Genomic DNA, 139,565 nt, shown 5'->3' with positions numbered 1-139,565 from the left:
TTTCTTGATTCGACCGCCGGGATGAACTACATTGGGTGGGAAAGATTTTCCGGCACGATCCCTGTGGGAGATAATCCGTGTTTATCTGTGGGGGCCACCCCCCCACCCCCCCGGCAGACCGAGGGGTGATAACAGCGGAACGGACTCCGGGGTCCGAATCGCCTCGCGCGCCTCGCTCTCTGCTGGCGCGCCGTTTTAACCCTTGCCTCACTGCCGCTTCCATGGGCCCACCTGGAATGAACTGCCGGGCGGGGTGTGCTTGAGGTAACGGCGCCGGAAAGGGCTGTCGGGCCGGCGAGCGCGGATTGGGAAGGTTCGCGAGGCGGCAGCGGCCAGATGGCGCGAGGGATTCGGAGCAGCACGGAGCGCCCGATCCCAAACGGCGACCGTCCGCTGCGCTCCGCAGACGCCAGCCCCTCCCCCCCCCCCCCCCCCCCGCCGGAGAATTTGGGCATTTCGGGCTAGCGGGCGGGCACCCTGGCCACAACGGGGCCAGTTGGATCGAAGGGGCCGTTCCCCCTGCTGCACAGCTCAGTGGCTTTGATCCCCCTGACGGTCAGCGGAGAGCTGTGCCGGCAAAGATGTTCCTGGCCCTGTTAGACTGCGTGCAGCGTCTGTAAGCTGTGCTCAGTTACCGTAGGTTACTTGCGTTGTGGTAGCCTTCCTGTGCCAGGTTGAACCAGCCTCTGACATCTCTCTCACCAACGAGGCCGCCTTTGCCCACGGAACTATGCAGCGGGATTGCGGAGATTCACAAGGATGCTGCCCGGATTGGGGAGCACGCCTTATGAGAATAGGTTGAGTGAACTGGGCCTTTTCTCCTTGGAGCGACGGAGGATGAGAGGTGACCTGATAGAGGTGTACAAGATGATGAGAGGCATTGATGGTGTGGATAGTCAGAGGCTTTTTCCCAGGGCTGAAATGGTTAGCATGAGGGGGGATAGTTTTCAGGTGCGAAGTAGGTATAGTGGGGGAGTTTTTGCACACAAAGATTGATGGGTGCGTGGAATGGGCTGCGGGTGACAGTGGTGGAGGCGGATACAATAGGGTCTTTCAAGAGTCTCTTAGATATATAACCATGTCACAATTACAGCACGGAAACAGGCCATCTCAGCCCTTTTAGTCCGTGCCGAACGCTTACTCTCACCTAGTCCCACCTACCTGCACTCAGCCCATAACCCTCCATTGCTTTCCTGTCCATATACCTATCCAATTTTATTTTAAATGACAATATCGAACCTGCCTCTGCCACTTCTACTGGAAGCTCGTTCCACACAGCTAGCACTCTCTGAGTAAAGAAGTTCCCCCTCGTGTTACCCTTAAACTTATGCCCCCTACCTCTCAACTCGTGTCCTCTTGTTTGAATCTCCCCTACTCCGAATGGAAAAAGCCTATCCGCGTCAACTCTATCTAGCCCCCTCATAATTTTAAATACCTCTATCAAGTCCCCCCTCAACCTTCTACGCTCCAAAGAATAAAGACCTAACTTGTTCAACCTTTCTCTGTAACTTAGGTGCTGAAACCCAGGTAACATTCTAGTAAATCTCCTCTGTACTCTCTCTAGTTTGTTGACATCTTTCCTATAATTCGGTGACCAGAACTGTACACAATACTCCAAATTCGGCCTTACAAATGCCTTGTACAATTTTAACATTACATCCCAACTCCTATACTCAATGCTCTGATTTATAAAGGCCAGCATACCAAAAGCTTTCTTCACCACCCTATCCACATGAGATTCCACCTTCAGGGAACTATGCACCACTATTCCGTGATCACTCTGTTCTACTGCATTCTTCAATGCCCTACCATTAGTATCTGTTATAGAGAGTGCATTTACCATGTATGTTTGCATTTAGAAAAAACTCAGAAGTATCACTTTTGATCCTTCAGTCAGATTTGAAGAAACTTGGAGGCCATTTATTCAATACTTACATATGATGTAACTCGAGCTTTTCCGAATCCTTTTTATTAACCTTAAATATATGGATAGAGGAGCAGAACTAATGTACACAATACTCCGAATTTGGCCTCACCAGATAGGTACATGGAGCTCAGAGGGCCGTGAGGCAGGGAAATTCCAGGCAGTTTCCAGAGTGGGTCGCTTGGTCGGCACAACATTGTGGGCCGAAGGGCCTGTAATCCGCTCTCCGGATGCTTTTCTCGCTTATCTCGGAGTCCCGGGGGGATCGGCCGCGTCCGAGGTCCTCCGGTCTGGCACCGGCAGTCGCCAAGAACACGCTCCTGCCCCCCCCGCCCCCCCCCCCCCCCAACGCTGTTCTGACGTTCAGTCCGAGCAATAACCTAAACCCTCGACTGCGTCGGTGTGCTCTGATGCGTCGGGACCGCAGCCGCGTGATTGGCTGGTTCGGTGTTTGCGTTGTCGAACTGGTGCACGGGGGGTCCCAGCTAAATCAGCAGCCGAGTGCATCTTTGCCTCTGCTTATTATCTTAACCCTCCCCCTTGCCAACTCGTTAACACGCCGTCTTCTCTTTTTCTCCCTCTCTGTCTCTCCCCGTCCCCCCCCACAGTTCCTGAGCAGGCAGCAGCGGATCCTGGCCATGGCCGAGAGGGACCGGCGGGCGGAGGGGGGCGGCCCTGCGCCCCGAGGAGGGCTGGGAGGGGCCCGGGGCCACCCCCTGGCCCCGGCCCGCCGGCTGGAACCCCCAGCGCTGCGCAGACCGGCCCCAGCGGCCCTCGCGGGGCGCCCCCCGAGGGGAGGGCCCGGGGCCTGCCCCGGCCCAGCGCCGGCGCAAGGCGGAATACCCCCGGCGCAGGAGCTGCATCTCCCCTCGCCTACCGCGCCGCCGAGGGCTGCCGGCCCGAGGAGGGGGAGGCGGAGGCGGCCGAGAACAGGTGAGGAGCGGGGTCCGGGGTGAATGGGGGGGGGGGTTCGGGGTCTTACGGGGGGAGGGGGAGGCGACCTCTGGGTCAGGAGCCGGGGGGAGAACATCGCGCATACACGTGGCTGGAGAAACTGAGCGGGACGAGCTGTGTCTACGGGGAGGGGGGGGGGGGTTGTGTTGGCGGGGAGAGAGAAGAACAGTTTTTAATCTCAGCACGCTGGACAACGGTGCGGCTGGACTCGGAGCAATGCCTCCTACGGTTTTCTTTTGCTGTCCCTATCACGGGGAAGGTCGTTGTGATGCGGGGAAGTGTGCAGGAGCCGTTTACCGGGGAGTGGTGGGAGCCTGGGGGGTGCTGAAGCTTAGAAAGAAAGTTTGGACAGGCTGGGACTTTGCTCCTCAGAGTGCCGGGAGAGTGAAGGGTGATGCTTGCATCGTTACGTGCTCTGACGCGCGCGGGCAGTCGTCGCCTTTCCGCGACCGTGATTGTTCAGGGCAGACGTTTCACCAGAGGCGGTCCTCTGGGCGGGCGAGTTTGCAAGATGGGATGCCCCGCCACACACCCGGCTGTCACCGATACTCCTCGCAGATCGCCTGCCTGGCATCAGCGATCTGCACCGCCCTCGCCTACGACCCTCCGCAGCCCGCTCCCGCGGCCCCGATCGGGGTGGCTGGGCGGGTGGCCCCGTGCAGCACCGATGGCCTGGAACCTGGCCCTTTCTCCCCCCTTGTCCACGGCAAACTGTGGGGTTTATCTTGCCCCCCCCCCCCCCCCCCATCGGCCCGGAGTGCAGTCCTCCGCCCGTACCCGCGCCCGGTCCTCTCCGAAGTCTCGACCCCGGAGGCCCCCGCTCACCGCCCACCGAGCGGAGAAGTCCCCCCTCGTGTTCCCCTTGGACGTTTCACCTTTCGCCCTCAGTCCACGGCCTTCGACTTTGTCCAACTTTGTGACACCTTCCCCCTCCTCTCACTCCCCCACAAGAGGCCGAGGTAGTGACGTGACGCGTGTACGGGCTGACGATGGGCAGAGGCAGAAGTCTGAACCGGGTTTAGCGCTTGTCACGAACTATCTGGTCCTGCCGCAGCGTAGTCCAATACTTCATGATGGGGTGGAGGGGGGGAACTCTCAGCAAGAGAGCAAAAGAAAACTCGGAAGAGGTTTATCCGACCTCGTCTTCGGTGGATTTGCTGAGGTAGCCGTCGCTGCTTCAGTCACCAGTAGAAGCCGTACAGCCCAGTGATTCACCACCCTCTGGGGAAAAGCAGTTCCTCCTCATCTCCCACCCCCACCCCGAATCTTGGGGTTCGCCCCCCCCCCCCCTATATTTTTCGGGTATGACGACGAGTGACATTCGAGAGGCTCTTAGACGGGAGCAAGGGTGAAGGAAAAGCGGAGGGCACTTTGGGACGGAAGGGTTGAATCGACCTTAAGGCAGGGGAGAGGGTCGGCACGACACGGGAAGGGCCTGCGTTGTCCTGTGGTGTGAGAGCAACGCCGTGTCCCCACACTTCAGACCGGTGTCCCGGCTGACGAGGGTGCGTGAGGTGCGCGAAGCCACCTGTTAACCCGCCCGGCCGCCTCGCGGTACTGTGCGTGCGTACCTACCCCCCCCCCCCCCGGGGGTCCCTCTGCTCCACCGCACTCTGTCAACGCCCTGCCGTTCAACCGCGCGGGGCCCCGTCGCAACCCGGCCGTCCAGAACGCAGCGCTCGCCGAGATCGGAATCCACTTGCCGTTCCTTGGCCGGGCCTGCCGAACAGATGAAGATCTCCGCGTGATTCTCGGTGAGCCGCCTCGCTCTCGCCACGGATCCCCAGTCCAGCCTCGTCGGCAACCTTGCCGGTGGTGCCGCATACGTTGACATGAGAGTCACGTACGTCAGTAGTGACCCCGGCACCGATCACTGGGGCCACCGCTCAGCCACAGGCCTCGGGACTGAAACGCAGTGGGAGGTGGCCAGCTCGGACAAAAGAGTCGGCCAGCGATAGGCGGGAGGGTGACGGGCTGATGGAGGAAGGAGAAGGGCTGGAGGTCAAACCAGGGGTCGGGAGGCGGTGGGTGGATCCCCCTCTCTGCACTGCCTCCTCTCCTTCCACGTTCCGTCACATGCAGCCCTTCGTCACGCCCCCTCCGCCCTTCGGAAAAATCCAAATTACCTTTGGCCCCCCCCTCCGTTAGGCACCTGCTCGTTAATGCAAATAACTGATCGGCCAATCGGGTGGCAGTGACTCAGTTCACGAGAGTTTGCGGTGCTCCTGGTCAAGAGGTTCAGGAGTTGTCCGAACCCGAGGTCAGAAATGAGGAAGAAATGTGACCTCAGCCACTTTCGACTGTAGAGTGACCGATGGCGCCAGATGGGGTGGTTTGAGTATCTCAGGAACCGCAGATCTCCTGGGGTTTTCAGGCACACCTGCTCCTGGAGTTCACAGAGGGGCAGTGCGACGGAAGAAAAACCCTGTGAGTGGCGGTTCTGAGGGCGACTGCGTCGTGGTAGTGAGAGAGGTCAGAGGTGAACAGCCGGGCCAGCTCGAGCCGATGGAAAGGGGGGCAGTAACTCAGATGACCACACCTGGCAACGGTGGCGTGCAGAAGGGCGTCTCTCAACGCATAGTGCCTCAAACAGTGAAGTGGATGAAGACCAGGAACGTGCCCTCAGTGACCATTTTATTAGGTACAGGAGATGTTCAAAAAAAGCGGCCACTGTGTGTATAACTGCCCCATCTGCCCTACCTGCTCTCCCCCCATAACAGATATGGTGAGCACGCAGATGAACGACTTTACTATTTCCCATTGCCATTTCCCTCTCTCACCAGCCCATCACCTCCCTCTGCTGCTCCTCCCCCCTTTTCTCTCTCTCGTAGCCTTCTATCCTCTCCTATCAGACTCCCCCCTTCTCCAGCCCTGTATCTCGTTCACCAACCAACTTCCCAGCTCTCCTATCAGACATCTGTCCTCCTCCTATCAGACTCCCTCATCTCCAGCCCTGTATCTCGTTCACCAATCACTTCCCAGCTCTCCTATCAGACTTCTGTCCTCTCCTATCAGACTCCACCTTCTCCAGCCCTGTATCTCGTTCACCAATCACTTCCCAGCTCTCCTATCAGACATCTGTCCTCTCCTATCAGACTTCCCCTTCTCCAGCCCTGTATCTCGTTCACCAATCACTTCCCAGCTCTCCTATTAGACTTCTGTCCTCTCCTATCAGACTCCCCCTTCTCCAGCCCTGTATCTCGTTCACCAATCAATCCAGCTCTCCTATCAGACCTTCTGTCTTCTCCTATCAGACTCCCCCTTCTCCAGCCCCGTATCTCTTTCACCAATCACCTCCCAGCTCTCCTGTCAGACTCCCCCTTCTCCAGCCCTGTATCTCGTTCACCAATCACTTCACAGCTCTCCTATCAGACTTCTGTCCTCTTCTATCAGACTCCCCCTTCTCCAGCCCCGTATCTCTTTCACCAATCACTTCCCAGCTCTCCTATGACTTCTGTCCTCTCCTATCAGACTCCCCCTTCTCCAGCCCTGTATCTCGTTCACCAATCACATCCCAGCTCTCCTATCAGACTTCTGTCCTCTCCTATCAGACTCCCCCTTCTCCAGCCCCGTATCTCTTTCACCAATCACTTCCCAGCTCTCCTATCAGACTTCTGTCCTCTCCTATCAGACTCCCCCTTCTCCAGCCCTGTATCTCGTTCACCAATCACATCCCAGCTCTCCTATCAGACTTCTGTCCTCTCCTATCAGACTCCCCCTTCTCCAGCCCTGTATCTCTTTCACCAATCACCCTCCCAGCTCTCCTGTCAGACTCCCCCTTCTCCAGTCCTGTATCTCGTTCACCAATCACTTCCCAGCTCTCCTATCAGACTTCTGTCCTCTCCTATCAGACTCCCCCTTCTCCAGCCCCTTATCTCGTTCACCAATCACTTCCCAGCTCTCCTATGACTTCTGTCCTCTCCTATCAGACTCCCCCTTCTCCAGCCCTGTATCTCGTTCACCAACCAACTTCCCAGCTCTCCTATCAGACTTCTGTCCTCTCCTATTAGACTCCCCCTTCTCCAGCCCTGTATCTCATTCACCAATCACTTCCCAGCTCTCCTATCAGACTTCTGTCCTCTCCTATCAGACTCCCCCTTCTCCAGCCCTGTATCTCGTTCACCAACCAACTTCCCAGCTCTCCTATCAGACTTCTGTCCTCTCCTATCAGATTCCCCTTCTCCAGCCCCATATCTCTTTCAGCCATCGACTTCCCAGCACCCCTCCCCATTCCCCTCCTGGTTTCGCCTATCAGCTTGTGGTTCTCCCTTCCCTCCCCCCCAACTTTCTTACTCTGATGCCTCATCTTTTTTTCTCCGGTTCTTATGAAGGGTCTCGGCCCGAAACGTCGACTGTTTACTCTTTTCCCGTAGATGCTGCCTGACCTGCTGAGTTCATCCAGCGTTCTGTGTGTGTGTGTGTGTGTGTGTGTTGCTTCTATTTCCAGCACCTGCAGACTTTCTCTTGCTTGTGAATAACTTTCCTCCAATCTTACATGGAGCACAGAACATAGAAATCTATGGCACATCACAGGCCGTTCGGCCCACAGTGTTGTGCCAACCGAATAACCTGCTGTCGAGACTGCCAGGAATTTCCCTGTCGCATGGCCCTTTATTTTCCTAAGCTCCACGTACCTGTCTAAGAGACCCTTAAAAGTCCCTATGTTATCCGCCTCCACCACCGTCGCCGGCAGCCCATTCCACGCACTCACCACTCTCTGAGTGAGAAACTTACCCCTGACATCTCCTCTGCACCTACTCCCCAGCACCTTAAAAGTGTGCCCCCTCGTGTCAGATTCAGCGACTGTCGTGCTCCCACCAGAGCCTCCGGGGAAATGGACTGCAATGCTTTTCCGGACTGGGCCTGTTTGCGGCAATTATAGTAGAATCATCAAGTAATAGAACATGAAGCACACCCCTAAGGGCGAAAACGCGCATGTTTCTTTTGAAACGAGACTTGGCCGGCGGTATCTAACTGATGAGTACCTGCGATTGAATGTTGCTCTTCATTAATTAGAAGCGGCACGTCTTTGCCATCCACACCATGCGCATAACGTTGCAAACATTCATAACACCGACTGGTCCACGCACATGCAGCAAATACAATTGCCAAGGAAATCGGGATCCTGATGTATTGCAATAGTGTTTCTGCGAATGACATGGACATGTTTGATATAGAAACATAGAATACCTACAGCACAATACAGACCCTTCGGCCCACAATGCTGTGCCAAACATGCCCTTACTTTACAAATTACCTAGGCTTACCCATAGCCCTCTATCTTTCCGAGCTCCATGTACCTGTCCAGGAGTCTCTTTAAAGACCCTATCGTATCCGCCTCCACCACCGTTGCCGGCAGCCCATTCCACACACTCACCACTGTCTGCAGAAATAAACTTACCCCTGAAATCACCTCAGTACCAAACATCTTAAAACTGTGCCAACCTGTGTTACAGATTTCAGCTCTGGAAAAAGCCTCTGACTATCCACACGATCAATGCCTCTCATCATCTTATACATTTCTATCAGGTCATCTCTCATCCTCCGTCGCTCCAAGGAGAAAAGGCCGAGTTCACTCAACCTATTCTCATAAGGCACGCTCCCCAATCCAGGCAACATCCTTGTAAATCTCCTCTGCACTCTCTCTATAATATCCACATCTTCTTAAAAATCTTGCTGCTCTAGGGGGAGAAAGGGCAGTGGCTTTCCACTCTATCTCTGGTCATTGTGGACACCTCTTTCAAGTCGCCTGTCACCCTCCGTTACCCCAAAGAGAAAAGCCCCAGCTTGCTCGACCTACATGTCGTGACCTGTGGTCCAGGCAGGTCCTGGTCAGTCTCCCCCTGCACCTTCTCTCTGAGGCCTCCACACCCTCCCTATATTGAGACGGCCAGAACCGGGCACGATGCTCCGAGCGCGGTGGGAGCAGAGGTTCTTCTTCACACACGTCGAGCCGCGACCTCATTTTGCGACTCTTGAATTCGACTTCCCGCCTCACGGCCGGCAGCTTGGACCCCGTGGTCAGCTAGCATGCCGACTTCGGACGCGGAGCCGGAGGTGGCTCCGTTCCCCCACCCGGCCGGGAGTCCGGCCGTTAGCTCTGTACGCGGCCTGCGAGCTGGGCCTGGCCCAGTGTATCGCTCTGTGCCTCTGGCTGCTGTTACTGCTCAGCCCACTTCCGCGTCCCGCCGGCGCCCTGCTGCGAACCGGCACTCCCCTGCCTCGGCTGCGGACGGAATAACCCGCCTTTCCGGTTCCCCGTCTGGCGGCCGCCCGTTGTGCCCGGCGGGGGGGAGTTCCTGCAAGTGGAGCCCCGGAGCCCGCTCCCCCTCTCCCGAGCTCCGAAGTCCGGGTCCGGTGGTGCCTGTCGCGACCCGGGGCCTTCCTTGGTTGCCGTGGCCGGCCGCGATGCCCTCCCGTGCCTTGTCGCGCCCCTTCCCCCCCCCCCCCCCAGCGGGGCGTCTTCTGTCCGTGGCGGACCTCCTCCACCCAATCCGCCAGAGCTGACCTCGTACGCTGGGGCGGGGGCGTCCCTGACTCGCCCGGGGGGTACGACGCCTGCCGGCTGCCCTCGCTCCCGATTTAGCCCGCCTGCCGGGGTCACGTGTAGACAGCCAAGTGTCCAGTCAGGACCAATGCTGGGTGGCCTGCCTCGGGACGGACAAGGCAACCTCCCCCTTCGCTCTTCCTCCCCGGACACCCCACATGCTCCTCTTCCTCACCCAGGTCACCTACAGGAACCCCAAAGGGCAAGGGTCCCATAAGGGTCGTGCTCCTCTCCAACCGGGACCTGCTCCGTCTGTCACCACTCTCTGCTGAACCTGAATCCGCACAGCCAGGTTTCCCCGGGATCCCAGCCTTCCCGAACGAGCCTGCCGCGCCGAGCCACGAGCTGAAATCCAGATAAGCCACGCCCGCTGTTCGGCCCTTCCTGAGCCTGCGCTGCCTCTCGGGCAGGCGTTGGGTACTGACGACAGCCGGGGGGTCAGCCGTCTCGTAAAGCGTCGTAGGAACGTCTGCCGGGAACAACCGCGGTCCAGGACCACGATCGCCCAAGTCACACGGCGCGACTTAATGATCAATGAGTGAAGGCGACTCATTCGTGAGATAAGGGTGCACGGAGTTGGGGGCTGAGCATGAGCATGGATAGGAGATTGGTTAACCGATAGAAAGCAGAGAGTTGGGATACATGGGTGTTCCTCTGGTTGGCAGCGGTGAGCGGTGTACCACAGGGGTCAGTGCTGGGCCCGCAACTGTTCACGATACATACACTGATGATCTGGAAGCGGGGTCGGACTGTGGTGTATCTAAGACTGCTGATGAAACTAAATTGAGCGGAGAAGCAAATCGCGCAGAAGATACGGAGAGTCTGCAGCGGATGGGTTAAGCGAGCGGGCGAGGGTCTGGCAGTTGGAGTACAATGTTGGTAAATGTGAGCTGATCCACTTTGGAAGGAGAAATGGAAGATCAGCTTAATAATTAAGTGGTAAAGGATTGCAGCTTTCCGCCGCGCCGAGGGGCTGGGGAGGTGCTCGTGCATGAAGCGCAGGAGGTCGGTTCGCAGGAGCAGCAGGCTGTCGAGAAGGCAAACGGGACGTTGTCCTTCATCGCTAGAGGGATTGAATTTAACAGCAGGGAGGTCATGCTGCAACTGTACAGGGTAATGGTGAGGCCGCACCCGGAGAACTGTGTGCAGTTCTGGTCTCCTCACTTGAGGAAGGATAGACTGGCTTTGGAGGCGGTGCAGAGGAGGTTCACCAGGTTGATTCCAGAGATGAGGGGGTTAGACTGTGAGGAGAGATTGAGTTGCCTGGGACTACTCTCTGGAATTCAGAAGAATGAGAGGAGATCTTATAGAAACATATAAAATTATGAAAGGGATAGGTAAGGTAGAGGCAAGAAAGTTGTTTCCACTGATAGATGAGACTTGAGGGGACATTGCCTCAAGATTCGGGGGAGTAGATTACGGACGGAGATGAGGGAGGAACTGCTTTTCCCAGAGAGTGGTGAATCCGTGGAATTCTCTGCCCAATGAAGCAGTGGAGGCTGCCTCAGTAAATATATTTGAGACAAGGTTGGATAGATCTTTGCATAGTCAGGGAATCAAGGTTTATGGGGAAAAGCCAGGTTGGTGGAGATGAGTCCATGGCCAGATCAGCCGCGATCTTATTGAATGGCGGGACGGGCCGGATGGCGGACTCCCGCTCCTGTCTCTCACGTTCTCATGACGAACGAGAGCTGGATGGTGGACGTTGTCTACACGGACCTCAGTAAGAGTTCTGGAAAGGTCTGGCACGCTCATGATGATCCAGATGGTGTGGTCACATGGGATCTTCCCCGTCCCTATCCCCGTCCCCCTCGACCTTTCCCGACCCTACCCTCCGTCCCCTCGACCTTTCCCGACCCTATCCTTGTCCCCCTCGACCTTTCCCGTCCCTACCTCCGTCCCCCTCAACCTTTCCCGTCCCTACCTTCGTCCCCCTCGACCTTTCCCATCCCTATCCTCGTCCCCCTCGACCTTTCCCGTCCCCCTGGACCTTTCCCATCACTATCCCCGTCCCCCTCGACCTTTCCTGTCCCTATCCCCGTCCCCTCGACCTTTCCTGTCCCTATCCCCGTCCCCCTCGACCTTTCCTGTCCCTATCCCCGTCCCCCTCGACCTTTCCCCATCCCCGTCCCCCTCGACCTTTCCTGTCCCTATCCCCATTCCCCTCGACCTTTCCAGTCCCTACCTCCGTCCCCCTCGACCTTTCCCGTCCCTACCTCCGTCCCCTTCAACCTTTCCCGTCCCTACCCTCCGTCCCCTTCGACCTTTCCCGTCCCTACCTCCGTCCCCTTCGACCTTTCCCGTCCCTATCCCTGTTCCCCTCGACCTTTCCCGTTCCTACCTCCGTCCCCCTCGACCTTTCCCGTCCCTATCCCCATCCCCTCGACCTTCCCCATCCCCCTCGACCTTTCCCGTCGGTACACCCAATTTTTAGTGTCGTAGCTTCACCTTCCTCGTCCATTCTGTCTGCACCGAGCCTATGTCCTCTGGTTTTACCTGGGGCTTTGGGAGGAGGGACGTTATCTTGCAGTCCGCCCTTCCCACATTCCCCTGCCCATCAGACCCCCGCGTTGCCTCCTCCGCCTCGGGGAACAGGGCCTCGGGTTCTCCACCCGTCCCTGACTGCGGTGTCCCGACCCAGGCTGCGCCCCGGGGCAGCTTCCCCTGCGGGGGGTGGCGCGCTGGGGAGTGTAGCCGTCGGGGGCAGATTCACCGCCGGGCGGCGAGAGGGGAGGGCCTGTCCCTTTAAGCGATAATGACCCGGTCCCTGCCAGGAGCACAGGGCAGCCTGTGCAATGCACTCAGCCTTGGAGGCGGAGCGGGACAAAGCGTCCTTGTCTGCTCGGGGCAGAGCTCCAGTGTCGCCGAGATCGGGCGAAATCCGAGGGGAGGGAGAGGGCCTCCCACGTGTGGGGAGGGGCTGCGGTGCGAGGGGCGGGCAGGAGGTCCTGCTGTGGCGTGAAATGGGAGGCGCGGTGGGGGGGGGGGGGGGGGGGAGGGAGGCCGAGGGGGAGTAACGAGAGGTGCCCGTCCAAAGGGCGGGCGCTAAATTGAGATGAGCAGGCAGAGAGTGAGAGGGGCATCAGAGAGGTGGGGTGGGTGGAAGAGAGAGAAAGAGAAAGAAAAGATACCTTTGTTCTGTACAACTGATCGGTATGTCACTGAATTCCGGGAGGAGAGAGAGAGAGTCAGTCCGACAGACAGAGAAGAGGAGATACCCTTGTTTTGTACAACTGATCAGGGCATCACTGAATTCCAGGAGGGGGAGTGGGGTGAGAGCAGGAAAGGGAGGGGGAGAGAGAGGAGAAGATACCCTTGTTTTGTACAACTGATCAGGGCATCACTGAATTCCAGGAGGGGGAGTGGGGTGAGAGCAGGAAAGGGAGGGGGTGAGAGAGGAGAAGATACCCTTGTTTTGTACAACTGATCAGGGCATCACTGAATTCCAGGAGGGGGAGTGGGGTGAGAGCAGGAAAGGGAGGGGGAGAGAGAGGAGAAGATACCCTTGTTTTGTACAACTGATCAGGGCATCACTGAATTCCAGGAGGGGGAGTGGGGTGAGAGCAGGAGGGGGAGAGAGAGAGAGAGGAGAAGATACCCTTGCTTTGTACAACTGATCAGGGTGTCACTAAATTCCAGGATGAGAGCGGGAGGGAGCGGGGGAGAGAGAGAGAGAGGAGAAGATACCCTTGTTTTGTACAACTGATCGGTGCGTCACCAAATTCCAGGAGGGGAGGGGGAGCACGAGGGTGTCGGGGAGAGAGAAGGGAGGGGGGAGTGAAGTGCAGTGTCGGAGGGAGAGAGTGAGAGAAGGGTGTCAAAGAACGAGGAGGGAGAGGGGGCGCGCTGGGGAGTGGGGTCGGGGGTCGTGCCGGGGAGCAGAGGACGGGGACACATCGGATAGCAGGGGCAGGGGGGGTGTATCGGGCGGCGGGGGGGCGTGTCAGGGAGCTGGAGGCAGGACAGCTGCTCGTTAGGGCAGCCTGTCACTGAGATCCGGGAGGAGGCTGAGAGAGGGCATCAGGGATTCAGTGAGAGAGGACAAGGGATCCTTGTTTTGCAGGGCAGGACAGTGTGTCACTGTAATCTGGGAACAGGGGTGGGGAGGGGAGAGAGAGAGAGAGCATCGGGGATTGAGGGAGCGAAAGGGATGAGGGGCTCCTGTTTGGCAGGGCAGGGCAGGGCAGCGAGTCAGCAAAAGCTGGGAGGGGGAAGGGGGGTGGGTGCATGTGTGAAGGAGAGATGGTGGTAGGAGGGAGTGAAGGGTGTTAAAGAGAAAATATGGGAAGGGATCAGTGACGGTGTTGTCGGGCAGGTGGGGAGAGGAACAGGCTCTATTTTAGTCCTGCTGGGCCGGATGGTGTGTCACTGATATCCCTGAGGGAGAGAAAGAGAGAGGGTATCAAAGAGAAGGAAAGGTGAGAGAGAGAGAGAGAGGGGAGGGCTTGCATCGGGAGGCAGGAGAGAGGGTGTCGGGCAGGTGGGGAGAGGAACAGGCTCTATTTTAGTCCTGCTGGGCCGGATGGTGAGTCACTGATATCCCTGAGGGAGGAGGGGGAGAGAGAGGGTATCAAAGAGAAGGAAAGGTGAGAGAGAGAGAGAGAGGGGAGGGCTTGCATCGGGAGGCAGGAGAGAGGGTGTCGGGCAGGTGGGGAGAGAAACAGGCTCTATTTTAGTCCTGCTGGGCCGGATGGTGAGTCACTGATATCCCTGAGGGAGAGAGAGAGGGTATCAAAGAGAAGGAAAGGTGAGAGAGAGAGAGAGAGAGAGAGAGAGAGGGGGGAGGGCTTGCATCGGGAGGCAGGAGAGAGGGTGTCGGGCAGGTGGGGAGAGGAACAGGCTCTATTTTAGTCCTGCTGGGCCGGATGGTGAGTCACTGATATCCCTGAGGGAGGAGGGGGAGAGAGAGGGTATCAAAGAGAAGGAAAGGTGAGAGAGAGAGAGAGAGAGAGGGGGGGAGGGCTTGCATCAGGAGGCAGGAGAGAGGGTGTCGGGCAGGTGGGGAGAGGAACAGGCTCTATTTTAGTCCTGCTGGGCCGGATGGTGAGTCACTGATATCCCTGAGGGAGGAGGGGGAGAGAGAGGGTATCAAAGAGAAGGAAAGGTGAGAGAGAGAGAGGGGAGGGCTTGCATCGGGAGGCAGGAGAGAGGGTGTCGGGCAGGTGGGGAGAGAAACAGGCTCTATTTTAGTCCTGCTGGGCCGGATGGTGAGTCACTGATATCCCTGAGGGAGAGAGAGAGGGTATCAAAGAGGAAAGGTGAGAGAGAGCGAGAGAGAGAGGGGGGAGGGCTTGCATCGGGAGGCAGGAGAGAGGGTGTCGGGCAGGTGGGGAGAGGAACAGGCTCTATTTTAGTCCTGCTGGGCCGGATGGTGAGTCACTGATATCCCTGAGGGAGGAGGGGGAGAGAGAGGGTATCAAAGAGAAGGAAAGGTGAGAGAGAGAGAGAGAGAGGGGAGGGCTTGCATCGGGAGGCAGGAGAGAGGGGTGTCGGGCAGGTGGGGAGAGGAACAGGCTCTATTTTAGTCCTGCTGGGCCGGATGGTGAGTCACTGATATCCCTGAGGGAGGAGGGGGAGAGAGAGGGTATCAAAGAGAAGGAAAGGTGAGAGAGAGAGAGAGAGGGGAGGGCTTGCATCGGGAGGCAGGAGAGAGGGTGTCGGGCAGGTGGGGAGAGGAACAGGCTCTATTTTAGTCCTGCTGGGCCGGATGGTGAGTCACTGATATCCCTGAGGGAGGAGGGGGAGAGAGAGGGTATCAAAGAGAAGGAAAGGTGAGAGAGAGAGAGAGGGGAGGGCTTGCATCGGGAGGCAGGAGAGAGGGTGTCGGGCAGGTGGGGAGAGGAACAGGCTCTATTTTAGTCCTGCTGGGCCGGATGGTGAGTCACTGATATCCCTGAGGGAGGAGGGGGAGAGAGAGGGTATCAAAGAGAAGGAAAGGTGAGAGAGAGAGAGAGAGAGGGGAGGGCTTGCATCGGGAGGCAGGAGAGAGGGTGTCGGGCAGGTGGGGAGAGAAACAGGCTCTATTTTAGTCCTGCTGGGCCGGATGGTGAGTCACTGATATCCCTGAGGGAGGAGGGGGAGAGAGAGGGTATCAAAGAGAAGGAAAGGTGAGAGAGAGAGAGAGAGAGAGAGAGGGGGGAGGGCTTGCATCGGGAGGCAGGAGAGAGGGTGTCGGGCAGGTGGGGAGAGGAACAGGCTCTATTTTAGTCCTGCTGGGCCGGATGGTGAGTCACTGATATCCCTGAGAGAGGAGGGAGAGAGAGAGGGTATCAAAGAGAAGGAAAGGTGAGAGAGAGAGAGAGAGGGGAGGGCTTGCATCGGGAGGCAGGAGAGAGGGTGTCGGGCAGGTGGGGAGAGGAACAGGCTCTATTTTAGTCCTGCTGGGCCGGATGGTGAGTCACTGATATCCCTGAGGGAGGAGTGGGAGAGAGAGGGTATCAAAGAGAAGGAAAGGTGAGAGAGAGAGAGAGAGAGGGGAGGGCTTGCATCGGGAGGCAGGAGAGAGGGTGTCGGGCAGGTGGGGAGAGGAACAGGCTCTATTTTAGTCCTGCTGGGCCGGATGGTGAGTCACTGATATCCCTGAGGGAGAGAGAGAGGGTATCAAAGAGGAAAGGTGAGAGAGAGAGAGAGAGAGAGAGAGAGAGAGGGGGGAGGGCTTGCATCGGGAGGCAGGAGAGAGGGTGTCGGGCAGGTGGGGAGAGGAACAGGCTCTATTTTAGTCCTGCTGGGCCGGATGGTGAGTCACTGATATCCCTGAGGGAGGAGGGGGAGAGAGAGGGTATCAAAGAGAAGGAAAGGTGAGAGAGAGAGAGAGAGAGGGGAGGGCTTGCATCGGGAGGCAGGAGAGAGGGTGTCGGGCAGGTGGGGAGAGAAACAGGCTCTATTTTAGTCCTGCTGGGCCGGATGGTGAGTCACTGATATCCCTGAGGGAGAGAGAGAGGGTATCAAAGAGAAGGAAAGGTGAGAGAGAGAGAGAGAGAGAGAGAGAGAGAGAGAGGGGGGAAGGCTTGCATCGGGAGGCAGGAGAGAGGGTGTCGGGCAGGTGGGGAGAGGAACAGGCTCTATTTTAGTCCTGCTGGGCCGGATGGTGAGTCACTGATATCCCTGAGGGAGGAGGGGGAGAGAGAGGGTATCAAAGAGAAGGAAAGGTGAGAGAGAGAGAGAGAGAGGGGAGGGCTTGCATCGGGAGGCAGGAGAGAGGGTGTCGGGCAGGTGGGGAGAGGAACAGGCTCTATTTTAGTCCTGCTGGGCCGGATGGTGAGTCACTGATATCCCTGAGGGAGGAGGGGGAGAGAGAGGGTATCAAAGAGAAGGAAAGGTGAGAGAGAGAGAGAGAGGGGAGGGCTTGCATCGGGAGGCAGGAGAGAGGGTGTCGGGCAGGTGGGGAGAGGAACAGGCTCTATTTTAGTCCTGCTGGGCCGGATGGTGAGTCACTGATATCCCTGAGGGAGGAGGGGGAGAGAGAGGGTATCAAAGAGAAGGAAAGGTGAGAGAGAGAGAGAGGGGAGGGCTTGCATCGGGAGGCAGGAGAGAGGGTGTCGGGCAGGTGGGGAGAGGAACAGGCTCTATTTTAGTCCTGCTGGGCCGGATGGTGAGTCACTGATATCCCTGAGGGAGGAGGGGGAGAGAGAGGGTATCAAAGAGAAGGAAAGGTGAGAGAGAGAGAGAGAGAGAGGAGGGCTTGCATTGGGAGGCAGGAGAGAGGGTGTCGGGCAGGTGGGGAGAGAAACAGGCTCTATTTTAGTCCTGCTGGGCCGGATGGTGAGTCACTGATATCCCTGAGGGAGAGAGAGAGGGTATCAAAGAGAAGGAAAGGTGAGAGAGAGAGAGAGAGAGAGAGAGAGGGGGGAGGGCTTGCATCGGGAGGCAGGAGAGAGGGTGTCGGGCAGGTGGGGAGAGGAACAGGCTCTATTTTAGTCCTGCTGGGCCGGATGGTGAGTCACTGATATCCCTGAGAGAGGAGGGAGAGAGAGAGGGTATCAAAGAGAAGGAAAGGTGAGAGAGAGAGAGAGAGAGAGGGGAGGGCTTGCATCGGGAGGCAGGAGAGAGGGTGTCGGGCAGGTGGAAGTGGAGGGGATGAGGGGTGACAGAGAGCGAGGTGTCAACGAGAAAGGAGGAAGAGGGGTGGGCTTTCTTGTTTTTATGAGGCCGAGCTGCTCGCCCGACGCTCGACCCAGCACGGATGGAGCCGATTGCTCCAGCAAGGGAGCCGGCTGGATTTGAACTCGGGAGCCTTCGCTCTGAAGTCCAGCGCTGTCGCTTCTACGCCGCCAGCTGGAGAGGAGGGGGAGTGAGAAAAGGGGTAGCCGAGGGAGGGTGGACAGTAGGTGCAGGAATGGTCTATTCGGCCCTTCTAGCCAGCACCGTCATTCACTGTGATCATGGCTGATCATCCCACGATCAGTACCCCGTTCCTGCCCTCTCCCCATATCCCTTGACCCCGCTATCTATAAGAGCTCTATCTAACTCTCTCTTGAAAGCATCCAGAGAAGTGGCCTCCACTGCCTTCTGGGGCAGAGCGTTCCACACCCCCACAACTCTCTGGGTGAAAAAGTTTTTCCGCATCTCTGTTCTAACCCCTTATTCTTAAACTGTGGCCTCTAGTTCTGGACTCACCCATCAGCGGGAACATGTTTCCTGCCTCCAGCGTGTCCAGTCCCTTAATAATCTTTCAATCAGATCCCCTCTCATCCTTCTAAATTCCAGTGTATACAAGTCCACTCGCTCCAATCTTTCAACATATGACAGTCCCGCCATTCTGGGAATCAGCCTCGTGAACCTACGCTGCACTCCCTCAACAGTGAGAATGTCCTTCCTCAGGTTTGGAGACCAAAACTGTACACAATACTGTCTCAGGAGAAGTGATCGGCTGGGAGGGAGGGGTAAGAAAAGAAGGGGTGTCAGCGGAAAGACAGGGGTGGGTGGGGAAGGTATCTGAAAGAAGGGAAGGGGGGAGATAGCGTCGGGGAGAGGGAGGTGTGGGCAGGAAAGGGTGTTGGCGGGAGAGGGGGGAGGACACGTGAGTGGGAAGGTTGGCACGATCAGCGGGGCCTGGTCAACGAGGGGGCCGCGAGTCCGGTCAGGAAAAGAGCAGGAGGCGCGCGTCAGGTACGGGCAAAACCAGCCCCTCCAATTCGCGCACTGGGAGCAAGGAGCGCTGGTCCGGGCAGGAACAGGAACATCGTCTGGGGAGCCGCCGCGTGGCACAGAACTCCAGGCTTGGGGTCGTCGGGACCTCTTCCGGGCGGTTGGTTCATTACACTGCGTGTCACGGCACGGTGAAAAGCTCGCCTGACCGCAGGTGTGTCGGGACATGGCGCATTCAGGCCGTTAGTACAAGAGGGGCAGGTGGCATCTTAACTGAAGGGAAACTATTACCCCGGCCGGTGCCGTTCGGAGGAGGGTGAGAGCGGGAGTACTCGGGTTCGGACGGCGAGGGAGTCGGGGAGAAGGCAGATGTTGACGATTATTGGTTCTGCAAGGACGAACAGGCAGGGTGCCGAGGCGCAGCGAGGAGGGTGGGTTGAAGCGGAGCCCGCAGAACGCCGGAGGGACCACGGACGAGAGGGGACGGTCGCCGCTGCGGGCCGAGAGCCTCCAATCCTGCCCCCGCCGAAGGCTCTCGGCCCGGAACGTCGGCCGTTCTCTTTTCACCGCGGATGCTGACCGGCCTGCTGAGTTCTTCCGGCGCTTTGTGCTTTGGATTTCCGGCCTCTCCCCGCACTTGCGGATCGAGGTGCATTTCTTTCAGCGATGTTGGGGGTAAGGCTGACGGGCAGAGGGCGTGGATCGGCGGAGCGGAGGGCCGAGGGGGAGGAGGACAAGACCCACGGGGAGGTGATGAGGTGGGTGTGAAAATTTAAGAGGGCAGAGCGGGGAATAGAAGAGTGGAAAGGGAGGGATTCTCTTTTTTAATACTTGTTGGGAGAAATCGATATTCAGGACATCAGCCTGCCCAGTGGGAATATAAGGTGTTGCTCCCCCACCCCGCCCTGAGGGTGCCCTCATCGCGGCCACCGGGGGTTCGCCCATCGCCGGCCTTGCTGAGCGAGCGGCAGCACCGGGGGCTCAGTGCGCCAGGGCTTTCCCCCTACAGGAAAGGGGAGGAGGGGGTAGAAACGGGCAGGAGGGGAGGGGAGGGCTGCACTGTCGGCCAGGGTCAAGGTCATTGCTGCCCTCGCGATGGAGGGCTGATCCACTTCTCTGGATCTGGTGGAAACCCGCCTGGTGTTGAGAGGCCGAGATGGAGTGGACATGCCGGGGGTGTTTCCTCCAGTGGGGGCAGGGGAGCGGAGTGGGTGGGCGGCCCCTGACGGGGGTGGGGGAGGAGGAGGAATTTCCTCAGCCAGAGGGTGGGGTGAGTCTGCGGAATTCATTGCCGGAACCGGCTGTGGAGGCCAGGCCTGTGGGCACGTCTGAAGCGCAGGCTGGACAGATTCTTGATCGGTCAGGGTGTTAAAGGTCACGGGAAGAAGATGGAGGTGAGAGAGGATAAGAGATAGGAGTCGGCCATCCCGTTGATCCTGCTCCGCCGTTCATGATCTTATTGGACTCATCTCCACCTACCTGCCTTTTCCCCGTAACCCTTAATTCCCCTCCTGCGCATAACCCTATCCAGCCTTGTCTCAAATATATTTACTGAGGCAGCCTCCTATTACTTCATCGGGCAGAGAATTCCACAGATCCACCACCCTCTGGGAAAAGCAGCTCCTCTTCATCTCCATCCGAGAGGGCTAATAACTCAGCCATGGAGGGGTTGGCTTGATGGGCTGAATGGCCTGATTTTGCTCTTGTTCCTCGTGGTCAATGTGGGTGGTACTTCACAAATGTGTGTTCAAACACACCGGACGATCTGCAGGCCCCTCCTCCCTACCCCCCCCCCCAGAAAGTTTGAAGTTTAAAAACTCATCGGGGTGATCGATAAGTTGGTGGCGTAAGTAGAAGATGAGTTATTAACTTCAAACTTTCTGCATTATCACTCATAGTTGATCTGCACGTGCGTGTAACAAGAGCTGTATAACTCATCTCCTACCCTAGGCCACGAACCTGTCAATCACCCACCTGTGGACCACTTCCGGGAGGTCCAAGATCCGTTTGCTCCACGACCGCTGGACTCAGTGTGTCAATGTAGGAGGGGACTGTGTTGAAAAATAAATGCACTATGTTTTCTGAAACTGACCCCTACCTTGGGCCGCGAACTTATCAATCACCCCTCCTAAAGCTTGACCAGCCCTCCCCTCGTAACTGAGTGCCTTGGGCCCTGGCGACGCCCCGGTGAGCGCTGACTGCGTACCTTCCGCTTTCGCAGCGTCTTCCCTGTGACGGGGTCGAGCGAGGGGGAAAAAAAAAGCAGCAGGCGTTCTTTCGAGTGGGTCCCCGCCACCGTGCAATGTGACGTGCCCCCCGCCAGAGAATAAAATCTTGGGAGCCTCAGTTCAGAGGGACACGGGCCAAGCCTCGGGGAGTCGGGGCGAGGGTCTCGGGGCCCGTTCGTTTGTGCCCGACGGAAATCCTGACTCCCGCGCCCCTGGTTCGGCTCCGGGCGCAGCGTCGCGATCCAGCCCTGGGGCTCGGGCAGGTTTCGACATCCGCTCCGGCTCTGTACCTTCCCGCCGTGCTCACTCTTGTCTCCTTCTCTCCACAGCGACCTGAAGCGACTTGGTGCGTCTCACAGAGGTAGGTCCCCGTCGTGCATGTCTTCCCTCCCTCCGTGGCTCCTGCCCGAACGGCCGAGATCCTTCTTGCCTCTCGGGGTCTGTTGCTCCTTTCCCGGCCCCGGCGTCGGGGATCTGGGATCATTCCCCGGCCTCCCCCTTCCCCCTTCCCCCTCCCCCCCGCAGTGCCCCTCTCACTCCCTGACTTGCCTCCCCTCTCTCCACAGGACCTTCGACACCCCCTCCACGTCCCCGGGATTCAGTTCAGCACAGCCTTGTGCCCCACTGCTCGACGTCCCCTGCGATTGTAGACTCCGGATCAGCCTTCTTTGCCCCCGCCCTGAAACAATTGCCCCTTCCACACCCCCTTCTCGACGCTGCCGTCGCGTTCTTAAAGCACGCGTTTCTACCTTGGGATTGTTGATTGCACTGTTGTCCCGAGATCCGGGCGGAAAGCCGTCGACCGCGCGCATCCAGACCAGTCCTTCCGCGCGTACTACATTGAGCTGGTAAAAAAAAAAGTTTGCGTGATTCGTTTTTTTATTTCCGTACCGTGGTTGATGTTTCTCTTGGAAGGGGGCTCCACGGTCGTCTTCGTCGCCTGGGTGCCTGTGGGGGAGATAAATCCCGGGGTTGTACATGGCATGCGTGCCTGGATAATAAACGCACCTTCAGTCGTTCGGGGAGGGGCGCTTAGCATAGCGGTCAGCGCAACGCTTTGCCCTGCAGACGAGACGGGTTCAATTCCCGCCTCTGGCTCTGTAAGGAGTTTGTACCTCCCACCTCCCCCCTGCGTGTGTTTCCTCCGTTAGCTCCTGTTACCTCCCACAGTCCGAAGATTGTACCGGTCGCTAGGTCAGTTGGTCGTTGTAAATTGCCCCCGTGATTAGGCGAGGATTAAATCGCGGGGGACTGCTCAGTGGCTGGAAGAGCCGATTTAAAAAAAAAATTATAGAAATAATCTTAAGAAGTGTCTTTCAAGGTAATAACTGTTCCCGGACTTAGTGGTGTGGGACCCGAGGCTCCCCCGTACCTCCCTCCCGCGGCAGCAGTGAGAAGAGAGTGTGGCCTGGATAGTGGGGGCCCTGATGATGGACGATGCTTTCCTGTGATCGGGCTCCTTATAGATGTGCATAGTGCTGGGGAGAGCTGGCGTTACCTGCGGTCGGGCTTCTTGTAGAGGCTGTGCCCTCTTGTCCTGGACTCCCCTCCATGGGAAACACCCTTTCCGCATCTACTCTGTCCAGGCCTTTCAACTTTTGAAAGCTTTCAGCGAGAATCCCCCCCCATCATCCTTCTGAATTCCAGTGAGTACAGACCCAGAGCCATCAAATGTCCCTCGTATGATAACCCTTTCATCCCCGGAATCATCCTTGTGACCTCCTCTGGACCCTCTCCAACACCAGCACATCTCTTCTAAGATGAGGGGCCCAAAACTGTTCACAGTACTCGAGGTGAGGCCTCACCAGTCCCTTATAAACCCTCAGCATCACATCCCTGCTCTTGTATTCCAGACCTCTCGAAATGAACGCTAACGTGACATTTGCCTTCCTCACCACCGACTCAACCTGCATGTTAACCATCAGGGTGTTACTCACCAGGACTCCCAAGACCCTCTGCATCTCAGATTCCTAGGATTTTTTTTCCCCCGTTCAGAAAACAGTCTTCACATTTACTTCTACCACCAGAGTGCATGACTGTACATTCTCCAACATGGTATTTCATTTGCCGCTCTTGCCCACTCTCCTAATCTAAGTCCTTCTGCATCCTACTGGTTTCCTCAGCGCCACCTGCCCCTCCACCAGTCTAAACGTCACGTACCTGTCCAAGTGCCTTTTTGAACCCGATAAATGGTCCCGTCTTGTGTCCGTCGCTTCGGCGTCCCACCACCTGCAGACCCTCAGAGTTCAAAGCCAACTTGTTACCGAGGTGCGCGGATGTCGCCCAATGCAGTCCTCCAGATCCATTTTCTTGCGGGCATTCCCAGTGAATCTATGGGCGAGTAGCCGTAGCGGAATCAACGAAGGACTGCGCCGACTTGGCAGAGGTCGGCGCAGAGTCAAAGAGAACGAAATGAAAGTAATAAATAAATAAGCAACGAGCATTCAGAGAATGAGATGAGGAGTCCCCGAGGGTGAGCCCGTAGGTCAGGGGGACAAGAGAAGTTATCTGCTTTGGTCCGAGGGGTAATAACTGCCCCTGAACCCGGTGCTGAGAGTCCCGAGGCTCCCGTACCTTCTCCAAGAGGAGAGCGTGTCCTCAATTCCTTGCCTTTTAAAATACCGCTCGCCTCCACCGGCTGGTACTGTCGACCCGCCCGCCCTCCGACCGGCCTCCTCCCGTGCCGGTGGAGCGGGAGCCGAGACTTTAACTCTGATGAGGCGAGGACGCGGTATCTTGGGGTTGTGATTGAGGACGGGGCGTAGACCGTGCACGGTAGGGCTTGGGGGTGTGATTGAGGACGGGGCGTAGACCGTGCACGGTAGGGCTTGGGCGTGTGATTGAGGACGGGGCGTAGACCGTGCAAATTAGGGCTTGGGCGTGTGATTGAGGACGGGGCGTAGACCGTGCACAGTAGGGCTTGGGGGTGTGATTGAGGACGGGGCGTAGACCGTGCACATTAGGGCTTGGGGGTGTGATTGAGGAAGGGGCGTAGACCGTGCACATTAGGGCTTGGGCGTGTGATTGAGGACGGGGCGTAGACCGTGCACAGTAGGGCTTGGGGGTGTGATTGAGGACGGGGCGTAGACCGTGCACATTAGGGCTTGGGGGTGTGATTGAGGACAGGGCGTAGACCATGCACAGTAGGGCTTGGGCGTGTGATTGAGGACGGGGCGTAGACCGTGCACAGTAGGGCTTGGGCGTGTGATTGAGGACGGGGCGTAGACCGTGCACGGTAGGGCTTGGGCGTGTGATTGAGGACGGGGCGTAGACCGTGCACGGTAGGGCTTGGGCGTGTGATTGAGGACGGGGCGTAGACCGTGCACGTTAGGGCTTGGGCGTGTGATTGAGGACGGGGCGTAGACCGTGCACATTAGGGCTTGGGCGTGTGATTGAGGACGGGGCGTAGACCGTGCACGGTAGGGCTTGGGGGTGTGATTGAGGAAGGGGCGTAGACCGTGCACATTAGGGCTTGGGCGTGTGATTGAGGACGGGGCGTAGACCGTGCACGGTAGGGCTTGGGCGTGTGATTGAGGACGGGGCGTAGACCGTGCACATTAGGGCTTGGGGGTGTGATTGAGGACGGGGCGTAGACCGTGCACGGTAGGGCTTGGGCGTGTGATTGAGGACGGGGCGTAGACCGTGCACATTAGGGCTTGGGCGTGTGATTGAGGACGGGGCGTAGACCGTGCACGGTAGGGCTTGGGCGTGTGATTGAGGACGGGGCGTAGACCGTGCACATTAGGGCTTGGGCGTGTGATTGAGGACGGGGCGTAGACCGTGCACAGTAGGGCTTGGGCGTGTGATTGAGGACGGGGCGTAGACCGTGCACATTAGGGCTTGGGGGTGTGATTGAGGACGGGGCGTAGACCGTGCACGGTAGGGCTTGGGGGTGTGATTGAGGACGGGGCGTAGACCGTGCACGGTAGGGCTTGGGCGTGTGATTGAGGACGGGGCGTAGACCGTGCACGGTAGGGCTTGGGCGTGTGATTGAGGACGGGGCGTAGACCATGCACATTAGGGCTTGGGGGTGTGATTGAGGACGGGGCGTAGACCGTGCACGGTAGGGCTTGGGCGTGTGATTGAGGACGGGGCGTAGACCGTGCACAGTAGGGCTTGGGGGTGTGATTGAGGACGGGGCGTAGACCGTGCACATTAGGGCTTGGGGGTGTGATTGAGGACGGGGCGTAGACCGTGCACATTAGGGCTTGGGGGTGTGATTGAGGACGGGGCGTAGACCGTGCACATTAGGGCTTGGGGGTGTGATTGAGGACGGGGCGTAGACCGTGCACAGTAGGGCTTGGGCGTGTGATTGAGGACGGGGCGTAGACCGTGCACGGTAGGGCTTGGGCGTGTGATTGAGGACGGGGCGTAGACCGTGCACATTAGGGCTTGGGGGTGTGATTGAGGACGGGGCGTAGACCGTGCACATTAGGGCTTGGGGGTGTGATTGAGGACGGGACGTAGACCGTGCACGGTAGGGCTTGGGCGTGTGATTGAGGACGGGGCGTAGACCGTGCACAGTAGGGCTTGGGGGTGTGATTGAGGACGGGGCGTAGACCGTGCACATTAGGGCTTGGGGGTGTGTTTGAGGACGGGGCGTAGACCGTGCACATTAGGGCTTGGGGGTGTGATTGAGGACGGGGCGTAGACCGTGCACATTAGGGCTTGGGGGTGTGATTGAGGACGGGGCGTAGACCGTGCACGGTAGGGCTTGGGCGTGTGATTGAGGACGGGGCATAGACCGTGCACGGTAGGGCTTGGGCGTGTGATTGAGGACGGGGCGTAGACCGTGCACATTAGGGCTTGGGGGTGTGATTGAGGACGGGGCGTAGACCGTGCACAGTAGGGCTTGGGGGTGTGATTGAGGACGGGGTGTAGACCGTGCACATTAGGGCTTGGGCGTGTGATTGAGGACGGGGCGTAGACCGTGCACAGAAGGGCTTGGGCGTGTGATTGAGGACGGGGCGTAGACCGTGCACAGTAGGGCTTGGGGGTGTGATTGAGGACGGGGCGTAGACCGTGCAAATTAGGGCTTGGGCATGTGATTGAGGACGGGGCGTAGACCGTGCACAGTAGGGCTTGGGGGTGTGATTGAGGACGGGGCGTAGACCGTGCACATTAGGGCTTGGGCGTGTGATTGAGGACGGGGCGTAGACCGTGCACAGAAGGGCTTGGGCGTGTGATTGAGGACGGGGCGTAGACCGTGCACATTAGGGCTTGGGGGTGTGATTGAGGACGGGGCGTAGACCGTGCACATTAGGGCTTGGGGGTGTGATTGAGGACGGGGCGTAGACCGTGCACAGTAGGGCTTGGGGGTGTGATTGAGGACGGGGCGTAGACCGTGCACAGTAGGGCTTGGGGGTGTGATTGAGGACGGGGCGTAGACCGTGCACATTAGGGCTTGGGGGTGTGATTGAGGACGGGGCGTAGACCGTGCACAGTAGGGCTTGGGGGTGTGATTGAGGACGGGGCGTAGACCGTGCACATTAGGGCTTGGGGGTGTGATTGAGGACGGGGCGTAGACCGTGCACGGTAGGGCTTGGGCGTGTGATTGAGGACGGGGCGTAGACCGTGCACAGTAGGGCTTGGGGGTGTGATTGAGGACGGGGCGTAGACCGTGCACAGTAGGGCTTGGGGGTGTGATTGAGGATGGGGCGTAGACCGTGAACATTAGGGCTTGGGCGTGTGATTGAGGACGGGGCGTAGACCGTGCACGGTAGGGCTTGGGCGTGTGATTGAGGACGGGGCGTAGACCGTGCACGGTAGGGCTTGGGCGTGTGATTGAGGACGGGGCGTAGACCGTGCACGGTAGGGCTTGGGCGTGTGATTGAGGACGGGGCGTAGACCGTGCACAGTAGGGCTTGGGCGTGTGATTGAGGACGGGGCGTAGACCGTGCACGGTAGGGCTTGGGCGTGTGATTGAGGACGGGGCGTAGACCGTGCACGGTAGGGCTTGGGCGTGTGATTGAGGACGGGGCGTAGACCGTGCACAGTAGGGCTTGGGCGTGTGATTGAGGACGGGGCGTAGACCGTGCACATTAGGGCTTGGGCGTGTGATTGAGGACGGGGCGTAGACCGTGCACGGTAGGGCTTGGGGGTGTGACTGAGGACGGGGCGTAGACCGTGCACATTAGGGCTTGGGGGTGTGATTGAGGACGGGGCGTAGACCGTGCACGGTAGGGCTTGGGGGTGTGACTGAGGACGGGGCGTAGACCGTGCACGGTAGGGCTTGGGGGTGTGATTGAGGACGGGGCGTAGACCGTGCACGGCAGGGTCCCGGGGAGTTCTGGGGAAGCTTGGGGTGCAGGTCGGGTGAGCTTTGAGTGGGGCCAGAAGCAGCTAAACATAGAAAACCTGCAGCACAATATTGGCACATAGAGTTGTGCCGAACATGTTCTTACCTTAGAAATTACTAGGCTTAGCCATAGCCCTCTACTTTTCTAAGCTCCATGTACCTATCCAGGAGCCTCTTAAAAGACCCGATCGTATCCGCCTCCACCACCGTCACCGGCAGCCCATTCCACGCACTCACCACTCTCTGAGTGAAAAGCTTACCCCTGACATCTCCTCTGTAGGTGACGTGGGAAATGAAGGCACGAAAAGATTCTCCATTTATTGTTACAGACATTACCCCATCCCCACCAACCCCATCACCAGGACATTTTCCCCCACTCTGAATGCCTCTCCCTTCGGTTACGCACCCCTTCCCACAAAGCCCCTCTCACTGTCTCCCTTCCCCTCTCTCTGCAGCGATCCCTTGTCAACAACACACTCTCTCTCTGATAAAAGCCCCTCTCTTTCACCCCCCCCCCCACTCTGGCTCTCCCTCACTCTGTGGAGCCCCAGTCAGTTACTGGCTCACTGCCTCCTCCTCTCTACACTGTGCATCTCTCTTCACCACTCACATCCCCTTGCCACAGCTCCACTGACATTCTCCAACCACCCACGAACCCCCCTCTCGCTCCCCGGCCCCTTCCCCACGAACCCCCTCTCGTTCCCCGACCCCCTTCCCCACGAATCCCCTCTCGGTCCCTGACCCCCTTCCCCACGAATCCCCTCTCGGTCCCTGACCCCCTTCCCCACGAACCCCCTCTTGCTTCCTGAACCCCTTCCCCACGAACCCCCTCTCGCTTCCTGACCCCCTTCCCCACGGACCCCCTCTCGCTCCCCGACCCCCCATGAACCCCCTCTCGCTCCCCGACCCCCTTCCCCACGAACCCCCTCTCGCTCCCCGACCCCCTTCCCCACGAACCCCCTCTCGCTCCCCGACCCCCTTCCCCACGGACCCCCTCTCGCTCCCCGACCGCTTCCCCATGAACCCCCTCTCGCTTCCCGACCCCCTTCCCCACGAACCCCCTCTCGCTCCCCGACCCCCCACGAACCCCCTCTCGCTCCCCGACCCCCCACGAACCCCCTCTCGCTCCCCGACCCCCCACGAACCCCCTCTCGCTTCCCGACCCCCCACAAACCCCCTCTCGCTTCCCGACCCCCTTCCCCACGGACCCCCTCTCGCTCCCCGACCCCCTCTCGTTCCCCGACCCCCTTCCCCACGAACCCCCTCTCGTTCCCCGACCCCCTTCCCCACGAACCCCCTCTCGCTCCCCAACCCCCTTCCCCACGAACCCCCTCTTGCTTCCCGACCCCCTTCCCCACGGACCCCCTCTCGCTTCCCGACCCCCTTCCCCACGGACCCCCTCTCAGTCCCCGACCCCGTTCCCCACGGGCCCCCTCTTGCTCCCCGACCCCCTTCCCCACGAACCCCCTCTCGCTCCCCGACCCCATTCCCCACGAACCCCCACTCGCTCCTCGACCCCCTTCCCCACGGACCCCCTCTCGCTCCCCGACCCCCTTCCCCACGAACCCCCTCTTGCTTCCCAACCCCCTTCCCCACGAACCCCCGCTCGCTTCCCGACCCCCTTCCCCACGGACCCCCTCTCGCTTCCCGACCCCCCACGAACCCCCTCTCGCTCCCCGACCCCCCATGAACCCCCTCTCGCTCCCCGTCCCCCCACGAACCCCCTCTCGCTTCCCGACCCCCCACAAACCCCCTCTCGCTTCCCGACCCCCTTCCCCACGGACCCCCTCTCGCTCCCCGACCCCCCACGAACCCCCTCTCGCTCCCCGACCCCCCACGAACCCCCTCTCGCTCCCCGACCCCCTTCTCCACGAACCCCCTCTCGCTTCCCATCCCCCTTCCCCACGGACCCCCGCTCACTTCCCGACCCCCTTCCCCACGGACCCCCTCTCGCTCCCCAACCCCCCAAGAACCCCCTCTCGCTCCCCGACCCCCCACGAACCCCCTCTCGCTTCCCGACCCCCCACAAACCCCCTCTCGCTTCCCGACCCCCCACAAACCCCCTGTCGCTTCCTGACCCCCTTCCCCACGGACCCCCTCTCGCTCCCCGACCCCCCATGAACCCCCTCTCGCTGCCCGACCCCCTTCCCCACGAACTCCCTCTCGCTTCCCGACCCCCTTCCCCACGAACTCCCTCTCGCTTCCCGACCCCCTTCCCCATGGACCCCCCTTGCTCCCCGACCCCCTTCCCCACGAACCCCCTCTTGCTCCCCGACCCCCCATGAACTCCCTCTTGCTCCCCGACCCCCCATGAACTCCCTCTCGCTCCCCGACCCCCTTCCCCCGCACCCCCTCTTGCTTTCTGACCCCCTTCCCACACAAACCCCCATTCCCCAACCCCCTTCCCCCACGAACACCCCCTCACTCCCCGACCCCCTTCCCCCTCGAACCCCCTCTTGCTTTCCTACCCCCTTCCCACACGAACCCCCCATTCCCCAACCCCCTTCCCCCAAGAACACCCCCTCACTACCCGACCCCCTTCCCCATCGAACCCTCTCTTGCTTTCCGACCCCCTTCCCACACGAACCCCCCATTCCCCCACGAACACCCCTTCACTCCCCGACCCCCTTCCCCCTTGAACCCCCTCTTGCTTTCCGACCCCCTTCCCACATGAACCCCTCACTCCCCAACCCCCTTCCCCCACGAACACCCCCTCACTCCCCGACCCCCTTCCCCCTTGAACCCCCTCTTGCTTTCCGACCCCCTTCCCACATGAACCCCCCATTCCCCAACCCCCTTCCCCCACGAACACCCCCTCACTCCCTGAGCCCCTTCCCCCACAAACACCCCTCTCGTTCCCCAACCCCCCTTCCCCCATGAATTCCCCTCATTCCCCAAACACCTTCCCCCACGAACCCCTCACTCCCCGACCCCCTTCCCCCATGAACCCCCCCACTCCCTGACCCTCTTGACCCACGAACACCCCCCTCACTCCCCAAGCCCCTTCCCACACACGAACCCCCCTCACTCCCCGACCCCTTACCACATGAACCCTTTCCCCCACAAACTACCCTCTCACTCCCTGACCCCCTCTCTCTCTCGACCCCTTCCCCCACGAACCCCCTCTTGCTCCCCGACCCCCTTCCCCACAAACTCCCCTCTCGCTCCCCCATAAACCCCCTCCTCGCTCCCCTCCCCCCATGAACCCCCCCCGGCTCCCCGACCCAATTCCCCCAAGAACCCCTCTCATACTCCAACCCCCTTCATCCACGAACTCCCCTCGCTCTCCGACCTCCTTCCCCCCACGAACTCCCTTCTCTTTCCCCAAACCCCTTCCCCACGAACCCCTCTCACTCCCCAACCCCCTGTCCCATGAACCCCCTCTTGCTCCCCTCTCCCCCCATAAATCCCCCCGGCTCCCCCGACCCAATTCCCCTATGAACCTCCCTCAAACCCCAACCCCCCTTGCTCTCCAACTCACTTCCCCAACAAGCCCCCTTTTGCTCCCAGACACTCTATCTCCACTGAGCCCCGCTCACACCCTCTACCTCTCACACTCTGACTCCTCCACCTTCTCTCCACGCAGACCCCTTGAAACTGCCTCCATCTCCTTCCTCACCGAGCTCCTGTCATTATCACTCCCCTACTCCCTCCCACTCTCCTCTCTCACTCTCTGACTCCCCCCTCTGTCCCCTCCCCACTCCCCCTACTCCCTCCCTCTCTCCCCACTGCCCCTCTCCATGGAGCCCACGTCCCCAACACACTCTCCTCGCTGCCCCTCACTCTCTCCGCAGAGAGGGGTTTTCACTGCCTCCCTCCCTCCCACTGAGCCCATCGTACCCTAACTCCCTCTCCCTCTCTCTCCCCCCTCCCCCCTCTCTCTCCCTCTCCCTCCCTCCCCCCCTCTCTCTCCCCCTCTCTCCCCTCTCCCATCTCTCTCTCCCCTCTCCCCCTCCTCTCTCCCCCCTCTCCCCCTCTCTCTCCCCCTCCCCCCTCTCTCCCCCCCTCTCTCTCCCCCCCTCTCCCCCCTCTCTCTCCCCCCCTCTCCCCCCTCTCTCTCCCCCCTCTCTCCCCCCTCTCCCCGTCTCTCCCCCTCTCTCCCCCCTCTCTCCCCCCTCCCTCTCCCCCATCTCCAGAGAGCCCATCGTTCATAAATGAACTCTCTCCACCGCTCTCTCGTTGTGTCGAACAGATTCTTCCTCTCATTCTCTCCGTACAGAGCCCACTCACTCTGAATCCCTCCCTCTCCCCGACAGCTCCTCCTCTTTCAATCCAACTTACTCTGACCCCCTCTCTCTCGGTGCTCCCCTCACCCGTAGGTCTCTGACCTGATCACTCCCTCCCTCTCTTCCCCACTGCCCCTCGTAGTGTCTACCTGTCTCTATCCCTCAGTCTCCGCACAGAACCTGTCACTGTCATTCGCTTCCCAACCGCCCTGGCCCCTAATTGTCTCTGTCCCTCGTGCTCTCCGCCCAGAACCCGCCGGTCGCTCTCTGACTCGGTCGTTCAGTCCCTTTCTCCACCAACCCCCATCCCCCCAATAACCTCTCTCATTATCTGGCTGCGTCCCTACATCTCCCCACTCGGAGCCCGTCACTCTCAGAGTCGCGCACTGCTTCATGCTCTGCACCCTCGCACTGCCTCTGCATGGAGACCGGTTATGAACTCCCTCATGCTCTCCCGACAGCCCGAGTCACCGACTCCCTGCCCTCTCTCCCCCCCTCACTCTGTGTGTCTGCCCCCCTTGCAGATCCCCTCCCAGAGCTGCCGACGTTGCACCCGGCGCCCATCGTGCTGATCAAGACGAGACCGGGCCGCGGCCGCTGGAGGGGGAAGGGCGGCGGCGAGCCGGCAGACCCCGACCCGGAGACGGAGGGGGTGCCCGTCACCCGGTGGGAGACCCACTACTGGGAGAAGGCCTCGCCCTCGGCCTTCCCGCCCCCCGGCGGCGAGGGGAGGGCCCCGGACGCCCAGGCCCCGGGCCCCGAGACGGCCGCGGCCAGCGGGACGGAGGCGGAGAGCATGCAGCTGATCTGCGAGTCCATCTGCGAGGCGCCCCAGCAGGACAGCGGCATCTCGCTGGAGGGTGAGTGAGGGGATGGAGGGGAGGGAGAGGGCAGCCCCTCAGTGGGACAGCCCCAGCAAGCAGAGAATCAGCGTCGAATTTCAAATTTTCTGCCAAGTACGTGCCCTCGAGGCCACTGTATTAGGAATCTGATGCGATCCCATCCATTGCAAAATTCAAAGTTTGCGTTCAGATACGCGCAGCGTGCGGTTATTTGACTTCCTGTCGCCTTCCTGTCTGCTGAAACGATCCTGGCCGTTCTCCCCTGACCTCTCTCATCAGCAAGGCCTTCTCGCTCACCCGGCGTGTTTTCGTTTCGCCTTTTCCGCTCCGTTCTCTGCTTTCTCCACGGACCGTTGTGCGTGCAGATCCCGGCAGGTCGGCAGTTTACTGAGGTACTCAGTCCACCCGGTCTGGCACCGGCAGTCTCGCTGAGCTCGCGTCTCATTCAGTGGGTACATTTAGCGTCGGAGAAATGCAGACAATATCCATCCTGAAATTATTCTTCTTTGCAAACAACCACGAGAACGGAGGAGTGCCCCAAAGAATGAACCCCAAAGACCCCCAGCTCCCCCCCTCCCACGCGTAAGCTGCAGCAAATCAATGATCTCCCCCCTACCCCCACCCAGCAGAAAAGCATCTGCACCCTCCACCGAGCATTTGAACGTGCAGCAAAAGCATCAGTAAAGAGACAGACTCGCAGACCACTGGATCACCCGGTAATTCATAGAAACATAGAAAACCTACAGCACGGTGCAGGCCCTTGGGCTCACCAAGTTGTGCCGAACATGCCCCTGCCTGAGGAATTACTAGGCTTACCCAGAGCCCTCTATTTTACTGTGTACCTATCCAAAAGTCTCTTAAAAGACCCTATCGTATCCGCCTCCACCACCATCGCCGGCAGCCCATTCCACCCACTCACCACTTTCTGAGTAAAAAACTTACCCCTGACATCTCCTCTGTACCTACTACCCAGCCCTCTCGGGCAAGCCATTTCAGCCCTGGGAAAAAGCCTCTGACTATCCACACGATCAATGCCTCTCATCATCTTGTACACCTCTATCAGGTCACCTCTCATCCTCCGTCGCTCCAAGGAGAAAAGGCCGAGTTCACTCAACCTATTCTCATAAGGCACACTCCCCAATCCAGGCAACATCCTTGTAAATCTCCTCTGCACCCTTTCTATAGTTTCCACATCCTTCCTGTAGTGACGTGACCAGAACTGAACACAGTACTCCAAGTGGGGTCTGACCAGGGTCCTACATAGCTGCAACATTACCTCTCGGCTCCTAAACTCAACCTGTGGGGTCTGACCAGGGTCCTGTATAGCTGTAACATTACCTCTCGGCTCCTAAACTCAACCTGTGGGGTCTGACCAGGGTCCTATATAGCTGCAACATTACCTCTCGGCTCCTAAACTCAACCTGTGGGGTCTGTCCAGGGTCCTATATAGCTGCAACATTACCTCTCAGCTCTTAAACTCAATCCCACAATTATGAATGCCAATGCACCATGTGCCTTCTTAATCACAGAGTCAACCTGCGCAGCTGCTTTAAGCGTCCTATGGATTCAGACCCCAAGATCCCTCTGATCCTTCACACTGCCAGGAGTCTTCCCATTAATACTATATCCTACCATCATATTTGACCGACCAAAATGAACCACTTCACACTCATCTGCGTTGAAATCCATCTGCCACTTCTGAACCCAGTTTTGCATCCTATCGATGCCCCGCTGTAACCTCTGACAGCCCTCCACACGGTCCACAGCACCCCCAACCTTTGTGTCATCAGCAAACTCACTAACCCATCCCTCCACTTCCTCATCCAGGTCGTTTATAAAAATCACGAAGGGTCCCAGAACAGAACGCCTTGGGGTTTTCCTTAATCCGGCTCGCCAAGGCCTTCTCATGGCTCCTTCTGGCTCTCCTAATTTCCCTCTTAAGCTTCTTCCTGTTGGCCTCGTAATCTCATAGAGCTCTAACGTTACCCAGCCCTCTGAACTTTTAGTAAGCTTTTCTTTTCTTCTTGACTCGATTTACCACGGCCTTTGTACAGCACAGGCATCCCGCAGGCTCTCTCCCCGATAAGGGAAAATGAGGTGTCCCCGTTTCACAGTGAGAGGGGAGACGTAACAAAACAACTCGCTGATTTATGGTGTTAAGCGCCTGTTGCGTGGCTTTTTCCCCGAGCTGTGCGCCCAAAGGACTCGGCTCTCCGTGCAGTCCCGTGACGGATCCGGGCGGCGGCACTGACCTCAGATCCTCCCGCCTCCGGAGCCACGAGAATCTGGCACCCTGAAAGGCGCGCTGGTCTCCCAGTGCACGTCCTCGGTGTATCGAAAAGCGGCCGGCGGCGAGGGCGGGTCCCCATTTCCCGCAAGGAGCCGGTCAGCCTGTAACTCCGGGTGAGGGTCCTCAGAGGAACCCTGGAAAGTGAAAGAAGAGATAGTGAGGATAGAAACAGAGCTGCGAGCAGGCGCCACCGTCCTCCTGAGCTCCGCTCCCCCCCCCCCCCCCCCCCCGTCCCGATGCTTGGTCTGAACAACCGCTGGACCTCTTGGCCACGTCTGCGTGCTCTTACGCGCAGAGTTGCTGTCACGTGGTCGGCTGGTCGGCCATATTTGCGTTCACGGGCAGGTGCGCGGGTGTACCCGATAAAGTGGCCACGGTGTGTCCGTCAGCAGGCGCTACCTCAAGATTCGGTTTCTTGTAGGCATTCACAATAGGATAGAGAGGATACAACGGGATCAGTTTGAAAACTGCACGCAAAGACCGACAGACAGCCAATGAGCAAGAGAAGACAATCTGTGCAAATAAAAATCAAGTGATGAATACGGTACTGAGTAGCTGCACGAGCTGCAGGGTCTTTGGAAGTGAGTCTGCAGGTTGTAGAATCAGTTCAGCACCGAGGTGAGTAGAGTTATCCACGCCGGTTCATAAAAAACATAGGGAATTCGTGCAGGAGTCGGCCATCTTGCCCGCCGAGCCTGCCCCGCCATTCAATAAGATCGTGGCTGATCGTGGCCATGGACTCATCTCCACCTACCTGCCTTTTCCCCATCACCCTTAATTCCCCTCCCATGCAAAAGTTTATCCAACCTTGTCTTAGATATATTCACTGAGGCAGCCTCCACTGCTTCATCGGGCGGAGAATTCCAGAGATTCACCACTCTCTGGGAAAAGCAGTTCCTCCTCATCTCCGTCCGTAATCTGCTCCCCCCGAATCTTGAGGCTGTGTCCCCTAGTTCTAGTCCCACCTATCAGTGGAAACAACTTTCCTGTCTCTACCTTATCCATCCCTTTCATAATTTTATATGTTTCTATAAGATCTCCTCTCATTCTTCTGAATTCCAGAGAGTACAGTCCCAGGCGACTCAACCTCTCCTCACAGTCTAACCCCCTCATCCCTGGAGTCAACCTGGTGAACCTCCTCTGCACCGCCTCCGGAGCCAGTCTATCCTTGTGAACCCACCCGCTTTGCAGTTGAAATAATTGAAGCTACTTGTCGTTGGGTGTATTTAAGGCAGAGATAGGTAGGTTATTGATTAGCCGGGTCATCTAAGGGTAGGGGGTGAAGGCCTGGGAGTGGGGATGACTGGAGGGATTGGATCAGCGATTGAATGGCGGAGCAGACTCGATGGGCTGAATGGCCTCATTCGACTCCGATCACTTACTGCACCCTTGTCACGGAGCTCTCTGTCTCCTCCCGGTTCCCTGACTCACCGTGCTGTCACCTGCGAGCGTGATGCAGGTCACCTGGTGGAGGGCAGAATCTGGCCACGAGCGGAAGGCCTGGCGTTCGGGACGATCGGCGGCGGAGGGGGTGTATTCGGACTGGTTGCCTCACTGCCCTGGCGTGGAGGCCGGCAATCCCCCCCCCCGGGAACAGAGGAGCCCACGCGGGAAGTGGTCGAAACGGCCCGGTCCGCCATGGGAGAAGCCCTGCCCATCGTTGGGCACGGCACCGAGGAATGCCTGGCGGCCGAAAGCAGCGTCCTTCGTCAAGGGGGTTGCCACCGCCCAGGCCCGTGCCCTCTTCTCACTGCCGCCACCGGGAAGGAGGGACGGGAGCCGTCATTACCCTTCTGCCATCGGGCTCCTGAACCGGCGTGGATAACTTCACTTCAACTCCGATGAACTGATTCCTTCAAGGGCTGTCCGACTGTTTTTCAGTACAGTCCGTCCCTCCTTATCCGCGGGGTTCGGCATGCGCAAGCGCAACCAGCCGCCGAACGGGAAAACCTGGAAGTGCTCTTCCAGCACTTGTTGTTCGAGCGTGTGCAGACCTTTTTTTGTCATTATTCCCTAAACAATGCAGTGTAACAACCGTTTTACAGAGCATTTACATTGTATTAGGTATTATAAAGTAATCTAGAGATGATATAAAGTATGTGGGAGGACGTGCGTAGGTTATCGTGGATTGGGATCTTTTAAAAAATCTGAAGATCTCTTACTAAGTAAGTCGGAACAGGTCCATCCGGTATTACTTAGTGACAGTTAGTCAAGCGTTTGTCTTAGTATATAGTATATCTTTCACCTTCCTATGCATGTAAAACACTTAAGAACGTATGTTTCAGCGCCGGGCTCGGGAAGTTCCCGAGTTCGATCCAGTGACAGATTGCTCCCGAGCGTGCTGTCCATCTGTGCCAGGTTGACGTGGAGGATCAAAACCCCAAAACCCAATAATTAAACCACTGCGTCGCTTAGTAATAATTGTAGCTTTCATCGGGGCAGGGCCTTTATCACTTTATCCTTTAAAATTGTTCCGGTCTTTGACCGACTGCAGCTTAACGCTTTTCCAATGACCGATGGCGTTTCACCTCTTTCCGATCACTTCATTATTTCCACTTTATTTTCAATCGTGATTATTTTCGTGAAGAGAAACACTGTGGATTCAGGGCTCCGCCGGGTCCTAATGTCCACCGCACTGAGACAGGTTAAATAAGGTCCGGGGTTCCGCCGGGTCCTAAGGTCCACCGCACTGAGACGGGTTAAATAAGGTCCGGGGTTCCGCCGGGTCCTATGGTCCACCGCACTGAGACAGGTTAAATAAGGTCCGGGGTTCCGCCGGGTCCTAAGGTCCACCGCACTGAGACAGGTTAAATAAGGTCCGGGGTTCCGCCGGGTCCTAAGGTCCACCGCACTGAGACGGGTTAAATAAGGTCCGGGGTTCCGCCGGGCCCTAATGTCCACCGCACTGAGACAGGCTGAATAAGGGACTTGAGCATCCGCGTTTTTTGGTATCCACGGGGGTCCCAGAAGCAATCCCTCGCGGATAAGGAGGGCCGACTGTATTGTTACAGTGGATTCCAGTTAACTGGTCCATCGGATCAGACGTTTATTGCAGGTAGCCCTTAAGGAACAAAAGCTTCATTGAGGAGGAAACAGCCAGGATTCCCTTCATTTATTTGGGGCACTCCGTTGGGGCGGGGGACTGTTGCCGAGTAGTTTCCGGCTGGCGCCGGCTGCGTGCACTTGCACGGCCATCAGTCACGATCGCTCTTTTTTTAAATTGCGTGGGCGATGTGTGTTCTCGTTCAAGAGGCGGTGGATTTTACTTTCGCTTGCCGCCGATACGTTGGCGAGAAGTAAGCAGCGAGACAACTCCCGCTGTTCCGCTCACCGCGGCTCCGAGCGTTCAGGCTGTGAGATGCCAGAGGAAAAGGAAACAGCTTCACCACCTCAACGAGTTAGCAGCCCCGGAGAGTCCGAAGGTCATCTTCGAACAATGGTGAACGTTCGAATTGAAGTGGAGATTTGGAGGATGCAATTGTCTAAAGCATTGTATGAAGGCCGCCCGTTACCTACATTAGGGACCCGCGTTGATTTGGATCCCTTACGGGCAATCACAAGGACACACAGGAAGTCCTCCATTGAATACTATTAGGACCTAATTCATCTGTTGAAGGTTTTCAAAGGTACTTTTAATGTCAGAGAAATGTGTACAATACACATCCCAAAATGCTTTTTCGTCGCAACCATCCACGGAAACAGAGGAGTGCCCCCAAAGAATGAATGACAGTTAAAAGTTAGAACCCCAAAGTCCACCACCAACCCCCACCCCCACCCCAGCTTTCCTCTCTCCCGCACGTAAGCAGCGAGCAACAATCCCCCTCCCGGGCAAAATAGCGTCGGCACCCACCCCCGAGTACTCAAGCGTGAGCGAAGCAACAGCAAAGACACCGGCCTGGCACTTACCCCAGAGACTTAGCGTTTCACCCGGCTTTCGACATACCGCAGGCTCCCTCTCCCGAATAAGGGAGAAAGGGGCGTCTCCGTTTTCACGGCCGGCGGGGAGACACAACATCAACTCGCTGGTTTACAATGTTAAAAGTCCGTGACATCACTTTCTTTGAGCTCTGTGCCCGAAGGTCTGGGTACAGAGCCGTAGATATTCCGACTCCCCCGACGACACACGGGTCTGCCGATAACCATCGCACTGTGGAAGTCGTGGTGGTGTTCTGATTTGTTCTGTATTTCATCTAAATACATAAATTCTACTCAGTTAAATGGTGATTTATCTTTTTTTTATATACCTTTAAACTATTTCTATGAACCTTCAGCTAATTGGGGCAAGTGCTTAATTGGGCCAAAATGTACTGGTCCTAATGTGTCCCAATTAACTGGAATCCACTCTATTTGCTTGTTATTATTCTGCGTGTTTTTGTTTTTCCCTCGTATTTTTTGATCCAGAGTGTGGCTATAGTCTTTAATGGACGGCTTCAGAGGGGAATGGAGTTCGACACTCGACACAATATTTGAGTACCTGGATGAGCACTTAAATCTCTGAGAGAGCTGTGGTTCAGTGCTTTTCTCAGCTTGGTCATATCTTGAGTGGACCTTAAGTTTACTAAGTATTTCCGTAGCTTTTCTCTTAACTCTCTTGCTTGGGTTAACCACTTTGTACTCCATTCTGTGGTCTATTTCTGCTGTTAAGGGTTCAACTTTGTTTCTTCATCCCTTCTGCCACTTTATTCATTACTATTATCGGGTTTCCCTCAGCTCAAGCCAGTAAAGCCTGAGGTATGGGTATAGCCAAGCTTGCTCGTTTCTCAATTGCTAGGCAGCGTCCGTTATTAAGGACCCCCGGCACCCAGGACATGCCCTTTTCTCACTGTTACCGTCAGGCAGGAGGTACAGAAGCCTGAAGGCACACACTCAGTGATTCAGGAACAGCTTCTTCCCCTCTGCCATCCGATTCCTAAATGGACTTTGAACCCGTGAAAACTACCTCACTTTTTTAATATACAGTATAGTATTTCTGTTTTTTGCATGATTTTTTAATCTATTCAATATACAGTAATTGATTTATTTATTGTTTTAGTTACTATTTTAATTGGTTTCTTCTCTGCTAGATTATGTATTGCATTGAACTGCTACTGCTAAGTTAACGAATTTCACGACACATGCTGGTGATAATAAACCCGATTCTGACTTCTGGGCGATTCTACTGGAGTTTAGTACTGTGGCTTTCCGGAAATTTACATAAATATTGCCGTATAGGCCTGACTGTTTAATGCTGTTATGTAGTGCCTTTGGGGTGACACTAGTTGTAGATGACTATCAGGACAATGTAGACCATAAGACATCATGGCTGATCCTTTTTTTTTCCCCTCCTCAACCCCACTCCTCGGCCTTCTCCCGCTAACCTTTGATGCCGTGTCCAGTCAAGAATCTGTCAAGCTCTGCCTTGAATCAGAATCAGGTTTATCATCACCGGCAACGTGACGTGAAATTTGTTAACTTAGCAGCAGCAGTTTGATGCAATGCATAATACAGAAGAAAAAATAAAAACAAATAAATCAATTGCAGTCATGTACATTGGAGATTAAAAATTGTGCCAAGACAGAAATAACACATATTGAAAAAGTGAGATAGTGTTCACGTGTTCAAAGTCCATTTAGGAATCGGATGGCAGAGGGGAAGAAGCTGTTTCTGAATCGCTGAGTGTGTGCCTTCAGGCTTCTGTACCTCCTGCCTGATGGTAACAGTGAGAAAAGGACATGTCCTGGGTGCTGGAGGTCCTTAATAATGGACTCTGCCTTTCTGAGACACCGCTCCCTGAAGATGGCCTGGGTACTTTGTAGGTTAGTACCCGAGATGGAGCTGACTAAATTTACAACCTTCTGCAGCTTCTTTTGGTCCGTACCAGGCAGTGATGCAGCCTGTCAGAATGCTCTCCACGGTACAACTATAGAAGTTTTTGAGTGTATTTGTTGACATAACAAATCTGTTCAAACTCTTAATGAAGTATAGTCGCTGTCTTGCCTTATTTACAACTACATGGATATGTTGGGACTAGGTTAGATCCTCAGAGATCTTGACAGCCAGAAACTTGAAGCTGCTCACTCTCTCCCCTTCTATGAGGATTGGTATGTGTTCCTTCGTCTTACCCTTCCTGACATCCACAATCAGCTCTTTTGTAGTCTCCTTTCTGCTGCCTCGCACCCTTCTTTAAATAGCGGAGTAACATTTGCAATTTTCCACTCGTCCGGTACAATGCCAGAACCTCTGGGTTCTTGGAAGATTACTGTTAATGCCTCCCCAATCTCTCCAGCTGCTTCCTTCAGAACCCTTCAATCAGCTCTTTCGTCTGACTGACGTTGAGTGCCGGGTTGTTGCTGCGGCACCACTTCAGCAGTTGGCATATCTCACTCCTGTACGCTTTCTCTTCACCATCTGAGATTCTACCAACAATGGTTGTATCATCAGCGAACTTGCAGCTGGTATTTGAGCTATGCCCAGCCACACTGTCATGTGTATACAGAGAGTAGAGCAGTGGGCTAAACACACACCCCTGACGTGCGCCAGTGTTGATCGTCAGCGAGGAGGAGATGTTATCACCAATCCGCACAGACTGTGGTCTTCCGGTTAGGAAGTCGAGGATCCAATTGCAGAGGGAGGTACAGAGGTCCAGGTTCTGCAACTTCTCAATCAGGATTGTGGGAATGATGGTATTGAATGCTGAGCTATGGGCAATGAACAGTAGGTGTTTGTGTTGTCCGGTTGGTCTGAATCCTTGTGGAGAGCCATTGAGACTGCGTCTGCCGTCGACCTATTGTGGCGATAGGCAAATTGCACTGGGTCCAGGTCCTTGCTGAGGCAATACACCTAACGACCTGGCCTCCACAGCTCCGTTTTAAATGGATGCCCCTCCATCCTGAGGCTGTGCCCTCTTGACCTGGGCTCCCCCATCATGGGAAACTTCCTTTCCACATCCACTCTGTCTAGGCCTTTCAACAGTCAATGAAAGCAAGCAAGCGGGTACAGCAGGCAGTGAAGAAAGCTAATGGCATGCTGGCCTTTATAACAAGAGGAATTGAGTATAGGAGTAAAGAGGTCCTTCTGCAGCTGTACAGGGCCCTGGTGAGACCCCACCCGGAGTATTGTGTGCAGTTTTGGTCTCCAAATTTGAGGAAGGACATTCTTGCTATTGAGAGAGTGCAGCGTAGGTTCACGAGGTTAATTCCTGGAATGGCGGGACTGTCATATGTTGAAAGATTGGAGCGAGTGGGCTTGTATACACTGGAATTTAGAAGGATGAGAGGGGATCTGATTGAGACATATAAGATTATTAAGGGATTGGACACACTGGAGGCAGGAAGCATGTTCCCGCTGATGGGTGAGTCCAGAACTGGAGGCCACAGTTTAAGAATAAGGGGTCGGCCATTTAGAAACAGAGATGCGAGAAAACTTTTTCACCCAGAGAGTTGTGGATCTGTGGAGTGCTCTGCCCCAGAGGGCAGTAGAGGCCAATTCTCTGGATGCATTCAAGAGAGAGTTCGATAGAGCTCTTATAGATAACGGGGACAAGGGATATGGGGAGAGGGCAGGAACGGGGTACTGATTGTGTATGATCAGCCATGATCACAGTGAATGGCGGTGCTGGCTAGAAGGGCCGAATGGCCTACTCCTGCACCTCCTGTCTATTGTCTATCGCCTTTCAACGTTGGAAAGCTTTCGATGAGATCTGCCCCCCCCCCCCCCCCCCACCTTATCCTTCTAAATTCCAGCAAGCAGAGACCCAGAGCCTCATGCGATAACCTTTTCATTCCCGGAATCATCGTTGTGAACCTCCTCTGGGCCCTCTCTTTACTTGCCAGCACATCTTCTCTAAGACGAGGGGCCCGAAACTGTTCACAGTACTCGAGGTGAGGCCTCACCAGTGCCTCATGAAGCCTCAGCATCACATCCCCGCTCTTGTGTTCTAAACCTCTTGAAATGAATGCCGACATGCCATCGACCTTCCTCTCCACCGACTCGACCCTGCTCGCGTTCCAAAGTCTTTCAATTTCCTCCTTAAATTCGGCATATTCCTGGTGTTTGTCACTTCCTGATTTCTGTCCATTATGCGTGTATGGAATGGCTATAAATAAACTGTTCATGCTTGTTCCTCCTGAATTATTACATCCGACGGTTAATACGGATTGCCCTATCTGTAATAACGGAGCGGTCGCAGTGTAATTTGTGGGATTCTGACTCTAAAACCGCATCAGGCTTGCATTTATGGTAAGGTGTATTGTAAGAGTTTGTATTTTAAAGCAAGATTTCGGCGAGCGACATTTGCCCTTTGATTGTTACTACGATTTCATTTGCACGGTTGGCCTTCTGCACATTGGCTGTCTTTGTTTTTCATTGATCCTGTTGTACTTGTTCTGTGAAAACAAATCTCAGGGTAGTGTGCAGTGACAGAAACGTCCTTTGACGATAAATTTACTCTAACGTTGTGATTTGTTGTCGGGGCGTCGAGGAAGGAATTGGGGCTGTCCGGGGAGGATGGAGGAAGAGAGAGGGGAGGGAGGGAGGGGGCCGGCTATTCTGTGAGTTCTTCAGTGACCCGTCCCAACAGCAGGGCAGCATCTCCCGGGACGGTGGATGAGGTGGGGTCAGTGGGAGGGGAGTTGTTTGTGAAGGGCAGAGACGAGGGTCTGGAGGATGAGCGAGGGTTCTCCCTCCTGCTGACTCCAGTTTCCCCCGTCTCCACCCCCCCCCCCCAGCCCTTGTTTCCCTTGTACTCTCTGCCTGGTTCACTGACCTCTCTTGCTATCTTTCTCTCCCCTCTCTCTCTCCCTCCCACCTTGCCCTCTCTTACAGGATTGGCTGCAGCCGCTGCTCTTCCCGATCCCGTCCGGGAGCCGGACTTGGTGCACAGGTAGGGCGAGAGCAAGGACTCGGGGGGGGGGGCCAAGCATTTCTTCACCCACCCTAGGGAGAGGGGGGATGAGAGGGTGTGGGTGATGGTAGGGTGCGGTCCCGGTGTGGAGCGGGCATGGGATAGGTCTGAGTGTGGAGTGGGGGTTAAATGTGGTCCTGCCGCGGAGGTGGGATGTGGTCAGTATGGAGCAGGGGTGTGTGGTCTTGTGGCAGAGGTAGGGTATGATCAGTGTGGAGCGGGGATGTGTGGTCTTGTGGCAGAGGTAGGGTATGGTCAGTGTGGAGCGGGGATGTGTGGTCTTGTGGCAGAGGTAGGGTATGGTCAGTGCGGACAGGGGTGTGTGGTCTTGTGGCAGAGGTAGGGTATGGTCAGTGTGGAGCGGGGATGTGTGGTCTTGTGGCAGAGGTAGGGTATGGTCAGTGCGGAGCAGGGGTGTGTGGTCTTGTGGTGGAGGTGGGATACGGTCGCAGTACGGAGCAGGGGTGTGTGGTCTTGTGGCAGAGGTAGGGTATGGTCAGTGTGGAGCAGGGGTGTGTGGTCTTGTGGCGGAGGTGGGATACGGTCGCAGTACGGAGCAGGGGTGTGTGGTCTTGTGGCAGAGGTGGGGTATGAGTGCGGAGCAGGGGTGTGTGGTCTTGTGGCGGAGGTGGAATGTGGTCTCATTGCAGAGCAGGAGTGTGTGGTCTCATGGCAGAGGTGGGGTGTGGATCCAGCGCGGAGGTGGGGTGTGTGGGGACAGGCTACTGAAGAGATCACAGTAGCGATACCCTCTCGCCTCCTGCAGTGAGGGTCCCGAGGATCTTGGTGAATCCGACGATGAGGACGACATTCCGTTCCGCGACGATCCCAAAGATGAAATGTACGAACCGTCGCCGCACAGGTAACGGGACGGGAGGGTTCCCGGGTCCCCCCGAACCCCACAGCACCATCCCAGACACCCCTGACCCCTTAACCGGTCGCCCGCCTCTTCTCCCCGCCGGTCCCCTCCTCCTCCTCCTCCTCCTCCCGGTTCTTCCTCCCCACCCGGTCCCGCCGGCCTCCTCCTCGCTCTCCTCTCGCTGCACTCTCCCTCCCCTGCCGCTGGCCCTGGATTCCCCTGTTGTTTGCTGCAATCCCCAGGGAACGCGGGAAGCAGAGACGGAAAGCGCGGAAGGAGAAGCTGGAGACCGTCGAGCAGATGGAGCCTCCGAAGAGGTAGGGGGAGCACTTTCACGCCTCAGTCCGGCTCCCACCCCCTCCCCAGTTTCCACCTCTCGACAGCCATCACCGACGCTCGTGTTAGACTCCCTAACCCGTGAACAAACAAAAGGCTGTGGCCAACCACCGAATCTGTGCCTCTCGTGATTTTTGCCCACCGAGGGTCACCCTCAGTCTCCTTCCCGCCAAGGAATCACAACCTACCTTGCCCGACCTCTCCCGAGAGCTCGTTATTAGCAACTCCCTCGTACAGCTCCACACTCTTTCCAGCTTGACGGCACCTTTCCTATCACAGAGTGACCAAAACTGTATGTAATACACTGAGTGCAGCCTAGACCTGCTCGATCCATGTATTCAGCATCCTTTGTGTGTGTGTGTGTGTGTGTGTGCGCACGGTGGGGGTGGGAGGGGAGAGGGTTTAAATTGCCTCTTTAATTCTTTTCGCTCTTGCTTTAAAAGCAGTGGTTCTAGCTTTAGACCCCTGCTCGTGGGCGGCAGGAAGGGGATGCGTCTCCACCAAAGGCGGTGTAGGGCGCTTCTCCCCTCCGCTGGCCTGCAGGTCACCCTCGAGCCGGGAGTATCGCCTACTTAGCCTCCCGCCGCCCCCCCCCCACTCCCCGATCAGGGTCCCTTGAAGCAGAGGGAGCAGGTGGTGGATGGTCGCACGGCATTATGCCAGGCAGACAGTCTCTGAAGAGTATCGGACCATAAGACACAGTAGAATTAGGCCTTCTGTCTCTATGAGGCACTGGTGAGGCCTCGCCTTGAGTATCGTGAACAGTTTTGGGCCCCTCGTCTGGGAAAAGATGTGCCGGCATTGGAGAGGGGCCACAGGAGGTTCACAAGGACGATTCCGGGAATGAAAGGGTTGTCATTACGAGGAACGTTCGATCGCTCTGGGTCTGTACTCGCTGGAATTCAGAAGGATGGGGGGGGGGATCTTATTGAAGCCTTTCGAACGCTGAAGGGTGTAGGCAGATGGCCGGTGGGGGGGGAGGAGTCACCCGTCTTGTGAAAACGCTGCCCACAAGAACACGACGACGCAGGAAAATCTGCCAGGAATAATTGCGGTCAAAGACTGCGATCAGGCACGCAATGATGATGTCGTATGACACGGCGCATGATGATGACAGTGACCAATGGGTGGGGGAGGGAAGACTGACAATCCTCCTTGTCTCTTCCCCTCACGGTCTTACAAGCACGCAGCCTGGAGTTTCACCTTCTTGCAGGCAGCCGCGAGACGCAGAGGCGTAACGGGATCCGCGGAACGAACCCCCACGCACAGCAGGGATCAGCAGACACCCAGTGTGTGGGGGGGGAAGCGCAAACGGTGCTGACAGATAATCCTCGGAGTGCCCACCAAGTGTGGGTCCGCAGCCACGAAGGCCGAGGCCGTTCAGCCCGAGTGCAGCCGGCCCAGGGGTTGGAGGGAGCTGCGGACTTACTTTAGAAGTTACCTCGGGTTGCCCGCAGCCCTCCGACCTTCTTAAGCCTCACGTACCCGTGTGAACTATCATGGCTGTCTACCCTCCCCACACAACCACCGATTTTATAATTGGAAGCACCGCGACGTCAGGCCCCCAGCGTCCGTGCTCGGTCGGTGCCCCGACTGATCCGACGCGCCCTAACTCCTCCGCCTGCACCGTCCTATTCACGGCAGAAGCCTCAGTTGCCTGCAGAGTAAGATCCCGACTCCTACCCTGACCGATGATGGGCAGCGTGCCGAAAATCCCCCTCCGCCGCCCCCGTCTGCCTCTGACCCCACTCCTTGCACCCCTGGACTCCCCCCCCCCCCCCCGTCCCATTAAGCCCCCTGCTGCCACGGTAGAAGTCACGGTTTGAAGTACGTTTATCAGCAGTTGTCCCGCGTCAACTTTACAACCTGGAGGTCCGGCTCCTCGCAGGCAGCCACGAAGCACAGAAAGCTTAAAGAACCCGTCTTTTCTTTAAGCCTGGAGCTGCACAGAGCCGCGTAAGAGTCGCCTCTGGGTGCGACGCACTATCTGGCCCGGCATTTCAATACACCACAGTAATTGATGCCCCGATTCCTGTCCTCGACCCCCTGACAGACAGCGGGCTGCGTGCCGAGCACCCTCAGCGCCGTGTCCACCCGTGACTGCCCTGGGGTCCCCCTTCCCGTTACACACTCCCCAGTGACGGACCGTGCACCGTACCGGCAGTGTCACGTCCCAGCGCCTGCGCTCGGTGCCCCAACTGAAGGCCAGCGGGCCCTCACGGCGTGCAGGGGCCTTCCAAGTCTCGGACTTGGCTGGCGGCTCGTTCCTCGTGGCCAGTGCCCTCGGAGTTTGGAAAAAGTTGCCTCTTGGGTCTCGCCTCATCCTGTGTCCTGTGTGTCCGTAAGGAGCGGAGACTGGGGAGCTTGGTCTTTGTGGGAGGGAGAAGGGAAACGGGGTTTAACGGCAAACGGGACTACCAGACTTTGGGGTGTGTGTGTGTGTGTGTCTGCCTGTCTGTGTGTGTGTGGGTTTGTGTGCGTTTGTCTGCCTGTGAGTGTGGGTTTGTGTGCGTTTGTCTACCTGTGACTGTGGGTTAGTGTGTGTGTGTGTGTCTGTCTGGGAGTGTGTGTGGGTCTGTATGTGAGTTCTGGAGTGTGTGTGTGTGTGTCTGCCTGTAAGTCTGGGAGAGTGTCTGTGTGTGTGTGTGTGTGTGTACGTTGAGTGTTGGAGTGTCTGTGTATGGATGACCGTGCGTGCGTGTGTGTGTGTGTCTGCCTGTAAGTCTGGGAGAGTGTCTGTGTATGGGTGACCGCGTGTGTCTGGGGGCATCTGCCTGTGTCGAGAGAATGAGGATCTCTTCCCTCGGTGGGAGATACGGGACGTCGTTTAACAGCGAGTGTTTACGGACGTAAGGCCAGACCACCAGTTCCATTGCCCCGGCAGGGTGGGGAGTGGTGGGGTGTGTGGTTCTGTGAATGCCGTACCTCACTGGCCGTCTCATTTCTCTCTCTCTCTCCCTCTCTCTCCCTCCCTCCCCCTGTCTCTCCCTGTCTCGCAGGAGGCTGCAAAGACCCAAAGAAGACAGAGGTCCCCGGCCCCCCAAGAAGCGGTAGGTGCTGCGATCGGCTCGCCCCTCCCAGGATAGTCGTCCCTCCGGTCGGTGTGTGCCCCCTCTGCGTCTGAGTCTGCTTTAGTGCCGTGGGCAGGTTTCACTCCCCACCTGGGCCCAACAGGGTTGGGCTTCTCCACGTGGAGCGGGCTGGGAGTGCAGAACCGGCTGCTGAGGGAGTGGAAGTGGAGCCAGAAATCGTAACTGAAGGTGGGGGTGGGGGGGGGGGCGGGTTTGCTACTGCAGAGGACGGAAAAAAGCTGCACAGGGTTAGAACCATAGAACATTACAGCAGAGAAACAGGCCTTTCGGCCCTTCTTGGCTGTGCCAAACCATTTTTCTGCCCAGTCCCACTGACCTGCACCTGGACCATATCCTCCATACACCTCTCATCCATGTACCCGTCCAAGTTTTTCTTAAATGTTAAAAGTGAGCCCGCATTTACCACTTCATCTGGCAGCTCATTCCACACTCCCACCACTCTCTGCGTGAAGAAGCCTCCCCCACAATGTTCCCTTTAAACTTTTCCCCCTTCACCCTTAACCCATGTCCTCTGTTTTTTTTTCTCCCCTGGCCTCAGTGGAAAAAGCCTGCTTGCATTCACTCTGTCTATACCCATCATAATTTTATACACCTCTATCAAATCACCCCTCATTCTCCTATGCTCCAGGGAATAAAGTCCTAACCTATTCAACCTTTCTCTGTAACTCAGTTTCTCAAGTCCCGGTAACATCCTTGTAAACCTTCTCTGCACTCTTTCAACCTTATTAATATCCTTCCTGTAATTTGGTGACCAAAGCTGCACACAATGCTCCAAATTCAGCCTCACCAATGCCTTATACAACCTCACCATAACATTCCAACTCTTATATTTAATTTCATTTTTCAATCTTTTTATTGATTTTCAAATAAAGGATATACAAATCGGAGGAGGAGTTTAGCAAACAGATAATATAAGACATATAAACAGCAGTAAAAAAAAAACCAAAGTATATATTGTCAAAATCAGATAGGTAAAATGTTACGCTGTTATATGTACAATACAGTCAAAAAAAACTACAACTCCTCATAGCAATCATAAAAAGAAAGATTGGAAATTTTATTTGATAAAGGGGGAAAAAACCACTAACTAAACTAAAACAAAAAAAAGAGAAAAGAAAAAGAAAGAAAATGAACATTCCAACACTAATACTCAATACTTTGATTTATAAAGGCCAATGTACCAAAAGCTCTCTTTACAACCCTATCTACCTGTGACGCCACTTTTGGGGAATTTTGTATCTGTATTCCCGGATCCCTCTGTTCTACTGCACTCCTCAGTGCCCTACCATTTACCTTGCATGTTCTACCTTGGTTTGTCCTTCCAAAGTGCAATACCTCGCTCTTGTCTGTATTAACCGCCATCTGCCATTTTTCAGCCCATTTCTCCAGTTGTAAATTTAGTTGGCTCCATCCCGGGTACTAGCCCACAAAGTACCCAGGACATCTTCAGGGAGCGGTGTCTCAGAAAGGCAGCGTCCGTTATTAAGGACCCCCAGCACCCAGGACATGTCCTTTTCTCACTGTTACCATCAGGCAGGAGGTACAGAAGCCTGAAGGCACACACTCAGCGATTCAGGAACAGCTTCTTCCCCTCTGCCATCCGATTCCTAAATGGACATTGAAGCTTTGGATACAACCTCAGTTTTTTAATATACAGTATTTCTGTGTCTGCACATTTTTTAAAAATCTATTCAATATACTGTTATGAACCCCATAACTGGGTCACTTACCAGCAAAGATAGAGAGGTCCGCTGAAATCTGATGGTACTATTTTTAAACGTTTTTATTTATAAAGGGGCACAAAAGTAAGGTTAATACAAACATTCAGATAACATACGTCGTCAATACTCAATCTAAAGCGCGGGTATAGTAATAATCAACGATAAGAAGTAGCTCTATCGTTTGTCTAGGGGTAAAAATATTGTCCGATGGAAATATCAAAGTCTCTGGAGTTCATGCAGGCTTTTAGCCTTTTGGGGACCGCTGGGGTCTCACGTGTTGGAGAGAGAAAATAAACTTGCCAGCCTTTTGGACTCAAATCGTTGAATCGGGAACGTGGGTTCCCTGTTGTCAGTTGGAAGTCCTTTTTGGTGTTATCAGCCACTCGTTCCCCAAGATAGGGGAACCGAATCACACGTGGCTCCCGAACGGCTTCCCGTCCTCACGGGAGCGATGAGCGATGGTGTCTCCTTCTGGTGCGTCGCTGGGGTACTGCCTCCTGCAGTCCCCTTTTTATCTTGACTTGCAGAGTTGTAGATGTCAATCAAGGTAGGGTGATACAATCCCCACCCCACATTGCCCGAGGGTGTCCATGTCCCTGATAGCTGGCATGTAGTATAGAGTCACAATTCACACAGGTGTCTCTAAGAACAATGGTCAGATCCATTGCATTGTCTCTCATTTCCTGGGTCCAAGACCCGAATTAATAGCGATCTTGCGATTCTCCGGAAGGAGGGGGCTGGTATAACAATACTAAATTGATTTACTCGTTTATTTAATATTCTGTTTTTTTATTTATTATTGTTCTCTCTCTGCTAGATTATGTATTGCATTGAACTACTGCTGCTGCTAAGTTAACAAATTTCACCTCACATGCCGGTGATAATAAACCTGATTCTGAGGTTTATAAACCCCTACCCTTTTTATTTGGTGTTTAATTATTATGTGTCCTTTCGGTGCTGTATCGGATCTGGAGTAACAATTACTGGATTTCGTTCCCTTTTACGTCCCGGCCCAGGCAAGCGCGACAGCACCTCCGCTCCCTGAGGATCACCCGATCCAGGCCTCTATCAAGTCACCTTCTCATCCTCCTTCGCTCCCGAGGGAAAAGCCCTCGTCCGCTCAGCCTATCCTCACAGGACACACCCTCCAATGCAGGCAGCATCCCGGGAAAAGCACCTTCGCATGCCCTGCGAAACCCTTCTTACAGTCAGGAGATAACTGACGAATAGAGGAGCACCCTTCGTAGCAGGCTGATTCTGCCGAGGTGCACACTGAATGCCACAGGAGATCCCTTCTCCCCATGGCTATAAGACTCTGCAACCCCTCCTCCTTAAATTCATAAGCCTACAAATTACCCTATACATCTTCAGGGAGCGGTGTCTCAGAAAGGCAGCGTCCATTATTAAGGACCCCCAGTACCCAGGGCATGCCCTTTTCTCACTGTTACCATCAGGCAGGAGGTACAGAAGCCTAAAGGCACACACTCAGCGATTCAGGAACAGCTTCTTCCCCTCTGCCATCAGATTCCCAAATGGACAGTGAATCCTTGGACATTCCCTCACTTTTTTAATACATGTTATCTCTTTTTTTTGTGATCTCTAATCTATTCAATACTTTAATTGATTTAGTTATTCTATATCATGTATCGCATTGAACTGCTGCTGCCAAGTTAACAAATTTCACGGCAAGTGCCAGTGGTAATGATTCTGATTCTGAAAACTGTGGATCTTTTGGCCACGTTGGCCTTCACGAAACAGGGCATTTGAGTGTAGGAGTTGGTACGTTAGGCTGAAGCTGTACAAGATGTTGGCAAGGCTGGAATAGACATTCTGTGTTCAATTTTAGTACCTACAGTACCGTGTAAAACTCTTAGGCACATACGATGCCTATTAAAAAGTATTCCCCCCTCACCCCCACCCCGGAAGTTTTCATGTTTTATTGTTGTACGACAATGAACTACAGTGGATTTAATTTCACAAACCAGAGAAAATCTGCAGACGCTGGCTATCCGAGCGAGACGCACGCACAAAATGCTGGCTGAACTCAGCAGGCCAGGCCCGACTGTGCTTTCTCCCGCTGATGCTGCCTGGCCTGCTGAGCTCCTCCAGCATTTTTGTGCTGCCTGTTGCATGGATTTTAGTTTGCCTTTTTTGACACTGATCAACAGAAGAAATTTCTACAGATGGGTCTGAATTTATTGCGGCTCTTAAGCAAAGAATAATTGATTGCATAATTACACACCCCCTTCAAGTCAGTATTTAGTAGATGCACCTTTGGCAGCAGTTACAGCCTTGAGTCTGTGTGGATAGGTCTCCATCAACTTTGCACATCTGGACACTGAAATTTTTCCCCATTCTTTTACGAAATTGCTCAGGCTATGTCAGATTGGATGGGGATCATGAGTGAACAGCCCTTTTCAAGTTCAGCCACAAATTCTCAATTTGGATTGAGGTCTTGGCCACTCCACCCCACGTTAACTTTGATTTTAAGCCGTTCCTGTGTTAGTTAAAGTCTGTCCAGAGCCTTATCGGCTCATCAGGTTGGTGCTTAGGCCAGTTTCCGTGGCGTGAAGCCACTGAGAGTACGAGAATCCCCCCCCCAGATAGGACACCAGTCTATCGCCCAGCATTTAACCCCCAGCATTTTGCCGGTACCCATTTTCAGCTGGCTGGACTGGAGCAATGTGCGGTTAAGTGCCTCGCTCAACACACTCCCTCGGCTGGGGTTCGAACTCACAACCTTCAGATCACCAGTCCGGTGCCTTAACCACTGGGCCACGCGTCACACCCATTCCTGTGTAGCTTTGGCTTCATGCTTTGGGGTGGTTGTCTTGCTGGTAAACAAATCGTCTCCCACGTCGCAGTTCTCTTGCAGTCTGCATCAGGTTTTCCTCCAGGATTTCTCTGTCTTTTGCTGCGTTCATTTTACCCGCTACCTTCACAAGCCTTCCGGGGCCTGCTGGAGTGAAGCATCCCCTCAGCACGACTCAGCCACCGCCGTTCTTCACTGTCGGGATGGCGTGTTCTTGACGGTGTGCCGTGTCCGGCTTACACCAGGCATAGTGATTAGTCTGATGGCCAAAAACCCCGAGTTCAGTTTCGTCAGACTCTAGAATCTTCTTCCAGCTGACCTCAGAGTCTCCCACACGCCTTCTGGCAAACTCTAGTCAATATTTCATGTGAGTTTTATTTTTAAACAGTGACTTTCTCTTTGCCGCTCTCCCGTAAAGCTGCGACTGGTGAAGCACCCGGGCAAGAGTTGTATATTTGCAGTCTCTCTCATCTCACCCACTCAAGCTTGTAACTCCTCCGGAGTTGCCGTAGGTCTCTCAGTGGCCTCCCTCACCAGTCCCCTTCTTGCACGGTCACTCAGTTTTCGAGGACGGCCTGCTCTGGGCAGATGTACATCTGTGCCATATTCTTTCCATTTCTTGATGATTGACTTAACTGTACTCCAAGGGATATTCAGTGACTTGGAAATTTCCTTGTATCCATCCCCTGACTTGTGCTTTCCAATAACCTTTTCTCAGAGTTGCTTGGAGTGTTCTTTTGGCTTCACGGTGTAGTTTTTTGCCAGGGTACTGACTCACCAGCAGTCGGACCTTCCCGATACAGGTGTATTCTCACTATCGTCCATTGAAACGCCTTGACTGCAGACGGGTCTCCGTTTAACTAACTATGTGACTTCTAAAGACAATTGGCAGCCCCAGTGATCTGGTGTGTCGCATTGAAGGGGGTGAAAGCTCGTGCAATCAGCTGGTTTGTGTTGTATATTTGTAATTCGGGTAGATGGAGCTCGTCAGCCTGGGAAGGCAGTCCGCCTAGGAGAGGGAAAACGATTTCCTGCCTTGCGGCCGCACCCACTCATGGGAAAGGCTTCGGGAGTGAACCCCGAGGACAAATCCGGAGCTGGAGTCAACCTCGTGCTGGCGACTCCAGCGACGTCACCGGTGCCAAGCTGTATCGGCCCTTGCCCTTCCCTTGGGCAACATCGGTGGCTTGGAGAGGGGAGACTCGCTGCACGGGCAACTGCCGGTCTCCCGCACAGCCTTGCCCAGGCCTGCGCTCTGGAGAAAATACAGGCACAGATCCATGGTCTCGCGAGACTAACGGATGCCGCATTTATAATTAATTTAGGTCAGTTTGTAGAGATCTGTTTTCACCTCAACGTGGAAGAGCCCTTTTCCTGTTGATCAGTATTTTTTAAAAAAATGCCAAATTAAGCCCCCTGTGATTCAGTGCGTAAAACACGAAGACTTCCAAGGGGAGGGGTGTCTATATAGCTCAGGTGCCTGAGACTTCTGCGCAGTACTTGCACTTGTGGAGCGGGGAGAGGGAGTCTGTGAATCCAGCGGGGGTGAAGGATGTTGGGAGTGGCGAGTGTGGAGCACAGCGGGAGCAGTGTGGGACAGGGGACGGAGGAGGAGTGCTGAGGGCTGGGGTGGGGGGGGGTGATGGTTGCAGACACACTGAGACCCCCAAGAATTGGTCTCCCTGGTGCTTCCTACTCCCTCCCCCCCACTTTCCCAACCGTGCTTCCCCTCCCTCCCCACTCTCAGTCCACAATAATAGGCATCTGTTAGTCTCGAGAGAGACCATGCATTTGCGCCTTGGAAGGTTTTTCCAGGGCGCAGGCCTGGGCAGGGTTGTACGGGAGACCGGCACTTGCCCAAGCCGATGTTGTCCGAGGGAAGGGCATTAGGACCCATACAGCTTGGCACCGGTGTCGTCACAGAGCGACGTGTGGTTAAGTGCCTTGCTCAAGGACACAACGCGCAGCCTCAGCCAAGGCTCGAACCAGAGACCTTCAGATCACTAGACCTGACGCCTTATCCGCTAGGCCACGCGCCAACACAACAGAGACCCGTATCAGAATCGGGTCTGTCATCACTCACACGTGTCAAGACACTTGTGTGTGTGTGTCGGGACCGAGTGAGAGGGAAAGTTTGAATAGGTGAGGACTTTACTCCCTGGAGCGTGGCCCAGTGGTTAAGGCGCCGGACTGGCGATCTGAAGGTGGTGAGTTCGAGCCCCAGTCGAGGCGGCGTGTTGTGTCCTTCAGCGAGGCAGTTAACCGCACATCGCTCCGGTCCACCCGGCTGAAAACGGGCACCGGGAAAACGCTGGGGGTTAACCTCGCGATAGACTGGCGTCCTATCCGTGAGGGGGTCTCGTACTCTCAGTCGCTTCACGCCACGGAAACCGGCGTAAACACCGGCCTGATGGGCCAATAGGGCTCGAGACAGACTTTAGCTTTATTCCCTGGAGCGCAGGAGAGTGATACGCAGAAAGGGATACAGGGTTATGACTGGTATTGATCGAGTAAACGCAGGCAGGTTTTTCTCCCCCCCACTGAGGTTGGGTGGGACTGGAACTGGAGGTCAAGGGTTACAGGAGAAAAGGTGAATTATTGGAGAGGAATCTGAAGGGCAACTTCACTCGAGAGGGGAGGATTGAGCTACCGGTGGAGGCGTTGGATGTGAGTTCAGCCCCAACATTTTTAAGGAGTTCGGATGGGGTCCACTCTTTGGGGGAGGGGGGTTGTTGGTGTCAGAGACGGACATCCTGAAGGGTTTGGTGCCCCATCTCACGCCAAGCGACAGCGTCCCCGTCCCCCCCCACCACCGAAAGGGTCCGCGCCCGCCGTCACCCCCGGGGGGAGGTCTCACTGTGCCGGGGCGCGCGCCGTAACGCTGACCTGATCGCCTCTTCCTCTCCCTCAGCAAGAAGCCTCCGATCCAGTACGTCCGGTGTGAGATGGAGGGCTGTGGAACTATCCTCGCGAATCCAAGGTACCTGCAGGTCAGTGCACACCGTGATCCAGTGGTCCGTCCTCTTTTCCTGCGGCGCGGGGAGGCGGTTCTCGGTCGGATGGGGAATTCTGATGAGCGTGAGATGCCGAACTTTCAGAACATCGACGGAGGACTTCCAAAGTTTAAAGCAAATTTGCTTTCACAGTGCATGAAAGCCCCGAGATTCATCGTCCTGCGGGCATACTCGATAGGTCTACAGAGTGAATGAATGAATTTATTTCTTCCATCCTTCACATACACGAGGAGTGAAGATCTTTATGTTAACGCCTCCGTCTGAATGTGGCTGGCTGGCATGAGCGCAGGACTTCGGAGCGAAGGCTCCCGAGTTCGAATCCAGCCGGCTCCCTCGCGTGCTCTCCGTCCGTGCTGTGTCCAGCGTCGAGCTAGGAACTTGGCCTTGTAAAAACAAGAAAGCCTCTTTTAAAAAAACAATGCCATTAATGACTCCACGTGGACTTAAGGGCTTTCTTCTTCCGTCTAAATGTGCAATCATAGTAACTTAGAATGAATAGAACAGTCGACGTAACATAGAAATATACCCAGATCAGCGTCAGTTAATTAGTCTGATGGCCTGGTGGAAGAAGCTGTCCCGGAGCCTGTTGGTCCTGGCTTTTATGCTGTGGTACCGTTTCCCGGATGGTAGCAGCTGGAACAGTTTGTGGTTGGGGTGACTCGGGTCCCCAATGATCCTTCGGGCCCTTTTTACACACCTGTCACTGTAAATGTCCTGAATAGTGGGAAGTTCACATCTACAGATGCGCTGGGCTGTCCGCACCACTCTCTGCAGAGTCCTGCGATTGAGGGAAGTACAGTTCCCGTACCAGGCAGTGATGCAGCCAGTCAGGATGCTCTCAATTGTGGCCCCTGAAGAAAGTAGAATAATAACTATAACAGAATCAATCAAAGGTAGCCCAACTAGGGACAACAAACTCTGCAAATACTAAAAGGAAGAAATTATAATAATAGACAAGCAATAGATATTGAGAACCTGAGATGAGGGGTCCTTGAATGCGAGTCCATAGGTTGTGGGGGCAAGTGAAGTTGAGAGACGTTTTCCCCTCTGGGTCAAGAGCGTCTTGGTTCAGGGGTAATAACTGTTCCTGAACCTGGTAGTGTGAGTCCTGAGGCTCCTGTTCCTCCTTCCTGATGGTTAAGGGGTAATAACTGTCCCTGAACCTGGTGGTGTGAGTCCTGAGGCTCCTGTACCTCCTTCCTGATGTTAGAGGGGTAGTAACTGTTCCTGACCCTGGTAGTGTGAGTCCTGAGGCTCCTGTTCCTCCTTCCTGATGGTTGAGAGGTAATAACTGTCCCTGAACCTGGTGGTGTGAGTCCTGAGGCTCCTGTACCTCCTTCCTGATGTTAGAGGGGTAGTAACTGTTCCTGACCCTGGTAGTGTGAGTCCTGAGGCTCCTGTACTTCCTTCCTGATGTTAGAGGGGTAATAACTGTCCCTGAACCTGGTGCTGTGGGTCCTGAGGCTCCTGTACCTCCTTCCTGATGTTTGAGGGGTAATATCTGTTCCTGAACCTGGTGCTGTGGGTCCTGAGGCTCCTGTAACTCCTTCCTGATGGTTGAGAGGTAATAACTGTCCCTGAACCTGGTGGTATGGGTCCTGAGGCTCCTGTACCTCTTCCCTGATGGTTAAGGGGTAATAACTCCCTGAACCTGGTGGTGTGGGCCCTGAGGCTCCTGTACCTCCTCCCTGATGGTTGAGGGGTAATAACTGTTCCTGAACCTGGTGGTGTGAGCCCTGAGGCTCCTGTACCCTCCTTCCTGATGTTAGAGGGGTAATAACTGTTCCTGAACCTGGTGGTGTGGGTCCTGAGGCTCCTGTACCCTCCTTCCTGATGTTAGAGGGGTAATAACTGTTCCTGAACCTGGTGGTGTGGGTCCTGAGGCTCCTGTATCTCCTTCCCGATGGTTGAGGGGTAATAACTGTTCCTGAACCTGGTGGTGTGAGTCCTGAGGCTCCTGTACCTCCTTCCTGATGGTTGAGGGGTAATAACTGTCCCTGAACCTGGTGGTGTGAGCCCTGAGGCTCCTGTACATCCTTCCTGATGGTTGAGGGGTAATAACTGTTCCTGAACCTGGTGGTGTGAGTCCTGAGGCTCCTGTACCTCCTTCCTGATGTTAGAGGGGTAATAACTGTTCCTGAACCTGGTGGTGTGGGTCCTGATGCTCCTGTACCTCCTTCCTGATGGTTGAGGGGTAATAACTGTTCCTGAGCCTGGTTGTGTGGGTCCTGAGGCTCCTGTACCTCCTCCCTGATGGTTGAGGGGTAATAACTGTTCCTGAGCCTGGTTGTGTGGGTCCTGAGGCTCCTGTACCTCCTTCCTGATGTTAGAGGGGTAATAACTGTTCCTGAACCTGGTGGTGTGGGTCCTGAGGCTCCTGTACCTCCTTCCTGATGTTAGAGGGGTAATAACTGTCCCTGAACCTGGTTGTGTGGGTCCTGAGGCTCCTGTACCTCCTCCCTGATGGTTGAGGGGTAATAACTGTTCCTGAGCCTGGTTGTGTGGGTCCTGAGGCTCCTGTACCTCCTTCCTGATGGTTGAGGGGTAGTAACTCCCTGAATCTGGTGGTGTGAGCCCTGAGGCTCCTGTATCTCCTTCCCGATGGTTGAGGGGCAATAACTGTCCCTGAACCTGGTAGTGTGAGTCCTGAGGCTCCTGTATCTCCTTCCCGATGGTTGAGGGGTAATAACTGTCCCTGAACCTGGTAGTGTGAGTCCTGATGCTCCTGTACCTCCTTCCTGATGTTTGAGGGGTAATATCTGTTCCTGAACCTGGTGCTGTGGGTCCTGAGGCTCCTGTAACTCCTTCCTGATGGTTGAGAGGTAATAACTGTCCCTGAACCTGGTGGTATGGGTCCTGAGGCTCCTGTACCTCTTCCCTGATGGTTAAGGGGTAATAACTCCCTGAACCTGGTGGTGTGGGTCCTGAGGCTCCTGTACCTCCTTCTTGATGGTTGAGGGGTAATAACTGTTTTGAACCTGGTGGTGTGAGCCCTGAGGCTCCTGTACCTCCTCCCTGATGGTTGAGGGGTAATAACTGTTCCTGAGCCTGGTTGTGTGGGTCCTGAGGCTCCTATACCTCCTTCCTGATGGTTGAGGGGTAGTAACTCCCTGAATCTGGTGGTGTGAGCCCTGAGGCTCCTGTATCTCCTTCCTGATGGTTGAGGGGTAATAACTGTTCCTGAGCCTGGTTGTGTGGGTCCTGAGGCTCCTGTACCTCCTTCCTGATGGTTGAGGGGTAATAACTGTTCCTGAGCCTTGTTGTGTGGGTCCTGAGGCTCCTGTACCTTCCACCAGATGGCAGCAGTGAGAAGAGAGCGTTGGCTTAGTGAACTAACTGTAGGGTCCTGTGGAGTGTTTTCAAATGGAGGGACCCAGTACACTCAAACGCCACTTCCTTGGGTAATAGAATTTGAATATATTTAAATCTTACATCCATCCCACAACGTGAGGGAGTAAAAATCTTTGCATTATGACTCCACTGCAATGTGAACTTACGTGGGGTGATTGATAAGTTTGTGGCCTAAGGTAGAAGGCGTCAATTTTAGAAAGCCTAGCACATTTATTTTTCAACACAGTCCCCTCCTACATTGACACACTGAGTCCAGCGGTCGTGGAGCATACGGATCTTGGACCTCCAGAAAGTATCCACAGCAGGGGTGATTGATATGTTCGTGGCCTCAGGTAGAAAGAAGGAGATGAGTTATTAACTTCAAACTTTCAGCATTTGCTCTCAAGAACTGCACGTTGAGTTGAACTGCACGTGCATGTAACGAGAGTGTCTTGGACCTCCAGCTGGTCCACAGACCTCCGGGGTGATTGATAAGTTCGTGGCCCACGATAGAAGGACGTGAGTTATGCAGCCTCTACCTGAGGCCACAAACTTATCCTTCACCCCTGCTGTGGACCACTTCTGCAGGCCGACTTCCGCAAAGAAGTGATCCGTCGGCTCCACGGCCGCTGGACTAATTGTGTAAATGTAGGAAAAATGTGTGTGCCAGGTTTTCGAAAATTGACTCCTTCTACCTTAGGCCACGAACTTATCAATCACCCCTCGTAAAAGTCTTCATTTTCAATCTTTTTTTTATTGATTAAAAAAAATAAGGATAGACAGTTCAGAGGAGAAGTTATCTCAAATACATATTTCAGTAAAAGTACAAAGAAAGAAAAGAATATATACTGTCAAAATCAAGTATAGTATAACATTCAGCTGATATAAGAAATGAACCACGGCTTCTCTTAACAATTCATAGAAAAAAAGACTCAAATTTTCTATTTTTGAGAAATAAAAAAACCCATTAAACTAACCTCAAACAAAAGAAAAGGGGACTGGGCAGTCTATTTTGAGGATATAATTTTTTAAAAAAAGGGAAACATCCTTCCGGTCAAATCTGAAACTTTGCGGAGAGGGAAGAAAGATGACCTGAAAATGTAAAAAAAAAGAAAAATTAGATCATATGAAAATACTGAATGAAAGGTCGCCAGGTTTGCTCAAATTTAAAAGATGCGTCAAACTTCCGACTTCTAATTTTCTCCAAACTTAAAAGTCTTAATGGCTTGCAGAAAGAAGCTGTCCCCTGGCCTGTGGGTCCCGGCTTCAAGGCTGCGGCACCGTTTGCCAGGCGGAGGCAGCTGAAACGGTTTGTGGCTGGGGTCCGCGATGATCTTCCAGGCCTTCTTTCTGCACCGGCTGCTGTGAATGTCCTCAGTGGAAGGAAGTTCGAATGCACAGAGGCGCTGGGCGGGTGACACCACTCTTAGCGGTGCCCAGCGATTGAGGTTGGTGCCGGTCCCGTAGCAGCTGGTGTTACGGCCAGTCAGAATGCGCTCATTGGTGCCCCTGTAGCAGGTCTTGAGGATTTGGGGGCCCATGGCGAACTTCTTCCATTGCCTGAGGTGGAGGAGAAGCTGTTGTGCATTTTTCTTTGCCGCACAGCTGGTGTGTGGAGCCCAGGCGAGATCATCGGTGATGTGGATACCGAGGAACTTGAAACTACTCACCTGCTCAACCGCAGTCCCATCGATGCTGATCGGGGCCGAGCCTGTCTCCGTTCCCTCATGTAATCCACCGCCAGCTCCTTTGTTTTTTTTGGGCAGTGAGAGAGAGGGTGCGATCCTGGCCCCACTATGCCCGGGTGCCAACCTCTCCTCTGTAGCCTGCCTCATCATCGCTAGTGGTAAGGCTGAGGTCCCCCTGTACGCCTTGTTAATGCAAGCATCTAATCGGCGCATCACGTGACAGCAATTCAGTGCGTAAAGGCTGATTTATACATCTGCATAGTAGCCTACGCTATAGCCTTCGTAAGTGGCCTGCGCTGTTGTGAGCATTTATACTTGTACATTGGTGTGTCTGTGTCGCTCTGCAATTCACCGCTAAAGCGCTAGTTTCTATGCCACTGTGTAGAGTTTCTTCGTGTACTTCAAACAATGGCGACTGAGCGCATCATGTTGGAGTTGGAGCTAATAAATGCTGAACAAGGGTGACTTTTATTGAAATTACTGCAACGCAGAAAAGAGAGAAGACGTCAGAGGAGGTGGTGTGTACGGCCATTGAACGGATCGAGGCAGGAGGAGGGTGAATTTTCTGTGCTTGTCCGGCCACTGAGAGACATTTGAGACGAGGAAATGCATCTCAAATACTTTCGGATGTCGGCAGGTAGATTTGACAATTTGGTTCGTCGTCTCCAAGCATTTATTTCGTATCAGTGGTACGCACAGTACGCCTGTAGACGGGAGGAAACGCGATGCTGCCGAGCGGACCAATCACAGTTGTTGCGGTCTGCGACGCGCAGGTACACTTAGCGGCCTCCGTCGAGGGTTGTTCAGACCGAACGTCAGAACGCGGACGGAATGGGATCCAATTGACTTTGACCCCGGAGCGATTGCCGGTGCCAGATGGGGTGGTTCGAGTATGGCAGAAACCGCGGATCTCCTGAGGTTCTCGTGCACGACGATTTCTGAAGTCTGCAGAGAATGGTGCAAGGAAGAACGGTCCGGCGAGCGGCAGTTCTGTGGGCGAAACTGCCCTGTCAATGAGGGAGCTCAGAGGAGAACAGCTGCTCCAAGCCGACGGGGAGGGGGGGAGCGACAACTCAAATAACCGCGCGTTGTAACAGCGGTGTGCGGGAAAGCATCTCCGGACGGGCAACGCGTCAAACCTTGAAGAGGGTGGGCTTTGGCAGCAGAGGACCACGAACGTGCGTTCAGCGGCTGCTTCACTGGGTGCACGAGCTACTGAACAAGCTGGCCGCTGAGCGCAAGTTCACGGTCCGTTCAAAGTGGAATCGCAGGTGGACAGGGCGACGGAGAGGACGTTTGGCACGCTGCCCTTCGCGAGACCAGGACGTCAAGTACAGGGCAACTGGGGGCTGTCAGTGGTTGTTCAGATCGTAAGGCAGCACGTGGAATTTAACATCCATCTCGGGTGACACTGATATAAGACCATAAGGTATAGGAACAGAATTAGGCCATTTGGCCCATCGAGTCTGCTCTGCCATTTCATCACGGCTGATACGATTTTCCTCTCGGCCCCCAATCTCCGGCCTTCTCCCTGCATGCCTTCATGCCCTGACCAATCAAGAATCTATCAAATTCTGCCTGATATACACATAAAGACTTGTCCTGTGGCAGAGAATTCCACCCAGATTCGCCACTCTCGGGCTAAAGAAATTCCTCCACATCTCCGTTCTGAAAGGACACCCTTCTATTCAGAGTCTTAAACTCTCCCACCCACAGGGAACATCCTCTCCACCTCCACTGTAACGCGGCCTTTCACCGTTCAGTAGGTCTCAGCGAGGTCCCCAAGTACTCCCATCTCCTCATCCTTAACAACTGACTCTTCACATCTTCCCAACCACCGAGGTCGGGCGAACTGTAATTTCCTTTCTGCTGCCCTCCTCCTTTCTTAAAGAGCGGAGTGACGTTTGCAGATTCCCAGTCCTGTGGCACCGTGCCAGAGTCCAATTATTTTTGAAGAATCATTTCTAATGCCACCGCAATCTCTAATGCTCCCTCTTTCAGGACCCAAGGGTGCAGTTCCTCTGGTCCGGGTGACTTATGTACCTTTAGGTCTTTCAGCTTTTTGAGCACCTTCTCCCTTGTAACAGTGACTGCACCCACTTCTCTTCCTTCACGCACTACACCATCAGGCATACTGCGAGCGTCTTCCACAGTGAAGAATGACGCAAAATATGTGTTTAGTTCATCAGCCATCTCCTTGTCCCCCCCGTTATTTCTCCTGCCTCCTTTTCCAGCCGTGCTATATTGATTGGGGAAAGATTTATTCGCCGTTTGAGGGGCTTTTTTTCTCAGTTTACTCAGCAGGCGGTCACTATCCGGAAAGAGCCGCCGAAGGAAGTGGTTGAGGAAGGTGCAATAGCAACTTCGTAGGTCACTTGGGCGGGGACAGGAATAGGAGGGGATTGCTTTGCTTTTGACCTGGAAGCATCTGTTTCCTGGAACACGGAGCTGCCTTTCCCCTCAGCCGTCTCTCTGTTCTGGTGACAATATCTCGGTCCCCACAGCCAATCCGTGCCCCTGAGTTCATCCGCTGGAACTGTCAGTCCTCTTGAGTTGAAACCAATGCAGTTTAAACCAGTGGCCCTGTGTCCCCCTATACTGTTCCCGTCCGTCATGAGGTATAGACTGCTCTCGTTGGCCGCAGAGTCCTATCTCCTTTACCACAGCACTGGAGAGGGATAGGAGCAGACAAGTTAGGGAAATGTTTAATTGGTGTAAGGGGAACTAGTGAGGCTATCAGGCAGGAACTTGGAAGCATAAATTGGAAACAGATGTTCTCAGGGAAACGTACAGAAGAGATGTGGCAAATGTTCGGGGGATATTTGCGTGGGGTTCTGCCCTGATACGTTCCAGTGAGACAGGGAAAGGATGGTAGGGTACAGGATCCATGGTGGACAAAGGCTGTTGGAAATCTAGTCAAGAAGAAAAGAAGAGCTTATGAAAGGTTCAAAAAACCAGGTAATGATAGAGATTTAGAAGATGAAAAAGCTAGCAGGAAGGAGCTTAAAAAGAAATTAGGAGAGCCAGAAGGGGCCATTAGAAGGCCTTGGCGGACAGGATTAAGGAGAACCCCAAGGCGTTCTACAAGTATGTGACAAGCAAGAGGATCAGAGTGAAAGAATAGGACCTATCAAGTGGGAAAGTGTGTATGGAACCGAGGGAGATAGCAGAGGTACTTAATGAATACTTTGCTTCAGTATTCACTACGGAAAAGGATCTTGGCGATTCTAGGGATGACTTGCAGTGGACTGAAAAGCCTGAGCATGTAGATATTAAGGAAGAGGATGTGCTGGAGCTTTTGGAAAGCATCAAGTTGGAAAATTCACCGGGACAGGATGTACCCCCAGGCTACTGTGGGAAGCGAGGGAGGAGATTGCTGAACCTCTGGCGATGATCTTTGCATCATCAGTGAGGACGGGAGAGGTTCCAGCGGATTGGAGGGTTGCGGATGTTGTTCCCTTATTCAAAAAAGATCGTAGGGACAGCCCAGGAAATTATAGACCAGTGAGTCTTACCTCAGTGGTTGGTAAGTTGATGGAGAAGATCCTGAGAGGCAGGATTTATGAACATTTGGAGAGGTATAATATGATTAGGAATAGTCAGCATGGCGTTATCAAAGGCAGGTCATGCCTTACGAGCCTGATTGAAATTTTTGAGGATGTGACTAAACACATTGATGAAGGTAAAGCCATCAATATAGTGTATATGGATTTCATCAAGGCATTTGATAAGGTACCCCATGCAAGGCTTATTGAGAAAGTAAGGAGGCATGGGATCCAAGGGGACATTGCTTTGTGGATCCAGAAATGGCTTGCCCACAGAAGGCAAAGAGTGGTTGTAGACGGGTCATATTCTGCATGGAGGCCGGTGACTGGTGGTGTGCCTCAGGGATCTGTACTGGGACCCCTACTCTTTGTGATTTTTATAAAGGACCTGGATAAGGAAGTGGAGGGATGGGTTAGTAAATTTGCTGATTACACAAAGTTTGGTGTTGCGGCTAGTGTGGAGGGCTGTCAGAGGTTACAGCGGGACATTGATAGGATGCAAAACTGGGCTGAGAAGAGGCAGGTGGAGTTCAACCCAGATAAGTGTGAGGTGGTTCATTTTGGCAGGTCAAGTACGATCATTAATGGTAAGACTCTTAGCAGTGTGGAGGATCAGAGGGATCTTGGGGTCCGAGTCCATCAGACACTCAAAGCTGCTGCGCAGGTTGACTCTGTGGTTGAGAAGGCATACAATGTATTGGCCTTCATCAATTGTGTAAATGAGTTTAACAGCCGAGAGGTAATGTTGCAGCTATATAGGACCCTGGTCAGACCCCACTTGGAGTACAGTGCTCAGTTCTGGTCGCCTCACTACAGGAAGGATGTGGAAACCATAGAAAGGATGCAGAGGAGATTTACAAGGATGTTGTCTGGATTGGGGAGCATGCCTTATGAGAATAGGTTGAGTGAATTCGGCCTTTTCTCCTTGGAGGGACAGAAGATGAGAGGTGACCTGATAGAGGTGTATGAGATGATGAGGGGCATTGATCGTGTGGATAGCCAGAGGCTTTTTCCCAGGGCTGAAATGGCTAGCATGAGAGGGCACAGTTTTAAGGTGCTTGAAAGTGTGTACAGAGGAGATAACAGGGGTAAGTTTTTCACACAGAGTGGTGAGATCTAGGTGTTCTTAGAGTACATCAGTCAATGAAAGCAAGCATGCAGGTACAGCAGGCAGTGAAGAAAGCTAATGGCATGCTGGCCTTTGTAACAAGAGGAATTGAGTATAGGAGTAAAGAGGTCCTTCTGCAGCTGTACAGGGCCCTGGTGAGACCCCACCTGGAGTATTGTGTGCAGTTTTGGTCTCCAAATTTGAGGAAGGACATTCTTGCTATTGAGGGAGTGCAGCATAGGTTCACATGATTAATTCCCGGAATGGCGGGACTGTCACATGTTGAAAGATTGGAGTGACTGGAATTTAGTAGGATGAGAGGGGATCTGATTATTAAGGGATTGGACACGCTGGAGGCAGGAAGCGTGTTCCCGCTGATGGGTGAGTCCAGAACTAGAGGCCACAGTTTAAGAATAAGGGGTAGGCCATTTAGAACAGAGATGTGGAAAAACTTTTTCACCCAGTGAGTAGTGGATATGTGGAATGCTCTGCCCCAGAAGGCAGTGGAGGCCAAGTCTCTGGCAGTGGAGGTCAAGTTAGATAGAGCTCTTACAGATAGCGGGGTCAAGGGATATGGGGAGAGGGCTGGAACGGGGTACTGATTGTGGTTGATCTGCCATGATCACAGTGAATGGCGGTGCTGGCTAGAAGGGCCGAATGGCTACCTACTGTCTATTGTCTATTGAGTGTGTGGAATGGGCTGCTGGCGACGGCGATGGAGGCGGATACGATAGGGTCTTTTAAGAGACTCCTGGATGGGTACACAGAACTTAGAAAAATAGAGAGCTATGGATAAGCCTATGGTAAGGACATGTTCGGCACAGCTTTGTGGGCCGAAGGTGCTGTGCTGTCCAGGCTTTCTATGTTTCTAGAGTCTGTCCTGCTCCCCCGTCCCCCTCCCTGTCCTCCTTCCAGCCCAGTGAGTGACATCGCCCAGTGTCAGTGTTGAACAGGATACATATCTGCCTTGTCACCGCTGTCTAAAACGTGATCTGCGCCTGTTTGGTGTAACAGTGACGTGGCTCTGCCCACTGTCAGTGTAATCTGGTGCAGGATTCGAATCTCTGTGGTGTACTGACTGGCTGCGTCACGGCCTGGTACGAGCGGAAAATCCTACAGAAGGTGTACAGGTAGTTCCCGAGTTACAAACGTCCGACATACGGACAACTCGTACTTATGAACTGAGGAAGGAGAACGCCGTTCGCCATTTTATGTTGTTGCCGTTGACACTGTGTTGAGTGTTTAACTTTGTATTTGGCTTAAATTTTTCTTAGTAAGATTCACCCTGACCCCGCACCCCACCTCCCAGCGTTCCGGTCAGCTGGTGGCGCAGTGAGATCAACGCCGGGCTCGGGAACAGAGGTTTCCGAGTTCAATCCAGTGACAGACCGCTCCCGAGTGCGCCGGGTTGATGTCGAGCTCACAACTCGACCTCGTTAAAAAAAGCACTGCCACCTCCAGTTTAAATTCCCACGCGGAATATTGTGGATGATCAAATACCCAAACCCAGCACAGCCCCCACTTGTCCCATTTAACCTGTCTCAGTGCGGCGGACTTTAGGACCCGGGGAATTCAGTGCGGTGGCCCTTAGGACCCAGCGGAGCTCGGGACCCGCCGCCCGCAGAGTTTCTGTTCCATTGACGGGAAGCAATCGCGATTGAAAATAAAGTGGAAGTGACAAAGCATTTGGAAAGCGATGAGACGCCATCGGTCATTGGAAAAGCGTTAGGCTACAGTCAGTCAAAGACCGGAACAATTTTAAAAGATAACGGATAAAGTGAGAATAATGGAGCATGTGAAAGGCCCTGCCCCGATGAAAGCTACAATTATTACTAAGCCACGCAGTGGTTTAATTATTGGAATACATATGTTTCTTAAGTGTTTTATATGCATAGAAAGGTAAAATATGTACTATATACTAAGACAAGCGTTTGACTAACTGACGCTAAATAATACCGGATGTACTTGTTCCAACTTACGTACAAATCTGACTTAAAGACGGACTCAGGACGTAACCCGAGGACTGCCTGTAGTGGATTCGGCCCAGTACATCACGGGTAAAGCCCTCCCAACCATTGAGTTGAACTGAACTGAGCAGATCTACAAGAAACATTGCAATAGGAAAGCAGCATGCATCATCAGAGATCCTCACCACCCAGGCCGTGCTCTTTTCTCGCTGCTGTCATCAGGTCGAAGGTACAAAAGCCTCAGGACTCGCACTGACAGGTTCAGGAACAGTTATTGCCCCTCAACCATCAGGCTCTTGAAGAAAACGGGATAACCATACTCATTCCATGTCTGGTGTGGAGGAGCAGAGGGAGCTGGGGGTACATGTCCACAGATCCCTGAAAATTGCCTCACATGTAGATAGAGTAGTTGATGGGCTGTTAGCTTTCATAAGTCGAGGGATAGAGTTTAAGAGACGCGATTTAATGATGCAGCTCTATAAAACTCTGGTTAGGCTGCACTTGGAGTACTGTGTCCAGTTCTGGTCGCCTCACTATAGGAAGGATGTGGAAGCATTGGAAAGGGTACGGAGGAGATTTACCAGGATGCTGCCTGGTTTAGAGAGTATGGATTATGATCAGAGATTAAGGGAGCTAGGGCTTTACTCTCTGGAGAGAAGGAGGATGAGAGGAGACATGATAGAGGTGTACAAGATATTAAGAGGAATAGATAGAGTGGACAGCCAGCGCCTCTTCCCCAGGGCACCACTGTTCAATACAAGAGGACATGGCTTTAAGGTAAGGGGAGGGAAGTTCAAGGGGGGTATTAGAGGAAGGTTTTTCACTCAGAGAGTGGTTGGTGCGTGGAATGCACTGCCTGAGTCAGTGGTGGAGGCAGATACACGAGTGAAGTTTAAGAGACTACTAGACAGGTATATGGAAGAATTTAAGGTGGAGGGGTTATATGGGAGGCAGGGTTTAAGGGTCTGCACAGCATTGTGGGCCGAAGGGCCTGCACGGTGCTGTACTATTTGATGTTCTCTGTTCCCAAACTGATGGTCTCACTTTAATGACTCTTTATCTTGTTCATTATTTATTGCTATTTATTTATATTTGCATTTGCACAGTTTGTTGTTCATTGATCCGGTTTACAGTTACCATTCTATAGATTGCCTGAGTATGCCCACAGGAGACAGAATCTCGGTTTTATGTGGTGACGTGCACGTACTCTGATTGTAAATTTTGCTCCGAACTTCGAGTCACTGTGATCTAGAGCGAGGTGCGGATTGGCCCCGAGTCGACTGCAGATCTCTCCGGTGTCACAAACGAGAGAATCCGTAGACGCTGGGACTCCGAGCGACACACACACGCAAAACGCTGGAGGAACTCAGCAGGCCGGGCGGCATCCGTGGGGAAGAGTGAACTGTCGACGTTTCTGGCCGAGACCCTTCGGCAGGTCTGGAGGGGGAAAAAAAGCTGAGGAGTAGATTTAAATGGTGGGGGGGGAGGCGAGAGAGAGAAACACAAGGTGACGGGTGGAGCCGGGAAGTAGAGAGCAAGGAAGTTGTTTGGTGAAAGAGACAGAAAGCCATGGAAGAAGGAAAAAAGGGAGGGGAAGATAAGGTGAGGGAGGGAAAGTGGGATGGGAAACGGTGAAGGAGAGGGGGGTTGCGGGGGACATTATTGGAAGTTCGAGAAATCGATGTTCACACCATCAGGTTGGAGGCTACCCAGACGGAATTTAGGGTGTTGTTCCTCCAACGTGAGTGTGGCCTCTTTCACCACTTCCCATCCCCTTTTACCCTCTCTCACCTTATCTCCTTGCCTGTGAATCACTTCCCTCTGGCGCTCCTTCCCCCCCCCCCCCCACTTTTCTTTCCTCCATGGCTTCTGTCTTCTCCTATCAGACTCCCCCTTCTCCAGCCCTGTATCTCGTTCACCAATCACTTCCCAGCTCTCCTATCAGACTTCTGTCCTCTCCTGTCAGACTCCCCCTTCTCCAGTCCTGTATCTCGTTCACCAATCACTTCCCAGCTCTCCTATCAGACTTCTGTCCTCTCCTATCAGACTCCCCCTTCTCCAGCCCTGTATCTCATTCACCAATCACTACCCAGCTCTCCTATCAGACTTCTGTCCTCTCCTGTCAGACTCACCCTTCTCCAGTCCTGTATCTCGTTCACCAATCACTTCCCAGCTCTCCTATCAGACTTCTGTCCTCTCCTATCAGACTCCCCCTTCTCCAGCCCTGTATCTCATTCACCAATCACTTCCCAGCTCTCCTATCAGACTCCCCCTTCTCCAGTCCTGTATCTCGTTCACCAACCAACTTCCCAGCTCTCCTATCAGACTTCTGTCCTCTCCTATCAGACTCCCCCTTCTCCAGCCCTGTACCTCATTCACCAATCACTTCCCAGCTCTCCTATCAGACTCCCCCTTCTCCAGTTCTGTATCTCGTTCACCAACCAACTTCCCACCTCTCCTATCAGACTTCTGTCATCTCCTATCAGACTCCCCCTTCTCCAGCCCTGTATCTCGTTCACCAATCACTTCCCAGCTCTCCTATCAGACTTCTGTCCTCTCCTATCAGACTCCCCCTTCTCCAGTCCTGTATCTCGTTCACCAATCACTTCCCAGCTCTCCTATCAGACTTCTGTCCTCTCCTGTCAGACTCCCCCTTCTCCAGCCCTGTATCTCATTCACCAATCACTTCCCAGCTCTCCTATCAGACTCCCCCTTCTCCAGCCCTGTATCTCATTCACCAATCACTTCCCAGCTCTCCTATCAGACTCCCCCTTCTCCAGCCCTGTATCTCATTCACCAATCACTTCCCAGCTCTCCTATCAGAATTCTGTCCTCTCCTATCAGACTTCTGTCCTCTCCTATCAGACTCCCCCTTCTCCAGTCCTGTATCTCGTTCACCAATCACTTCCCAGCTCTCCTATCAGACTTCTGTCCTCTCCTATCAGACTCCCCCTTCTCCAGCCCTGTATCTCATTCACCAATCACTTCCCAGCTCTCCTATCAGACTCCCCCTTCTCCAGTCCTGTATCTCGTTCACCAACCAACTTCCCAGCTCTCCTATCAGACTTCTGTCCTCTCCTATCAGACTCCCCCTTCTCCAGCCCTGTATCTCATTCACCAATCACTTCCCAGCTCTCCTATCAGACTTCTATCCTCTCCTATCAGACTCCCCCTTCTCCAGCCCTGTATCTCATTCACCAATCACTTCCCAGCTCTCCTATCAGAGTTCTGTCCTCTCCTATCAGACTCCCCCTTCTCCAGTCCTGTATCTCGTTCACCAATCACTTCCCAGCTCTCCTATCAGACTTCTATCCTCTCCTATCAGACTCCCCCTTCTCCAGCCCTGTATCTCGTTCACCAATCACTTCCCAGCTCTCCTATCAGACTTCTGTCCTCTCCTATCAGACTCCCCCTTCTCCAGCGCTGTATCTCATTCACCAATCACTTCCCAGCTCTCCTATCAGACTCCCCCTTCTCCAGTCCCGTATCTCGTTCACCAACCAACTTCCCAGCTCTCCTATCAGACTTCTGTCCTCTCCTATCAGACTCCCCCTTCTCCAGCCCTGTATCTCATTCACCAATCACTTCCCAGCTCTCCTATCAGATTCCCCCTTCTCCAGTCCTGTATCTCGTTCACCAACCAACTTCCCAGCTCTCCTATCAGACTTCTGTCCTCTCCTATCAGACTCCCCCTTCTCCAGCCCTGTATCTCGTTCACCAATCACTTCCCAGCTCTCCTATCAGACTTCTGTCCTCTCCTATCAGACTCCCCCTTCTCCAGCCCTGTATCTCGTTCACCAATCACTTCCCAGCTCTCCTATCAGACTTCTGTCCTCTCCTATCAGACTCCCCCTTCTCCAGCCCTGTATCTCGTTCACCAATCACTTCCCAGCTCTCCTATCAGACTTCTATCCTCTCCTATCAGACTCCCCCTTCTCCAGCCCTGTATCTCGTTCACCAATCACTTCCCAGCTCTCCTATCAGACTTCTGTCCTCTCCTATCAGACTCCCCCTTCTCCAGCCCTGTATCTCGTTCACCAATCACTTCCCAGCTCTCCTATCAGACTTCTGTCCTCTCCTATCAGACTCCCCCTTCTCCAGCCCTGTATCTCATTCACCAATCACTTCCCAGCTCTCCTATCAGACTCCCCCTTCTCCAGTCCTGTATCTCGTTCACCAACCAACTTCCCAGCTCTCCTATCAGACTTCTGTCCTCTCCTATCATACTCCCCCTTCTCCAGACCTGTATCTCATTCACCAATCACTTCCCAGCTCTCCTATCAGACTCCCCCTTCTCCAGTCCTGTATCTCGTTCACCAACCAACTTCCCAGCTCTCCTATCAGACTTCTGTCCTCTCCTATCAGAATCCCCCTTCTCCAGCCCTGTATCTCATTCACCAATCACTTCCCAGCTCTCCTATCAGACTTCTGTCCTCTCCTATCAGACTCCCCCTTCTCCAGTCCTGTATCTCGTTCACCAATCACTTCCCAGCTCTCCTATCAGACTTCTATCCTCTCCTATCAGACTCCCCCTTCTCCAGCCCTGTATCTCGTTCACCAATCACTTCCCAGCTCTCCTATCAGACTTCTGTCCTCTCCTATCAGACTCCCCCTTCTCCAGCCCTGTATCTCGTTCACCAATCACTTCCCAGCTCTCCTATCAGACTTCTGTCCTCTCCTATCAGACTCCCCCTTCTCCAGCCCTGTATCTCGTTCACCAATCACTTCCCAGCTCTCCTATCAGACTTCTGTCCTCTCCTATCAGACTCCCCCTTCTCCAGCCCCTATCTCGTTCACCAATCACTTCCCAGCTCTCCTATCAGACTCCCCCTTCTCCAGTCCTGTATCTCGTTCACCAACCAACTTCCCAGCTCTCCTATCAGACTTCTGTCCTCTCCTATCAGACTCCCCCTTCTCCAGCCCTGTATCTCATTCACCAATCACTTCCCAGCTCTCCTATCAGACTTCTGTCCTCTCCTATCAGACTCCCCCTTCTCCAGTCCTGTATCTCGTTCACCAATCACTTCCCAGCTCTCCTATCAGACTTCTATGCTCTCCTATCAGACTCCCCCTTCTCCAGCCCTGTATCTCGTTCACCAATCACTTCCCAGCTCTGCTATCAGACTTCTGTCCTCTCCTATCAGACTCCCCCCTTCTCCAGCCCCGAATCTCGTTCACCAATCACTTCCCAGCTCTCCTATCAGACTTCTGTCCTCTCCTATCAGAATCCCCCTTCTCCAGTTCTGTATCTCGTTCACCAATCACTTCCCAGCTCTCCTATCAGACTTCTGTCCTCTCCTATCAGACTCCCCCTTCTCCAGCGCTGTATCTCATTCACCAATCACTTCCCAGCTCTCCTATCAGACTCCCCCTTCTCCAGTCCTGTATCTCGTTCACCAACCAACTTCCCAGCTCTCCTATCAGACTTCTGTCCTCTCCTATCAGACTCCCCCTTCTCCAGCCCTGTATCTCATTCACCAATCACTTCCCAGCTCTCCTATCAGACTCCCCCTTCTCCAGTCCTGTATCTCGTTCACCAAACAACTTCCCAGCTCTCCTATCAGACTTCTGTCCTCTCCTATCAGACTCCCCCTTCTCCAGCCCTGTATCTCGTTCACCAATCACTTCCCAGCTCTCCTATCAGACTTCTGTCCTCTCCTATCAGACTCCCCCTTCTCCAGCCCTGTATCTCGTTCACCAATCACTTCCCAGCACTCCTATCAGACTTCTGTCCTCTCCTATCAGACTCCCCCTTCTCCAGCCCCTATCTCGTTCACCAATCACTTCCCAGCTCTCCTATCAGACTCCCCCTTCTCCAGTCCTGTATCTCGTTCACCAACCAACTTCCCAGTTCTCCTATCAGACTTCTGTCCTCTCCTATCAGACTCCCCCTTCTCCAGCCCTGTATCTCATTCACCAATCACTTCCCAGCTCTCCTATCAGACTTCTGTCCTCTCCTATCAGACTCCCCCTTCTCCAGTCCTGTATCTCGTTTACCAATCACTTCCCAGCTCTCCTATCAGACTTCTATCCTCTCCTATCAGACTCCCCCTTCTCCAGCCCTGTATCTCGTTCACCAATCACTTCCCAGCTCTCCTATCAGACTTCTGTCCTCTCCTATCAGACTCCCCCTTCTCCAGCCCTGTATTTCGTTCACCAATCACTTCCCAGCTCTCCTATCAGACTTCTGTCCTCTCCTATCAGACTCCCCCTTCTCCAGCCCTGTATCTCGTTCACCAACCACTTCCCAGCTCTCCTATCAGTCTTCTGTCCTCTCCTATCAGACTCCCCCTTCTCCGGCCCTGTATCTCGTTCACCAATCACTTCCCAGCTCTCCTATCAGACTTCTGTGCTCTCCTATCAGACTCCCCCTTCTCCAGCCCTGTATCTTGTTCACCAATCACTTCCCAGCTCTCCTATCAGACTCCCCCTTCTCCAGTCCTGTATCTCGTTCACCAACCAACTTCCCAGCTCTCCTATCAGACTTCTGTCCTCTCCTATCAGACTCCCCCTTCTCCAGCCCTGTATCTCATTCACCAATCACTTCCCAGCTCTCCTATCAGACTCCCCCTTCTCCAGTCCTGTATCTCGTTCACCAACCAACTTCCCAGCTCTCCTATCAGACTTCTGTCCTCTCCTATCAGACTCCCCCTTCTCCAGTCCTGTATCTCGTTCACCAATCACTTCCCAGCTCTCCTATCAGACTTCTGTCCTCTCCTATCAGACTCCCCCTTCTCCAGCCCTGTATCTCATTCACCAATCACCTCCCAGCTCTCCTATCAGACTTCTGTCCTCTCCTATCAGACTTCTGTCCTCTCCTATCAGACTCCCCCTTCTCCAGCCCTGTATCTCATTCACCAATCACTTCCCAGCTCTCCTATCAGACTTCTGTCTTCTCCTATCAGACTCCCCCTTCTCCAGCCCTGTATCTCGTTCACCAATCACTTCCCAGCTCTCCTATCAGACTTCTGTCCTCTCCTATCAGACTCCCCCTTCTCCAGCCCTGTATCTCGTTCACCAATCACTTCCCAGCTCTCCTTTCAGACTTCTGTCCTCTCCTATCAGACTCCCCCTTCTCCAGCCCCTATCTCGTTCACCAATCACTTCCCAGCTCTCCTATCAGACTCCCCCTTCTCCAGTCCTGTATCTCGTTCACCAACCAACTTCCCAGCTCTCCTATCAGACTTCTGTCCTCTCCTATCAGACTCCCCCTTCTCCAGCCCTGTATCTCATTCACCAATCACTTCCCAGCTCTCCTATCAGACTTCTGTCCTCTCCTATCAGACTCCCCCTTCTCCAGTCCTGTATCTCGTTCACCAATCACTTCCCAGCTCTCCTATCAGACTTCTATCCTCTCCTATCAGACTCCCCCTTCTCCAGCCCTGTATCTCGTTCACCAATCACTTCCCAGCTCTCCTATCAGACTTCTGTCCTCTCCTATCAGACTCCCCCTTCTCCAGCCCTGTATCTCGTTCACCAATCACTTCCCAGCTCTCCTATCAGACTTCTGTCCTCTCCTATCAGACTCCCCCTTCTCCAGCCCTGTATCTCGTTCACCAATCACTTCCCAGCTCTCCTATCAGACTTCTGTCCTCTCCTATCAGACTCCCCCTTCTCCAGCCCCGAATCTCGTTCACCAATCACTTCCCAGCTCTCCTATCAGACTTCTGTCCTCTCCTATCAGACTCCCCCTTCTCCAGCCCTGTATCTCGTTCACCAATCACTTCCCAGCTCTCCTATCAGACTCCCCCTTCTCCAGCCCTGTATCTCGTTCACCAATCACTTCCCAGCTCTCCTATCAGACTTCTGTCCTCTCCTATCAGACTCCCCCTTCTCCAGCCCTGTATCTCGTTCACCAATCACTTCCCAGCTCTCCTATCAGACTTCTGTCCTCTCCTATCAGACTCCCCCTTCTCCAGCCCCGAATCTCGTTCACCAATCACTTCCCAGCTCTCCTATCAGACTTCTGTCCTCTCCTATCAGACTCCCCCTTCTCCAGCCCTGTATCTCGTTCACCAATCACTTCCCAGCTCTCCTATCAGACTTCTGTCCTCTCCTATCAGACTCCCCCTTCTCCAGCCCTGTATCTCGTTTACCAATCACTTCCCAGCTCTCCTATCAGACTTCTGTCCTCTCCTATCAGACTCCCCCTTCTCCAGTCCTGTATCTCGTTCACCAATCACTTCCCAGCTCTCCTATCAGACTTCTATCCTCTCCTATCAGACTCCCCCTTCTCCAGCCCTGTATCTCGTTCACCAATCACTTCCCAGCTCTCCTATCAGACTTCTGTCCTCTCCTATCAGACTCCCCCTTCTCCAGCCCTGTATCTCGTTCACCAATCACTTCCCAGCTCTCCTATCAGACTTCTGTCCTCTCCTATCAGACTCCCCCTTCTCCAGCCCTGTATCTCGTTCACCAATCACTTCCCAGCTCTCCTATCAGACTTCTGTCCTCTCCTATCAGACTCCCCCTTCTCCAGCCCCGAATCTCGTTCACCAATCACTTCCCAGCTCTCCTATCAGACTTCTGTCCTCTCCTATCAGACTCCCCCTTCTCCAGCCCTGTATCTCGTTCACCAATCACTTCCCAGCTCTCCTATCAGACTCCCCCTTCTCCAGCCCTGTATCTCGTTCACCAATCACTTCCCAGCTCTCCTATCAGACTTCTGTCCTCTCCTATCAGACTCCCCCTTCTCCAGCCCTGTATCTCGTTCACCAATCACTTCCCAGCTCTCCTATCAGACTTCTGTCCTCTCCTATCAGACTCCCCCTTCTCCAGCCCCGAATCTCGTTCACCAATCACTTCCCAGCTCTCCTATCAGACTTCTGTCCTCTCCTATCAGACTCCCCCTTCTCCAGCCCTGTATCTCGTTCACCAATCACTTCCCAGCTCTCCTATCAGACTTCTGTCCTCTCCTATCAGACTCCCCCTTCTCCAGCCCCGAATCTCGTTCACCAATCACTTCCCAGCTCTCCTATCAGACTTCTGTCCTCTCCTATCAGACTCCCCCTTCTCCAGCCCTGTATCTCGTTCACCAATCACTTCCCAGCTCTCCTATCAGACTCCCCCTTCTCCAGCCCTGTATCTCGTTCACCAATCACTTCCCAGCTCTCCTATCAGACTTCTGTCCTCTCCTATCAGACTCCCCCTTCTCCAGCCCTGTATCTCGTTCACCAATCACTTCCCAGCTCTCCTATCAGACTTCTGTCCTCTCCTATCAGACTCCCCCTTCTCCAGCCCCGAATCTCGTTCACCAATCACTTCCCAGCTCTCCTATCAGACTTCTGTCCTCTCCTATCAGACTCCCCCTTCTCCAGCCCTGTATCTCGTTCACCAATCACTTCCCAGCTCTCCTATCAGACTTCTGTCCTCTCCTATCAGACTCCCCCTTCTCCAGCCCTGTATCTCGTTCACCAATCACTTCCCAGCTCTCCTATCAGACTTCTGTCCTCTCCTATCAGACTCCCCCTTCTCCGGCCCCGAATCTCTTTCACCCATCAACTTCGCAGCTCTTTACTTCACCCCTCTCCCCCTCCCGGTCTCACCTCTCACCTCGTGTCTCCCCCTCCCGTCCCACCTCTCACCTCGTGTCTCCCCCCTCCCGTCCCACCTCTCACCTCGTGTCTCCCCCTTGCCGTCCCACCTCTCACCTCGTGTCTCCCCCCTGCCGTCCCACCTCTCACCTCGTGTCTCCCCCCTCCCGTCCCACCTCTCACCTCGTGTCTCCCCACTCCCGGTCTCACCTCTCACCTCGTGTCTCCCCCCTCCCGGTCTCACCTCTCACCTCGTGTCTCCCCCCTCCCGGTCTCACCTCTCACCTCGTGTCTCCCCCCTGCCGTCCCACCTCTCACCTCGTGTCTCCCCCCTCCCGGTCTCACCTCTCACCTCGTGTCTCCCCCCTCCCGGTCTCACCTCTCACCTCGTGTCTCCCCCTTGCCGTCCCACCTCTCACCTCGTGTCTCCCCGCTCCCGGTCTCACCTCTCACCTCATGTCTCCCCCTCCCGGTCTCACCTCTCACCTCGTGTCTCCCCCCTCCCGGTCTCACCTCTCACCTCGTGTCTCCCCCCTGCCGTCCCACCTCTCACCTCGTGTCTCCCCCCTCCCGGTCTCACCTCTCACCTCATGTCTCCCCCTCCCGGTCTCACCTCTCACCTCGTGTCTCCCCCCTCCCGGTCTCACCTCTCACCTCGTGTTCCCCCCTCCCGTCCCACCTCTCACCTCGTGTCTCCCCCCTCCCGGTCTCACCTCTCACCTCATGTCTCCCCCTCCCGGTCTCACCTCTCACCTCGTGTCTCCCCCCTCCCGGTCTCACCTCTCACCTCGTGTCTCCCCCCTCCCGGTCTCACCTCTCACCTCGTGTCTCCCCCTTGCCGTCCCACCTCTCACCTCGTGTCTCCCCGCTCCCGGTCTCACCTCTCACCTCATGTCTCCCCCTCCCGGTCTCACCTCTCACCTCGTGTCTCCCCCCTCCCGGTCTCACCTCTCACCTCGTGTCTCCCCCCTGCCGTCCCACCTCTCACCTCGTGTCTCCCCCCTCCCGGTCTCACCTCTCACCTCATGTCTCCCCCTCCCGGTCTCACCTCTCACCTCGTGTCTCCCCCCTCCCGGTCTCACCTCTCACCTCGTGTTCCCCCCTCCCGTCCCACCTCTCACCTCGTGTCTCCCCCCTCCCGGTCTCACCTCTCACCTCATGTCTCCCCCTCCCGGTCTCACCTCTCACCTCGTGTCTCCCCCCTCCCGGTCTCACCTCTCACCTCGTGTCTCCCCCCTCCCGTCCCACCTCTCACCTCGTGTCTCCCCCCTGCCGTCCCACCTCTCACCTCGTGTCTCCCCCCTCCCTGTCTCACCTCTCACCTCGTGTCTCCCCCCTCCCGGTCTCACCTCTCACCTCGTGTCTCCCCCCTGCCGTCCCACCTCTCACCTCCTGTCTCCCCCCTCCCGTCCCACCTCTCACCTCGTGTCTCCCCCCCTCCCAGTCTCTCCTCTCACCTCGTGTCTCCCCCCTCCCGGTCTCACCTCTCACCTCGTGTCTCCCCCCTGCCGTCCCACCTCTCACCTCGTGTCTCCCCCCTCCCGGTCTCACCTCTCACCTCGTGTCTCCCCCCTCCCGGTCTCACCTCTCACCTCGTGTCTCCCCCCTGCCGTCCCACCTCTCACCTCGTGTCTCCCCCCTCCCGGTCTCACCTCTCACCTCGTGTCTCCCCCCTCCCGGTCTCACCTCTCACCTCGTGTCTCCCCCCTCCCGGTCTCACCTCTCACCTCGTGTCTCCCCCCTCCCGGTCTCACCTCTCACCTCGTGTCTCCCCCCTCCCGGTCCCACCTCTCACCTCGTGTCTCCCCCCTCCCGTCTCACCTCTCACCTCATGTCTCCCCCCTCCCGGTCTCACCTCTCACCTCATGTCTCCCCCTTCCCGTCCCACCCAGCGTTTAACTCCACTCCTCAGCTTTTACTCTCCAGTCCCGCCGGAGGGTCTCGGCCCGAAACGTCGACCATTTACTCTGATGAGTAGATTTGCTATCAGCATTTGATCCATCGTCAGCGGCCCCCCCCACCGCCCGGGCCGGGCTCTCTCCTCGCTGCTGCCGTCGGCTGGAAGGTTACAGGAGCCTCGAGGGCAGTTACTACCCCTCGACCATCAGGCACCTGAACAAAAGGGGGTCGCATTCTGTGCGTGGTTTGCACACATTTCGCCATCGAGAACGGTACGCGGATCTCTCCTGTCCTCCAGACTCTTTTCTGACACTGACAGCCCCCCCTTTCTCTCTCCAGCACCACATGAGGTACCAGCACATGCTGAAGAAGAAATATGTCTGCCCGCACCCTTCCTGCGGCCGGCTCTTCCGACTCCAGAAGCAGCTGCTCCGGCACACCAAGCACCACTCAGGTAACCAAGGGGGTGGAGGGTGTGGTGTGGGGGGGGTGGGGGGGTGTCTGCCCCTCTCCCTCCCCGGGGTCCGGGTGACACCGCTGGGGCCTGCCCCCTCGGCCGAGCGCTCGCCCTGCCCTCTTCCCCCTTCTCCGGCGCCAAGGGTTCTCTGGGCCCTTTGTCCAGCTCCTCCGTCCCGGCCATGCCGCGCGCCCGAGCTCGTCCCACTTGCCGGCATTCGGCCCGTTTCCCTCCAAACCTGGGGTCCACCGGGCCCCCTTGCTTAACTGCATTGGTCCGTGGCTGAGAAAAGGTTTGGGAGCCCATCCTGTGCACGTCTCTGTCCGGGTGTCCTCTCAGGCTGCCGTCGTACCCTTTTCAACCTTTGGCAGCTCATTCCAGAGAGTGACCCCTTTCTGAGTAAAAAAAAAACAAACAAGCCCCCTCCCCCCCCACCTCAAAAACCCCTATTAAACCTCTCCCGTCCTCGTGCCAGCCCAACGCATCTTTCCAAGATCGGAATCGGCCCAGCCTCTGCCGGCTGCCGGCGCGGTGGCGTCAGCGCTGGACTTCGGGGCGGGAGCTCCCGAGTCCGAATCCGGCCGGCTCCCGTGCTGGGCCGGGCGCCGAGCGAGCGACTCGACCTGGTGGAAAAAGGAATTGCCTGCTGCAGAAATGCATCAACGGCAAAAAAGGTTGATGGCCTGTGCTCTCTCGTGAGCTGAAAGGCAATTTCTTCTTCCTCTTCGTCTTCTGCCACTTCCTCCGGCAGCTCACTCCATAGACTCACCAGTCTGTGTGTGTGTGTGTGTGTCTGTGTGTCTGTGTCTGTGTCTGTGTGTGTGTGTGTGTGTGTGTGAGTGTGTGAGTGTGTGCGTGTGTCTGTGTGTGTGTCTGTGAGTGTGTGTGTGTGTGTGTCTGTGTGTGTGTGTGTGTGTCTGTGTGTGTGTGTGTGTGTGTGTGTGTGTGTGTGTGTGAGTGTGTGCGTGTGTCTGTGTGTGTGTCTGAGTGTGTGTGTGTGTGTGTCTGTGTGTGTGTGTGTGTGTGTCTGTGTGTGTGTGTGTGTGTGTGTGTGTCTGTGAGTGTGTGTGTGTGTGTGTGTCTGTGTGTGTGTGTGTGTGTGTCTGTGTGTGTGTGTGTGTGTGTGTGTGTGTGTGTGTGTGAGTGTGTGTGTGTGTGTGTGTCTGTGTGTGAGTGTGTGTGTGTCTGTCTGTCTGTGAGTGTGTGTGTGTCTGTCTGTGTGTGAGTTGGGAGGAGAAGCTGTTCAGGTCCCATTCTAAATCCTTCCCTCCTCACCTCAGATCTGTGCCCTCAAGCTTTAGAATCCCTTACCCTGGGGTAAAAAGGCCCTCATCCACCACATCGAAGCTATTAGATTCGATTCGACTTTATTGTCACTGTGCCGAGTACAGATGCAAAGCCAATGAAATGCAATTTGCATCTAACCAGGAGTGCAAAAGAATAGTGTCATTTACAAAAGAGTAAGTGCTACAGCACACAAATATAAAAGTACTGAGACAGTACAATACAGGTGCAATATGGCTTAGCGCTGTGATGTGAGGTTCAGCAGGGTCACAGCCTCAGGGAGAAGCTCTTCCTGTGCCTGCTGGTGAGGGAGCGGAGGCTCCTGTAGCGCCTACCGGATGGGAGGGGAGTCCAAAGTCCACGGTTAGGGTGAGATGCATCCTCGATAATGTTTTTCGCCCTGCTCAGTTAGCGTTTGTAGTAGATGTTCTCGACGGTGGGCAATTGGGTGCCCATAATCTACCGGGCAGTTTTCACTATCCGCCGTAGTTCTTTGCGGTCCGATACGGGACCATTGCCGTGCCACACTGAGATGCAGTTGGTGAGTACGCTCTCAATGGTGCAGCGGTAAAAGTCCGTCAGTGTCCTGGGACGGAGGTGAGCTTTCTTGATGGGACCAGTATCAAGCTATTCTGTCTGCTCCACCATTCTTTTTTTTTACCCTCCCTCCCTCCCCCCCGACCCTATTCTCCCGCCTTCTTCTGGAAGGCTCGACTCCCCTGTGGAGGTGAATTCCACAGACGAGGCACCCTCCCACCGAAGAAATTCTCGGTTTCAGAGAGGCGTCCCTTCCTTCCGAGTCTGTGCCCCCGGGTCCCGGCCCCCGGCGCGAACTGCAGCATCTTCGCCGTGCTATCTCTGTCCCGGCCTTTCAGCAGTCGGTAGGCTTTGGCGACATTAGCCCCTCGTCCTCGTGAACCAGGATACAGGCCCAGAGGGCGTCGACTGCGCCTCATTCCTTGCGCCTTGCATTCATGATCTGTGTCCCACTGTATCACAGAATCGCAGAAATCTACTGCACACAATGCCCTGCTGACCATGTAACCCACTCTGGAAACTGCCGAGAATCTCCCTGCCGCACACAGCCCTCTGTTTTACTAACCTCCATAAATCTAAGAGTCTCTTAAAAGACCCCATCGTATCCGCCTCCACCACCGTTGCCGGCAGCCCATTCCATGCACTCACCACTCTCTGAGTAAATACGTACCTCTGACACGTCCTCTGTACCTACTCCCCAGCTCCTTAAAACTGTGCCCTCTCGTGTTAGCCATTTCAGCCCTGGGGAAAAGCCACGCGATCAGTGCCCTTTGTCATCTTGTACACCTCTATCAGGTCACCCTCTCGCCCTCCGTCGCCTCCGAGGGGAAAAGGCCGGGTTCACTCAACCTGTTCTCGTAAGGCAAGTCCTCCAATCCGGGCAACGTCCTCGTTAATCTCTGGCATGGGTTGAAAACCTTCTGCCCTGTCCACGGCGCTAACAACCTTTGCCCTGCCTGGAACTCCACCCATCCGTAATTTCACCCGGGTCGCATTCTGTTCCAAAAGTGACCCCTTCTGCGGGCAGGCCAGTTTCGAATCCAAACAGCCAATCCCCCACGGACCCTGGTGCAGCTTGATCTTCTGGGAAGAACCTCCCGTGCGGGACGTTGTCAAACACTTCGGTAAAGTCCATGCGGGGAATGCCCCTCTTGCCTTTGTTGCCTCCTTGAAAGTTTCCTGTCAAGCTAGTAACATGCGACTTGCCCGAGGCAATGCCACGCTGACCGTCCCTGGTTCGTCGCCATCGTTATGTGCCGTGTCGTGTGACATCACCATTATGTGCCGTGTCATGTGACGCGGGCGGTCGCCGTCTATCCGCCACCGTGATTGTTCCAGGCAAACTTTTCTCCAGAAGTGGTTTTGCCGTCGTCGCCTTCTGGGCAGTGACTTTACAAGACGGGTGACCCCCACCACCCCACCCAGCCATTATCAATCAATCTTCAGAGATTGTCTCCCTGGTGTCAAGTGATCGCATAACCAGGCCTTGTGATCTGCACCGGCTGCTCATACGACTGTCCACCACCTCCTCCCAAGGCTTCGTGTGACCCTGATTGGGGGGGGGGGGGGGGGGGGCGGCGGGGGGGGGTACTATGCACCTTGCCCGGGGGAAGGAGCGCCTTGCGCCTCCTTCAATAGAGACATGTCTTCGTCCCGCCGCCCAGTTCCTAATTAGGCGCGGTTTTCCAAATGCGCATAAATCCGGTCCTCCCCGGCATCTTTCTGACTGTTGACGTGCAACTCAGAGACCTATTGTCTCCAAGACTATCTCTGGGTTACGGCCTCGAAAAATCGAACTGCGTTGTCATCGCAAGTAGCTTTTCCATCCCCGGCGCAGCACCGAATCCGATGTCGTCATCGGACCCGCCGTACCCGGTCGAGGGGTTCCCGACACGCCCTTTACGCCGCGCAGCCTCGCCGTTAACACGAGGGGCCCGTGGGCCCCGGGTGCAGAGCCCCTGACCCAGATTCTTATCCAAATCGTTCACGTTGGGTGCGAGCACGGCGCTGATCCCTGTGGCACAGGGTTTGCACGGCCTGCCAGTCTGTGAAAGGACCCTCTGAACCTGCTCTGCCCAACCCTGCCAGCCGGTTTCACGTCCGTCTGGGCTTGCTCTCCCGGCCTTCCAGGCTGGCCAACCGCACGGGACCCTCGCCAGAGCCCGCGCGGGCAGGATTGAAGAGACGCGGCAGAGCTTCGTAACGTCGGCCTGTCCCACTCGGGGCCCAAACCTCCTCACCGCCAAGTATTTGTTTCCAGAAGGCAGCTCCCATCACTGAGGACGCTCGCCATGGGGGACGTGCCCTCTTAGAACATTACAGCACAGAAACTGGCCTCTGGGCCCTTCTTGGCTGTGCCGAACCATTTTTCTGCCTAGTCCCACTGTCATGCACTGGCCCATATCCCTCCGTACACCTCTCATCCATGTACCTGTCCAAGTTTTTCTGTAATGTTAAAAGTGAGACCACATTCACCACTTCATCCAGCAGCTCATTCCACACTCCCACCGCTCTCTGTGTGAAGAAGCCCCCCCCCCCATGTTCCCTTTAAACTTTCCCCCCTTCACCCTTAACCTATGTCCTCTTTTTTCTCCCCTGGCCTCAGTGGAAAAAGCCTGCTTGCATTCACTCTATCTATACCCATCATAAATTTTACACACCTCTATCAAATCTCCCCTCATTCTTCAACGCTCCAGGGAATAAAGTCCTAACCTATTCAACCTTTCTCTGTAACTCAGTTTCTCAAGTCCCGGCAACATCCTTGTAAACCTTCTCTGCACACTTTCAACCTTATTAATATCCTTCCTGTAATTTGGTGACCAAAACTGCACACAATACTCCAAATTCGGCCTCACCAATGCCTTACACAACCTCACCATAACATTCCAACTCTTTTACTCAATACTTTGATTTATAAAGGCCAATGTACCAAAAGCTCTCTTTACAACCCTATCTACCTGTGACGCCACTTTTAGGGAATCTTGTATCTGTATTCCCAGATCCCTCTGTTCTACTGCACTCCTCCGTGCCCTACCATTTACCTTGCATGTTCTACCCTGGTTTTTCCTTCCAAAGTGCAATACCTCACACTTGTCTGTATTAAACTCCATCTGCCGTTTTTCAGCCCATTTTTCCAGCTGGTCCAGACCTTCCTCACTGTGCGCTACACCTCCAGTTTTTGAATCATCAGCAAATTTGCTGATCCAATTTACCTCATTATCATCCAGATCATTGATATAGATGACAAATAACAATGGACCCAGCACTGATCCCTGTGGCACACCACTAGTCACAGGCCGCCACTCAGAGAAGCAATCCTCCACTACCACTCTCTGGTTTCTCCCCTTGAGCCAATGTCTGATCCAATTTACTACCTCTCCATGTACACGTAGCGACTGAATCTTCCTAACTAACCTCCCATGCGGGACCTTGTCAAAGGCCTTACTGAAGTCCATGTAGGCAATATCCACTGCTTTCCCTTCATTCACTTTCCTGGTAACTTGCTCGAAAAGCTCTAATAGGTTTGTTAAACATGACCTACCACGCACAAAGCCGTGTTGACTCTTAAATCTCCCCTGATTCTCCTACGCTCCAGGGAATAAAGTCCTAACCTATTCAACCTCTCTGTGTAACTCAGTTTCTCAAGTCCCGGCAACATCCTTGTAAACCTTCTCTGCACTCTTTCAACCGTATTAATATCCTTCCTGTAATTAAACTCCAACTGCCATTTTTCAGCCCATTTTTCGAGCTGGTCCAGATCCCTCTGCGAGCTTTGAAAACCTTCCTCACTGTCCACTACACCTCCAGTCTTTGTATCATCAGCAAATTTGCTGATCAGATTTACCACATTACCCTCCAGATCATTGATATAGATCGGGGAGGTGTTGCAAGACCTTGAAGGCCCACGTTTGAGGGACAGCCTCTTTCCCCTCCGCCATCATTAAGGACCCTCGTCACTGGGGACGTGCCCTCCCCTCAATCAGGGAGGAGGCCCCCTTCTCGTTATTGGCATCGGGGGCCTGACGACTCATCGCTCGAGGGACAGCTCCGCCACCGGATCCCTGAGCGGCCCGCGAACGCGTCCTCACTCGTCCCCTCCCGCGCTGTTCATTTAATTTTGTTCTTTACCGTTCGCTCATTTTTGCCCGGCACTGTACTGCCACAGAACACACAAAAAAAATAATAATGACGCCAACGCGTCAGTGACTGTAAACGTCCTGAGTTCTCCTCAACCTCGGAGGTAGCTCGTGTCCTTTCTTTACCCTCCTCGTCCCCCTCACCAGACACCCCTCACCCTTCCTCCCCCTAGCAAGCTCCTCAAAGGGTTCACACGATTCCCAGCCAGCTATTACGGGACCCGTGCCGCCTCCTTCCCGACCAGAGCCTCGACGTGCGGGGGTTCCCTCGTCCCACCCGTGCGGCCCTTCACGTGCCGGCCCTCCACTCTTGCCGCCTGCATCGCGAGGCCTCCTGCTTGCCTGGCGCCCCGTGCCTGTGGTCACTGCGTCACGGAAGTCAGATCGGTTCGGCAGGAGGACGCGGCCTTTGGCTGTGATCTCTGTACCAAACGCAGTGCCAAGTTAATCCAAGTCCCTCTGCCGACATACTGACCATAGGACCTAGAAGCAGAATTTTGCCTGTCAAGTGTGACTATGACATAGAGGCAGAATTTAAGTTCATAAGATATAGGAGCAGAAGTAGGCCGTTTGTCCCATCAAGTCTACTCCGCCATTCGGTCATGGGCTGATCCAATTCTTCCAGTCATCCCCACACCCCTGCTTTCACCCCATACCCTTTGATGCCCTGGCTAAACAAGAACCTGTCTAACTCTGCTTTAAATAGACACAATGACTTGGCCTACAACACCGCTTGTGGCAACAAATTCCACAGACTTACCACCCTCTGACTAATTTCTCCGTATCTCCGTCTCTAAATGGACGGCCTTCAATCCTGAAGTCGTGCCCTCTTGCCCTAGACTCCCCTACCATGGGAAATAACTTTGCCATATCTAATCTGTTCAAGCCTTTTAACATTCGGAATGTTTCTATGAGATCCCTCCTCATTCTCCTGAACTCCAGGGAATGCAGCCCAGGAGCTGCCAGACTTTCCTCATACAGTAACCCTTTCACTCCTGGAATCATTCTCGTGAATCTTCTCTGAACCCTCTCCAATGTCAGTATGTCCTTTCTAAAATAAGGAGCCCAAAACTGCACACAGTATTCCAAGTGTGATCTCACGAGTGCCTTATAGAGCCTCAACATCACATCCCTGCTCTTATATTCTGTACCTCTAGAAACGAATGCCCACATTGCATTCGCCTTTTTCACCACAGTCTCAACCTTTCGGGTATCCTGCACAAGGACTCCCAAGTCCCTTTGGCTCTCTGCATTTTGAATTCTCTCCCCATCAAAATAATAGTCTGCCCATTTATTTCTTCCACTGAAGGCATGACCATACACTTCCCAACATTGTATTTCATTTGCCTCTTCTTTGCCCATTCCCCTAAACTATCAAGGTCTCTTCGCAGGTTCTCTGTTTCCTCAACGCTACCTGCTCCTCCACCTATTTTTGTATCATTGGCAAATTTAGCCACAAATCCATAGTCCAAGTCATTGATGTATATTGTAAAAAGCAGCGACCCCAGCACCGACCCCGTGGAACTCCACTGGTAACTGGCAGCCAGCCGGAATAGGATCCCTTTATTCCCACAGTCTCTTTTCTGCCAACCAGCCGGTGTTCCACCCACCCTAGTAACTTCCCTGTAATTCCATGGGCTCTTATCTTGCTAAGCAGCCTCATGTGCGGCACCTTGTCAAAGGCCTTCTGAGAATCCAAGTACACCACGCCTACTACATCTCCTTTGTCTACCCTGCTTGTAATTTCCTCAAAGAATTGCACTAGGTTTGTCAGACAAGATATTCCTTTCAGGAAACCATGCTGGCTTTGGCCTATCTTGTCATGTGCCTCCAGGTATTCCATAATCTCATCCCTAACAATCGATTCCAACAACTTCCCAACCACTGATGTCAGGCTAACAGGTCTATCGTTTCCTTCCTGTTGCCTCCCACACTTCTTAAATAGCAGAGTAACATTTGCAATTTTCCACTCGTCCGGTACCATGTCAGAATCTATCGATTCTTGGAAGATCATTGTTAATGCCTCCCCAATCTCTCCAGCTATTTCCTTCAAAACCTGAGGCTGCATTCCATCGGGTCCAGGAGATTTATCCACCCTCAGACCATTAACTTTCCTGAGCACCTTCTCAGTCGTAATTTTCACTGCACAAACTTCACTTCCCTGACACCCTTGAATGGCCGGTATACTGCAGATGTCTTCTAATGTGAAGACTGATGCCACATATGCATTCAGTTCCTCTGTCATCTATGCATCCCTCATTACAATATCTCCAGCGTCATTTTCTATTGGTCCTATATCTACCCTCAGCTCTCTTTTACCCTTTATATACTTAGTAAAGCTTTTAGTATCTTCTTTGATATTAATCGCCAGCTTCATCTTTTCCTTCCTAACGACCTATTTATTTTCCTTCTGCAAGTTTTTAAAAGCTTCCCAATCCTCTTGTCTTCCCACTAGTTCTAGCTTCCTCTTTTGATTCTACTTGGCTGTGACTTCACTCGTCAGCCACAGTAGTGTCCTTCTTCCATTCGAAAATTTCTTTATTTGGAATGTATCTGCCTTTCACTTCCCTCATTTTTCGCAGAAACTCCAGCCATTGCTGCTCTGCCATCCTTCCTGCTAGTGTCCCCTTCCAGTCCAACTTTGGCCAGTTCCCCTCCCATGCCATTGTAATTTCCTTTATTCCACCGAAATACCAACACATTGGATTTTTGTTTCTCCTCAAATTTCAAAGTGAACTCGATCATATTGTGATCACATTTCCCTAAGGTTTCCTTGACCTTAGTTTCTCTTTTCACCTCCGGATCATTGCACAACACCCAATCCAGCACAGCCGATCCCCTAGTGGGCTCAACCACAAGCTGTTCTAAAAAGCCAATCCTTAGACATACCACAAATTCTCTCTCTTGAGGTCCAGCACTGGTTTACCCAATCCACTTTCATGTTAAATTCCCCCAAGGATTATCCTGACATTGCCATTCTGACTTGCCTTTTCTACATCCTGCTGTAATTTGTAATCCACATCCCAGCTGCTGTTTGGAGGCCTGTATACAACTGCCATTACAGTCCCTGTACCCTTGCCATTTCTTAACTCAACCCAGAGAGACTCTGCACCTTCTGATCCTATGTCATCCCTTTCTAATGATTTAATATTATTTCTTCTACACAGGCCCACACCACCCGCTTTGCCTACTAACTTATCTTTCCGATACAGCATATCTCCTTGGACCATCAGCTCCCAATGGCAGCCATCTTATAGCCAAGTTTCAGAGATGGCCACAGCCGAACTTCAAGATCGTCCATTTTATTTCTTAATGCTCCGTGCATTCAAAGCCAACACTTTCAGTCCAGCATTTCTTGCTTTCTGTTTTAAACCGCACCACGCCTCTATTGCCCTGCGACTCATCCCACCGGCTGCGATTGTGCCTCATCTCCTGCCGGTCCTTTCGAGAGGAAGTATGGCTGAAGTCTGCCCACCCTCTCTGCCTTCCAATCCAGGCCTGCACTCTGCGTCCCTGTCCGCAGCCTCCCAATCCTCTCCGTGACTGGCTGGCCCGGACCGCAGGCAGCGCTTCAGGTTCTGACTGGCAGGGGTTCCGCGTGTATCGGCCGTCTTGCCTTCTCTGCTCTCGCCGTCCACTCAGAATCGGGCTTACTACCAAGATCCTCGGCGAAATATGTTGTTCCCCAGCGGCAGTGGGGGGGGGGGGGGAATCACAAAATCACTGTAAGAGATATAAAATCCCTTCTCCGGGGCGGAAGTATAAAATGGCTGTAAATTCCGAGGCTGACAAATGGCGCAGAATCGCCGGCAGTGATGAGGGAGTACGCGTGGGTTCGCGGGCCATCGACACCGGGGGTTCCCGACCCGGAGTCCAGGGACCCCTCGGTTAACGGTAGGGGTCCGTGGCGTGAGGGGAGGTGGCGAATCCCTGGCCCGGGAAATCTGATCCCGTCGGGCCCAGGGAGGAGATCCTGCCGCGTCGAGCGTGTGGGCTCTCGGTCTCCGGAGCAGCCTCCCCGGCGGCAGTATCAGGAGCAGGGCGCGTCTCCAGTGGCCAGGGTCCCTCAACCGGGGAGGCAGCCCGCTTGAGCCTTCGGGAGAACGAGAGGAGATCTCCCAGAAACCTGTAAAGTTGTGAAAGGGCCAAGAGAGATGTTTCCGCTGGTAGGTCAGACCGGAACCAGGAGACAGAGCCTGGAGATCCGGGAGGAAGATGGGGACGAATCGTTTTCCCCAGAGAGTGGTGAATCTGTGGAAATCTCTGCCCAACGAAGCGGTGGAGGCTGCCTCAGTAAATATATCTATGACAAGGCTGGATAGATTTTTGCGCGGGAGGGGAATTGAGGGTTACGGGGAAAAGGCAGGTAGGTGGAGATGAGTCCGTGGCCAGATCATCCTCGATCTTATTGACTGGCGGGGCAGGCTCGACGGGCCGGATGGCCGATTCCTCCTCCTACCTCCGTGCGTTGAGGCGCCGCTGTTTGACGACGCCCTCCGTGGTGGTAGGGGAGGCGTGTGTGTGTGCCCGAGATCGAGGCTCCGCAGCCCGCCGCGAGCTCGCGCTCCGGAGCCCCGATGCCAGGCGGTTGCGCAGCCAGCGGGAACGAGACCCGCCACGCGTCCCGGTGGAAGTGCGCCGGAGTCTTTGGTGGTGCAGCAAACCTCCTCAAAGTCCTGGTGGAGCGTAACTGCGCCAGTGCACCAGGCCCAGGCAGATCCAACAAGGTGTTATATTTCGTTCTTATTCAGAGACAGTTGACTCCCAGGGGCCTGAAGCTGCTCGCCGCTGACCCCTAAGTGAGGCCGTGTGTGTGTGTGTGTCTGTGTGCGTGCACGTGGTGTTTCCCTGACATTTCCACCCCTTCCCGAAATCAACACCCGGCTCCGTCCTTGCCCCACCTCGGGCGTGGCACGCCCCTTGGCAGTCCCGTTCTGCGTCCGGCCGGGCGCTCCCCTCCGTCTCACAGACCCGCTCCGCCCGGTACCGCGCGGCCCCCTTCGCCCGTGCCCCCCGCGGGGTGGAGACCTCCCTGCCCTCTGACCGGCGCTGCGACTCTTTCCCCCGAAACAGATCAGCGGGACTACATCTGCGAGTACTGCGCCCGGGCGTTCAAGAGTTTACACAACCTGGCCGTGCACAGGATGATTCACACGGGCGAGAAGCCCCTGCAGTGAGTATTTAACCGGCCGGCCGCAATGGGGGCCGCAGAGCGTCCCAGGGAGGCAATTCGCACTTTTCCTCTGTCTCCCCTCCCTTTCCCGGGGTACCCCTCTGCCCTCAACACTGGGGGTCGCCCATCTCCCTGCCCTCACCCGTCTCCCTGCCCGCACCCATCTCCCTGTCCTTACCCATCCAGGGGTCACCCATCTCCCTGCCCTCACCCGTCCAGGGGTCACCCATCTCCCTGCCCTCACCCGTCCAGGGGTCATCCATCTCCCTGCCCTCACCCGTCCGAGGTCGCCCATCTCCCTGCCCTCACCCGTCCGGGGTCGCCCATCTCCCTGCCCTCACCCGTCCGGGGTCACCCATCTCCCTGCCCTCACCCGTCCAGGGGTCATCCATCTCCCTGCCCTCACCCGTCCGGGGTCGCCCATCTCCCTGCCCTCACCCATCCGGGGTCACCCATCTCCCTGCCCTCACCCGTCCGGGGTCGCCCATCTCCCTGCCCTCACCCGTCCGGGGTCGCCCATCTCCCTGCCCTCACCCATCCGGGGTCACCCATCTCCCTGTCCTCACCCATCCGGGGTCACCCATCTCCCTGCCCTCACCCATCCGGGGTCACCCATCTCTCTGCCCTCACCCGTCCGGGGTCGCCCATCTCCCTGCCCTCACCCGTCCGGGGTCGCCCATCTCCCTGCCCTCACCCGTCCGAGGTCGCCCATCTCCCTGCCCTCACCCGTCCGGGGTCGCCCATCTCCCTGCCCTCACCCGTCCGGGGTCGCCCATCTCCCTGCCCTCACCCGTCCGAGGTCGCCCATCTCCCTGCCCTCACCCGTCCGGGGTCGCCCATCTCCCTGCCCTCACCCGTCCGGGGTCACCCATCTCCCTGCCCTCACCCGTCCGGGGTCACCCATCTCCCTGCCCTCACCCGTCCGGGGTCGCCCATCTCCCTGCCCTCACCCGTCCGGGGTCGCCCATCTCCCTGCCCTCACCCGTCCGGGGTCGCCCATCTCCCTGCCCTCACCCGTCCGGGGTCGCCCATCTCCCTGCCCTCACCCGTCCGGGGTCGCCCATCTCCCTGCCCTCACCCGTCTGGGGGTCGCCCATATCCCTGCCCTCACCCGTCTGGGGGTCGCCCATATCCCTGCCCTCACCCATCTGGGGTCACTCATCCTCTGGTCCTACCCGTCCCTCTTGCCTCGCCCTTACGGAGGTAGGTAGCAGAATAAGAAGGTGGGGAGAGAGTGGGCCGACTCCGAGCTTCTCCATGGATGAGTCCCGACGAACGGTCTGGGCCCAAAGCGTCGACCGTTTACTTTTTCCATCAATGCTGCCCGGCCTGCTGAGTTCCTCCAGCATATTGTGTGGGTGAGTGGCTGAAGGAGGTGAAATCTGGTAGGAGAGGAGAGTGGACGATGGGGGGAAAGGGAAGGAGGAAGGGAGCGCCTGGGGGGAGGCAGTGGCAGGTGAGGAGCAAGGGGTAAGAGAGGAGCTGGAATTGGGAATGGGAAAAGACACAGACGCTCACTCTCAGATAGACGCTCGCACACAGACGGACACTTACACAGCCAGACACTCACGCAGACAGGCAGACACACAGACTCACACGCACAGTCTATCTTTTTTAAAAATTAGTTTCTCACCCTTTATGTTGTGGTGTGTATGTGTATGTTTCCCCTCCATCTCGGGCCCCTTACCAGAGGCCCGGGAGCTTGAGGGTTCGGTGCCGTACCCTCGCTGTTCCCGGCGGGGTGCTCTACCGGGCCGAGATCTCGTAGGTTGTTCCTGGGCCCTGTCCCGGTCCAGGTGCCGCAGCCCCGAGTGCTCCGATCACCACCGGCACTGCTCTGGCTTCACCCTTCCACATCCTCTCTATCTGCCCTTTCAACCCCTGGCACTTCCCCGGCTTCTCGTCTTCTTTCTTCCTGATGTTACCGTCGCTCGGGGAGGGCCACATCTGCTTTCACAAGCCAGGGAACATGAGGATGCTGGACATCCGAGCGACCGAGACACACACACACACACACACACACACTCTCACACTCACTCACCCTCACTCACACGGCAGCGTGGATGGAAAATAGTGAACGGCCGGCGCCTCGGGCCGAGACCCTCTGGCTGGACAGTCGGGATCCGGCTCCTGGTCCGGTGTTACTGTACTCTGGACAAATATGTCTATATAAATCAGGTACCGGCCAACCAACCAGACGTAGTAATATTGGACCAGGAGCAGAAGATGAGATATCCATAGTTAGTGAGAGAGAGAGAGAGAGAGAGAGCAGAGACGGACAGGTTGGAAGCCGGGGAGAGAGGGAAGGAAGTAGAGTGGAAGGTGGTAGCAGTGGGAGGCTACCGCAGTAAATATATTTAAGACGAGGTTGGATAGATTTTTGCACAGTAGGGGAATGTGTATGTGTGTGTATATGTATGTATATATATATATATATACACATATAGACCAACCGACCAGACATAGTAATATATATATTTGTGTGTGTGTGTGTGGTGGTTAACTCGAGTAGCAGGATGACCTTTAATGTGGGTTTTCACAGCCCGTGTTATGTCGGGGGGTTGCGTTCACCTCGTGCTTCCACCCCCGCCGCCTCACTTCTGAACCGGCCGAGCAGCGCCCGCACCCCTTGAGGCACGCCGGATGCTGGAGTTGCTCCGCGGGTCGGGCAGTGCCCACGGAGAGGAGTGAACGGGCAGGAGTTTCAGGCCGAGAACCCTTCCGCCAGGGCTGGGAAGGACGGGGTGTGCGGGGGGGGGGGAGAGGCCAGAATAAGCCGCCTCAGTGAAGATATTTAAGACGAGGTTGGGTAGGTTTCTGAGCAGTCGGGGGAATTAGCAGTTACAGGGGAAATAGCAGGTAGGTGGAGGTGAGTCCGTGATCAGATCAGCCATGATCTTACTGACTGGCGGAGCAGGCTCGACGGGCAAGATGGCCGACTCCTGCTCCCGTTTCTCATGGTGGGTGAGACCAGGTCATGGTGAGGTCGGTGGTGGGGGTGAGGGTTTGAGTGTGAGGTTAAACCCTGGGGAGTGAGATTGCAGGAAGAGGTGTAAAGGGCTGAAAGAGGAGTGGGGATGGGGATGGGCCAAGTGAGACCGGGGACGGAGGAACGGGGGAAGTGGACAACGAGGGGGTGGGGTGTGGGGTGAAGATACCGCGGGAGAGATCGATGCCCCGTGCCTCCGGGTTGGAGGCCGCCCGAATGCAACGGGGGGGGGGGGGGGTGGGGGTGGGGGTGAGAGCTCGCTGCGAGTCGGAGAAGCTGACCTCGCCTTTCTCTGCAAACCCCCCCCCCCCCCGCCCCCCCAGGTGTGAGATCTGCGGCTTCACCTGCCGACAGAAGGCCTCGCTGAACTGGCACATGAAGAAGCACGACGCGGACGCCAACTACCAGTTCTCCTGCAACGTCTGCGGCAAGAAGTTCGAGAAGAAGGACAGCGTGGTGGCCCACAAGAGCAAGTCCCACCCCGAGCTGGTCATCGCCGAGGCCCTGGCCGAGAACGCCGAGATCGTGCAGTCCTAGAACCCCCACCACCACCCCGTCCACCCCAACACGACAGGGCTGGGGGGGGTCCTCGCCCCGGCAAGTGCCCGCCCACCCCCTCCTCTCCCCTCCCTCCCGGGACGGAGGGGGTGGTGGGGAAGGGGAGAGGGAGCGAGGGGCGGAAGCAGCCTCGGTGGCCCGCTGTGGCGGAGAGCGTGCGTGCGTGCGGGGGCATGTGTGCAGGTGCGTGTAGGTTGGGGGAGGGTGGTGGCGGTTATTTATGGAGGTTATTTTCGAGGAGGAGAGGCGGCGGGGGAGTGTCACGTCACACGCAGGGTGCGCACCGACCCGCCCGCCAGAGTAGGGGTGGGTTTCGTGCACTCGCTCGCCCTTCCCCCCCCCCCCCCCCCGGAGCTGTGTGAGGGCAGACCAGAGCGCGGTGGGGGGGGGGGGTGGACGGGGCGGGTCTCGGGGCTCTGAATGTAGGCGGGGTGGGGTCGTCCGCGGGGCGAGGTGGCCCGCTTCTCGCCCCCCAACCCCCCTCCCCCCGTGGCTTGTACTGAACTGTAAATACCTGCAGCCCAGCCCGCCGACCGGCGTGGCCGTGTAAGTAGTGTCGAGCTGGAGACGACAGGGTCTTGTTCCGATTCTCAGTTACTGGTCGACGTAGAAGCCGTAGACTCCACTGTGAGCACCGTCTAGTCGAGTAAATCTGTATAAATAACTATTAAAACCGAAAACAGAGAGCAATAAACACAGTATTTTCTTCCACCGCGTTGTCTTTCTGCGGGCTGGGAGGGAGGGCCCTGGCTGCGTGACCTGGCGGTCAGCGATGCCCATGCCACCTTCTGTCTCGGTCTCTCTCTCTTCCCTTTTTCTCTTCTCTCTCACGTTTCTATCCTGCCCCCTTTCTCCATTCCTCACTACCCCCCCTCCCCTCAGTCCGCCTGCGCGTGCGGCTGGGATTCCAGGGGCTCGGTCTCTGAACACTCACCCCCGAGCGGGCATGCGGCGATCGTTCCCTCTGTCCGCCTGTTCCCCGCACCCGCTGAGTGTGGTTTTCTGACTCTGACTGTGTGTGTGTTTTCCTGTGGGCTTCGTTTCGTCTGTACACTGTTACAGGCATTAAGTGTCTGGCTCTTTGTGTGGCCCTGCATCTGCTGTGCCCGCGGTGAGCTGCAGTGCGGGTGTGTGTGTGAGAGACTCTTTCCTCTGTGTGCTCTGCAATTGGGAGATGTTTTTCCTTACCGACAAGCCGCCTGCAACTGGCCCTCTGCCCGGAGTCACCCGAGTTTTATCCCACCGAATTGTGGGACAGTCCACGACGAGCAATTGAGCAATTTGCCTGCGGCTCGTTAGCCCCTTCGGATGGCGGGAGCACGCGGAGGGAACCAGCGTGGCCGCGTTGGAGGACATGCAGACTCCCGGCAGTGGCAGAAATCAACCCTGGGTCGCCTGCACCACGGGGCGTTGCGCCGACCCCCCTCGACCCTCCTGCGTCGTGCGAACTGCCTCCACCCGTGCCTGCAACGAGCCTTCTGATCTGCCTGCCTGTGTGTGCGGAGAGCGATACCGTGTCTGTGTTCAGTATGACCCTGTTTCCTCCTGTCTGTACCTGGAACGAGTCCGGTGTTCAGTGTGAATCCCTTTCCCTGTGTCTGTACCAGGAACGAGTCCGGTGTTCAGTGTGAATCCCTTTCCTCGTGTCTGTACCAGGAACGAGTCCGGTGTTCAGTGTGAATCCCTTTCCTCCTGTCTCTACCTGGAACGAGTCCGGTGTTCAGTGTGAATCCCTTTCCTCCTGTCTCTACCTGGAACGAGTCCGGTGTTCAGTGTGAATCCCTTTCCTCCTGTCTCTACCTGGAACGAGACCGGTGTTCAGTGTGAATCCCTTTCCCTCCTGTCTGTACCTGGAACGAGTCCGGTGTTCAGTGTGAATCCCTTTCCCTCCTGTCTGTACCTGGAATGAGTCCGGTGTTCAGTGTGAATCCCTTTCCTCCTGTCTCTACCTGGAAGGAGTCCGGTGTTCAGTGTGAATCCCTTTACCTCCTGTCTGTACCTGGAACGAGTCCGGTGTTCAGTGTGAATCCCTTTCCTCCTGTCTCTACCAGGATCGAGTCCGGTGTTCATTGTGAATCACTTTCCCTCCTGTCTCTACCTGGAACGAGTCCGGTGTTCAGTGTGAATCCCTTTCCTCCTGTCTCTACCTGGAACGAGTCCGGTGTTCAGTGTGAATCCCTTTCCTCCTGTCTCTACCTGGAAGGAGTCCGGTGTTCAGTGTGAATCCCTTTCCTCCTGTCTCTACCTGGAACGAGTCCGGTGTTCAGTGTGAATCCCTTTCCTCCTGTCTCTACCTGGAACGAGTCCGGTGTTCAGTGTGAATCCCTTTCCTCCTGTCTCTACCTGGAACGAGTCCAGTGTTCATTGTGAATCCCTTTACCTCCTGTCTCTACCTGGAAGGAGTCCGGTGTTCAGTGTGAATCCCTTTCCTCCTGTCTCTACCTGGAAGGAGTCCGGTGTTCAGTGTGAATCCCTTTCCTCCTGTCTCTACCTGGAAGGAGTCCGGTGTTCAGTGTGAATCCCTTTCCTCCTGTCTCTACCTGGAAGGAGTCCGGTGTTCAGTGTGAATCCCTTTCCTCCTGTCTCTACCTGGAACGAGTCCGGTGTTCAGTGTGAATCCCTTTCCTCCTGTCTCTACCTGGAACGAGTCCTGTGTTCAGTGTGAATCCCTTTCCTCCTGTGTCTACCTGGAACGAGTCCGGTGTTCAGTGTGAATCCCTTTCCTCCTGTCTCTACCTGGAACGAGTCCGGTGTTCATTGTGAATCCCTTTACCTCCTGTCTCTACCTGGAACGAGTCCGGTGTTCAGTGTGAATCCCTTTCCTCCTGTCTCTACCTGGAACGAGTCCGGTGTTCAGTGTGAATCCCTTTCCTCCTGTCTCTACCTGGAACGAGTCCAGTGTTCAGTGTGAATCCCTTTCCTCCTGTCTCTACCTGGAACGAGTCCAGTGTTCATTGTGAATCCCTTTACCTCCTGTCTCTACCTGGAAGGAGTCCGGTGTTCAGTGTGAATCCCTTTCCTCCTGTCTCTACCTGGAAGGAGTCCGGTGTTCAGTGTGAATCCCTTTCCTCCTGTCTCTACCTGGAAGGAGTCCGGTGTTCAGTGTGAATCCCTTTCCTCCTGTCTCTACCTGGAAGGAGTCCGGTGTTCAGTGTGAATCCCTTTCCTCCTGTCTCTACCTGGAAGGAGTCCGGTGTTCAGTGTGAATCCCTTTCCTCCTGTCTCTACCTGGAACGAGTCCGGTGTTCATTGTGAATCCCTTTCCCTCCTGTCTCTACCTGGAACGAGTGGTGTTCTGTGCACTGACTCCCAGGTCTTCCTGTGCACGCAGTTTCTGATTCTACTTGTGTATGTTCTGTGTGAGCTCCTTTCCTCTGGGCCTGCGTTACGTGTCCGGTGCTGTGGTCGAGCCGGGTCCCTTTACCCCACTGTATTCCCGGCCAGTGTCCTGAGTTCTGCGTGGGCCTCCGTTCTGTGCTAGCTTGTTCCCAGGTCGGGTGCCGTGTGATCTGTCCGCACCCCTTCCCTCGGACTGCCTGTGCCCACAGTTGGCGTCTGCTGTTGCCGTGTGTGCCAGCGTTCCTTTGCCCATATTCGCAGCAATTCCACCTGTGGACCCGCTGAGAGTTCCTGGTGTTCTGAGTGAGTGTCTGTTCCCTTTGCCTGTACCCACTGAGTACCTGGTGTTCTGAGTGTTTGCTCCCTTTACCTGTACCTGCTGAGAGTTCCTGGTGTTGTGAGTGTGTGTCTGTTCCCTTTACCTGTACCCGCTGAGTACCTGGTGTTCTGAGTGTGTGTCTGTTCCCTTTGCCTGTACCCGCTGAGTACCTGGTGTTGTGAGTGTGTGTCTGTTCCCTTTGCCTGTACCCGCTGAGTTCCTGGTGTTCTGAGTGTGTGTCTGTTCATTTTCCTGTACCCACAGAGTTCCTGGTGTTCTGAGTGTGTGTCTGTTCCCTTTGCCTGTACCCGCTGAGTACCTGGTGTTCTGAGTGTGTCTGTTCCCTTTGCCTGTACCCGCTGAGAGTTCCTGTTCTGTTCCCTTTGCCTGTACCCGCTGAGTACCTGGTGTTCTGAATGTGTGTCTGTTCCCTTTGCCTGTACCCGCTGTGTACCTGGTGTTCTGAGTGTGTGTCTGTTCCCTTTGCCTGTACCCGCTGAGTACCTGGTGTTCTGAGTGTGTGTCTGTTCCCTTTGCCTGTACCCGCTGAGAGTTCCTGTTCTGTTCCCTTTGCCTGTACCCGCTGAGTACCTGCTCTTCTGAGTGTGTGTCTGTTCCCTTTACCTGTACCCGCTGTGTACCTGGTGTTCTGAGTGTGTGTCTGTTCCCTTTGCCTGTACCCGCTGAGTACCTGGTGTTGTGAGTGTCTGTCTGTTCCCTTTGCCTGTACCCGCTGTGTACCTGGTGTTGTGAGTGTGTGTCTGTTCCCTTTGCCTGTACCCACTGAGTACCTGGTGTTGTGAGTGTGTGTCTGTTCCCTTTGCCTGTACCCACTGAGTACCTGGTGTTCTGAGTGTGTGTCTGTTCCCTTTGCCTGTACCTGCTGAGTAGCTGGTTTTCTGAATGTGTGTCTGTTCCCTTTGCCTGTACCCGCTGAGAGTTCCTGTTCCCTTCGCCTGTACCCGCTGAGTACCTGGTGTTGTGAGTGTGTGTCTGTTCCCTTTGCCTGTACCCGCTGAGAGTTCCTGTTCTGTTCCCTTTGCCTGTACCCGCTGAGAGTTCCTGTTCTGTTCCCTTTGCCTGTACCCGCTGAGAGTTCCTGTTCTGTTCCCTTTGCCTGTACCCGCTGAGTACCTGGTTTTCTGTGTGTGTGTCTGTTCCCTTTGCCTGTACCCGCTGAGTACCTGCTTTTCTGAGTGTGTGTCTGTTCCCTTTGCCTGTACCCGCTGAGTACCTGGTTTTCTGAGTGTGTGTCTGTTCCCTTTGCCTGTGCCCACTGAGTACCTGGTGTTGTGAGTGTGTGTCTGTTCCCTTTGCCTGCACCCGCTGAGAGTTCCTGTTCTGTTCCCTTTGCCTGTACCCACTGAGTACCTGGTGTTCTGAGTGTGTGTCTGTTCCCTTTGCCTGTACCCGCTGAGTACCTGGTGTTCTGAATGTGTATCTGTTCCCTTTGCCTGTACCCACAGAGTTCCTGGTGTTCTGAGTGAGTGTCTGTTCCCTTTACCTGTACCTGCTGAGTTCCTGGTGTTCTGAGTGTGTGTCTGTTCCCTTTTCCTGTACCCACAGAGTTCCTGGTGTTCTGAGTGTGTGTCTGTTCCCTTTACCTGTACCCGCTGAGTACCTGATGTTCTGAATGTGTATCTGTTCCCTTTGCCTGTACCCACAGAGTTCCTGGTGTTCTGAGTGTGTGTCTGTTCCCTTTTCCTGTACCCACAGAGTTCCTGGTGCTCTGAGTGTGTGTCTGTTCCCTTTTCCTGTACCCACAGAGTTCCTGGTGTTCTGAGTGAGTGTCTGTTCCCTTTACCTGTACCTGCTGAGTTCCTGGTGTTCTGAGTGTGTGTCTGTTCCCTTTTCCTGTACCCACAGAGTTCCTGGTGTTCTGAGTGTGTGTCTGTTCCCTTTACCTGTACCCGCTGAGTACCTGGTGTTCTGAATGTGTATCTGTTCCCTTTGCCTGTACCCACAGAGTTCCTGGTGTTCTGAGTGTGTGTCTGTTCCCTTTTCCTGTACCCACAGAGTTCCTGGTGCTCTGAGTGTGTGTCTGTTCCCTTTTCCTCTACCCACAGAGTTCCTGGTGTTCTGAGTGAGTGTCTGTTCCCTTTACCTGTACCTGCTGAGTTCCTGGTGTTCTGAGTGTGTGTCTGTTCCCTTTTCCTGTACCCACAGAGTTCCTGGTGTTCTGAGTGTGTGTCTGTTCCCTTTTCCTGTACCCGCTGAGTACCTGGTGTTCTGAGTGTGTGTCTGTTCCCTTTGCCTGTACCCGCTGTGTACCTGGTGCTCTGAGTGTGTGTCTGTTCCCTTTGCCTGTACCCGCTGAGTACCTGGTGTTCTGAGTGTGTCTGTTCCCTTTGCCTGTACCCGCTGAGAGTTCATGTTCTGTTCCCTTTGCCTGTACCCGCTGAGTACCTGGTGTTGTGAGTGTGTGTCTGTTCCCTTTGCCTGTACCCGCTGTGTACCTGGTGTTCTGAATGTGTGTCTGTTCCCTTTGCCTGTACCCGCTGAGTACCTGGTGTTGTGAGTGTGTGTCTGTTCCCTTTGCCTGTACCCGCTGTGTACCTGGTGTTGTGAGTGTGTGTCTGTTCCCTTTGCCTGTACCCACTGAGTACCTGGTGTTCTGAGTGTGTGTCTGTTCCCTTTGCCTGTACCCGCTGAGAGTTCCTGTTCTGTTCCCTTTGCCTGTACCCGCTGAGTACCTGCTCTTCTGAGTGTGTGTCTGTTCCCTTTACCTGTACCCGCTGTGTACCTGGTGTTCTGAGTGTGTGTCTGTTCCCTTTGCCTGTACCCGCTGTGTACCTGGTGTTCTGAATGTGTGTCTGTTCCCTTTGCCTGTACCCGCTGAGTACCTGGTGTTGTGAGTGTGTGTCTGTTCCCTTTGCCTGTACCCGCTGAGAGTTCCTGGTGTTCTGAGTGAGTGTCTGTTCCCTTTGCCTGTACCCACTGAGTACCTGGTGTTCTGAGTGTTTGCTCCCTTTACCTGTACCTGCTGAGAGTTCCTGGTGTTGTGAGTGTGTGTCTGTTCCCTTTACCTGTACCCGCTGAGTACCTGGTGTTCTGAGTGTGTGTCTGTTCCCTTTGCCTGTGCCCACTGAGTACCTGGTGTTGTGAGTGTGTGTCTGTTCCCTTTGCCTGCACCCGCTGAGAATTCCTGTTCTGTTCCCTTTGCCTGTACCCGCTGAGTACCTGCTTTTCTGAGTGTGTGTCTGTTCCCTTTGCCTGTACCCGCTGAGTACCTGGTTTTCTGAGTGTGTGTCTGTTCCCTTTGCCTGTGCCCACTGAGTACCTGGTGTTGTGAGTGTGTGTCTGTTCCCTTTGCCTGCACCCGCTGAGAGTTCCTGTTCTGTTCCCTTTGCCTGTACCCACTGAGTACCTGGTGTTCTGAGTGTGTGTCTGTTCCCTTTGCCTGTACCCGCTGAGTACCTGGTGTTCTGAATGTGTATCTGTTCCCTTTGCCTGTACCCACAGAGTTCCTGGTGTTCTGAGTGAGTGTCTGTTCCCTTTACCTGTACCTGCTGAGTTCCTGGTGTTCTGAGTGTGTGTCTGTTCCCTTTTCCTGTACCCACAGAGTTCCTGGTGTTCTGAGTGTGTGTCTGTTCCCTTTGCCTGTACCCGCTGTGTACCTGGTGTTCTGAATGTGTGTCTGTTCCCTTTGCCTGTACCCGCTGAGTACCTGGTGTTGTGAGTGTGTGTCTGTTCCCTTTGCCTGTACCCGCTGAGAGTTCCTGGTGTTCTGAGTGAGTGTCTGTTCCCTTTGCCTGTACCCACTGAGTACCTGGTGTTCTGAGTGTTTGCTCCCTTTACCTGTACCTGCTGAGAGTTCCTGGTGTTGTGAGTGTGTGTCTGTTCCCTTTACCTGTACCCGCTGAGTACCTGGTGTTCTGAGTGTGTGTCTGTTCCCTTTGCCTGTGCCCACTGAGTACCTGGTGTTGTGAGTGTGTGTCTGTTCCCTTTGCCTGCACCCGCTGAGAATTCCTGTTCTGTTCCCTTTGCCTGTACCCGCTGAGTACCTGGTTTTCTGTGTGTGTGTCTGTTCCCTTTGCCTGTACCCGCTGAGTACCTGCTTTTCTGAGTGTGTGTCTGTTCCCTTTGCCTGTACCCGCTGAGTACCTGGTTTTCTGAGTGTGTGTCTGTTCCCTTTGCCTGTGCCCACTGAGTACCTGGTGTTGTGAGTGTGTGTCTGTTCCCTTTGCCTGCACCCGCTGAGAGTTCCTGTTCTGTTCCCTTTGCCTGTACCCACTGAGTACCTGGTGTTCTGAGTGTGTGTCTGTTCCCTTTGCCTGTACCCGCTGAGTACCTGGTGTTCTGAATGTGTATCTGTTCCCTTTGCCTGTACCCACAGAGTTCCTGGTGTTCTGAGTGAGTGTCTGTTCCCTTTACCTGTACCTGCTGAGTTCCTGGTGTTCTGAGTGTGTGTCTGTTCCCTTTTCCTGTACCCACAGAGTTCCTGGTGTTCTGAGTGTGTGTCTGTTCCCTTTACCTGTACCCGCTGAGTACCTGGTGTTCTGAATGTGTATCTGTTCCCTTTGCCTGTACCCACAGAGTTCCTGGTGTTCTGAGTGTGTGTCTGTTCCCTTTTCCTGTACCCACAGAGTTCCTGGTGCTCTGAGTGTGTGTCTGTTCCCTTTTCCTGTACCCACAGAGTTCCTGGTGTTCTGAGTGAGTGTCTGTTCCCTTTACCTGTACCTGCTGAGTTCCTGGTGTTCTGAGTGTGTGTCTGTTCCCTTTTCCTGTACCCACAGAGTTCCTGGTGTTCTGAGTGTGTGTCTGTTCCCTTTACCTGTACCCGCTGAGTACCTGGTGTTCTGAATGTGTATCTGTTCCCTTTGCCTGTACCCACAGAGTTCCTGGTGTTCTGAGTGTGTGTCTGTTCCCTTTTCCTGTACCCACAGAGTTCCTGGTGCTCTGAGTGTGTGTCTGTTCCCTTTTCCTGTACCCACAGAGTTCCTGGTGTTCTGAGTGAGTGTCTGTTCCCTTTACCTGTACCTGCTGAGTTCCTGGTGTTCTGAGTGTGTGTCTGTTCCCTTTTCCTGTACCACATAGTTCCTGGTGTTCTGAGTGTGTGTCTGTTCCCTTTTCCTGTACCCGCTGAGTACCTGGTGTTCTGAGTGTGTGTCTGTTCCCTTTGCCTGTACCCGCTGTGTACCTGGTGTTCTGAGTGTGTGTCTGTTCCCTTTGCCTGTACCCGCTGAGTACCTGGTGTTCTGAGTGTGTCTGTTCCCTTTGCCTGTACCCGCTGAGAGTTCCTGTTCTGTTCCCTTTGCCTGTACCCGCTGAGTACCTGGTGTTGTGAGTGTGTGTCTGTTCCCTTTGCCTGTACCCGCTGTGTACCTGGTGTTCTGAATGTGTGTCTGTTCCCTTTGCCTGTAACCGCTGAGTACCTGGTGTTGTGAGTGTGTGTCTGTTCCCTTTGCCTGTACCCGCTGTGTACCTGGTGTTGTGAGTGTGTGTCTGTTCCCTTTGCCTGTACCCGCTGAGTACCTGGTGTTCTGAGTGTGTGTCTGTTCCCTTTGCCTGTACCCGCTGAGAGTTCCTGTTCTGTTCCCTTTGCCTGTACCCGCTGAGTACCTGCTCTTCTGAGTGTGTGTCTGTTCCCTTTACCTGTACCCGCTGTGTACCTGGTGTTCTGAGTGTGTGTCTGTTCCCTTTGCCTGTACCCGCTGTGTACCTGGTGTTCTGAATGTGTGTCTGTTCCCTTTGCCTGTACCCGCTGAGTACCTGGTGTTGTGAGTGTGTGTCTGTTCCCTTTGCCTGTACCCGCTGAGAGTTCCTGGTGTTCTGAGTGAGTGTCTGTTCCCTTTGCCTGTACCCACTGAGTACCTGGAGTTCTGAGTGTTTGCTCCCTTTACCTGTACCTGCTGAGAGTTCCTGGTGTTGTGAGTGTGTGTCTGTTCCCTTTACCTGTATCCGCTGAGTACCTGGTGTTCTGAGTGTGTGTCTGTTCCCTTTGCCTGTGCCCACTGAGTACCTGGTGTTGTGAGTGTGTGTCTGTTCCCTTTGCCTGCACCCGCTGAGAGTTCCTGTTCTGTTCCCTTTGCCTGTACCCACTGAGTACCTGGTGTTCTGAGTGTGTGTCTGTTCCCTTTGCCTGTACCCGCTGAGTACCTGGTGTTCTGAATGTGTATCTGTTCCCTTTGCCTGTACCCACAGAGTTCCTGGTGTTCTGAGTGAGTGTCTGTTCCCTTTACCTGTACCTGCTGAGTTCCTGGTGTTCTGAGTGTGTGTCTGTTCCCTTTTCCTGTACCCACAGAGTTCCTGGTGTTCTGAGTGTGTGTCTGTTCCCTTTACCTGTACCCGCTGAGTACCTGGTGTTCTGAATGTGTATCTGTTCCCTTTGCCTGTACCCACAGAGTTCCTGGTGTTCTGAGTGTGTGTCTGTTCCCTTTTCCTGTACCCACAGAGTTCCTGGTGCTCTGAGTGTGTGTCTGTTCCCTTTTCCTGTACCCACAGAGTTCCTGGTGTTCTGAGTGAGTGTCTGTTCCCTTTACCTGTACCTGCTGAGTTCCTGGTGTTCTGAGTGTGTGTCTGTTCCCTTTTCCTGTACCCACAGAGTTCCTGGTGTTCTGAGTGTGTGTCTGTTCCCTTTACCTGTACCCGCTGAGTACCTGGTGTTCTGAATGTGTATCTGTTCCCTTTGCCTGTACCCACAGAGTTCCTGGTGTTCTGAGTGTGTGTCTGTTCCCTTTTCCTGTACCCACAGAGTTCCTGGTGCTCTGAGTGTGTGTCTGTTCCCTTTTCCTGTACCCACAGAGCTCCTGGTGTTCTGAGTGAGTGTCTGTTCCCTTTACCTGTACCTGCTGAGTTCCTGGTGTTCTGAGTGTGTGTCTGTTCCCTTTTCCTGTACCCACAGAGTTCCTGGTGTTCTGAGTGTGTGTCTGTTCCCTTTTCCTGTACCCGCTGAGTACCTGGTGTTCTGAGTGTGTGTCTGTTCCCTTTGCCTGTACCCGCTGTGTACCTGGTGTTCTGAGTGTGTGTCTGTTCCCTTTGCCTGTACCCGCTGAGTACCTGGTGTTCTGAGTGTGTCTGTTCCCTTTGCCTGTACCCGCTGAGAGTTCCTGTTCTGTTCCCTTTGCCTGTACCCGCTGAGTACCTGGTGTTGTGAGTGTGTGTCTGTTCCCTTTGCCTGTACCCGCTGTGTACCTGGTGTTCTGAATGTGTGTCTGTTCCCTTTGCCTGTACCCGCTGAGTACCTGGTGTTGTGAGTGTGTGTCTGTTCCCTTTGCCTGTACACGCTGTGTACCTGGTGTTGTGAGTGTGTGTCTGTTCCCTTTGCCTGTACCCGCTGAGTACCTGGTGTTCTGAGTGTGTGTCTGTTCCCTTTGCCTGTACCCGCTGAGAGTTCCTGTTCTGTTCCCTTTGCCTGTACCCGCTGAGTACCTGCTCTTCTGAGTGTGTGTCTGTTCCCTTTACCTGTACCCGCTGTGTACCTGGTGTTCTGAGTGTGTGTCTGTTCCCTTTGCCTGTACCCGCTGTGTACCTGGTGTTCTGAATGTGTGTCTGTTCCCTTTGCCTGTACCCGCTGAGTACCTGGTGTTGTGAGTGTGTGTCTGTTCCCTTTGCCTGTATCCGCTGAGAGTTCCTGGTGTTCTGAGTGAGTGTCTGTTCCCTTTGCCTGTACCCACTGAGTACCTGGTGTTCTGAGTGTTTGCTCCCTTTACCTGTACCTGCTGAGAGTTCCTGGTGTTGTGAGTGTGTGTCTGTTCCCTTTACCTGTACCCGCTGAGTACCTGGTGTTCTGAGTGTGTGTCTGTTCCCTTTGCCTGTACCAGCTGAGTACCTGGTGTTGTGAGTGTGTGTCTGTTCCCTTTGCCTGTACCCGCTGAGTTCCTGGTGTTCTGAGTGTGTGTCTGTTCATTTTCCTGTACCCACAGAGTTCCTGGTGTTCTGAGTGTGTGTCTGTTCCCTTTGCCTGTACCCGCTGAGTACCTGGTGTTCTGAGTGTGTCTGTTCCCTTTGCCTGTACCCGCTGAGAGTTCCTGTTCTGTTCCCTTTGCCTGTACCCGCTGAGTACCTGGTGTTGTGAGTGTGTGTCTGTTCCCTTTGCCTGTACCCGCTGTGTACCTGGTGTTCTGAATGTGTGTCTGTTCCCTTTGCCTGTACCCGCTGTGTACCTGGTGTTCTGAATGTGTGTCTGTTCCCTTTGCCTGTACCCGCTGTGTACCTGGTGTTCTGAGTGTGTGTCTGTTCCCTTTGCCTGTACCCGCTGAGTACCTGGTGTTCTGAGTGTGTGTCTGTTCCCTTTGCCTGTACCCGCTGAGAGTTCCTGTTCTGTTCCCTTTGCCTGTACCCGCTGAGTACCTGCTCTTCTGAGTGTGTGTCTGTTCCCTTTACCTGTACCCGCTGTGTACCTGGTGTTCTGAGTGTGTGTCTGTTCCCTTTGCCTGTACCCGCTGAGTACCTGGTGTTGTGAGTGTGTGTCTGTTCCCTTTGCCTGTACCCGCTGTGTACCTGGTGTTCTGAGTGTGTGTCTGTTCCCTTTGCCTGTACCCACTGAGTACCTGGTGTTGTGAGTGTGTGTCTGTTCCCTTTGCCTGTACCCACTGAGTACCTGGTGTTCTGAGTGTGTGTCTGTTCCCTTTGCCTGTACCTGCTGAGTAGCTGGTTTTCTGAATGTGTGTCTGTTCCCTTTGCCTGTACCCGCTGAGAGTTCCTGTTCCCTGCGCCTGTACCCGCTGAGTACCTGGTGTTGTGAGTGTGTGTCTGTTCCCTTTGCCTGTACCCGCTGAGAGTTCCTGTTCTGTTCCCTTTGCCTGTACCCGCTGAGAGTTCCTGTTCTGTTCCCTTTGCCTGTACCCGCTGAGAGTTCCTGTTCTGTTCCCTTTGCCTGTAACCGCTGAGTACCTGGTTTTCTGTGTGTGTGTCTTTTCCCTTTGCCTGTACCCGCTGAGTACCTACTTTTCTGAGTGTGTGTCTGTTCCCTTTGCCTGTACCCGCTGAGTACCTGGTTTTCTGAGTGTGTGTCTGTTCCCTTTGCCTGTGCCCACTGAGTACCTGGTGTTGTGAGTGTGTGTCTGTTCCCTTTGCCTGCACCCGCTGAGAGTTCCTGTTCTGTTCCCTTTGCCTGTACCCACTGAGTACCTGGTGTTCTGAGTGTGTGTCTGTTCCCTTTGCCTGTACCCGCTGAGTACCTGGTGTTCTGAATGTGTATCTGTTCCCTTTGCCTGTACCCACAGAGTTCCTGGTGTTCTGAGTGAGTGTCTGTTCCCTTTACCTGTACCTGCTGAGTTCCTGGTGTTCTGAGTGTGTGTCTGTTCCCTTTTCCTGTACCCACAGAGTTCCTGGTGTTCTGAGTGTGTGTCTGTTCCCTTTACCTGTACCCGCTGAGTACCTGGTGTTCTGAATGTGTATCTGTTCCCTTTGCCTGTACCCACAGAGTTCCTGGTGTTCTGAGTGTGTGTCTGTTCCCTTTTCCTGTACCCACAGAGTTCCTGGTGCTCTGAGTGTGTGTCTGTTCCCTTTTCCTGTACCCACAGAGTTCCTGGTGTTCTGAGTGAGTGTCTGTTCCCTTTACCTGTACCTGCTGAGTTCCTGGTGTTCTGAGTGTGTGTCTGTTCCCTTTTCCTGTACCCACAGAGTTCCTGGTGTTCTGAGTGTGTGTCTGTTCCCTTTACCTGTACCCGCTGAGTACCTGGTGTTCTGAATGTGTATCTGTTCCCTTTGCCTGTACCCACAGAGTTCCTGGTGTTCTGAGTGTGTGTCTGTTCCCTTTTCCTGTACCCACAGAGTTCCTGGTGCTCTGAGTGTGTGTCTGTTCCCTTTTCCTGTACCCACAGAGTTCCTGGTGTTCTGAGTGAGTGTCTGTTCCCTTTACCTGTACCTGCTGAGTTCCTGGTGTTCTGAGTGTGTGTCTGTTCCCTTTTCCTGTACCCACAGAGTTCCTGGTGTTCTGAGTGTGTGTCTGTTCCCTTTTCCTGTACCCGCTGAGTACCTGGTGTTCTGAGTGTGTGTCTGTTCCCTTTGCCTGTACCCGCTGTGTACCTGGTGTTCTGAGTGTGTGTCTGTTCCCTTTGCCTGTACCCGCTGAGTACCTGGTGTTCTGAGTGTGTCTGTTCCCTTTGCCTGTACCCGCTGAGAGTTCCTGTTCTGTTCCCTTTGCCTGTACCCGCTGAGTACCTGGTGTTGTGAGTGTGTGTCTGTTCCCTTTGCCTGTACCCGCTGTGTACCTGGTGTTCTGAATGTGTGTCTGTTCCCTTTGCCTGTACCCGCTGAGAGTTCCTGTTCTGTTCCCTTTGCCTGTACCCGCTGAGTACCTGCTCTTCTGAGTGTGTGTCTGTTCCCTTTACCTGTACCCGCTGTGTACCTGGTGTTCTGAGTGTGTGTCTGTTCCCTTTGCCTGTACCCGCTGAGAGTTCCTGTTCTGTTCCCTTTGCCTGTACCCGCTGAGTACCTGCTCTTCTGAGTGTGTGTCTGTTCCCTTTACCTGTACCCGCTGTGTACCTGGTGTTCTGAGTGTGTGTCTGTTCCCTTTGCCTGTACCCGCTGAGTACCTGGTGTTGTGAGTGTCTGTCTGTTCCCTTTGCCTGTACCCGCTGTGTACCTGGTGTTCTGAGTGTGTGTCTGTTCCCTTTGCCTGTACCCACTGAGTACCTGGTGTTGTGAGTGTGTGTCTGTTCCCTTTGCCTGTACCCACTGAGTACCTGGTGTTCTGAGTGTGTGTCTGTTCCCTTTGCCTGTACCTGCTGAGTAGCTGGTTTTCTGAATGTGTGTCTGTTCCCTTTGCCTGTACCCGCTGAGAGTTCCTGTTCCCTTCGCCTGTACCCGCTGAGTACCTGGTGTTGTGAGTGTGTGTCTGTTCCCTTTGCCTGTACCCGCTGAGAGTTCCTGTTCTGTTCCCTTTGCCTGTACCCGCTGAGAGTTCCTGTTCTGTTCCCTTTGCCTGTACCCGCTGAGAGTTCCTGTTCTGTTCCCTTTGCCTGTACCCGCTGAGTACCTGGTTTTCTGTGTGTGTGTCTGTTCCCTTTGCCTGTACCCGCTGAGTACCTGCTTTTCTGAGTGTGTGTCTGTTCCCTTTGCCTGTACCCGCTGAGTACCTGGTTTTCTGAGTGTGTGTCTGTTCCCTTTGCCTGTGCCCACTGAGTACCTGGTGTTGTGAGTGTGTGTCTGTTCCCTTTGCCTGCACCCGCTGAGAGTTCCTGTTCTGTTCCCTTTGCCTGTACCCACTGAGTACCTGGTGTTCTGAGTGTGTGTCTGTTCCCTTTGCCTGTACCCGCTGAGTACCTGGTGTTCTGAATGTGTATCTGTTCCCTTTGCCTGTACCCACAGAGTTCCTGGTGTTCTGAGTGAGTGTCTGTTCCCTTTACCTGTACCTGCTGAGTTCCTGGTGTTCTGAGTGTGTGTCTGTTCCCTTTTCCTGTACCCACAGAGTTCCTGGTGTTCTGAGTGTGTGTCTGTTCCCTTTACCTGTACCCGCTGAGTACCTGATGTTCTGAATGTGTATCTGTTCCCTTTGCCTGTACCCACAGAGTTCCTGGTGTTCTGAGTGTGTGTCTGTTCCCTTTTCCTGTACCCACAGAGTTCCTGGTGCTCTGAGTGTGTGTCTGTTCCCTTTTCCTGTACCCACAGAGTTCCTGGTGTTCTGAGTGAGTGTCTGTTCCCTTTACCTGTACCTGCTGAGTTCCTGGTGTTCTGAGTGTGTGTCTGTTCCCTTTTCCTGTACCCACAGAGTTCCTGGTGTTCTGAGTGTGTGTCTGTTCCCTTTACCTGTACCCGCTGAGTACCTGGTGTTCTGAATGTGTATCTGTTCCCTTTGCCTGTACCCACAGAGTTCCTGGTGTTCTGAGTGTGTGTCTGTTCCCTTTTCCTGTACCCACAGAGTCCCTGGTGCTCTGAGTGTGTGTCTGTTCCCTTTTCCTCTACCCACAGAGTTCCTGGTGTTCTGAGTGAGTGTCTGTTCCCTTTACCTGTACCTGCTGAGTTCCTGGTGTTCTGAGTGTGTGTCTGTTCCCTTTTCCTGTACCCACAGAGTTCCTGGTGTTCTGAGTGTGTGTCTGTTCCCTTTTCCTGTCCCCGCTGAGTACCTGGTGTTCTGAGTGTGTGTCTGTTCCCTTTGCCTGTACCCGCTGTGTACCTGGTGTTCTGAGTGTGTGTCTGTTCCCTTTGCCTGTACCCGCTGAGTACCTGGTGTTCTGAGTGTGTCTGTTCCCTTTGCCTGTACCCGCTGAGAGTTCATGTTCTGTTCCCTTTGCCTGTACCCGCTGAGTACCTGGTGTTGTGAGTGTGTGTCTGTTCCCTTTGCCTGTACCCGCTGTGTACCTGGTGTTCTGAATGTGTGTCTGTTCCCTTTGCCTGTACCCGCTGAGTACCTGGTGTTGTGAGTGTGTGTCTGTTCCCTTTGCCTGTACCCGCTGTGTACCTGGTGTTGTGAGTGTGTGTCTGTTCCCTTTGCCTGTACCCACTGAGTACCTGGTGTTCTGAGTGTGTGTCTGTTCCCTTTGCCTGTACCCGCTGAGAGTTCCTGTTCTGTTCCCTTTGCCTGTACCCGCTGAGTACCTGCTCTTCTGAGTGTGTGTCTGTTCCCTTTACCTGTACCCGCTGTGTACCTGGTGTTCTGAGTGTGTGTCTGTTCCCTTTGCCTGTACCCGCTGTGTACCTGGTGTTCTGAATGTGTGTCTGTTCCCTTTGCCTGTACCCGCTGAGTACCTGGTGTTGTGAGTGTGTGTCTGTTCCCTTTGCCTGTACCCGCTGAGAGTTCCTGGTGTTCTGAGTGAGTGTCTGTTCCCTTTGCCTGTACCCACTGAGTACCTGGTGTTCTGAGTGTTTGCTCCCTTTACCTGTACCTGCTGAGAGTTCCTGGTGTTGTGAGTGTGTGTCTGTTCCCTTTACCTGTACCCGCTGAGTACCTGGTGTTCTGAGTGTGTGTCTGTTCCCTTTGCCTGTGCCCACTGAGTACCTGGTGTTGTGAGTGTGTGTCTGTTCCCTTTGCCTGCACCCGCTGAGAATTCCTGTTCTGTTCCCTTTGCCTGTACCCGCTGAGTACCTGGTTTTCTGTGTGTGTGTCTGTTCCCTTTGCCTGTACCCGCTGAGTACCTGCTTTTCTGAGTGTGTGTCTGTTCCCTTTGCCTGTACCCGCTGAGTACCTGGTTTTCTGAGTGTGTGTCTGTTCCCTTTGCCTGTGCCCACTGAGTACCTGGTGTTGTGAGTGTGTGTCTGTTCCCTTTGCCTGCACCCGCTGCGAGTTCCTGTTCTGTTCCCTTTGCCTGTACCCACTGAGTACCTGGTGTTCTGAGTGTGTGTCTGTTCCCTTTGCCTGTACCCGCTGAGTACCTGGTGTTCTGAATGTGTATCTGTTCCCTTTGCCTGTACCCACAGAGTTCCTGGTGTTCTGAGTGAGTGTCTGTTCCCTTTACCTGTACCTGCTGAGTTCCTGGTGTTCTGAGTGTGTGTCTGTTCCCTTTTCCTGTACCCACAGAGTTCCTGGTGTTCTGAGTGTGTGTCTGTTCCCTTTACCTGTACCCGCTGAGTACCTGGTGTTCTGAATGTGTATCTGTTCCCTTTGCCTGTACCCACAGAGTTCCTGGTGTTCTGAGTGTGTGTCTGTTCCCTTTTCCTGTACCCACAGAGTTCCTGGTGCTCTGAGTGTGTGTCTGTTCCCTTTTCCTGTACCCACAGAGTTCCTGGTGTTCTGAGTGAGTGTCTGTTCCCTTTACCTGTACCTGCTGAGTTCCTGGTGTTCTGAGTGTGTGTCTGTTCCCTTTTCCTGTACCCACAGAGTTCCTGGTGTTCTGAGTGTGTGTCTGTTCCCTTTACCTGTACCCGCTGAGTACCTGGTGTTCTGAATGTGTATCTGTTCCCTTTGCCTGTACCCACAGAGTTCCTGGTGTTCTGAGTGTGTGTCTGTTCCCTTTTCCTGTACCCACAGAGTTCCTGGTGCTCTGAGTGTGTGTCTGTTCCCTTTTCCTGTACCCACAGAGTTCCTGGTGTTCTGAGTGAGTGTCTGTTCCCTTTACCTGTACCTGCTGAGTTCCTGGTGTTCTGAGTGTGTGTCTGTTCCCTTTTCCTGTACCACATAGTTCCTGGTGTTCTGAGTGTGTGTCTGTTCCCTTTTCCTGTACCCGCTGAGTACCTGGTGTTCTGAGTGTGTGTCTGTTCCCTTTGCCTGTACCCGCTGTGTACCTGGTGTTCTGAGTGTGTGTCTGTTCCCTTTGCCTGTACCCGCTGAGTACCTGGTGTTCTGAGTGTGTCTGTTCCCTTTGCCTGTACCCGCTGAGAGTTCCTGTTCTGTTCCCTTTCCCTGTACCCGCTGAGTACCTGGTGTTGTGAGTGTGTGTCTGTTCCCTTTGCCTGTACCCGCTGTGTACCTGGTGTTCTGAATGTGTGTCTGTTCCCTTTGCCTGTAACCGCTGAGTACCTGGTGTTGTGAGTGTGTGTCTGTTCCCTTTGCCTGTACCCGCTGTGTACCTGGTGTTGTGAGTGTGTGTCTGTTCCCTTTGCCTGTACCCGCTGAGTACCTGGTGTTCTGAGTGTGTGTCTGTTCCCTTTGCCTGTACCCGCTGAGAGTTCCTGTTCTGTTCCCTTTGCCTGTACCCGCTGAGTACCTGCTCTTCTGAGTGTGTGTCTGTTCCCTTTACCTGTACCCGCTGTGTACCTGGTGTTCTGAGTGTGTGTCTGTTCCCTTTGCCTGTACCCGCTGTGTACCTGGTGTTCTGAATGTGTGTCTGTTCCCTTTGCCTGTACCCGCTGAGTACCTGGTGTTGTGAGTGTGTGTCTGTTCCCTTTGCCTGTACCCGCTGAGAGTTCCTGGTGTTCTGAGTGAGTGTCTGTTCCCTTTGCCTGTACCCACTGAGTACCTGGAGTTCTGAGTGTTTGCTCCCTTTACCTGTACCTGCTGAGAGTTCCTGGTGTTGTGAGTGTGTGTCTGTTCCCTTTACCTGTATCCGCTGAGTACCTGGTGTTGTGAGTGTGTGTCTGTTCCCTTTGCCTGCACCCGCTGAGAGTTCCTGTTCTGTTCCCTTTGCCTGTACCCACTGAGTACCTGGTGTTCTGAGTGTGTGTCTGTTCCCTTTGCCTGTACCCGCTGAGTACCTGGTGTTCTGAATGTGTATCTGTTCCTTTTGCCTGTACCCACAGAGTTCCTGGTGTTCTGAGTGAGTGTCTGTTCCCTTTACCTGTACCTGCTGAGTTCCTGGTGTTCTGAGTGTGTGTCTGTTCCCTTTTCCTGTACCCACAGAGTTCCTGGTGTTCTGAGTGTGTGTCTGTTCCCTTTACCTGTACCCGCTGAGTACCTGGTGTTCTGAATGTGTATCTGTTCCCTTTGCCTGTACCCACAGAGTTCCTGGTGTTCTGAGTGTGTGTCTGTTCCCTTTTCCTGTACCCACAGAGTTCCTGGTGCTCTGAGTGTGTGTCTGTTCCCTTTTCCTGTACCCACAGAGTTCCTGGTGTTCTGAGTGAGTGTCTGTTCCCTTTACCTGTACCTGCTGAGTTCCTGGTGTTCTGAGTGTGTGTCTGTTCCCTTTTCCTGTACCCACAGAGTTCCTGGTGTTCTGAGTGTGTGTCTGTTCCCTTTACCTGTACCCGCTGAGTACCTGGTGTTCTGAATGTGTATCTGTTCCCTTTGCCTGTACCCACAGAGTTCCTGGTGTTCTGAGTGTGTGTCTGTTCCCTTTTCCTGTACCCACAGAGTTCCTGGTGCTCTGAGTGTGTGTCTGTTCCCTTTTCCTGTACCCACAGAGTTCCTGGTGTTCTGAGTGAGTGTCTGTTCCCTTTACCTGTACCTGCTGAGTTCCTGGTGTTCTGAGTGTGTGTCTGTTCCCTTTTCCTGTACCACATAGTTCCTGGTGTTCTGAGTGTGTGTCTGTTCCCTTTTCCTGTACCCGCTGAGTACCTGGTGTTCTGAGTGTGTGTCTGTTCCCTTTGCCTGTACCCGCTGTGTACCTGGTGTTCTGAGTGTGTGTCTGTTCCCTTTGCCTGTACCCGCTGAGTACCTGGTGTTCTGAGTGTGTCTGTTCCCTTTGCCTGTACCCGCTGAGAGTTCCTGTTCTGTTCCCTTTCCCTGTACCCGCTGAGTACCTGGTGTTGTGAGTGTGTGTCTGTTCCCTTTGCCTGTACCCGCTGTGTACCTGGTGTTCTGAATGTGTGTCTGTTCCCTTTGCCTGTAACCGCTGAGTACCTGGTGTTGTGAGTGTGTGTCTGTTCCCTTTGCCTGTACCCGCTGTGTACCTGGTGTTGTGAGTGTGTGTCTGTTCCCTTTGCCTGTACCCGCTGAGTACCTGGTGTTCTGAGTGTGTGTCTGTTCCCTTTGCCTGTACCCGCTGAGAGTTCCTGTTCTGTTCCCTTTGCCTGTACCCGCTGAGTACCTGCTCTTCTGAGTGTGTGTCTGTTCCCTTTACCTGTACCCGCTGTGTACCTGGTGTTCTGAGTGTGTGTCTGTTCCCTTTGCCTGTACCCGCTGTGTACCTGGTGTTCTGAATGTGTGTCTGTTCCCTTTGCCTGTACCCGCTGAGTACCTGGTGTTGTGAGTGTGTGTCTGTTCCCTTTGCCTGTACCCGCTGAGAGTTCCTGGTGTTCTGAGTGAGTGTCTGTTCCCTTTGCCTGTACCCACTGAGTACCTGGAGTTCTGAGTGTTTGCTCCCTTTACCTGTACCTGCTGAGAGTTCCTGGTGTTGTGAGTGTGTGTCTGTTCCCTTTACCTGTATCCGCTGAGTACCTGGTGTTCTGAGTGTGTGTCTGTTCCCTTTGCCTGTGCCCACTGAGTACCTGGTGTTGTGAGTGTGTGTCTGTTCCCTTTGCCTGCACCCGCTGAGAGTTCCTGTTCTGTTCCCTTTGCCTGTACCCACTGAGTACCTGGTGTTCTGAGTGTGTGTCTGTTCCCTTTGCCTGTACCCGCTGAGTACCTGGTGTTCTGAATGTGTATCTGTTCCTTTTGCCTGTACCCACAGAGTTCCTGGTGTTCTGAGTGAGTGTCTGTTCCCTTTACCTGTACCTGCTGAGTTCCTGGTGTTCTGAGTGTGTGTCTGTTCCCTTTTCCTGTACCCACAGAGTTCCTGGTGTTCTGAGTGTGTGTCTGTTCCCTTTACCTGTACCCGCTGAGTACCTGGTGTTCTGAATGTGTATCTGTTCCCTTTGCCTGTACCCACAGAGTTCCTGGTGTTCTGAGTGTGTGTCTGTTCCCTTTTCCTGTACCCACAGAGTTCCTGGTGCTCTGAGTGTGTGTCTGTTCCCTTTTCCTGTACCCACAGAGTTCCTGGTGTTCTGAGTGAGTGTCTGTTCCCTTTACCTGTACCTGCTGAGTTCCTGGTGTTCTGAGTGTGTGTCTGTTCCCTTTTCCTGTACCCACAGAGTTCCTGGTGTTCTGAGTGTGTGTCTGTTCCCTTTACCTGTACCCGCTGAGTACCTGGTGTTCTGAATGTGTATCTGTTCCCTTTGCCTGTACCCACAGAGTTCCTGGTGTTCTGAGTGTGTGTCTGTTCCCTTTTCCTGTACCCACAGAGTTCCTGGTGCTCTGAGTGTGTGTCTGTTCCCTTTTCCTGTACCCACAGAGCTCCTGGTGTTCTGAGTGAGTGTCTGTTCCCTTTACCTGTACCTGCTGAGTTCCTGGTGTTCTGAGTGTGTGTCTGTTCCCTTTTCCTGTACCCACAGAGTTCCTGGTGTTCTGAGTGTGTGTCTGTTCCCTTTTCCTGTACCCGCTGAGTACCTGGTGTTCTGAGTGTGTGTCTGTTCCCTTTGCCTGTACCCGCTGTGTACCTGGTGTTCTGAGTGTGTGTCTGTTCCCTTTGCCTGTACCCGCTGAGTACCTGGTGTTCTGAGTGTGTCTGTTCCCTTTGCCTGTACCCGCTGAGAGTTCCTGTTCTGTTCCCTTTGCCTGTACCCGCTGAGTACCTGGTGTTGTGAGTGTGTGTCTGTTCCCTTTGCCTGTACCCGCTGTGTACCTGGTGTTCTGAATGTGTGTCTGTTCCCTTTGCCTGTACCCGCTGAGTACCTGGTGTTGTGAGTGTGTGTCTGTTCCCTTTGCCTGTACACGCTGTGTACCTGGTGTTGTGAGTGTGTGTCTGTTCCCTTTGCCTGTACCCGCTGATTACCTGGTGTTCTGAGTGTGTGTCTGTTCCCTTTGCCTGTACCCGCTGAGAGTTCCTGTTCTGTTCCCTTTGCCTGTACCCGCTGAGTACCTGCTCTTCTGAGTGTGTGTCTGTTCCCTTTACCTGTACCCGCTGTGTACCTGGTGTTCTGAGTGTGTGTCTGTTCCCTTTGCCTGTACCCGCTGTGTACCTGGTGTTCTGAATGTGTGTCTGTTCCCTTTGCCTGTACCCGCTGAGTACCTGGTGTTGTGAGTGTGTGTCTGTACCCTTTGCCTGTATCCGCTGAGAGTTCCTGGTGTTCTGAGTGAGTGTCTGTTCCCTTTGCCTGTACCCACTGAGTACCTGGTGTTCTGAGTGTTTGCTCCCTTTACCTGTACCTGCTGAGAGTTCCTGGTGTTGTGAGTGTGTGTCTGTTCCCTTTACCTGTACCCGCTGAGTACCTGGTGTTCTGAGTGTGTGTCTGTTCCCTTTGCCTGTACCAGCTGAGTACCTGGTGTTGTGAGTGTGTGTCTGTTCCCTTTGCCTGTACCCGCTGAGTTCCTGGTGTTCTGAGTGTGTGTCTGTTCATTTTCCTGTACCCACAGAGTTCCTGGTGTTCTGAGTGTGTGTCTGTTCCCTTTGCCTGTACCCGCTGAGTACCTGGTGTTCTGAGTGTGTCTGTTCCCTTTGCCTGTACCCGCTGAGAGTTCCTGTTCTGTTCCCTTTGCCTGTACCCGCTGAGTACCTGGTGTTGTGAGTGTGTGTCTGTTCCCTTTGCCTGTACCCGCTGTGTACCTGGTGTTCTGAATGTGTGTCTGTTCCCTTTGCCTGTACCCGCTGTGTACCTGGTGTTCTGAATGTGTGTCTGTTCCCTTTGCCTGTACCCGCTGTGTACCTGGTGTTCTGAGTGTGTGTCTGTTCCCTTTGCCTGTACCCGCTGAGTACCTGGTGTTCTGAGTGTGTGTCTGTTCCCTTTGCCTGTACCCGCTGAGAGTTCCTGTTCTGTTCCCTTTGCCTGTACCCGCTGAGTACCTGCTCTTCTGAGTGTGTGTCTGTTCCCTTTACCTGTACCCGCTGTGTACCTGGTGTTCTGAGTGTGTGTCTGTTCCCTTTGCCTGTACCCGCTGAGTACCTGGTGTTGTGAGTGTGTGTCTGTTCCCTTTGCCTGTACCCGCTGTGTACCTGGTGTTCTGAGTGTGTGTCTGTTCCCTTTGCCTGTACCCACTGAGTACCTGGTGTTGTGAGTGTGTGTCTGTTCCCTTTGCCTGTACCCACTGAGTACCTGGTGTTCTGAGTGTGTGTCTGTTCCCTTTGCCTGTACCTGCTGAGTAGCTGGTTTTCTGAATGTGTGTCTGTTCCCTTTGCCTGTACCCGCTGAGAGTTCCTGTTCCCTGCGCCTGTACCCGCTGAGTACCTGGTGTTGTGAGTGTGTGTCTGTTCCCTTTGCCTGTACCCGCTGAGAGTTCCTGTTCTGTTCCCTTTGCCTGTACCCGCTGAGAGTTCCTGTTCTGTTCCCTTTGCCTGTACCCGCTGAGAGTTCCTGTTCTGTTCCCTTTGCCTGTACCCGCTGAGTACCTGGTTTTCTGTGTGTGTGTCTTTTCCCTTTGCCTGTACCCGCTGAGTACCTACTTTTCTGAGTGTGTGTCTGTTCCCTTTGCCTGTACCCGCTGAGTACCTGGTTTTCTGAGTGTGTGTCTGTTCCCTTTGCCTGTGCCCACTGAGTACCTGGTGTTGTGAGTGTGTGTCTGTTCCCTTTGCCTGCACCCGCTGAGAGTTCCTGTTCTGTTCCCTTTGCCTGTACCCACTGAGTACCTGGTGTTCTGAGTGTGTGTCTGTTCCCTTTGCCTGTACCCGCTGAGTACCTGGTGTTCTGAATGTGTATCTGTTCCCTTTGCCTGTACCCACAGAGTTCCTGGTGTTCTGAGTGAGTGTCTGTTCCCTTTACCTGTACCTGCTGAGTTCCTGGTGTTCTGAGTGTGTGTCTGTTCCCTTTTCCTGTACCCACAGAGTTCCTGGTGTTCTGAGTGTGTGTCTGTTCCCTTTACCTGTACCCGCTGAGTACCTGGTGTTCTGAATGTGTATCTGTTCCCTTTGCCTGTACCCACAGAGTTCCTGGTGTTCTGAGTGTGTGTCTGTTCCCTCTTCCTGTACCCACAGAGTTCCTGGTGCTCTGAGTGTGTGTCTGTTCCCTTTTCCTGTACCCACAGAGTTCCTGGTGTTCTGAGTGAGTGTCTGTTCCCTTTACCTGTACCTGCTGAGTTCCTGGTGTTCTGAGTGTGTGTCTGTTCCCTTTTCCTGTACCCACAGAGTTCCTGGTGTTCTGAGTGTGTGTCTGTTCCCTTTACCTGTACCCGCTGAGTACCTGGTGTTCTGAATGTGTATCTGTTCCCTTTGCCTGTACCCACAGAGTTCCTGGTGTTCTGAGTGTGTGTCTGTTCCCTTTTCCTGTACCCACAGAGTTCCTGGTGCTCTGAGTGTGTGTCTGTTCCCTTTTCCTGTACCCACAGAGTTCCTGGTGTTCTGAGTGAGTGTCTGTTCCCTTTACCTGTACCTGCTGAGTTCCTGGTGTTCTGAGTGTGTGTCTGTTCCCTTTTCCTGTACCCACAGAGTTCATGGTGTTCTGAGTGTGTGTCTGTTCCCTTTTCCTGTACCCGCTGAGTACCTGGTGTTCTGAGTGTGTGTCTGTTCCCTTTGCCTGTACCCGCTGTGTACCTGGTGTTCTGAGTGTGTGTCTGTTCCCTTTGCCTGTACCCGCTGAGTACCTGGTGTTCTGAGTGTGTCTGTTCCCTTTGCCTGTACCCGCTGAGAGTTCCTGTTCTGTTCCCTTTGCCTGTACCCGCTGAGTACCTGGTGTTGTGAGTGTGTGTCTGTTCCCTTTGCCTGTACCCGCTGTGTACCTGGTGTTCTGAATGTGTGTCTGTTCCCTTTGCCTGTACCCGCTGAGAGTTCCTGTTCTGTTCCCTTTGCCTGTACCCGCTGAGTACCTGCTCTTCTGAGTGTGTGTCTGTTCCCTTTACCTGTACCCGCTGTGTACCTGGTGTTCTGAGTGTGTGTCTGTTCCCTTTGCCTGTACCCGCTGTGTACCTGGTGTTCTGAATGTGTGTCTGTTCCCTTTGCCTGTACCCGCTGAGTACCTGGTGTTGTGAGTGTGTGTCTGTTCCCTTTGCCTGTACCCGCTGTGTACCTGGTGTTGTGAGTGTGTGTCTGTTCCCTTTGCCTGTACCCGCTGAGTACCTGGTGTTCTGAGTGTGTGTCTGTTCCCTTTACCTGTACCCGCTGAGTACCTGGTGCTCTGAGTGTGTGTCTGTTCCCTTTTCCTGTACCCACAGAGTTCCTGGTGTTCTGAGTGAGTGTCTGTTCCCTTTACCTGTACCTGCTGAGTTCCTGGTGTTCTGAGTGTGTGTCTGTTCCCTTTTCCTGTACCCACAGAGTTCCTGTTGTTCTGAGTGTGTGTCTGTTCCCTTTTCCTGTACCCACAGAGCTCCTGGTGTTCTGAGTGAGTGTCTGTTCCCTTTACCTGTACCTGCTGAGTTCCTGGTGTTCTGAGTGTGTGTCTGTTCCCTTTTCCTGTACCCACAGAGTTCCTGTTGTTCTGAGTGGGTGTCTGTTCCCTTTACCTGTACCCGCTGAGTACCTGGTGTTCTGAATGTGTATCTGTTCCCTTTGCCTGTACCCACAGAGTTCCTGGTGTTCTGAGTGTGTGTCTGTTCCCTTTTCCTGTACCCACAGAGTTGCTGGTGCTCTGAGTGTGTGTCTGTTCCCTTTTCCTGTACCCACAGAGTTCCTGGTGTTCTGAGTGAGTGTCTGTTCCCTTTACCTGTACCTGCTGAGTTCCTGGTGTTCTGAGTGTGTGTCTGTTCCCTTTTCCTGTACCCACAGAGTTCCTGGTGTTCTGAGTGTGTGTCTGTTCCCTTTTCCTGTACCCGCTGAGTGCCTGGTGTTCTGAGTGTGTGTCTGTTCCCTTTGCCTGTACCCGCTGTGTACCTGGTGTTCTGAGTGTGTGTCTGTTCCCTTTGCCTGTACCCGCTGAGTACCTGGTGTTCTGAGTGTGTCTGTTCCCTTTGCCTGTACCCGCTGAGAGTTCCTGTTCTGTTCCCTTTGCCTGTACCCGCTGAGTACCTGGTGTTGTGAGTGTGTGTCTGTTCCCTTTGCCTGTACCCGCTGTGTACCTGGTGTTGTGAGTGTGTGTCTGTTCCCTTTGCCTGTACCCGCTGTGTACCAGGTGTTCTTAATGTGTGTCTGTTCCCTTTGCCTGTACCCGCTGTGTACCTGGTGTTCTGAGTGTGTGTCTGTTCCCTTTGCCTGTACCCGCTGAGTACCTGGTGTTCTGAGTGTGTGTCTGTTCCCTTTGCCTGTACCCGCTGAGAGTTCCTGTTCTGTTCCCTTTGCCTGTACCCGCTGAGTATCTGCTCTTCTGAGTGTGTGTCTGTTCCCTTTACCTGTACCCGCTGTGTACCTGGTGTTCTGAGTGTGTGTCTGTTCCCTTTGCCTGTACCCGCTGTGTACCTGGTGTTGTGAGTGTGTGTCTGTTCCCTTTGCCTGTACCCACTGAGTACCTGGTGTTGTGAGTGTGTGTCTGTTCCCTTTGCCTGTACCCGCTGTGTACCTGGTATTCTGAGTGTGTGTCTGTTCCCGTTGCCTGTACCTGCTGAGTAGCTGGTTTTCTGAATGTGTGTCTGTTCCCTTTGCCTGTACCCGCTGAGAGTTCCTGTTCCCTTAGCCTGTACCCGCTGAGTACCTGGTGTTGTGAGTGTGTGTCTGTTCCCTTTGCCTGTACCCGCTGAGAGTTCCTGTTCTGTTCCCTTTGCCTGTACCCGCTGAGAGTTCCTGTTCTGTTCCCTTTACCTGTACCCGCTGTGTACCTGGTGTTGTGAGTGTGTGTCTGTTCCCTTTGCCTGTACCCGCTGTGTACCAGGTGTTCTGAATGTGTGTCTGTTCCCTTTGCCTGTACCCGCTGTGTACCTGGTGTTCTGAGTGTGTGTCTGTTCCCTTTGCCTGTACCCGCTGAGTACCTGGTGTTCTGAGTGTGTGTCTGTTCCCTTTGCCTGTACCCGCTGAGAGTTCCTGTTCTGTTCCCTTTGCCTGTACCCGCTGAGTATCTGCTCTTCTGAGTGTGTGTCTGTTCCCTTTACCTGTACCCGCTGTGTACCTGGTGTTCTGAGTGTGTGTCTGTTCCCTTTGCCTGTACCCGCTGTGTACCTGGTGTTGTGAGTGTGTGTCTGTTCCCTTTGCCTGTACCCACTGAGTACCTGGTGTTGTGAGTGTGTGTCTGTTCCCTTTGCCTGTACCCGCTGTGTACCTGGTATTCTGAGTGTGTGTCTGTTCCCGTTGCCTGTACCTGCTGAGTAGCTGGTTTTCTGAATGTGTGTCTGTTCCCTTTGCCTGTACCCGCTGAGAGTTCCTGTTCCCTTAGCCTGTACCCGCTGAGTACCTGGTGTTGTGAGTGTGTGTCTGTTCCCTTTGCCTGTACCCGCTGAGAGTTCCTGTTCTGTTCCCTTTGCCTGTACCCGCTGAGAGTTCCTGTTCTGTTCCCTTTGCCTGTACCCGCTGAGAGTTCCTGTTCTGTTCCCTTTGCCTGTACCCGCTGAGTACCTGGTTTTCTGAGTGTGTGTCTGTTCCCTTTGCCTGTACCCGCTGAGTACCTGGTTTTCTGAGTGTGTGTCTGTTCCCTTTGCCTGTACCCGCTGAGTACCTGGTTTTCTGAGTGTGTGTCTATTCGCTTTTCCTGTGCCCACTGAGTACCTGGTGTTGTGAGTGTGTGTCTGTTCCCTTTGCCTGCACCCGCTGAGAGTTCCTGTTCTGTTCCCTTTGCCTGTACCCGGTGAGTACCTGGTGTTCTGAGTGTGTGACTGTTCCCTTTTCCTGTACCCACAGAGTTCCTGGTGTTCTGAGTGTGTGTCTGTTCACTTTACCTGTACCCGCTGAGTACCTGGTGTTCTGAATGTGTATCTGTTCCCTTTACCTGTACCTGCTGAGTTCCTGGTGTTCTGAGTGTGTGTCTGTTCCCTTTTCCTGTACCCACAGAGTTCCTGGTGTTCTGAGTGTGTGTCTGTTCCCTTTACCTGTACCCGCTGAGTACCTGGTGTTCTGAATGTGTATCTGTTCCCTTTGCCTGTACCCACAGAGTTCCTGGTGTTCTGAGTGTGTGTCTGTTCCCTTTTCCTGTACCCACAGAGTTCCTGGTGCTCTGAGTGTGTGTCTGTTCCCTTTTCCTGTACCCACAGAGTTCCTGGTGTTCTGAGTGAGTGTCTGTTCCCTTTACCTGTACCTGCTGAGTTCCTGGTGTTCTGAGTGTGTGTCTGTTCCCTTTTCCTGTACCCACAGAGTTCCTGGTGTTCTGAGTGTGTGTCTGTTCCCTTTTCCTGTACCCGCTGAGTACCTGGTGTTCTGAGTGTGTGTCTGTTCCCTTTGCCTGTACCCGCTGTGTACCTGGTGTTCTGAGTGTGTGTCTGTTCCCTTTTCCTGTACCCGCTGAGTACCTGGTGTTCTGAGTGTGTCTGTTCCCTTTGCCTGTACCCGCTGAGAGTTCCTGTTCTGTTCCCTTTGCCTGTACCCGCTGAGTACCTGGTGTTGTGAGTGTGTGTCTGTTCCCTTTGCCTGTACCCGCTGTGTACCTGGTGTTCTGAATGTGTGTCTGTTCCCTTTGCCTGTACCCGCTGAGTACCTGGTGTTGTGAGTGTTTGTCTGTTCCCTTTGACTGTACCCGCTGTGTACCTGGTGTTGTGAGTGTGTGTCTGTTCCATTTGCCTGTACCCGCTGAGTACCTGGTGTTCTGAGTGTGTGTCTGTTCCCTTTGCCTGTACCCGCTGAGAGTTCCTGTTCTGTTCCCTTTGCCTGTACCCGCTGAGTACCTGCTCTTCTGAGTGTGTGTCTGTTCCCTTTACCTGTACCCGCTGGGTACCTGGTGTTCTGAGTGTGTGTCTGTTCCCTTTGCCTGTACCCGCTGTGTACCTGGTGTTCTGAATGTGTGTCTGTTCCCTTTGCCTGTACCCGCTGTGTACCTGGTGTTCTGAGTGTGTGTCTGTTCCCTTTGCCTGTACCCGCTGAGTACCTGGTGTTCTGAGTGTGTGTCTGTTCCCTTTTCCTGTACCCACAGAGTTCCTGGTGTTCTGAGTGAGTGTCTGTTCCCTTTACCTGTACCTGCTGAGTTCCTGGTGTTCTGAGTGTGTGTCTGTTCCCTTTTCCTGTACCCACAGAGTTCCTGGTGTTCTGAGTGTGTGTCTGTTCCCTTTTCCTGTACCCGCTGAGTGCCTGGTGTTCTGAGTGTGTGTCTGTTCCCTTTGCCTGTACCCGCTGTGTACCTGGTGTTCTGAGTGTGTGTCTGTTCCCTTTGCCTGTACCCACAGAGTTCCTGGTGTTCTGAGTGTGTGTCTGTTCCCTTTTCCTGTACCCACAGAGTTCCTGGTGTTCTGAGTGTGTGTCTGTTCCCTTTTCCTGTACCCACAGAGTTCCTGGTGTTCTGAGTGTGTGTCTGTTCCCTTTACCTGTACCCGCTGAGTACCTGGTGTTCTGAATGTGTATCTGTTCCCTTTGCCTGTACCCACAGAGTTCCTGGTGTTCTGAGTGTGTGTCTGTTCCCTTTTCCTGTACCCACAGAGTTCCTGGTGCTCTGAGTGTGTGTCTGTTCCCTTTTCCTGTACCCACAGAGTTCCTGGTGTTCTGAGTGAGTGTCTGTTCCCTTTACCTGTACCTGCTGAGTTCCTGGTGTTCTGAGTGTGTGTCTGTTCCCTTTTCCTGTACCCACAGAGTTCCTGGTGTTCTGAGTGTGTGTCTGTTCCCTTTTCCTGTACCCGCTGAGTACCTGGTGTTCTGAGTGTTTGTCTGTTCCCTTTGCCTGTACCCGCTGTGTACCTGGTGTTGTGAGTGTGTGTCTGTTCCATTTGCCTGTACCCGCTGAGTACCTGGTGTTCTGAGTGTGTGTCTGTTCCCTTTGCCTGTACCCGCTGAGAGTTCCTGTTCTGTTCCCTTTGCCTGTACCCGCTGAGTACCTGCTCTTCTGAGTGTGTGTCTGTTCCCTTTACCTGTACCCGCTGTGTACCTGGTGTTCTGAGTGTGTGTCTGTTCCCTTTGCCTGTACCCGCTGTGTACCTGGTGTTCTGAATGTGTGTCTGTTCCCTTTGCCTGTACCCGCTGTGTACCTGGTGTTCTGAGTGTGTGTCTGTTCCCTTTGCCTGTACCCGCTGAGTACCTGGTGTTCTGAGTGTGTGTCTGTTCCCTTTTCCTGTACCCACAGAGTTCCTGGTGTTCTGAGTGAGTGTCTGTTCCCTTTACCTGTACCTGCTGAGTTCCTGGTGTTCTGAGTGTGTGTCTGTTCCCTTTTCCTGTACCCACAGAGTTCCTGGTGTTCTGAGTGTGTGTCTGTTCCCTTTTCCTGTACCCGCTGAGTGCCTGGTGTTCTGAGTGTGTGTCTGTTCCCTTTGCCTGTACCCGCTGTGTACCTGGTGTTCTGAGTGTGTGTCTGTTCCCTTTGCCTGTACCCGCTGAGTACCTGGTGTTCTGAGTGTGTCTGTTCCCTTTGCCTGTACCCGCTGAGAGTTCCTGTTCTGTTCCCTTTGCCTGTACCCGCTGAGTACCTGCTCTTCTGAGTGTGTGTCTGTTCCCTTTACCTGTACCCGCTGTGTACCTGGTGTTGTGAGTGTGTGTCTGTTCCCTTTGCCTGTACCCGCTGTGTACCAGGTGTTCTGAATGTGTGTCTGTTCCCTTTGCCTGTACCCGCTGTGTACCTGGTGTTCTGAGTGTGTGTCTGTTCCCTTTGCCTGTACCCGCTGAGTACCTGGTGTTCTGAGTGTGTGTCTGTTCCCTTTGCCTGTACCCGCTGAGAGTTCCTGTTCTGTTCCCTTTGCCTGTACCCGCTGAGTATCTGCTCTTCTGAGTGTGTGTCTGTTCCCTTTACCTGTACCCGCTGTGTACCTGGTGTTCTGAGTGTGTGTCTGTTCCCTTTGCCTGTACCCGCTGTGTACCTGGTGTTGTGAGTGTGTGTCTGTTCCCTTTGCCTGTACCCACTGAGTACCTGGTGTTGTGAGTGTGTGTCTGTTCCCTTTGCCTGTACCCGCTGTGTACCTGGTATTCTGAGTGTGTGTCTGTTCCCGTTGCCTGTACCTGCTGAGTAGCTGGTTTTCTGAATGTGTGTCTGTTCCCTTTGCCTGTACCCGCTGAGAGTTCCTGTTCCCTTAGCCTGTACCCGCTGAGTACCTGGTGTTGTGAGTGTGTGATTGTTCCCTTTGCCTGTACCCGCTGAGAGTTCCTGTTCTGTTCCCTTTGCCTGTACCCGCTGAGAGTTCCTGTTCTGTTCCCTTTACCTGACCCGCTGTGTACCTGGTGTTGTGAGTGTGTGTCTGTTCCCTTTGCCTGTACCCGCTGTGTACCAGGTGTTCTGAATGTGTGTCTGTTCCCTTTGCCTGTACCCGCTGTGTACCTGGTGTTCTGAGTGTGTGTCTGTTCCCTTTGCCTGTACCCGCTGAGAGTTCCTGTTCTGTTCCCTTTGCCTGTACCCGCTGAGTACCTGGTTTTCTGAGTGTGTGTCTGTTCCGTTTGCCTGTACCCGCTGAGTACCTGGTTTTCTGAGTGTGTGTCTGTTCCCTTTGCCTGTACCCGCTGAGTACCTGGTTTTCTGAGTGTGTGTCTATTCGCTTTTCCTGTGCCCACTGAGTACCTGGTGTTGTGAGTGTGTGTCTGTTCCCTTTGCCTGCACCCGCTGAGAGTTCCTGTTCTGTTCCCTTTGCCTGTACCCGGTGAGTACCTGGTGTTGTGAGTGTGTGTCTGTTCCCTTTACCTGTACCCGCTGAATACCTGGTGTTCTGAATGTGTATCTGTTCCCTTTGCCTGTACCCACAGAGTTCCTGGTGTTCTGAGTGAGTGCCTGTTCCCTTTACCTGTACCTGCTGAGTTCCTGGTGTTCTGAGTGTGTGACTGTTCCCTTTTCCTGTACCCACAGAGTTCCTGGTGTTCTGAGTGTGTGTCTGTTCCCTTTACCTGTACCCGCTGAGTACCTGGTGTTCTGAGTGTGTGTCTGTTCCCTTTGCCTGTACCCGCTGAGAGTTCCTGTTCTGTTCCCTTTGCCTGTACCCGCTGAGTATCTGCTCTTCTGAGTGTGTGTCTGTTCCCTTTACCTGTACCCGCTGTGTACCTGGTGTTCTGAGTGTGTGTCTGTTCCCTTTGCCTGTACCCGCTGTGTACCTGGTGTTGTGAGTGTGTGTCTGTTCCCTTTGCCTGTACCCACTGAGTACCTGGTGTTGTGAGTGTGTGTCTGTTCCCTTTGCCTGTACCCGCTGTGTACCTGGTATTCTGAGTGTGTGTCTGTTCCCGTTGCCTGTACCTGCTGAGTAGCTGGTTTTCTGAATGTGTGTCTGTTCCCTTTGCCTGTACCCGCTGAGAGTTCCTGTTCCCTTAGCCTGTACCCGCTGAGTACCTGGTGTTGTGAGTGTGTGATTGTTCCCTTTGCCTGTACCCGCTGAGAGTTCCTGTTCTGTTCCCTTTGCCTGTACCCGCTGAGAGTTCCTGTTCTGTTCCCTTTACCTGACCCGCTGTGTACCTGGTGTTGTGAGTGTGTGTCTGTTCCCTTTGCCTGTACCCGCTGTGTACCAGGTGTTCTGAATGTGTGTCTGTTCCCTTTGCCTGTACCCGCTGTGTACCTGGTGTTCTGAGTGTGTGTCTGTTCCCTTTGCCTGTACCCGCTGAGAGTTCCTGTTCTGTTCCCTTTGCCTGTACCCGCTGAGTACCTGGTTTTCTGAGTGTGTGTCTGTTCCGTTTGCCTGTACCCGCTGAGTACCTGGTTTTCTGAGTGTGTGTCTGTTCCCTTTGCCTGTACCCGCTGAGTACCTGGTTTTCTGAGTGTGTGTCTATTCGCTTTTCCTGTGCCCACTGAGTACCTGGTGTTGTGAGTGTGTGTCTGTTCCCTTTGCCTGCACCCGCTGAGAGTTCCTGTTCTGTTCCCTTTGCCTGTACCCGGTGAGTACCTGGTGTTGTGAGTGTGTGTCTGTTCCCTTTACCTGTACCCGCTGAATACCTGGTGTTCTGAATGTGTATCTGTTCCCTTTGCCTGTACCCACAGAGTTCCTGGTGTTCTGAGTGAGTGCCTGTTCCCTTTACCTGTACCTGCTGAGTTCCTGGTGTTCTGAGTGTGTGACTGTTCCCTTTTCCTGTACCCACAGAGTTCCTGGTGTTCTGAGTGTGTGTCTGTTCCCTTTACCTGTACCCGCTGAGTACCTGGTGTTCTGAATGTGTATCTGTTCCCTTTACCTGTACCTGCTGAGTTCCTGGTGTTCTGAGTGTGTGTCTGTTCCCTTTTCCTGTACCCACAGAGTTCCTGGTGTTCTGAGTGTGTGTCTGTTCCCTTTACCTGTACCCGCTGAGTACCTGGTGTTCTGAATGTGTATCTGTTCCCTTTGCCTGTACCCACAGAGTTCCTGGTGTTCTGAGTGTGTGTCTGTTCCCTTTTCCTGTACCCACAGAGTTCCTGGTGCTCTGAGTGTGTGTCTGTTCCCTTTTCCTGTACCCACAGAGTTCCTGGTGTTCTGAGTGAGTGTCTGTTCCCTTTACCTGTACCTGCTGAGTTCCTGGTGTTCTGAGTGTGTGTCTGTTCCCTTTTCCTGTACCCACAGAGTTCCTGGTGTTCTGAGTGTGTGTCTGTTCCCTTTTCCTGTACCCGCTGAGTACCTGGTGTTCTGAGTGTGTGTCTGTTCCCTTTGCCTGTACCCGCTGTGTACCTGGTGTTCTGAGTGTGTGTCTGTTCCCTTTTCCTGTACCCGCTGAGTACCTGGTGTTCTGAGTGTGTCTGTTCCCTTTGCCTGTACCCGCTGAGAGTTCCTGTTCTGTTCCCTTTGCCTGTACCCGCTGAGTACCTGGTGTTGTGAGTGTGTCTGTTCCCTTTGCCTGTACCCGCTGTGTACCTGGTGTTCTGAATGTGTGTCTGTTCCCTTTGCCTGTACCCGCTGAGTACCTGGTGTTGTGAGTGTTTGTCTGTTCCCTTTGCCTGTACCCGCTGTGTACCTGGTGTTGTGAGTGTGTGTCTGTTCCATTTGCCTGTACCCGCTGAGTAACTGGTGTTCTGAGTGTGTGTCTGTTCCCTTTGCCTGTACCCGCTGAGAGTTCCTGTTCTGTTCCCTTTGCCTGTACCCGCTGAGTACCTGCTCTTCTGAGTGTGTGTCTGTTCCCTTTACCTGTACCCGCTGTGTACCTGGTGTTCTGAGTGTGCGTCTGTTCCCTTTGCCTGTACCCGCTGTGTACCTGGTGTTCTGAATGTGTGTCTGTTCCCTTTGCCTGTACCCGCTGTGTACCTGGTGTTCTGAGTGTGTGTCTGTTCCCTTTGCCTGTACCCGCTGAGTACCTGGTGTTCTGAGTGTGTGTCTGTTTCCTTTGCCTGTACCCGCTGAGAGTTCCTGTTCTGTTCCCTTTGCCTGTACCCGCTGAGTACCTGCTCTTCTGAGTGTGTGTCTGTTCCCTTTACCTGTACCCGCTGTGTACCTGGTGTTCTGAGTGTGTGTCTGTTCCCTTTGCCTGTACCCGCTGAGTACCTGGTGTTGTGAGTGTGTGTCTGTTCCCTTTGCCTGTACCCGCTGTGTACCTGGTGTGCTGAGTGTGTGTCTGTTCCCTTTGCCTGTACCCACTGAGTACCTGGTGTTGTGAGTGTGTGTCTGTTCCCTTTGCCTGTACCCGCTGTGTACCTGGTGTTCTGAGTGTGTGTCTGTTCCCTTTGCCTGTACCTGCTGAGTAGCTGGTTTTCTGAATGTGTGTCTGTTCCCTTTGCCTGTACCCGCTGAGAGTTCCTGTTCCCTTTGCCTGTACCCGCTGAGTACCTGGTGTTGTGAGTGTGTGTCTGTTCCCTTTGCCTGTACCCGCTGAGAGTTCCTGTTCCCTTTGCCTGTTCCCGCTGAGTACCTGGTGTTGTGAGTCTGTGTCTGTTCCCTTTAACTGTACCTGCTGAGTTCCTGGTGTTCTGAGTGTGTGTCTGTTCCCTTTTCCTGTACCCACAGAGTTCCTGGTGTTCTGAGTGTGTGTCTGTTCCCTTTTCCTGTACCCGCTGAGTACCTGGTGTTCTGAGTGTGTGTCTGTTCCCTTTGCCTGTACCCGCTGAGTACCTGGTGTTCTGTGTGTGTCTGTTCCCTTTGCCTGTACCCGCTGAGAGTTCCTGTTCTGTTCCCTTTGCCTGTACCCGCTGAGTACCTGGTGTTGTGAGTGTGTGTCTGTTCCCTTTGCCTGTACCCGCTGTGTACCTGGTGTTCTGAATGTGTGTCTGTTCCCTTTGCCTGTACCCGCTGAGTACCTGGTGTTGTGAGTGTGTGTCTGTTCCCTTTGCCTGTACCCGCTGTGTACCTGGTGTTGTGAGTGTGTGTCTGTTCCCTTTGCCTGTACCCGCTGAGTACCTGGTGTTCTGAGTGTGTGTCTGTTCCCTTTGCCTGTACCCGCTGAGAGTTCCTGTTCTGTTCCCTTTGCCTGTACCCGCTGAGTACCTGCTCTTCTGAGTGTGTGTCTGTTCCCTTTACCTGTACCCGCTGTGTACCTGGTGTTCTGAGTGTGTGTCTGTTCCCTTTGCCTGTACCCGCTGTGTACCTGGTGTTCTGAATGTGTGTCTGTTCCCTTTGCCTGTACCCGCTGAGTACCTGGTGTTGTGAGTGTGTGTCTGTTCCCTTTGCCTGTACCCGCTGTGTACCTGGTGTTGTGAGTGTGTGTCTGTTCCCTTTGCCTGTACCCGCTGAGTACCTGGTGTTCTGAGTGTGTGTCTGTTCCCTTTACCTGTACCCGCTGAGTACCTGGTGCTCTGAGTGTGTGTCTGTTCCCTTTGCCTGTACCCGCTGTGTACCTGGTGTTCTGAGTGTGTGTCTGTTCCCTTTGCCTGTACCCGCTGAGAGTTCCTGTTCTGTTCCCTTTGCCTGTACCCGCTGAGTACCTGGTTTTCTGAGTGTGTGTCTGTTCCGTTTGCCTGTACCCGCTGAGTACCTGGTTTTCTGAGTGTGTGTCTGTTCCCTTTGCCTGTACCCGCTGAGTACCTGGTTTTCTGAGTGTGTGTCTATTCGCTTTTCCTGTGCCCACTGAGTACCTGGTGTTGTGAGTGTGTGTCTGTTCCCTTTGCCTGCACCCGCTGAGAGTTCCTGTTCTGTTCCCTTTGCCTGTACCCGGTGAGTACCTGGTGTTGTGAGTGTGTGTCTGTTCCCTTTACCTGTACCCGCTGAATACCTGGTGTTCTGAATGTGTATCTGTTCCCTTTGCCTGTACCCACAGAGTTCCTGGTGTTCTGAGTGAGTGCCTGTTCCCTTTACCTGTACCTGCTGAGTTCCTGGTGTTCTGAGTGTGTGACTGTTCCCTTTTCCTGTACCCACAGAGTTCCTGGTGTTCTGAGTGTGTGTCTGTTCCCTTTACCTGTACCCGCTGAGTACCTGGTGTTCTGAATGTGTATCTGTTCCCTTTACCTGTACCTGCTGAGTTCCTGGTGTTCTGAGTGTGTGTCTGTTCCCTTTTCCTGTACCCACAGAGTTCCTGGTGTTCTGAGTGTGTGTCTGTTCCCTTTACCTGTACCCGCTGAGTACCTGGTGTTCTGAATGTGTATCTGTTCCCTTTGCCTGTACCCACAGAGTTCCTGGTGTTCTGAGTGTGTGTCTGTTCACTTTTCCTGTACCCACAGAGTTCCTGGTGCTCTGAGTGTGTGTCTGTTCCCTTTTCCTGTACCCACAGAGTTCCTGGTGTTCTGAGTGAGTGTCTGTTCCCTTTACCTGTACCTGCTGAGTTCCTGGTGTTCTGAGTGTGTGTCTGTTCCCTTTTCCTGTACCCACAGAGTTCCTGGTGTTCTGAGTGTGTGTCTGTTCCCTTTTCCTGTACCCGCTGAGTACCTGGTGTTCTGAGTGTGTGTCTGTTCCCTTTGCCTGTACCCGCTGTGTACCTGGTGTTCTGAGTGTGTGTCTGTTCCCTTTTCCTGTACCCGCTGAGTACCTGGTGTTCTGAGTGTGTCTGTTCCCTTTGCCTGTACCCGCTGAGAGTTCCTGTTCTGTTCCCTTTGCCTGTACCCGCTGAGTACCTGGTGTTGTGAGTGTGTCTGTTCCCTTTGCCTGTACCCGCTGTGTACCTGGTGTTCTGAATGTGTGTCTGTTCCCTTTGCCTGTACCCGCTGAGTACCTGGTGTTGTGAGTGTTTGTCTGTTCCCTTTGCCTGTACCCGCTGTGTACCTGGTGTTGTGAGTGTGTGTCTGTTCCATTTGCCTGTACCCGCTGAGTAACTGGTGTTCTGAGTGTGTGTCTGTTCCCTTTGCCTGTACCCGCTGAGAGTTCCTGTTCTGTTCCCTTTGCCTGTACCCGCTGAGTACCTGCTCTTCTGAGTGTGTGTCTGTTCCCTTTACCTGTACCCGCTGTGTACCTGGTGTTCTGAGTGTGTGTCTGTTCCCTTTGCCTGTACCCGCTGTGTACCTGGTGTTCTGAATGTGTGTCTGTTCCCTTTGCCTGTACCCGCTGTGTACCTGGTGTTCTGAGTGTGTGTCTGTTCCCTTTGCCTGTACCCGCTGAGTACCTGGTGTTCTGAGTGTGTGTCTGTTTCCTTTGCCTGTACCCGCTGAGAGTTCCTGTTCTGTTCCCTTTGCCTGTACCCGCTGAGTACCTGCTCTTCTGAGTGTGTGTCTGTTCCCTTTACCTGTACCCGCTGTGTACCTGGTGTTCTGAGTGTGTGTCTGTTCCCTTTGCCTGTACCCGCTGAGTACCTGGTGTTGTGAGTGTGTGTCTGTTCCCTTTGCCTGTACCCGCTGTGTACCTGGTGTGCTGAGTGTGTGTCTGTTCCCTTTGCCTGTACCCACTGAGTACCTGGTGTTGTGAGTGTGTGTCTGTTCCCTTTGCCTGTACCCGCTGTGTACCTGGTGTTCTGAGTGTGTGTCTGTTCCCTTTGCCTGTACCTGCTGAGTAGCTGGTTTTCTGAATGTGTGTCTGTTCCCTTTGCCTGTACCCGCTGAGAGTTCCTGTTCCCTTTGCCTGTACCCGCTGAGTACCTGGTGTTGTGAGTGTGTGTCTGTTCCCTTTGCCTGTACCCGCTGAGAGTTCCTGTTCCCTTTGCCTGTTCCCGCTGAGTACCTGGTGTTGTGAGTCTGTGTCTGTTCCCTTTAACTGTACCTGCTGAGTTCCTGGTGTTCTGAGTGTGTGTCTGTTCCCTTTTCCTGTACCCACAGAGTTCCTGGTGTTCTGAGTGTGTGTCTGTTCCCTTTTCCTGTACCCGCTGAGTACCTGGTGTTCTGAGTGTGTGTCTGTTCCCTTTGCCTGTACCCGCTGAGTACCTGGTGTTCTGTGTGTGTCTGTTCCCTTTGCCTGTACCCGCTGAGAGTTCCTGTTCTGTTCCCTTTGCCTGTACCCGCTGAGTACCTGGTGTTGTGAGTGTGTGTCTGTTCCCTTTGCCTGTACCCGCTGTGTACCTGGTGTTCTGAATGTGTGTCTGTTCCCTTTGCCTGTACCCGCTGAGTACCTGGTGTTGTGAGTGTGTGTCTGTTCCCTTTGCCTGTACCCGCTGTGTACCTGGTGTTGTGAGTGTGTGTCTGTTCCCTTTGCCTGTACCCGCTGAGTACCTGGTGTTCTGAGTGTGTGTCTGTTCCCTTTGCCTGTACCCGCTGAGAGTTCCTGTTCTGTTCCCTTTGCCTGTACCCGCTGAGTACCTGCTCTTCTGAGTGTGTGTCTGTTCCCTTTACCTGTACCCGCTGTGTACCTGGTGTTCTGAGTGTGTGTCTGTTCCCTTTGCCTGTACCCGCTGTGTACCTGGTGTTCTGAATGTGTGTCTGTTCCCTTTGCCTGTACCCGCTGAGTACCTGGTGTTGTGAGTGTGTGTCTGTTCCCTTTGCCTGTACCCGCTGTGTACCTGGTGTTGTGAGTGTGTGTCTGTTCCCTTTGCCTGTACCCGCTGAGTACCTGGTGTTCTGAGTGTGTGTCTGTTCCCTTTACCTGTACCCGCTGAGTACCTGGTGCTCTGAGTGTGTGTCTGTTCCCTTTTCCTGTACCCACAGAGTTCCTGGTGTTCTGAGTGAGTGTCTGTTCCCTTTACCTGTACCTGCTGAGTTCCTGGTGTTCTGAGTGTGTGTCTGTTCCCATTTCCTGTACCCACAGAGTTCCTGTTGTTCTGAGTGTGTGTCTGTTCCCTTTTCCTGTACCCACAGAGTTCCTGGTGTTCTGAGTGAGTGTCTGTTCCCTTTACCTGTAGCTGCTGAGTTCCTGGTGTTCTGAGTGTGTGTCTGTTCCCTTTTCCTGTACCCACAGAGTTCCTGTTGTTCTGAGTGTGTGTCTGTTCCCTTTACCTGTACCCGCTGAGTACCTGGTGTTCTGAATGTGTATCTGTTCCCTTTGCCTGTACCCACAGAGTTCCTGGTGTTTTGAGTGTGTGTCTGTTCCCTTTTCCTGTACCCACAGAGTTGCTGGTGCTCTGAGTGTGTGTCTGTTCCCTTTTCCTGTACCCACAGAGTTCCTGGTGTTCTGAGTGAGTGTCTGTTCCCTTTACCTGTACCTGCTGAGTTCCTGGTGTTCTGAGTGTGTGTCTGTTCCCTTTTCCTGTACCCACAGAGTTCCTGGTGTTCTGAGTGTGTGTCTGTTCCCTTTTCCTGTACCCGCTGAGTGCCTGGTGTTCTGAGTGTGTGTCTGTTCCCTTTGCCTGTACCCGCTGTGTACCTGGTGTTCTGAGTGTGTGTCTGTTCCCTTTGCCTGTACCCGCTGAGTACCTGGTGTTCTGAGTGTGTCTGTTCCCTTTGCCTGTACCCGCTGAGAGTTCCTGTTCTGTTCCCTTTGCCTGTACCCGCTGAGTACCTGCTCTTCTGAGTGTGTGTCTGTTCCCTTTACCTGTACCCGCTGTGTACCTGGTGTTGTGAGTGTGTGTCTGTTCCCTTTGCCTGTACCCGCTGTGTACCAGGTGTTCTGAATGTGTGTCTGTTCCCTTTGCCTGTACCCGCTGTGTACCTGGTGTTGTGAGTGTGTGTCTGTTCCCTTTGCCTGTACCCGCTGAGTACCTGGTGTTCTGAGTGTGTGTCTGTTCCCTTTGCCTGTACCCGCTGAGAGTTCCTGTTCTGTTCCCTTTGCCTGTACCCGCTGAGTACCTGCTCTTCTGAGTGTGTGTCTGTTCCCTTTACCTGTACCCGCTGTGTACCTGGTGTTCTGAGTGTGTGTCTGTTCCCTTTGCCTGTACCCACTGAGTACCTGGTGTTGTGAGTGTGTGTCTGTTCCCTTTGCCTGTACCCGCTGTGTACCTGGTATTCTGAGTGTGTGTCTGTTCCCTTTGCCTGTACCTGCTGAGTAGATGGTTTTCTGAATGTGTGTCTGTTCCCTTTGCCTGTACCCGCTGAGAGTTCCTGTTCCCTTTGCCTGTACCCGCTGAGTACCTGGTGTTGTGAGTGTGTGTCTGTTCCCTTTGCCTGTACCCGCTGAGAGTTCCTGTTCTGTTCCCTTTGCCTGTACCCGCTGAGAGTTCCTGTTCTGTTCCCTTTGCCTGTACCCGCTGAGAGTTCCTGTTCTGTTCCCTTTGCCTGTACCCGCTGAGTACCTGGTTTTCTGAGTGTGTGTCTGTTCCCTTTGCCTGTACCCGCTGAGTACCTGGTTTTCTGAGTGTGTGTCTGTTCCCTTTGCCTGTACCCGCAGAGTACCTGGTTTTCTGAGTGTGTGTCTATTCGCTTTTCCTGTGCCCACTGAGTACCTGGTGTTGTGAGTGTGTGTCTGTTCCCTTTGCCTGCACCCGCTGAGAGTTCCTGTTCTGTTCCCTTTGCCTGTACCCGCTGAGTACCTGGTGTTGTGAGTGTGTGTCTGTTCCCTTTACCTGTACCCGCTGAGTACCTGGTGTTCTGAATGTGTATCTGTTCCCTTTGCCTGTACCCACACAGTTCCTGGTGTTCTGAGTGAGTGCCTGTTCCCTTTACCTGTACCTGCTGAGTTCCTGGTGTTCTGAGTGTGTGACTGTTCCCTTTTCCTGTACCCACAGAGTTCCTGGTGTTCTGAGTGTGTGTCTGTTCCCTTTACCTGTACCCGCTGAGTACCTGGTGTTCTGAATGTGTATCTGTTCCCTTTACCTGTACCTGCTGAGTTCCTGGTGTTCTGAGTGTGTGTCTGTTCCCTTTTCCTGTACCCACAGAGTTCCTGGTGTTCTGAGTGTGTGTCTGTTCCCTTTACCTGTACCCGCTGAGTACCTGGTGTTCTGAATGTGTATCTGTTCCCTTTGCCTGTACCCACAGAGTTCCTGGTGTTTTGAGTGTGTGTCTGTTCCCTTTTCCTGTACCCACAGAGTTGCTGGTGCTCTGAGTGTGTGTCTGTTCCCTTTTCCTGTACCCACAGAGTTCCTGGTGTTCTGAGTGAGTGTCTGTTCCCTTTACCTGTACCTGCTGAGTTCCTGGTGTTCTGAGTGTGTGTCTGTTCCCTTTTCCTTTACCCACAGAGTTCCTGGTGTTCTGAGTGTGTGTCTGTTCCCTTTTCCTGTACCCGCTGAGTGCCTGGTGTTCTGAGTGTGTGTCTGTTCCCTTTGCCTGTACCCGCTGTGTACCTGGTGTTCTGAGTGTGTGTCTGTTCCCTTTGCCTGTACCCGCTGAGTACCTGGTGTTCTGAGTGTGTCTGTTCCCTTTGCCTGTACCCGCTGAGAGTTCCTGTTCTGTTCCCTTTGCCTGTACCCGCTGAGTACCTGCTCTTCTGAGTGTGTGTCTGTTCCCTTTACCTGTACCCGCTGTGTACCTGGTGTTGTGAGTGTGTGTCTGTTCCCTTTGCCTGTACCCGCTGTGTACCAGGTGTTCTGAATGTGTGTCTGTTCCCTTTGCCTGTACCCGCTGTGTACCTGGTGTTCTGAGTGTGTGTCTGTTCCCTTTGCCTGTACCCGCTGAGTACCTGGTGTTCTGAGTGTGTGTCTGTTCCCTTTGCCTGTACCCGCTGAGAGTTCCTGTTCTGTTCCCTTTGCCTGTACCCGCTGAGTACCTGCTCTTCTGAGTGTGTGTCTGTTCCCTTTACCTGTACCCGCTGTGTACCTGGTGTTCTGAGTGTGTGTCTGTTCCCTTTGCCTGTACCCACTGAGTACCTGGTGTTGTGAGTGTGTGTCTGTTCCCTTTGCCTGTACCCGCTGTGTACCTGGTATTCTGAGTGTGTGTCTGTTCCCTTTGCCTGTACCTGCTGAGTAGCTGGTTTTCTGAATGTGTGTCTGTTCCCTTTGCCTGTACCCGCTGAGAGTTCCTGTTCCCTTTGCCTGTACCCGCTGAGTACCTGGTGTTGTGAGTGTGTGTCTGTTCCCTTTGCCTGTACCCGCTGAGAGTTCCTGTTCTGTTCCCTTTGCCTGTACCCGCTGAGAGTTCCTGTTCTGTTCCCTTTGCCTGTACCCGCTGAGAGTTCCTGTTCTGTTCCCTTTGCCTGTACCCGCTGAGTACCTGGTTTTCTGAGTGTGTGTCTGTTCCCTTTGCCTGTACCCGCTGAGTACCTGGTTTTCTGAGTGTGTGTCTGTTCCCTTTGCCTGTACCCGCTGAGTACCTGGTTTTCTGAGTGTGTGTCTATTCGCTTTTCCTGTGCCCACTGAGTACCTGGTGTTGTGAGTGTGTGTCTGTTCCCTTTGCCTGCACCCGCTGAGAGTTCCTGTTCTGTTCCCTTTGCCTGTACCCGCTGAGTACCTGGTGTTGTGAGTGTGTGTCTGTTCCCTTTAGCTGTACCCGCTGAGTACCTGGTGTTCTGAATGTGTATCTGTTCCCTTTGCCTGTACCCACAGAGTTCCTGGTGTTCTGAGTGAGTGCCTGTTCCCTTTACCTGTACCTGCTGAGTTCCTGGTGTTCTGAGTGTGTGACTGTTCCCTTTTCCTGTACCCACAGAGTTCCTGGTGTTCTGAGTGTGTGTCTGTTCCCTTTACCTGTACCCGCTGAGTACCTGGTGTTCTGAATGTGTATCTGTTCCCTTTACCTGTACCTGCTGAGTTCCTGGTGTTCTGAGTGTGTGTCTGTTCCCTTTTCCTGTACCCACAGAGTTCCTGGTGTTCTGAGTGTGTGTCTGTTCCCTTTACCTGTACCCGCTGAGTACCTGGTGTTCTGAATGTGTATCTGTTCCCTTTGCCTGTACCCACAGAGTTCCTGGTGTTCTGAGAGTGTGTCTGTTCCCTTTTCCTGTACCCACAGAGTTCCTGGTGCTCTGAGTGTGTGTCTGTTCCCTTTTCCTGTACCCACAGGTTCCTGGTGTTCTGAGTGAGTGTCTGTTCCCTTTACCTGTACCTGCTGAGTTCCTGGTGTTCTGAGTGTGTGTCTGTTCCCTTTCCCTGTACCCACAGAGTTCCTGGTGTTCTGAGTGTGTGTCTGTTCCCTTTTCCTGTACCCGCTGAGTACCTGGTGTTCTGAGTGTGTGTCTGTTCCCTTTGCCTGTACCCGCTGTGTACCTGGTGTTCTGAGTGTGTGTCTGTTCCCTTTTCCTGTACCCGCTGAGTACCTGGTGTTCTGAGTGTGTCTGTTCCCTTTGCCTGTACCCGCTGAGAGTTCCTGTTCTGTTCCCTTTGCCTGTACCCGCTGAGTACCTGGTGTTGTGAGTGTGTGTCTGTTCCCTTTGCCTGTACCCGCTGTGTACCTGGTGTTCTGAATGTGTGTCTGTTCCCTTTGCCTGTACCCGCTGAGTACCTGGTGTTGTGAGTGTGTGTCTGTTCCCTTTGCCTGTACCCGCTGTGTACCTGGTGTTCTGAGTGTGTGTCTGTTCCCTTTGCCTGTACCCACTGAGTACCTGGTGTTGTGAGTGTGTGTCTGTTCCCTTTGCCTGTACCCGCTGTGTACCTGGTGTTGTGAGTGTGTGTCTGTTCCCTTTGCCTGTACCTGCTGAGTAGCTGGTTTTCTGAGTGTGTGTCTGTTCCCTTTGCCTGTACCCGCTGTGTACCTGGTGTTCTGAGTGTGTGTCTGTTCCCTTTGCCTGTACCTGCTGAGTAGCTGGTTTTCTGAATGTGTGTCTGTTCCCTTTGCCTGTACCCGCTGAGAGTTCCTGTTCCCTTTGCCTGTACCCGCTGAGTACCTGGTGTTGTGAGTGTGTGTCTGTTCCCTTTGCCTGTACCCGCTGAGAGTTCCTGTTCTGTTCCCTTTGCCTGTACCCGCTGAGAGTTCCTGTTCTGTTCCCTTTGCCTGTACCCGCTGAGAGTTCCTGTTCTGTTCCCTTTGCCTGTACCCGCTGAGTACCTGGTTTTCTGAGTGTGTGTCTGTTCCCTTTGCCTGTACCCGCTGAGTACCTGGTTTTCTGAGTGTGTGTCTATTCGCTTTTCCTGTGCCCACTGAGTACCTGGTGTTGTGAGTGTGTGTCTGTTCCCTTTGCCTGCACCCGCTGAGAGTTCCTGTTCTGTTCCCTTTGCCTGTACCCACTGAGTACCTGGTGTTCTGAGTGTGTGTCTGTTCCCTTTGCCTGTACCCACTGAGTACCTGGTGGTGTGAGTGTGCCCATTGACCTGTCCGCCTGTACCTGCAGTGTCTTGTATTCTGAACATGCCTGTTTTGGGGTTCTCCTTGTACATACACTCTCTCTTCTGTACTGGTCTGTTCCTCCTGCCTTACCCCTAGGGAGCGTCTGCTGCCGTGTGTGAGCACCCCCCCCCCCCCCACACACACACACACACACACACACACACACTTCCCCTCGTTCTCCGCTAACCTTTCTCTCTTCCATTGGGAGGAGATACTGCAGTCGGGTTTCACGCTCCCCGGGAGCTCACTCCCACTCCTCCTCCTCTCCGGTATTCTGAACTGGCTCCCGGCCCGACCCCACCCGGTTTACTTTTCCGGCAACGTGGCCCGCCTTCTCCGCAGGTGTAAGCCTTATCCCGACCTTCAATGTCTGAGCTGTGTCCCCTGCTGAGTTGCAGAGCGAAGCCGTCTGCTGGAACCGAGAGACCGTAATACCGAGGGCCAGAATCAAGCGTGCTTGGCCCATCGAGTCTGCTCTGAAACCCCCATTCTCCCTGTAATATTTTTTTATGCGCTTACCGACCAAGTTCCTCTCGACCTTCGTTTTAAATACAGTTGGCCCTCCTTATCCGCGGGGGATCGGTTCCGAGTCGCCCCCGCCCCCCGCGGATACCAAAAACCGCGGATGCTGAAGTCCCTTGTTGACAGAAAACGACCACGATTGAATATAAAGTGGAAATAAAAAAGCGATCAGAAAGAGGTGAAACGCCATCGATCATTGAAAAAACGTTATGCTACAGTCGGTCAACGATCGGAACAATTTTAAAGGATAAAGTGAGAATGATGAAGCATGTGAAAGGCCCCGCCTTGATGAAAGCTACAATCCTAAGTAACGCAGTGGTTTAGCTATTGGAATACGTACGTTTCTTAAGTGTTTTATATGCATAAAAAGGTAAAATATATACTAAGACAAACGTTTGACTAACTGGCGCCTAATAGTACCGGATGTACCTGTTCCGACTTGCGTATAAAACCTCATACAAGCTAAATGCTATGTAAATAGTTATACTGTATTGTTTAGGGAATAATGATAAGAAAAAAAAGTCTGTACATGCTCACAAAACAACTGCTGGAGAGAGAACTTTGCATCCGCGGATCAGGAGGGCCGACCGTATGCTGAACGGCTGTGCCTCCACAGCTGCCTGTGGCAACTCCACAGATACCCTCTGGCCAAAGAAATTCGTCTTCATCTCCGTTGTAAAGGGATGTCCTCGTATTCTGAGAGTGTAGTCGTCTCGTTCCCCACTCAGCCACTAGAGGGAGCATCCTTTCCACATCGGAACCTTTCAATGTTCGATGAGTTCCAATGGGATTCGCCCCTCCAGTAGCTCCCCAGCCCCCAGATCTTCTAAACTCCAGTTAGACACACGAATACAAAGAGGAGAGCGAGATACCAATGATTCACGGGGTGGGAAAAGATGAATTTAGGATTAATGGTGCAGAATCAGAGGCCGAATAGCCTGTCCTACATGCACTGTTCTCTGGGTTTGTAAGAGACCCCACCTCTCTTCGCATTGCGGTCAGTACGATGACAGGTGGAGGAGAGGGTAGTTTTGGGCAAGCGGAGGGGCTACAGGAGGACTTGGGGTTAGCAGAATGGGCAAAAATATTGGCAGATGGAATTTGGTGTAAGGCTATGCACTCCGATAGGAGAAATAAAATCTTAGATAATTTTCTAAATGGAGAGATCTTAAAAAAAGAATCCGATATGCAAAGGGACTTGGAAGTCCTCGAGCCGGATTCCCTGAAGGTTAATTTGCAGGTTGAGTCAGTGGTGAGGAAGGCGAATGCAATGTTAGCATTCATGTCCGGAGGAGTTGAATATGAAGGCTAGGAGGTTTTACAAGGCACGGGCGAGGCCTGCGCTTGGAGTATAGTCAGCAGTCTGGAGCCCCTTGTCTGAGAAAGGATGTGCCGACATTGGAGAGGGTTCAGAGGAGGTTCACGAAGATGACTCCGGAACTGACAGGCTTCTTGTACGAGGAGCGGTTGACGGCTCTGGGCCTGTACGCCCGGGAATTTAGAAGAATGGGCGGCGGGTTCTCACTGAAACATATTTAATGTATAAAGGCCTCGACATGGAGAGGACCTTTCCCCCGGCGGACCGGAGGACACCGCCTCAGAATAGAGGAGCGCCCATTTAGAATGGAGGCGAGGAGGAATTTCTTCAGCCAGAGCGCTGTGAATCTGCGGAACTTCTTGCCACGGGTGACTGTGAAGGCCGAGTCACTGG

The 139,565-nt window shown here is 54.2% G+C and overlaps 1 protein-coding gene across 2 annotated transcripts; it reads left to right on the top strand.

Annotated features, from left to right (window-relative positions):
* The first annotated feature begins 18,423 nt into the window (after positions 1-18,423).
* zfp91 (ZFP91 zinc finger protein, atypical E3 ubiquitin ligase) lies at positions 18,424-94,026 on the top strand. 2 transcript variants are annotated; one of them, XM_073036277.1, is made up of 11 exons: positions 18,424-19,161; positions 21,070-21,101; positions 31,789-32,124; positions 43,199-43,256; positions 44,044-44,118; positions 44,379-44,453; positions 47,472-47,522; positions 55,009-55,087; positions 78,521-78,635; positions 89,669-89,768; positions 93,081-94,026. In XM_073036277.1, exons 1-11 carry the CDS (start codon positions 19,085-19,087, stop codon positions 93,292-93,294), a joined length of 1,212 nt encoding a protein of 403 aa, XP_072892378.1. In that variant the 5' UTR covers positions 18,424-19,084; the 3' UTR covers positions 93,295-94,026. The 2 variants fall into 2 exon arrangements, with proteins under 2 accessions (XP_072892378.1, XP_072892377.1); XM_073036276.1 differs by having other exon boundaries at positions 18,426-19,161; positions 44,044-44,139.
* The last annotated feature ends 45,539 nt before the right edge of the window (positions 94,027-139,565 follow it).

The sequence above is a fragment of the Hemitrygon akajei genome, unplaced genomic scaffold (genome assembly GCF_048418815.1).
Source record: "Hemitrygon akajei unplaced genomic scaffold, sHemAka1.3 Scf000055, whole genome shotgun sequence".
NCBI classification, from domain to species: Eukaryota; Metazoa; Chordata; class Chondrichthyes; order Myliobatiformes; family Dasyatidae; genus Hemitrygon; species Hemitrygon akajei.
The sequence above is the reverse complement of the archived record's forward strand: the minus strand, read 5'-3'. Positions and strand labels throughout refer to the sequence as shown.

Coding starts and splice junctions, on each gene's coding strand:
- zfp91 (XM_073036276.1), top strand. CDS start 19,085: ATGCTGACCGGCCTGCTGAGTTCTTCCGGCGCTTTGTGCTTTGGATTT. Junction 44,454..47,471: donor CAGATGGAGCCTCCGAAGAG/GTAGGGGGAGCA, acceptor CCTGTCTCGCAG/GAGGCTGCAAAGACCCAAAG. Junction 55,088..78,520: donor CGAATCCAAGGTACCTGCAG/GTCAGTGCACAC, acceptor TTCTCTCTCCAG/CACCACATGAGGTACCAGCA.